The sequence below is a fragment of the Phocoena sinus genome, chromosome 17, assembly GCF_008692025.1.
Source record: "Phocoena sinus isolate mPhoSin1 chromosome 17, mPhoSin1.pri, whole genome shotgun sequence".
In the NCBI taxonomy this organism is placed as follows: Eukaryota; Metazoa; Chordata; class Mammalia; order Artiodactyla; family Phocoenidae; genus Phocoena; species Phocoena sinus.
The window spans coordinates 53,480,619-53,624,797 of NC_045779.1; positions in this window are offsets into that span (position 1 = coordinate 53,480,619).

A 144,179-nucleotide genomic window follows, 5' to 3' on the forward strand; every position below is an offset into this window, starting at 1 on the left:
TCAATTTTATATAATTTGTTAAACTATTCACAATGCATAGTGGATCCAGCAATTCTAAGACATAATTGTAGATGTGAGATGTGCTTTTATAGATAAATCAAAATGATTTGGAATTCTAAAGAATATTCAGAGGCAGCTTAATTGTGCTTCTTGTATTAGAAATTCCTCTTAGAGAAGATCAAAGTAAATCTACAGTCTATATAAGAAAAGAGTTAACGTTCTGTTTGTCTAGCAAACCAGATTTGGTCTAAAATCTTTGGTTAATGTCTTCAACATACGTTTCATTATGTTTTATGTGCCACATGTCTATTTTTCTAAATATATCCAAGGAAAGCTATTAAATCATAACATTTAGCAAATATTCACATTTCTATAACAAGATTGTATCATTCATTTCTGTACCATAATAGCATTACATCCTATTATGAATCACATTATAAAGAGTTTAGAAAAGGTTTTATGAATCTTTGAAGAAAAATTAAGACACCTATTATCTGCATTCTTATATTTTATTATACAAGATATTCAATCTTAAAAATGTCCTTAATCTTTTAAATCAAAATATTTTTTTAAAAAGACAAGAATTTGGGTATTAGAGGAATTGTAAATATAAGCTCAATCTAAAAACTTAGGGAGTGAAGAGATTTCCCAAAGCTATCATACTTTATAGAAATGTTACCTCTACCAAATAAAACAGAAGTAACAGTTGTCTACTGACAGTTATGTTCACTGTCAGTGAACTATGGCTCTAGTCAGCAGGAATGTTATGAGTCCCTGTTGCCCATGCAAATCATCAAGACATGTTTTCATTGAGAAGAGAGTGATTAGGGAACTATTTTTATAAAATAAGTCATGTCCTTATGGGACGGCATCATGAGTTAGAAATTTTTGCAATCTAGCTTATGTTTATTTTTCTTTTACCTTCACTTTAAGCCAGAGATAAATTTGGTTTATTCTGCCATTTAATGAATATAAATTCTATAAAGGTGCCTACCAAGCATACTATAATAATTCAGATGGAATTGTATCACAGGATGTACTTATGCACAGAACCGCAATCAAAAGCCTAGGGGTTTTGTTTTCTTTTTCTTCCAAATCTCTCCTTATCCATCCTCTGTGTTGGCTTCCTTCTCATCCTGGTAGTAAGGTGGCTTTAGCAATACAAGGCCTTATCACACCCAAAGAAGTAAGTCTATGTCTTCCAGGGGAATTTGATAAGATCAAGGGACCCTCCTGTCAAATTTCCCCTCATATTTCATTGGCCAGGATGGAATGTTCTCATTTCTTAAATGATTCCCAACAAGATAAGTGAGATTTCCCTTAGGCCTCATATGACAGAGACTGGGTTTTCAGCTTCTCCCCAATACAAAGCTGCAAGGTGGAGAGTTGTAGACATGAATAGTTTAGGTTCTGTAAGGAAGAGAGAAGGAAAGAATGCTAGTAAACAACTAACAGTTTCTAACATACAGGCTATACTAAAGAGACTAAAAATATGTGTATATACTAATTGCTATAAAGCATGATATGTCTCCAAATATATGCTACAATACTGTCCACTAAAATCAATGTCAGTTACTTACAATCAGTGATTTATGATCTAAATATCTAATTAATTCTTCATATGGGCCACGGAATAAGCCATGTAGACAGAATGCTCTGTTCACAGAGATTATCTTTCTGGTATTATCTGAATTTTTTTTTCAGTGATTAATCAAATAAAATGAATATTTTCCCAAAATATTATCCAAATAACTATTCATGTCAATCATTCAGCATGCACTGATTGAGCATTTTTAAAATTATGTATGAGCTAAAAGGGGATAAAAACAAGGTAAGTATTTACTGCTGTTGAGCTTATATGCTAACAATTAGTAACAGGTGTCACTAAGCCAATAGAAGTTTTTAAATTAATCAGAAAATTTAGATTTCATGTAAGATGAATATTGAAAATTGATAAAGAAGTCTATAAGGAAGGATCAACTAGTTTAAATAAACAATAAAAGAACATGGATATGCTTATGACCAATTATTTAGTGTGGTGTACTACAAAAGTACAGAACCTTTAAGGAATGGATACTTATTTTTCCCTAGTCAGTAATTAGTTCCTTTTTCTTCTTCTTTTTTTTTTTAGCAAGTAATATTTTCATCTTCACTTATTATCATTTGTCTTATTCTCAAGCATGCTTTCTCCATGTATCAATGGAGGTGACTCCGTAGTTTAGGATTTTGTAACCCTTACTGCCAGTGCTTGCTTCTAGAAGGAAAAAGATTAAGCATCTCTCCTTCAGCATCCATACCAATCTCTAAACATGATATTTATTGGCTAAACGATACTCCCATGCCTGTAACAAGGAATGTGAAACAAGTTGACATATGGCAGGGAAGGCTGTTTCCCAAAGGAAAAGATGCTAAGCTAATGAAAGTAGATGTCTATTACATGATATTTAGAAAGAAAAGAAAATCTTTATTCATAGCTTAAATATGTGGTAAAAAAAAGGGAACTGCCTTGAATACTAAGGTTTATATTGTCATGAGAATGGGAGAAACAGAGGTTTCACTGACGAAAACTGGAAGATATATTATTCTTTTGCAGCCCCAGAACACTTAAGTGGCTGACAAATGGTCACAAATAGGACTTGAATGAATATATGAGTGTATAAATGAGTTAAAAAAGGTAAAGTCAAACAGATAATTGAAATACTTGCTATGTATCAAGCCTTGTATTGAAAATACAAGGAATAAAATGACCCGGTCTTTATCTTCAAGGATTTGAACCTTGTTGGGGAAGATATTATATATATGCATATAATTATGATAAAAATCTCATAGATGGTGATTACCATTTGAATTATTCCAGCAAAGTATTCCAGAGGTAAAGGCAAGATGATTAATGTCAAGTGGACTAAAAGAGTTGAAAAAGAATCAGGGATAGCTTTTTAAATGAAATTTGTATGCTTGGGCCTTTGATGGTGGATAGGACATTCACTGAGTGTTGGCTGACATAATTTAAGAAAAGGATATATTCCCCATATGACTTAACATGGTTTAAAGCAATCAATAAATAATGATATTCTGGCATATAACAAACATTGCTGAGTTCCTATGATGTTAGCCACACAGTTCTCAGAACCAGGGGATGAACTGAACATTTCTCATTTCAACTTACATCTTAGTGGAGAGGGTCAAACAAACAGAGGAAGAGTAAAAAAGAAGAAAACAATACATACCAAGAAATGTACAAACATTATGAATATTCATTATCTAGTATCCTCCTCAGGTACAAAATTAAGATTAAAATTAGTATTTTCCTTGCAGTTCAGGTAACCAGTGCCGTAAAAACATTACATAAGCAACATGAGCAATATAAAAGCACTATGACCAGAGACTCAATGTAACTGTGGTAATATAAGTCCTGGAGCAAATCAAACCAGCCAAACAAATTTAACTTGGCAATTCCTTTTTCCTCTATAAGTTAGGATGTTAAAATTCATGCCAGGAGAATTGAAAGAAATAGTTCATAATTTATGGATGTCAGTTTCATACATTTTTATTATACACATTATTGTCAATAAATACCACTTGGGATTTCAAATAAATGATGACATTAAACTAAATACACTGAGTAAGTCTCTGTAGTGGGCTGATAATATAAACAGTTATTTACAATAGCTACACATTTACGAAGATTATATGTTATTGTTGAAAGCTCTATCTGTAGTTACATTTATTGTATTAATATAACACAGTATATCATATTGGATTTATTTACATTTAAATCTGGATGATGTGAGATATTTTAATGAAAAAGCTAACCATTACGATATTTCACGGAGAAAATAGCAAAGAGAAATATTTTGTGATCTTTTGAAACAGAAATTACAATATTGCAATGTCAAATTAAGTCTTCCTCTTTACTTGGAAAGTGGCTTATTGGGATTTAAGGGATTTATAATAAACACTTCAATGTGATAAATGACTTTATCCAGCTATTTATTTTAATTTTTTCAGATAAACCCTTTAAAAAGAAATCTCAGAATAGATATAATTTTCATAGTTGTGCTCAAATACAGGCAGGGTGAGATTTATCAGAAAGCAGCTGGCTTCCTGGGCAATGCTCCACAGTGGCTTAGAGGAAACTCTCCTGGTGTTAATTGGCAGTTTGTTTTTCACAGGACCACTGTGGCTAAATGATGTCCCTGGAGCTGTAAGGAGGAGAGAAATGAGAGAGAAATGATCCACTTCCCCATTCTGATTCCTTAATTCTAGAAAATTGCTGAAACAGACAAATAACAAATATATAATCCAAACTTCATTGCCCTTTGTTCCCACTCAATTTTACATTCATTTCAATAATGTAGATTCTGTGCATATTGTTTTATACTCAAGGAAAACTGTTTCTGAACAAATATTTTTCTCTTTTAGAAAGATGACCTTGATGTACTGCCTTAATAGCCTGCGGTAATTATCTTATTTTGAAAGAGAGACTTTGTCAATTAGGGAAACCAATATGTACTTATACATTGTCAAGGTTACAGCTCTTATTTTAATAGGAAACTATTTTGGTCTAAATTTTCACATATATTTAAATAATCCGTCACATATCTATCTTTTGATGTGAAAGATTAACTTGATTGTGTAAGACATTCCCCTCACCCCCATTCCATCTTGATATAAAGAGTTACTTTAAAAATATCTTCTATAGAAAACATTTGATTTGGGTTTTAGTTAATATTTTAGTATTTCTTCTGGAAATACTGTCTTTTTTTTTGTAATGGGGTGGTATTGTTTCGCCTTAAGGGAAAAAAATCCAGGCCAAATATAATATGATTAACTGAAGATATGGGAATATGTGGAATAATTTTTCTTGCTGTTTCTAGTCCATTTCCTACTCTTCTCCACCCTGTTGAGAGCTTGGGATAGCTGGCCCACCTCATTGGGTAGTCTTGCCCACTAGCTTCTCCTTGGTTTTAATTAATGCTGAACACTAGCAATATGTCAGGAGAGGGGAGACTGAAACTGAGCTATGCATTCCCTTGACTCCTCTCTGTAATGTCATGAAGTGTGGCTTTTTTACACCACCCAAAGCCAGAGCTTCTATTGATACCACTCGGATATCTCTTTTTTTTTCTGGCAGGGTAAGTGATCCCTCTTCTCACCCCTTTAGTCATAAGAGGGCCAGTGATGCTGGGGCCATTCATGCTAGCCCCATGACTTGCACTATCTCCCTTGAGTTTCCTCATACCTTTGTTAAATAGAGCCATTATTAAATTCTTTTCAGATTAATTTGCGTGCGCCATCTCTTTCTTCCAAGACCCTGAACAATACAGGGAACATTTTTTTTCCCCTGCCACTACTGTTCTTATTTTGATTATGTGTAGCAATTTCATAATATCTATTAGAATTCAGTAGAGTATAACATATATTACAGTAATGTGTGTACTTGCCTTCCATTGTATTAGATTGTAAATATTTTGATAGCTAAGACCTTGTCTAATTAATTTTACCCTCTACAGAACACTTAGCACAGGGATTCACATTGTAGGAACTCAAGTAATATTTTATAAAGGTTGAGTTATTTATGGGTAAATGAAGTCTGGGTGAATTTATTTGTTATTTATTTCCTCTTTTCATGCATGGGAAAAAAACTCTCTTAAATATATATTTCTTTTTCTCTTCAAAGTAAGTTTTATTGAGTGAATAAGCAACTCATTGTCAAAGAAAATAATTCATTTCTTTCTAACTGAGTAATATGATATCACCGGGGTTATAAGTAGAAGGTATGAAGAGCTTAACTTTTGTACTTCCTTCACCAATTTTTTTTAATCCTTGAAATGTAAAACAGATTATTTTATTTTTTAACATCTTTATTGGGGTATAATTGCTTAACAATGGTATGTTAGTTTCTGCTTTATAACAAAGTAAATCAGTTATACATATATATATGTTCCCATATCTCTTCCCTCTTACATCTCCCTCCTTCCCAACCTCCCTATCCCACCCCTCCAGGTGGTCACAAAGCACCGAGCTGATATCTCTGTGCTATGTGGCTGCTTCCCACTAGCAATCTACCTTACGTTTGGTAGTGTATATATGTCCATGCCTCTCTCTCACTTCGTCACAGCTCACCCTTCCCTCTCCCCATATCCTCAAGTCCATTCGCCAGTAGGTCTGTGTCTTTATTCCTGTCTTACCCCTAGGTTCTTCATGACATTATTTTTCTTAAATTCCATATATATGTGTTAGCATACAGTATTTGTCTTTCTCTTTCTGACTTTCTTCACTCTGTATGACAGACTCTAGGTCTATCCACCTCATTACAAATAGCTCAATTTCATTTCTTTTCATGGCTGAGTAGTATTCCATTGTATATATGTGCCACATCTTCTTTATCCATTCATCCAATGATGGGCACTTAGGTTGTTTCCATCTCCAGGCTATTGTAAATAGAGCTGCAATGAACATTTTGGTACATGACTCTTTTTGAATTTTGGTTTTCTCAGGGTATATGCCCAGTAGTGGGATTGCTGGGTCATATGGTAGTTCTATTTGTAGTTTTTTAAGGAACCTCTATACTGTTCTCCATAGTGGCTGTACCAATTCACATTCCCACCAGCAGTGCAGGAGTGTTCCCTTTTCTCCACACCCTCTCCAGCATTTACTGTTTCTAGATTTTTTGATGATGGCCATTCTGACTGGTGTGAGATGATACCTCATTGTAGTTTTGATTTGCATTTCCCTAATGATTAATGATGTTGAGCATTCTTTCATGTGTTTGTTGGCAGTCTGTATATCTTCGTTGGAGAAATGTCTATTTAGGTCTTCTGCCCATTTTTGGATTGGGTTGTTTGTTTTTTTTGTTATTGAGCTGCATGAGCTGCTTGTAAATTTTGGAAATTAATCTGTTGTCAGTTGCTTCATTTGCAAATATTTTCTCTCATTCTGAGGGTTGTCTTTTCGTCTTGTTTATGGTTTCCTTTGCTGTGCAAAAGCTTTGAAGTTTCATTAGGTCCCATTTGTTTATTTTTGTTTTTATTTCCATTTCTCTAGGAGGTGGGTCAAAAAGGATCTTGCTGTGATTTGTGTCATAGAGTGTTCTGCCTATGTTTTCCTCTAAGAGTTCGATAGTTTCTGGCCTTACATTTAGGTCTTTAATCCATTTTGAGCTTATTTTTGTGTATGGTGTTAGGGAGTGATCTAATCTCATACTTTTACATGTACCTGTCCAGTTTTCCAGCACCACTTGTTGAAGAGGCTCTCCTTTCTCCACTGTACATTCCTGCCTCCTTTATCAAAGATAAGGTGACCATATGTGTGTGGGTTTATCTCTGGGCTTTCTATCCTGTTCCATTGATCTATCTTTGTGTTTTTGTGCCAGTACCATACTGTCTTGATTACTGTAGCTTTGTAGTACAGTCTGAAGTCAGGGAGCCTGATTCCTCCAGCTCCGTTTTTCCTTCTCAAGATTGCTTTGGCTATTCGGGGTCTTTTGTGTTTCCATACAAATTGTGAAATTTTATGTTCTAGTTCTGTGAAAAATGCCAGTGGAAGTTTGATAGGGATTGCATTGAATCTGTAGATTGCTTTAGGTAGTAGAGTCATTTTCACAATGTTGATTCTTCCAATCCAAGAACATGGTATATCTCTCCATCTATTTGTATCATCTTTAATTTCTTTCATCAGTGTCTTATAATTTTCTGCATACAGGTCTTTTGTCTCCTTAGGTAGCTTTATTCCTAGATATTTTATTGTTTTTGTTGCAATGGCAAATGGGAGTGTTTTCTTGATTTCACTTTCAGATTTTTCATCATTAGTGTATAGGAATGCAAGAGATTTCTCTGCATTAATTTTGTATCCTGCAACTTTACCAAATTCATTGATTAGCTCTCATAGTTTTCTGGTGGCATCTTTAGGTTTCTCTGTGTATCATGTCATCTGCAAACAGTGACAGATTTACTTCTTCTTTTCCGATTTGGATTCCTTTTATTTCCTTTTCTTCTCTGATTGCTGTGGCTCAAACTTCCAAAACTATATTGAATAAGAGTGGTGAGAGTGGGCAACCTTGTCTTGTTCCTGATCCTAGTGGAAATGCTTTCAGTTTTTCACCATTGAGGATGATGTTAGCTGTGGGTTTGTCATATATGGCCTTTATTATGTTGAGGAAAGTTTCCTCTGTGCCTACTTTCTTCAGGGTTTTTATCATAAATGGGTGTTGAATTTTGTCAAAAGCTTTCTCTGCATCTATTGAGATGATCATATGGTTTTTCTCCTTCAGTTTGTTAATATGGTTTATCACATTGACTGATTTGCGTATATTGAAGAATCCTTGCATTCCTGGAATAAACCCCACTTGATCATGGTATCTGATCCTTTTAGTGTGCTGTTGGATTCTGTTTGCTAGTATTTTGTTGAGGATTTTTGCATCTGTGTTCATCAGTGATATTGACCTGTAGTTTTCTTTCTTTGTGACATCCTTGTCTGGTTTTGGTATCAAGGTGATGGTGGCCTCGTAGAATGAATTTGGGAGTGTTCCTCCCTCTGCTATATTTTGGGAGAGTTTGAGAAGGATAGGTGTTAGCTCTTCTCTAAATGTTTGATAGAATTCACCTGTGAAGCCATCTGGTCCTGGGCTTTTGTTTGTTGGAAGATTTTTAATCACAGTTTCAATTTCAGTGCTTGTGATTGGTCTGTTCATATTTTCTGTTTCTTCCTGATTCAGTCTTGGCAGTTGTGCATTTCTAAGAATTTGTCCATTTCTTCCAGGTTGTCCATTTTTTTGGCATAGAGTTGCTTGTAGTAATCTCTCATGATCTTTTGTATTTCTGCAGTGTCAGTTGTTACTTCTCCTTTTTCATTTCTAATTCTATTGATTTGAGTCTTCTCCCTTTTTTCTTGATGAGTCTGGCTAATGGTTTATCTATTTTGTTTATCTTCTCAAAGAACCAGCTTTTAGTTTTATTGATCTTTGCAATTGTTTCCTTCATTTCTTTTTCATTTATTTCTGATCTGATTTTTATGATTTCTTTCCTTCTGCTAACATTGGGTTTTTTTGGTTCTTCTTTCTCTAATTGCTTTAGGTGCAAGGTTTGGTTGTTTATTCGAGATGTTTCCTGTTTCTTAAGGTGGGCTTGTACTGCTATAAACTTCCTTCTTAGAACAGCTTTTGCTGCATCCCATAGGTTTTGGGTCGTCGTGTCTCCATTGTCATTTGTTTCTAGGTATTTTTTAATTTCCTCCTTGATTTCTTCAGTGTTCACTTCATTACTAAGTAGTGTATTGTTCAGCCTCCATGTGTTTGTATTTTTTACAGATCTTTTCCTGTAATTGATATCTAGTCTCATGGCATTGTGGTCAGAAAAGGTACTTGATACAATTTCAATTTTCTTAAATTTACCAAGGCTTGATTTGTAACCCAAGATATGATCTATCCTGGAGAATGTTCCATGAGCACTTGAGAAAGATGTGTATTCTGTTGTTTTTGGATGGAGTGTCCTATAAATATCAATTAAGTCCATCTTGTTTAATGTATCATTTAAAGCTTGTGTTTCCTTATTTATTTTCATTTTGGATGATCTGTCCATGGGTGAAAGTGTGTTAAAGTCCTCTACTATGAATGTGTTACTGTCAATTTTCCCTTTTATGGTTGTTAGTATTTGCCTTATGTATTGAGGTGCTCCTATGTTGGGTGCATAAATATTTACAATTGTTATATCTAGGGCTTCCCTGGTGGTGCAGTGGTTGAGAGTCTGCCTGCTGATGCAGGGGACATGGGTTCGTGCCCTGGTCCAGGAAGATCCCACATGCTGTGGAGCAGCTAGGCCTGTGAGCCGTGGCCGCTGAGTCTGCGCGTCTGGAGCCTGTGCTACGCAACGGGATAGACCACAGCAGTGAGAGTCTCGCGTACCATAAAAAAAAAAATTGTTATATCTTCTTCTTGGATCGATCCCTTGATCATTATGTAGTGTCCTTCTTTGTGTCTTCTAATAGTCTTTATTTTAAAGTCTGTTTTGTCTGATATGAAAATTGCTACTCCCGCTTTCTTTTGTTTTCCATTTGCATGGAATATCTTTTTCCATCCCCTTACTTTCAGTCTGTATGTGTCTCTAGGTCTGAAGTGGGTTTCTTGTAGACAGCATATATATGGGTCTTGTTTTTATATCCATTCAGCCAATCTGTGTCTTTTGGTGGGAACATTTACATTTAAGGTAATTATCGATATGTATGTTCCTATTCCTATTTTCTTAATTGTTTTGGGTTCGTTATTGTAGGTCTTTTCCTTCTCTTGTGTTTCCTTGCCTAGAGAAGTTCATTTAGCATTTGTTGTAAAGCTGGTTTGGTGGTGGTGAACTCTCTCAGCTTTTTCTTGTCTGTAAAGGTTTTAATTTCTCCATCAAATCTGAATGAGATCCTTGCTGGGTAGAGTAATCTTGGTTGCAGGTTTTTCTCCTTCATCACTTTCAGTATGTCCTGCCACTCCCTTCTGGCTTGCAGAGTTTCTGCTGAGAAATCAGCTGTTAACCTTATGGAGATTCCCTTGTGTGTTATTTTTCCCTTGCTGCTTTTAATATGCTTTCTTTGTATTTAATTTTTGACAGTTTGATTAATATGTGTCTTGGCATATTTCTCCTTGGATTTATCCTGTATGGGACTCTCTATGCTTCCTGGACTTGATTAACTATTTCCTTTCCCATATTAGGGAAGTTTTCGACTATAATCTCTTCAAATATTTTCTCAGTCCCTTTCTTTTTCACTTCTTTTTCTGAAACCCTATAATTCGAATGTTAGTGTGTTTAATGTTGTCCCAGAGGTCTCTGAGACTGTCCTCAGTTCTTTCCATTCTTTTTTCTTTATTTTGCTCTGCAGTAGTTATTTCCACTATTTTATCTTCCATGTCACTTATCCATTCTTCTGCCTCAGTTATTCTGCTATTGATTCCATCTAGAGTATTTTTAATTTCATTTATTGTGTTGTTCATCATTGTTTGTTTCATCTTTAGTTCTTCTAGGTCCTTGTTAAATGTTTCTTGCATTTTGTCTATTCTATTTCCAAGATTTTGGATCATCTTTACTATCATTGTTCTGAATTCTTTTTCAGGTAGACTGCCTATTTCCTCTTCATTTGTTAGGTCTGGTGGGTTTTTATCTTGCTCCTTCATCTGCTGTGTGTTTTTCTGTCTTCTCATTTTGCTTATCTTACTGTGTTTAGGGTCTCCTTTTTATAGGCTGCACGTTCGTAGTTTCTGTTGTTTTTGATGTCTGTCCCCAGTGGCTAAGGTTGGTTCAGTGGGTTTTGTAGACTTCCTGGTGGAGGGGACTAGTGTCTGTGTTCTGGTGGATGAGGCTGGATCTTGTCTTTCTGGTGGGCAGGTCCACGTCTGGTGGTGTGTTTTGGGGTGTCTGCGGACTTATTATGATTTTAGGCAGTCTCTCTGCTAATGGGTGGGGTTGTGTTCCTGTCTTGCTAGTTGTTTGGCATAGGGTGTCCAGCACTGAAGCTTGCTGGTTGTTGAGTGAAGCTGGGTACTGGTGTTGAGATGGAGATCTCTGGGAGATTTTTGCCGTTTTATATTATGTGGAGCTGGGAGGTCTCTTGTTGATCAGTGTCCTGAAGTTGGCTCTCCCACCTCAGAGGTACAGCACTGACTCCTGGCTGCAGAACCAAGAGCCTTTCATCCACACGGCTCCTCAATTTGGGATGATTCGTTGTCTATTCATGCGTTCCAGAGATGCAAGGTACATCAAGTTGATTGTGGAGCTTTAATCCACTGCTTCTGAGGCTGCTGGGGAGAGATTTCCCTTTCTCTTCTTTGTTCTCACAGCTCCCAGGGGCTCAGCTTTGGATATGGCCCCGCCTCTGCGTGTAGGTCACTGGAGGGCATCTGTGTTTTGCTCAGACAGGATGCGGTTAAAGGAGCCGCTAATTCGGGGGCTCTGGCTCACTCAGGCCGGGGGGAGACAGGGGTGCAGAGTGTGGGGTGAGCCTGCGGTGGCAGAGGCCAGCTTGACGTTGTACCAGCCTGAGGCCTGCTGTGTGTTCTCCCGGGGAAGTTGTCCCTGGATCCCGGGAACCTGGCAGTGGCGGGCTGCACAGGCTCCCTGGAAGAGGGGTGTGGATAGTGACCTGTGCTCGCACACAGGCCCCTTGGTGGTGGCAGCAGCAGCCTTAGCGTCTCCCGCCCGTCTCTGGGGTCTGCGCTTTTAGCCGCGTCTCGTGCCCATCTCTGGGGTCCGCGCTTTTAGCCGCGGCTCGCGCCCTTCTCTGGAGTTCCTTTAAGCAATGCTCTTAATCCCCTCTCCTCACGCACCAGGAAACAAAGAGGGAAGAAAAAGTCTCTTGCCTCTTCGGCAGCTCCAGACCTTTTCCCAGACTCCCTCCCGGCTAGCCGTGGTGCACTAACCACTTCAGGCTGTGTTCAGGCAGCCAACCCCAGTCCTCTCACTGTGCTCTGACCAAAGCCCAAGCCTCAGCTCGCAGCCCTACCTGCCCTGGCGGACGAGCAGACAAGCATCTCGGGCTGGTGAGTGCCTGTCAGCACCAATCCTTCGTGCGGGAATCTCCCCGCTTTGCCCTCCGCACCCCTGTTGCTGTACTCTCCTCCGCAGCTCCGAAGCTCCCCACTTTGCCACCCGCAGTCTCTGCCCGCAAAGGGGCCTCCTAGTGTGTGGAAACCTTTCCTCCTTCACAGCTCCCTCCTATTGGTGCAGGTCCTGTCCCTATTCTTTTGTCTCTGTTTTTCTTTTGCCCTACCCAGGTACGTGGGGAGTTTCTTGCCTTTTGGGAAGTCTGAGGTCTTCTGCCATCATTCAGTAGGGGTTCTGTAGGAGTTGTTCCACGTGTAGATGTATTTCTGGTGTATCTGTGGGGAGGAAGGTGATCTCCGTGTGTTACTCTTCCACCATCTTCCCCTCCGGCCTCCTTCACCAATTTTTAGTGAAAGGTAAATTGATCCTGAGAACATTATGTATGAAATGAGAATACAAATATTTATGAGGAAATTTTCATAGTGTATACAGGTTATATAAAGACACAAATGCATGTATACCTATGTATGTGTTTCTCTATATGTATAGGAATAATTTTGCACAATGCTTGACAAATATTAAAAGGTCGAAAAAGAGTAGTTATTAGGTGAGCCTTCATTTAGACTAAATATTTACACTACTCTTCTCATTCACCCTGGATATATTTAATGCCTTGAATAAATATAGTTTCTCCCTATACTATGTCTAATTCATTTTCTTAAACTTATATTATAGCTTATAAGTGTGACTAACAGTGCATCAATTCTCCAAAATTGTATTTTTTTTGTTTTTGTCATTTTATTCTATTTTATTTTATACCACTTTATTAAGGTATGATTGACCTGTGAAAAGCTGTACATATTTAATGTATACAACTCAATGAGTTTGGAAACTAACTTCTGTTTGAATTTCAAGAAATCCACAAACTACAGTGACGCATGAGTAAACACTTTCTTCATTCATTATTTCATATATAGTTTGTATTTACTTGTTGTCTATTTAGGTTGTATGTAAAATTATAGATTCCTCTTAATCTCAGTTAAGTGACAATACAAAAAAAGACTAACATCATGCATCCTCTAAAGATGTGTCACTATTCTCAATAATTTTTCCTTAGCAATTTTACTTCTCACACTATTTTATATTTCTTATAATCTACTTCCAATCTAATGCCTTGCATGTTGGTAACAACCATATCAACAACTTCAGCCTCATCAATCTCTTGAGTTTCAGAATATCCCCACTACTTGTGGGACAATAAAAAACAACTGTACAAGATATTAAGCTTCACATTCTCAAAACACATTATTTCCACTTCTGTGATTTTCTGCATCAGTGCTGTTTCAAGTTCTAAAAATTTGCATCATCATCTATCAATTTCTCTAGATACTGAATCTAAATTTTTCTTTTTAATTTATCACAAAATTCTATTGTTTCTAAATCTGAATTTCCTCCTAAATAAACCACTGCTCTCCATTTTTCCATACCACTATTACTCATTTTAGTTCTTTGTACAACGGAATAATCTCTTTACTGCTTGTAGAGTTCCCTCATTACTATTACACTTCACTTCTGAACTCCTAATGCTGTTGTATTAACAACAACAACAAAAAACCCAAAACAAACAAACAAACAAAAATCAAAAACAGAACACAAATCTGATCATGTCACACTTTACATAAAAAAAAAACCTTTGGTTACCTTTTGCTACTAAATGAAGTTCCAACTCTGTAACTTGATATTTAGGACCTTCAGATTCAGGTATTTTCAACCTCATCCCCTCTGCTATTCCATCTCATATCATGTTCTGAACTCAGTATACTTCTTGATTATCTTACACTACTTTACATACTCTCACGCATCCGGAGTCTTAGTCAAGATTTTCCTTATACTCAGAATGCACTTTAAAGCCAAAATTAAATCTTACCTGACCTGTGGAGCTTTTCCACTGTATACTTAGAAACAAAATTCAAAAATCATGTTGTTTTTATGTCACATATAGTACATTAGGATTAATCAGCATAACACTAAAGTATTGGATATCCATTTTTTTCCATCTCAAAATACATAACACTTTCATATTATATTTAGTGTCTCACTGTGACAGTGATTCTTAATTGTGTGTGTGTGTGTGTTTGTGTCTGTGTGTGTGTGTGTGTGTGTGTGTGTGGTGAGGTTAGTTTCTGGGAGCTTGTGGTTGGAAAGAAACCCCATAAGATTCTGTGGTTTTAGTTTTTCTCAGCTTTGACTTCTTAAAGCAGGTTTCCTATTTTGTTAATCCTGACTGATACTTGCCAAATTTTGTTGAGTGTAAATTAAATGAGTGATTTATTACCTTAAATCAGTAGTTCTTGATGGGGGTTGATTTCTCTCTAGGGGACACTTGGCAGTATCTGGAGACATTTTAGGCTGTCAAACTGGGTGGAGAGAGCTGCTGGAATCTAGTGGGTAGAGGCCAAGAACACTGCTAAACATCTTATAATGCACAAGACAGTCCCACAAGTCCCATAATTATCTGACCCAAAATATCAATAGTGCCAAATTTGAGAAACAGCCTTAAATCGCTCACCTAGTGTAGTTTAACACAACTGAAGTTCAATACGTATGTATAGAATTGAATTAAAAATTAGCACTGGGGCTTCCCTGGTGGCGCAGTGGTTGAGAGTCTGCCTGCCAATGCAGGGGACACGGGTTCGTGCCCCAGTCCGGGAAGATCCCACATGCTGCAGAGCGGCTAGGCCCATGAGCCATGGCTGCTGAGCCTGCACGTCTGGAGCCTATGCTCCGCAACGGGAGAGGCCACAACAGTGAGAGGCCCGTGTACCAAAAAAAAAAAAAAAAAAAAGAAAGAAAGAAAAAAAAAGCACTGTGGTCAATTTTTATAGCATAAACCAGAAATATCAAAAATTAATACATTATTTCAAGACAAGAAAATGTTTACTTTCTGGTGAAAATTAGTAAACAATGACCACTCCATAATTAGACATGTTTTTGAGTATGTATCCTTCCCTTCATTAAGTTTTAATTCACTTTTCTAGATTGTATGTTCACACATATCCACAGAAATACACATACTTATTGAATAAATTATTCTTTTAGGTTATAGTTTTATAACACCTTTCAAAATGTTGGCATATTTTAAGTATAGTTTCTTTAATCACAAATTGTAGTGATTTTGTAAGTGATAGTGGTATCTTCTTAAGTATTATCAATCAGTTCATCTGCTTTGTTAATTTGTAACTTATCTAATGTATCCAATTAAATAATAAAATTGAATAATCTATCATCTAACAGCTCTTAATCTTGTTTGCTCAAGTATGGCATGCTAGAACCAAGGAAATTAATATTAAAATGGCATTGTGTAGCACTATATTTATTATATCTTCAAGGCTTTAATATAAAAGTTTCTTTGTTTATAAATCAAAAATAACTTTTCTTACTCCATCAGATAAAATTTAATTAAAATTTGCAAGTAAACTCTTGTCATAACTCCCTTTCACTCTCACAAGCAGTGAAACTCCTGAATTACTAAATGAGTTCCACTTATTTTAGATCTCAGTTCAATTGATAACAAACCTTCCTTTGTATACCACCTACCACAATGATATCAGAAAATGACTTCTTAGGAGTTACTATTTACATTCATAGATCATAACTGATGAAAAAATTAAATAGATACATTACTGAATTAAAACTATATTTTTACTCTAGAAACAATAAATGCTGGAGAGGGTGTGGAGAAAAGGGAACTCTCCTACACTGTTGGTGGGAATGTAAATTGATACAACCACTATGGAGAACAGGATGGAGGTTCCTTAAAAAACTAAAAATAGAACTACCGTATGACTCAGCAATCCCACTACTGGGCATATACCCTGAGAAAACCATAATTCAAAAAGAGTCATGTACCACAATGTTCATTGCAGCACTATTTACAATAGCCAGGAGATGGAAGCAACCTAGTGTCCATCAACAGATGAATGGATAAAGAAGATGTCACATATATATATATATATATATATATATATATATATATATACACACACAATGGAATATTACTCAGCCATAAAAAGGAACAAAATTGAGTTATTTGTAGTGAAGTGTTTGGACCTAGAGTCTGTCATACAGAGTGAAGTAGTCAGAGAAAAAACAAATACTGTATGCTAACACATATATGTGGAAGGACAGGAATAAAGATGTAGATGTTGAGAACAGACTCGAGGGAACAGAGGGGGAAGGGAAGGCTGGGAAGTAGTGAAAGAGTAGCAATGACATATATATACTACCAAATGTAAAATAGATAGCTAGTGGGAAGATGCTGCATAGCACAGGAGATCAGCTCAGTGCTTTGTGATGACCTAGAGGGGTGGGATAGAGAAGATGGGAGGGAGGCTCAAGAGGGAGGGGATATGGGGATATATGTATGCATATAGCTGATTCACTGTTGTACAGCAGAAACTAACACAACATTGAAAAGCAATTATACTCCAAAAAAGATGTATTTTAAAAAAAGAAAAAATGCAAAAAAACCTATATAAATATATTTTTAATAAATTTATTTATTTATTTTTACTTTTGCCTGCATTGGGTCTTCGTTGATGCTGCGCACAGGCTTTCTCTAGTTGTGGCAAGCAGGGGCTACTCTTCGTTATGCTGTGCAGGCTTCTCATTGCAGTGGCTTCTCTTGTTGCAGAGCATGGGCTCTAGGCACGCAGGCTTCAGTAGTTGTGGCACATGCGCTCAGTAGTTGTGGCTCGCAGGCTCTAGATCACAGGCTCAGTCATTGTGGTGCACGGGCTTAGTTGTTCCTGGACCAGGGCTCAAACCCGTGTCCCCTGCATTGGCAGGCGGACTCTTAACCATTGCACCAACAGGGGAACACCAAACCCCTATATTTTAAAAAGTTACCTTGAAGTCAGGTAAAAAGGAAAATTTGTACTATTTTTATGGTTTGTACTTGGAGATGAGGGGGTCTCAGCTTTATATTTAGTGTAGATCTTGAACATGTGTGAGGCAAGACTGTCAGGGTGCTAGTTGCCTGAGATATACGGGAGTAAGGAAAGAATTGAACTCACTTTAAAGAAAATGAGATAGTAAGGAAAAGGAGTTTTTATGCACATAATGGTGAGTGTCACTCAAATTGACCTATCATGCAGGCTTGAAGGAGACTGGACTAGAAGGATTAGAGAAGTATAATTCTTCACTTCCATTTCTGTAAGACAATGAGAACTCAAGACAACACGGTTTTGTATGTTACAGAGAGTGAGACTGAATGGCGATTATCTTAATGGAGTTACTTTGAGGGCATGGAAATCATAGAGTGACCTAAGTGTAAAAGTGGGCTAAACACTATTTAGAGTTTTGAAATTGTCAGTCTACAAGTATAGGAACAGAGACCTAGACAGGAAGAGTGAAGGATGCCATATCCTCTCTGATATTTAGCTTGGAAACTTAAATATGCAGTTGAAGAGAACACATGGTCATGAGTTGAGAGAAAACCTAACCAACAATATTTGATTATTGTCAAATATTAACCATTTTAATTATATTAATAAAAATTGTGCTTTGCTATGGGGATCTATAGCCTAATTCTGAAACTTACAGGTTTGAGGGTCCTCTTTAGGTAAAAATGACAATTCACTGTATATATCTCTATATTTAGAGAGATATGTATAATGTAAATTTCATATACGGATATATATCTACATATATATGCATATGAGTATTCATATGAAATTTGATTTTCTTTATATCAACATTTTTTATATCACTGGATTAGCTATATTTCTTTCTGTAATTCTCTCTCAACATGTATTTTTCTAATGGAGAGGTGATAGGTATTTATTTTTTCATAAGTTGTATATGAAAACATTTTAAAATTAAGAGATACAATTAATTGTATATATTTATCAGATTTTCACTGCAAATAAACACTTTAAATGAGTTAGATATCTTTAAAAACTATATAAAAATTTTAATGATATATTTCCATTCTTAGGATATTACAATACCTGTAAACATTCTAATTCCTATTTTTAAATGTAAAACAGCATTTATTCTACCTAAAGAAAATGATTTCATTTACTCTTGTCCAAATTGAAAAGTTGCCTAACTCATTCACTGTGACATCTGTAACATAGCATGGATATAGTTCAGTGGTAAGCAAAGTATTTTGTTGTGAAAGAAATATATTCATGAAACTCTTTTAAAATAATAAATGAATATAGTTTCTGAAGAAAAATAAAATATTTTAAAGCTAGTTTACTTTTAATAGAACACTTCAACAGAAAAAATGTTATTTTAAAATCATTAAAACACTACTATTTTAGGTTACTTGCAAATAGATTTACAATAACATTTTACCTCTTACATCTGTATAGTATTTTAGAATTCACAAAATGCAGTCACATATCTCATGTGATTATATACTCAAAAAATAAACATAAGATTTGGGTTCTTTGTCATCAGAAAAAATGAAATATTCAACTCAGAATGAAAGGACTATTCTAGGGATATGAGGAGATTAAGAAAATAACAGAGGGTACCAAACCACCTAGATATCAGCAACAACAAGAAGCCATTCTGATCATTAGGGCCCTGAAGGGAATAAGGGTTGGGTAGTATGTTCATAGACCAGTAGTGAAATGAAAGCCTGGAGAAGATCTCCCTTGATAGGCACTGTGGTCACTGAGGAATTCAGTCACTTCTGAAAGGTGGCTCAAAGAGGGGAAAAAGCAGAAAATAAATACCTAGGTATTCTCCCAATGTTAATTAGTAATAAATCTCTGAATTTTAGCTGGGTCCATTGCTGCCAGAAATAAAAATGGTATCTCTCCACTTCCTTGCAGTTAGTTGGTCCTATAACTTAAGTTCTTACCAATGTCACAAAAATAGAAGTGTTGAGGATGATTTCTGGGATGTGTTCTTAAAGGAAGTGGGAAGGGCCTCCTTAATTTCTGGATTATTTCCTGCTGGATGAAGTGTAAGTATATGGTTACAACTCGAGCAGGTCTCTTCGTGGCAGCATTATGTTGAAGATGGCTGTGCTAGTATCTTGCATTTTCTCCTCCAGATTGATTCTCCATCCTTCTCAACCTTGTTTGGTGCCCTAGGAGGCTGATCTGCATGGGCTACATTAACAGGCTCATTTGCCCTCAGATTTCCAATTAGGTTTAGGCAATGGGAAACCAAGCCAGTAGACTGGAGAAAGAATCGAGAGTGAGCTCAGGCTATTATTTGCTACTGGCTCCCTCCCACCTATGTCATGGTGTTCTAATGTCATGGTGTTCTAAGAGTGCCCCTCAACTAAGAGTCACCACTCCTCTCAACGTTGTCTTCTGTACAAGGCCTTCTCTTCTGGGTTTGGGTAGCTGTTCACCCACTGTCCCTTTTGACTTAAGGTTATTAATGATTCTGCTGCTACTAGCCTTGAGTTTTTAGTATATCTCAACTATATCCTTTAATATAATCATTATATAAATTCTTCCCATGTTATCCTAATTTGAGTTATCTCTGTGTTTCCTGTTGGAACTCTAAGGATGGAATGGTGGAACAATAAATTATAAGGAACTTTGGCCCCATGGATTTGGATTTATTTTGTCTCACTGACAAATACTAACACAGTGATTATTGTGATTACCTATAATTTTAGGATGATCCAACTGAAGTTTAGAAAGGGAAATGTTTTTCCCAGGGTATATATAACAGTGAATGAAATAGGTCTACAGTTAGCTCATTTGATTAACACATTGTTTACAGAGTATCTATTATGATTCAGACACTCTGTAATACATTGAATATAGACAGAACAATAAAATGTGGCTTTCTAAGTTCCTGTTTTAGACCTCCCACTGTAGGTAGGACTTCCTACTTGAGATGATTAAGGTAGAATGCATCCTGCAGACAGAAGCCACTCTCATTGTTCATGGTCTGGAAGGGGCAATTGTTTAGACATCCAGCAGAATCTTGTTTGAAAGTCATTCTATACAGGCCATCATGACCTCCCTCTTGTACTTCCCCATGTCCCCATTGTTTTGTTTTTTGTTAGTTGGTTGGTGTCCTGCACTTCCTAACTATATAGCTTTGACATGAATTCTCATCTCAAGATCTGCTTCTTGGGGAACAAAACTTAAGGCGTTATATCTATTTCTGGGTTTTTCCCTTTACATTAATGGACTAGTTTCTCTCCTTTCACCAGATGTATACTATCTTATGATGTATAAGATAGTATATGCTGTATACTATCTTATACATCACCAGATGTATACTATCTTATGATGACCTGTAAATAAGCCATAAGTATGGGGTCAGCTACTTTTTTCTTCTTTGAGATTTTATTAACTCTTCTTGGACTATTGTATTTCGTATAAACTTTATAATCATCTTGTTTTCCTACAATAAAAACTTGCTAATATTTTGAATGAAATAACATTATATCTGTGGATTAGTTTTGGAGACTTTTTGATATTATAGTATAAAATTTGTCAAAAAACAGAATATGACATAACTGTCCATTTATGAAGTTATTTAATTTATGTAGATAATATATTGTAGTTTGTTTGGTAGACTTTTGCGCATCATTTATTATAAATTTTAATGCTATTTTAAATGACATTATTTTAAAATTTTATTTTTTGTCTGTTGCTTGTACATAAAAGTACAATTGATTTTTCCAAACTGACCCCACAGATGAATTCATTGATTCTCGTAGTTTATCTGTAGTCTCACATGGTATAGCAAGGAAAAGAAGCAGAGGGTATCTCAACAACTCACATATAAAAACACATATATCCCTGTATGAATCTTCATTATGCATCTAGTACTGTGGTAATTAATACCCTGATTTTCTCCTGTAGAAATAGCTGCGGAATACTTGTTACTCTCTTTGTGTCCCAGGATCTATGTTGGCTTGCTCTATGTTGTCTGCCCATATGAACTTCTGCAGATAACCTGACTCTTGGATTGCTTCTGATTATCTCTTCCACTTCTATTTGGATAGACACACTTTATAAATGTAGCCTGAACCTTTATAAAATATAATACATCAGCTCTTTTTTATCTTTATGGATTAATCCCAAAACTTCATTCGTATAGTTATCCATTCTTTCGGCAAATATTTACTGAGTGCTCTTTGTCCTGCACTGTTCTGGCCACTGGACTAGGGCAATGAACAAAAATTATGTTCTTGTGGAGCTTAATTTTAGTGAGAAAAAAATAACAAATGAATTCCCAAACTCTCACTGGATCATTGTAACTGTCTCAAAATATTTCATGTATTTTCAGACTTTCAGTCAATACCAAGATAACTGTATTTAGGGTTCTGACATCCTCTGTGTTGACACATCCTATAGCTGCCTGAACTCCTGTTTGGATAGTTAGGCAATGGGCTTGCTATTCTACACCTCTTTATATAAGACTTAAGCTATTGAACTACTTAAAACAACTGGTTTCTATATTTGTTTTCTTTAATAAACTGTGAAATGAGCTGGTTCATTGTTCATTTTTCACATGTTAAAACATAAAATAAGAATGTATTCTTATAATAACATTTGTTAATTTTCCTGTATGGGAGAATAAACTGTTTCATTACTTATCATTAGCAGCCTATTTATATAATGGGATGGTGAGAAAGTAATGTCAAAAACAATTGAACTTGTAGGAGAATTTCGGGTTTACAGAATGCAATTAATCACATTTGTGATGACAGTATGGTAATAATTCTGCTTGATGAAAAATACTGAAGAACCTTTAAAGCGTCAGAGGTGTGGTTTTGTATTTCTTTCTAAAGGTTGTCTATTCAGCAAAAAGGAAGTTGAATTTCTAATTACTTAGTTGGAATAAAATTTAACTCCTAAAAACAAACTATTCTTAAACAACTTGTAATCTTACCCTCAAAGCATGCTAGTAAGTTCTTTGAAATATTAGTGATTACTACTCAAGTAATCAAATATATCTTCTACACTATAATTTGAGATAATTATGATGTTTAGCAAAATATTTTAGAAAAGGACTTCATTTCATTATATTTGTTTTTATTTTTACTAAGTCTATAATATTTTACCTGTACTTTTATAGCTTACAATTGTAAGTAATTGGGAAACTGAGTATTTGGTTTTTCAGATCAAATTTTGTGAAATGGCAAGTCTGAAGGTATAATAGGAACATGAATTATATGTAATAGCCAAGTATTGCCCCTTCAGGTTAATATTTTCTCACTGATGGAGACATAAAAACAAATTAGTTTCTTTGATTAGCTAGTACTACTCCTTAACATATTATCATCATCTTCTAGGCCATCATGCTTTTTAAATATGCTATTATCCCTACCTGGAAGATTTTATTAAAGCCCCCTCCTTTACTTCACCTAATGAAAGAAACAACCCTCCCCTGAAAAAAAACTACTGGACCTACAAGAATAAGTTCTAATACTACAGAAGAGATACTCCTTTATCTCAGATAAATATTCCTTTGCATTAGAAAAAGTTATTTTATTGGGGAATGGGAAGTTGTTCAGTGAGATTGGAGCTTAGCATCTGCTGCTAAAGAGCATGGAATTTATCCTGCAGAGGACAGTATTATAAAATTACAAGAAAGCAGTAATTATTAATTAATTCTACAGTTTTATTGAGGTACATCTGACATTCAATAAACCTGACATTGAAATATTTTTTTTAAATGTAAAGGGAACTATTTGATGAGTTCAACACAGGTATACACACACCTTGAAACCATCACCACAATCAAGATAATAAATATATTTATCTCTAAAAGTTCCATTTTACCCATTAGTAATCCCTTTCTCCTTATACCCAAGCTAAATATATCCTGTGTGTTTATTAGTATGCCTTTTCTAGAATTTTATATAAACAGAATAAAAATAATATGTACTCTTTTTGTCTGGATTTTTCCCTTAGCATAATAATTTTGAGATTCATTCAAGTTGTATCTATCAGTACTTTGTTACCTTTTTGGGTGGGCAAGTTTGAAAATATTTGAGTTTATGTTAGACTACAGCAAACTTCTTTGTAATATTAGCCTGATATTGTGACCCTGTAGTAGAAGAGTCAACCTTTCTGAAATTAGCAGAAGGAGCCTGCAAAAGTTGTGAGGGGTTCCTGCCCGCTCTTTCCCAAATAACACAGAAAGATTTTTTTCTTCTGTGAAAATCCAGGAGACATTTTAGATTTAGTAAGTCAAAAGCTTAGGCAATTTAAAACTATTTTTACAGCTGAATTTCCTTTTCCTCAATGGAAATCCTTATAAATTTATTTTAACCTCATAAAACTATTAATGTTTTTGCTGTTTATTTTCCCTTGGGCTTTTATTATTTTTTTAAATTAATTTTTAGTAGAGTATAGTTGCTTTACAATGTTGTGTTAGTTTCTCTGTACAGCAAAGCGAATCAGCTATACATATACATATATCCCCCTTTTTTGGATTTCCTTCCCATTTAGGTCACCACAGAACATTAAGTAGAGTTCCTTGTGCTATACAGCAAGGTCCCATTAGTTACTTTTTTATATATAGTGGTATATATATGTCAATCCCAATTCGTCCCACCCCACCTCCCCATCTTGGTATCCACACATTTGTTCTCTACATCAGTGTCTCTATTTCTGCTTTGCGAATAAGTTCTTCTGTACCATTTTTCTAGATTCCACATATCAGCGATATTATATGATATTTGTTTTTCTCTTTCTGACTTACTTCACCCTATATGACAGTCTATAGGTCCATCCCTGTCTATGCAAATGGCATGACTTTGTTCCTTTATATGGCTGAGTAATATTCCATTGTGTGTGTGTGTGTATGTATATATATATATATATATATATATATATATACCACATCTTCTTTATCTATTCATCTGTTGATGGATATTTATGTTGCTTTCATGTCCTGGCTATTGTAAATAGTGCTGCAATGAACATTGGGGTGCATGTCTCTTTTAGAATTATGGTTTTCTGAAAGTATATGCCCAGGAGTGCGATTGCTGGGTCATATGGTATTTCTTTTATGTAGGTATGTATGTATGTGTGTACTTATTTATTTATTGGCTGCGTTGGGTCTTCATTGCTATGCGCAGGCTTTCTCTAGTTGTAGTGAGTGGAGGTTACTCTTCATTGCAGTGCCCAAGCTTCTCATTTGTCGGTGGCTTCTCTTGTTGCAGAGAACAGGTTCTAGGCATGTGGGCTTCAGTAGTTGCAGCATGCAGCCTCAGTAGTTTTGGATCATGGGATCTGGAGAAAAGGCTCAGTAGTTGTGGTGCATGGGCTCAGCTGCTCTGCAGCATGTGGGATCTTCCTGGACCAGGGATCAAACCCACATCCCCTGCATTAGCAGGCCAGTTCTTAACCACTGCACCACCAGGGAAGTCTCTCACATGGTATTTCTATTTTTAGTGTTTTAAGGAACCTCCATACTGTTCTCCATAGTGGCTTTACCAATTTACATTCCCACTAACAGTGTAGGAGAGTTCCTTTTTCTCCACACCCTTTCCAGCATTTATTGTTTGTAGATTTTTTGATGATGGCCATTCTGATCGATGTGAGGTAATACCTCATTGTAGTTCTGATTTGCATTTCTCTAATAATAAGTCATGTTGAGCATCTCTTCATGTGTTTGTTACTTTTTATTAGTACCCTATGGTATGCCTATATTACTATAATGTGTTTATCCATTTACCTGTTGATGAAAGTTTGGGCTCTCTCCAGTTTGGAGGTATTACAAAAAGTTTCTATGATTTGGGGGAATTCAAAAAGCTGTTATGAATAGCTATATATGAGTCTTTGTGTGGACATATGCTTTCATTCACCAAAAAGCCGCAATGTGTCTAAGCTTGCATGCATTTAATAATAATGCCCGATTGACAAGTTGAGAGAACTAAAAGGAGTATTAGAAAAATCTACTATCATTGTGAGGGATGAATAATACATCTCTTAGTAAATAAGACAAGGAGCAGTAAGTCAATTAAGAAATAGAAGATTTGGACAATCTGAATAACTAAAATGATCTATCCTATCTATCTAATCTATCATCCTCATATATCTCACTATAATAAATAAATTAACTTCTATAGAACATTATATCAATACTAAAGGAATACTCAGAGAGGGGCAGTGGTGAAATCATCCAATGAAATGAACCTAAAGCATTTGGGAAAAGAATTGAAGTAAGGAAGGAAAGTGGTCTGGAAGCACAAGTGACCAGCCAGTGGCAAAGAGGCACCTACTGTACTTCACCTTCTGGGCCAGTGTTATGAACAGTGAGAGAGAGCAACCAGTCACCACTGAAGAGAGGTAATGAGAAGGAATGTTATCAGGAAGGAGCTTGTATTCCTAAGAGCAAGAAGGAAATGGAACAGCAAAAAGAATATGAAGACAAAGGGAATTTGGCCTTTGAGAACACAGTGGAAGAATTGCAGGAGTTGGGAAATGGAGTCAGATTAGAGGATTTATAGAACTGAGTGGGGGTGAGCCTGTGTGCTGAGGAATGACTTGGATGTCTTAAGATCCTGGAGTTCCTTGGACACTGAGATGACTGTTCCATAATGGGGAGAAGATGATGAAACTCAGTAGTGGATGGGTAGGAACGGTGGAGGTTTTGTCAGAAATATGTAGAACTCCCAAGTCTTGTCTTAAATTGTTTGTCTTATTTATTTTTAGCACTTTCTGGTAAATCAACCTCTCTATTCTATAATGCCACCCTCCTGAACAATCACCCAACAATCTTCAGAATGTGACAGACACTTGTTCATTGTCCACTAGACTCTACAGGCTTCTTTTGAGAGAAGAGTCTCAAGACTAAGAAACTTCTATCATTAGCAGATGGGTTGATTTTTTTGTTTTTTGTTTTTGTTTTGTTGGTGACTAATGACTTGTTCCTAGATCACTCTGCTTATCTTCAGGATGAAGAAAGTGTAAACTCCTTAATGAACTGGGATCTGCCTAATTATTGAGCCCCATCTCTTGCCACAAACCTGTTTTAACCATACTGAATAACTGCAGTTATGCCTTAACTTCCCACCCTTTACTACACGTGGTTACCTGTCTCTAGGACTTGCCTTATAATTCCATCTTTGCCTCTTTAATGCCATTTCAACTGAAAAGACTTAGTTCACATTGCTTCTAGAATGCCTGATCCTAAATCGTAAAAGTGATTCAGTTGCTAAGACTTAAAGGCTGCCATAGCAACCTGGCTTTGTGGCTATAAACATTACTATACACTAGAATCAACTGCTATACTTTTACATTCCTTCTCAATTTCCCATCATGTGATATTCAGTGTTGGGTATTATTGATAAGGAGAAAAACTTATTTTATTAAAGGGGAAAATACAGATGTTAAGTATAAATTCATAAAATTTATGTGAAAGGTTTGTACAGGAACAGTTATGTGGTTGTCCTTAGAAATACTCAACATATTATACTGTTATAAATAAGATCATGGTTTAGGAGAACAATTCTGAGAAAGAGGCAGGAGCCACACAAAAAATTATTTCCTGTAACTACAAATGTGAGGTGTAAAAAAAATCAAACTTAGAATAAGATAGTGAAGGTCCAGCCAAGACTAGGGTAAGCATCACTCAAATTTGTGAGTTTCAAGAGCTTTTTTCCTGAATAATCAAAAATAAAATAAAATTAAGAAAAAGGGAAGCAGGTGCAGAGCACGTAATTAGTAAAATCATTTTTTAAGGAGAGATTGTCATGGAGTTTGGGAGAGGTTTTAATATAAGCTAAGAAAGCAGTTATATGGAGGAAGAAAATTTCAAGGGGTGTTGTGAGCTGAATCATGTCAACACAAAATATGTATGTTGAAGTCCTAACCCCAGTACCTCAGAATATGACTGTATTGGAGGTAGGGCAATTAAAGAGGAAATTAAAGTAAAATGAGGTCTTCCAGGTGAACCTTAGTTCAGTATGATCAGTGTCTTTATAAGAAAAGAAGGTTAGAATACAGACACCCACCCCCCCCACACACACACACACACATGATTACGTGAAGATACCAGAGGAAGCTGGCCATCTGCAAGTCAAGGAGAAAGGCTTTAGAAGAAACCAATTGTGCCCACTCCTTGATCTCAGACTTGTAGCCTCCAGGACTATGAGGAAATAAATTTCTGTTGTATTAGCTGCCCAATCTGTGTTACTTTGTTATGGCAACCCTAGAAAACTGCTACAAGTGGTTAAAAAATGAATATAGCTTCCCGGAAAATGAGTATCCTGACAAAGACAACTGCTTGATAATTTTTGTTGTTGTTGATGACAGTGTGGTTCTAATTAGGGTAGATGAATTAAATGTTTATAAATCCCCATTGCCTTTCCCATTCTAACTGACAGAGACTATTCACTTGGTGGCTTTCCTTCCTTAGAGTTAGAAGATAGTGGCAACTCGGTAAATTGATTGCCTTCTTTTTCTGCTGCTAAAGACTTCTGGGCCGACTCAAAGGAGGAAGAAACAGGAAAATAGAGGTTCATTAGTAATCTAACCAACAGCAGCCTTTTTAATTGATTTAGCTTAAATGTTATTTAACTATATGGATACATATAATAATAGACTCATAATTATTTTTTGCTTTTACACTTAACTCAGTGCCTGTGGTGAATGCCCTAAGAGGGAGGAATTATTGTGAATGTATGGAGGAATTAAATAAACCAAAGAGAAGATATCACATTGAACACAGAATGCATATTCTTATACCATTACCAAAATGTTTACAAAGAAAGACTGTGATATTAGGTCAATATATTTGAGAGTGCATTCAAAACAGTGTGAGGTTAAAAGAAAATTTTACATTCATTTATAAAATTTGTTTTTTGCTATTTACTCTGTAACAAATGTACCTATTAAATAGGAAGAGTAGAGATCAACTTAGTAGGATAAATATGAGAATCTTTTAATTCATTGCATTTTTTTAGGTAGTATTTTCCTTATTTATTTATTTATTGAATTTTAGTTTAGTTTTTTTTTTTTTTTTTTTTTTTGTGGTACGTGGGCCTCTCACTGTTGTGGCCTCTCCTGTTGTGGAGCACAGGCTCCGGATGCGCAGGCTCTGCGGCCATGGCTCACGGGCCCAGCCGCTCTGCGGCATGTGGGATCTTCCCGGACCGGGGCACGAACCCGTATGCCCTGCATTGGCAGGCGGACTCCCAACAACTGTGCCACCAGGGAAGGCCCTAGTTTTTAAAATTTTTATACAGCAGGCTTTTATTAGTTATATATTTTATACATATTAGTGTATATATGTCAATCCCAATCTCCCAGTTCATCCCACCACTACCAACGCCCCCGCTTTCCCCCCTTGGTGTCCATATGTTTCCTCTCTACATCTGTGTTTCTATTTCTGCCTTGCAAACTGGTTTATCTGTACCATTTTTCTAGGTTGCACATATATGCGTTAATACATGATATTTGTTTTTCTCTTTCTGACTTACTTCACTCTGTATGATAGTCTTTAGATCCATCCATGTCTCTACAAATGACCCAATTTCATTCCTTTTTTGGCTGAGTAATATTCTATTGTATATATGTCCCACATCTTCTTTATCCATTCGTCTATCAATGGGCGTTTAGGTTGCTTCCATGAGCTGGCTATTGTAAATAGTGCTGCAATGAACATTGGGGTGAATGTGTCCTTTTGAGTTATGGTTTTGTTAGAGTATATGCCCAGTAGTGGGATTGCTGGGTTATATGGTAATTCTATTTTTAGTTTTTTATTTTTCTTTCTACTTTTAATTTTTTAAGGGAACTCCATACTGTTCTCCATAGTGGCTGTGTCAATTTACATTCCCACCAACAGTGCATGAGGGTTCCCTTTTCTCCACACCCTCTCCAGCATTTGTTCTTTGTAGATTTTCTGATGATGCCCATTCTAACTGGTGTGAGGAGATACCTCACTGTAGTTTTGATTTGCATTTCTCTAATAATTAGTGACGTTGAGCAGCTTTACATGTGTCTCTTGGCCATCTATATGTCTTTTTTGGAGAGGTGTCTATTTAGGTCTTCTGCCCATTTTTTGATTGGGTTCTTTGTTTTTTTAATATTGAACTGCATAGCTGTTTATATGTTTTGGAGATTAATCCCTTTTCTGTTGATTCATTTGCAAATATTTTCTCCCATTCTGTGGGTTGTCTTTTCGTCTTGTTTATGGTTTCCTTTGCTGTGCAAAAGCTTTTAAGTTTCATTATGTCCCATTTGTTTATTTTTGTTTTTATTTCCATTACTCTAGGAGGTGGGTCGAAAAATATCTTGCTGCGATTTATGTCATAGAGTGTTCTGCCTATGTTTTCTTCTAAGAGTTTTATAGTGTCCAGTCTTACATTTAGGTCTCTAATCCATTTTGAGTTTATTTTTGTGTACGATTTTAGGGAGTTGTCTAATTTCATTCTGTAACATGTAACTGTCCAATTTTCCCAGCACCATTTATTGAAGAGACTATCTTTTCTCCATTGTATATCCTTGCCTCCTTTGTCATAGATTAGTTGACCATAGGTGCGTGGGTTTATCTCTGGGCTTTCTATCCCGTTCCATTGATCTATATTTCTGTTTTTGTGCCATTACCATACTGTCATGATTACTATAGCTTTATAGTATAGTCTGAAGTCAGGGAGTCTGATTCCTCCAGCTCTACTTTTTTCCCTCAAGATTGCTTTGGCTATTCAGAGTCTTTTTTCTCTCCATACAAATCTTAAATTTTTTTTGTTCTCGTTCTGTAAAAAATGCCATTGGAAATTTGATAGGGATTGCATTGAATCTGTAGATTGCTTTTCAAGTATAGTCCTTTTCAAAATATTGATTCTTCCAATCCAAGAATATGGTATATCTCTCCATCTGTTTGTGTCATCTTTGATTTCTTTCATCAGCATCTTATAGTTTTCTGCATACAGGTCTTTTACCTCCAGAGGTAGTTTTATTCCTAAGTATTTTATTCTTTTTGTTGCAATGGTAAATGCGAGTGTTTCCTTAATTTCTCTTTCAGATTTTTCATCATTAGTGTATAGGAATGCAAGAGATTTCTATGCTTTAATTTTGTATCCTGCAACTTTACCAAAGTCATTGATTAGCTCTAGTAGTTTCCTGGTGGCATCTTTAGGATTCTCTATGTATAGTATCATGTCATCTGCAAACAGTGACAGTTTTACTTCTTCTTTTCCAATTTGTATTCATTTTATTTCTTTTTCTTCTCTGATTGCCATGGCTAGGACTTCCAAAACTATGTTGAATAATAGTGGTGAGAGTGGACATCCTTGTCTTGTTCCTGATTATAGAGGAAATGTTTTCAGTTTTTCACCATTGAGAATGATGTTTGCTGTGGGTTTGTCATATATGGCCTTTATTATGTTGAGGTAGCTTCCCTCTATGCCCACTTTGTGGAAAGTTTTTATCATAAATGGGTGTTGAATTTTGTCAAAAGCTTTTTCTGCATCTATTGAGATGATCATATGGTTTTTATTCTTCAATTTGTTAATATGGTGTATCACACTAATTGATTTGCATATATTGAAGAATCCTTGAATTCCTTAGATAAATCCCACTTGATCATGGTGTATGATCCTTTTAATGTGCTGCTGGATTCTGTTTGCTAGTATCTTGTTGAGGATTTTTGCATCTATATTCATCAGTGTTATTGGTCTGTAATTTTCTTTTTTTGTAGTATCTTTGGTTTTGGTATTAGGGTGATGCTGGACTTCTAAAATGAGTTTGGGAGTATTCCTTTCTCTGCAATTTTTTGGAAGAGTTTGAGAAGGGTGGGTGTTTAGTGCTTCTCTGTTTGACAGAATTCACTTGTGAAGCCATTTGTCCAGTTCTTCCAGGTTGTCCACTTTATTGGCATAGAGTTGCTTGTAGTAGTCTCTTATGATGCTTTTTATTTCTATGGTGTCTGCTGTAACTTCTTTTTCATTTCTAATTTTATTGATTTGAGTCCTCTCCCTCTTTTTCTTAATAAGTCTGGCTAAAGTTTTATCAATTTTGTTTATCTTCTCAACGAACCAGCTTTTAGATTTATTGATCTTTGCTATTGTTTTCTTTGTTTCTGTTTCATTTATTTCTGCTCTGATCTTTATGATTTCTTTCCTTCTGCTAACTTTGGGTTTTCTTTGTTCTTCTTTATGTAGTTCCTTTAGGTGTAAGGTTAGATTGTTTATTTGATTGTTATATTGTTTGTTTATTGAGGTAGGGTTGTACTGCTATAAACTTCCCTCTTAGAACTTCTTTTGCTGCATCCCACAGGTTTTGGATCATCGTGTTTCCACTGTCATTTGTCTGTAGGTATTTTCTGATTTCCTCTTTGATTTTTCAGTGGTCTCTTGGTTATTTAGTAATGTATTGTTTAGCCTCCATGTGTTTGTGTTTTTTATGTTTTTTTCCCTGTAATTTATTTCTAATCTCATACTGTTGTGGTTGGCAAAGATGCTTGATATGATTTCAATTTTCTTAAGTTTACTGAGGCTTGATTTGTGACCCAAGATGTGATCTGTCCTGGAGAATGTTCCGTGTGCACTTGAGAAGAAAGCGTAAACTGCTGTTTTCAGATGGAATGTCCTATAAATATCAATTAAATCTATCTGGTCTATTGTTTCATTTAAAGCTTCCTTTTCCTTATTAATTTTCTGTCTGGATGATGTGTCCATTAGTGTAAGGTATTAAAGTCCCCCACTATTATTGTGTTACTGTTGATTTCCTCTTTTATAGCAGTTAGCAGTTGCCTTATGTATTGAGGTGCTCCTATATTGGGTGGGTATATATTTATAATTGTTATACCTTCCTCTTGGATTGATCCCTTGATCATTATTTAGTGTCATTCATTGTCTCTTGTAACGTTCTTTATTTTAAAGTCTATTTTGTGTGATATGAGTATTGCTACTCCAGCTTCCTTTTGATTTCCCTTTTCATGGAATATCTTTTTCCATCCCCTAACTTTCATTCTGTATGTGTGTGTAGGTCTGAAGTGGGCCTGTTTTAGACAGCATATATATGGATCTTGTTTTTGTATCCATTCAACAAGGCTGTGTCTTTTGGTTGGAGCATTTAATCCATTCCCATTTAAGGTAGTTATCAATATGTTGTTTCTATTACCATTTTCTTAAATGTTTTGGGTTTGTTTTTGTAGGACTTTTTCTTCTCTTGTGTTTCCCACTTAGAGAAGTTCCTTTAGCATTTGTTGTAGAGGTGGTTTGGTGGTGCTGAATTCTCTTAGGTTTTGCTTGTCTGTAAAGCTTTTGATTTCTCCATCGAATCTAAATGAGATCCTTGCTGTGTAGAGTAATCTTGGTTGTCGGTTCTTTCCTTTCATCACTTTAAATATGTTGTGCTGCTCCCTTCTGGCTTGTAGAGTATCTTCTGAGAAATCAACTGTTAACCTCTGGGAGTTCCCTTTTATGTTATGTGTCATTTTTCCCTTGTTGCTTTTAATAATTTTTCTTTTCTTTCATTGTTTTCAATTTGATTACTATATGTCTCGGTGTGTTTCTCCTTGGGTTTATCCTGCCTGGGACTCTCTGCACTTCCTGAACTTGGGTGGCTATTTCCTTTCCCATGTTAGGGAAATTTCGACTATAATCTCTTCACATATTTTCTCAGGTGATCTCTCTCTCTCTTCTCCTTCTGCGACCCATATAATGCAAATGTTTATACGTTTAATGTTAACCCAGAAGTCTCTTAGGCTGTCTTCATTTCTTTTCATTCTTTTTTCTTCCTTCTGCTCCACAGCAGTGAATTCCACTATTCTGTCTGCTAATGGAGGATTCTCGGAGGGCTCATTCCAAGCAGTACTTCCCAGAACTGCTGTCAGTGTCCTTGTCCCCACAGTGAGCCACAGCCACCCCCTGCCTCTGCAGGAGACCCTCCAACACTAGCAGGTAGGTCTGGTTCAGTCTCCTATGGGGTCATTGCTCCTTCCCTCTGGGTCCTGCTGCACACACTACTTTGTGTGTGCCCTCCAAGAGTGGAGTCTCTGTTTCCCCTAGTCCTGTCGAAGCTCTGCAATCAAATCCCGCTAACCTTCAAAGTCTGATTCTCTGGGAATTCCTCCTCCCGTTGCTGGAGCCCCAGGTTGAGAAGCTTGATGTGGGGCTCAGAACCTTCACTCCAGTGGTATAATTGTTCTCTAGTTTGTGAGTTACCCACCCTGCGTTTCTGGGATTTGATTTTATTGTGATTGCATCCCTCCTACCATCTCATTGCAGCTTCTCCTTTGTCTTTGAATGTGGGGTGTATTTTTGGTGAGTTCCAGTGTCTTCCTATCGATTATTGTTCAGCATTTAGTTGTAATTCTGGTGCTCTTGCAAGAGGGAGTCCAGCTTAATTTTGAGGCTTAAATTCTTAGAGGACCTGTACTTGATGTTTTTAATTAATCTTGTTAGCTGATAATGTGTTTTTAGTTATTTCAGAATCATTTATGTGGGTAAGTTAACACATAGTCAAGATTTCAATTAAGAGTATCTTTAAGAAATTACTATTTAGAAATAATAAAATGTTGAAGAACTGATACTAAATGTGAAATATTGGTGAGTCAGACTTTGTTCAAGCTGGTTCACTTGGTGGTGTTGTTAAAGTGGGGCTCTGAGCTGGCATTTTTATTTTTAAGAAAATAAATGCATTTGAGAAAAATGAGAAAGTAAAGAAATTAAAAGAAACACTCAAAGATTCTGTATGACAAGAACGCATACAATTTCAGAAGATTCATTTCAAATCCAGGTAACATATTTTATTGTGTAATTCAAAATTTTTATTTATTTTGTTAATAGTTAACAGAACATCTATGTGTTCTCTTTTTGCTCTGGTCATTGAGAGATTAATATATTTGAAAACAACCATACTTCAAGCAGAAACATTTAAAATAAGTGACTAATGTCCAAGAGAATACATATTAAAATATCCACATGTTTTTAATATACCAGCAATTTAAATTTATATGTATGTACATTTTAATAGAAGATTCAATAACTTGATATTATGGTTTTAATAATTTTAAGAATGATAGGTACATTTTCAATTTTTTATCATAAATTAAGAGAGCAAATAATGCTTTTCTTTTTGCATGCAGCCATTTAATCACATTTTAGCAGAAAACCAAAAAACTTGTCAATTGTTTTATTGCGATATAATTCACAATTCAACTGAATAATAATAGCAACACACATCACATGCATATATATATATATATATATACATGTATCTTTATTAATAGCTTTACACATTTTATTCACTTACTACTCACAAAACCTTATAAATTAGCTTCATCGTTAACAGCCCATGTTAGATAGTAGCTGATTAGAGGGATTAATTAGATTATTGAATGCCTCCAGTGTCATGCATTTTTGTATTTAGTTAAGTAACCAAACCAGTAATAAAACCCAGCAACTCTGGCCTCACTGTCTTTCCACTGGGAAGAAGCATGTCTATATAATACAATTTAGCAACTAATTTATGAATACATACAATATACGTGTCTTTCTATTTCACGTTGAGGAACTCTGACGCAAACATTTCAATAGAGAAGAGATAATGTACCTCTGTATATTTTATATGTTTGTACTTTTGAATAAATTATCCTGTTAACATTATAACTCCTCATAATGTGCTTTCTGTTTTTATCTGTGCAATATTCTGACCATAATATAAACAGGAACCTTTTCATGCTTATCTAAGATATAGACCTTCCCCCATCACTGGCATGATTTCAAACACAGAGGAGAAACAGAGGCTAAGCAGCTCACATAATCTGTAGTTTAATGACTCAGCTTTGTCATTTAAGTCTTAACTTGGTTTCAGGATTTTTCTACTCATTTGTATTTGATTGAACACCACATCACATACTAAGGTGAATCCTTGTCTTTGTCCTTAAAATGGCTTTCTGTCCATGAAAATTTGAGCCTGTCTTTACTTCTTTATCCTTAAATTACTGAATCCTTGTTTCCATGACTGTGCTTTATTAGAAAATTCATAGATTCTATCTTTGACATGTTTATTTTATATTTTTATGATTACCTATTTAGAGTAGTTTTAGGTTCAGCAAAACTGAGAAGAAGGTACAATGATTTCCCATATACTCCTTTCCCCAAAAGCCTCCCTAAATATCAATATCCCCTACCAGAGTAGGACATTTGTTACAATTAATGACCTTACAATAATACATCATAATTGTCCAAAGTTCATAGTATACATTACAGTGCCCTCTTGGTGCAGTATATTATATGAATTTGGACAAATGTATAGTGATATTTTCTCATCATTATATTAATATACAGAATGTTTTCACTGTCTTAAAAGTCCTCTATGCTCTTATATTCTTCCCTCCCTCTACCCTCAATTCCTGGCAACCACTGACCTTTTTACTATCTCCATAGTTATCTGGAATGTCACATAGTTGGAATCATACAGTACTGCAGGTTTTTCAGATGGGCTTCTTGCCTCAGTAATACACATTTAAACTTCTTCCATGTCTTCTCATGGGTTGATAGCTTATTTATTTCTTTATTTTTCAACATCTTTATTGGAGTATAATTGTTCCACACTGGTGCATTAGCTTCTGCTGTATAAAAAGTGAAACAGCCATACGTATACACATATCACCATATACCCTCCCTATTGCGTCTCTCTCTCACCCTCCTTATTCCACCCCTCTAGGTGGTGACAAGGCATGGAGCTGATCTCCCTGTGCTATGCAGCTGTTTCCCACCAGCTATCCATTCTACATTTGGTACTGTATATATGTACATGCCACTCTCCCACCACATCCCAGCCCCTCTCCCTCCCCGTGTCCTCAAGTCAACTCTCCATGTCTGCGTCTTTATTCATGTTCTGCCCCGAGGTTCTTCAGAATCTTTTTTTTTTTTTGGTTTCCATATATATGTGTTAGCATATGGTATTTGTTTTTCTCTTTCTGACTTACTTCACTCTGTATGACAAACTCTAGGTCCATCTACCTCATTACAAATAACTCAGTTTTTTGTTTTTATGGCTGAGTAATATTCCACTGTATATATGTGCCATATCTTCTATATCTATTCATCTGTTGATGGACACTTAGGTTGCTTCCATCTCCTGGCTATTGTAAACAGTGCTGTAGTGAACATGGTGGTACATGACACTTTTTGAATTATGGTTTTCTCAGGGTATATGCCCAGTAATGGGATTGCTGGGTCATATGGTAGTTCTATTTTTAGTTTTTACGGAACCTCCATACTGTTCTCCATAGTGGCTGTATCAATTTACATTCCTACCAATAGTGCAAAAGGGTTGCCTCTTCTCCACACCCTTTCCAGCATTTATTTATTGTAGATTTTTTGAAGATGGCCATTCTGACCAGTGTGAAGTGATACCACATTGTAGTTTTGATTTGCATTTCTCTAATGATTAGTGATGTTGAGCATCCTTTCATGTGTTTGTTGGCAATCTGTATATCTTCTTTGGAGAAATGTCTATTTAGGTCTTCTGCCCATTTTTGGACTGAGTTTTTGTTTTTTTGATATTGAATGTCATGAGCTGCTTGTATATTTTGGAGATTAATCCTTTGTCAGTTGTTTCATTTGCAAATACTTTCTCCCATTCTGAGGAGAATTCCTCTTGTTTATGGTTTCCTTTGCTGTGCAAAAGCTTTTAAATTTCATTAGGTCCCATTTGTTTATTTTTCTTATTATTTCCCTTTCTCTAGGAGGTGGGTCAAAAAGGATCTTGTGATTTATGTCATAGAGTGTTCTGCCTATGTTTTCCTCTCAGAGTTTTCCAGTGTCTGGCTTTATATTTAGGTCTTTAATCCATTTGAAGTTTATTTTTGCATATGGTGTTAGGAAGTGTTCTAATTTCATTCTTTTACATGCAGCTGTAGAGTTTTCCTAACACCACTTATTGAAGAGGTTGTCTTTTCTCATTGTATATACTTGCCTCCTTTGTCAAAGATAAGGTGACCCTATGTGTGTGGGTTTATCTCTGAGCTTTCTATCCTGTTCCATTGATTTATCTTTCTGTTTTAGTGCCAGTACCATAATGTCTTATTATTGTAGCTTTGTAGTATAGTCTGCAGTCAGGGAACCTGATTCCTCCAGCTCCATTTTCCTTTCTCAAGATTGCTTTGGCTATTCAGGTCCTTTATGTTTCCATATAAATTGTGAAATTTTTTGTTCTAGTTCTGTGAAAACTGCCATTGGTAGTTTGATAGGGATTACACCGAATTTGTAGATTGCTTTGGGTCTTATAGTCATTTTTACAATGTTGATTCTTCCAATCCAACAACATGGTATATCTTTCCATCTGTTTGTATCAACTTTAATTTTTTTCATCAGTGTCTTACAGTTTTCTGCATACAGGTCTTTTGTCTCCCTAGGTAGGTTTATTTCTAGGTATTTTATTCTTTTTGTTGCAAAGGTAAGTGCTAGTGTTTCCTTAATTTCTCTTTCAGATATTTCATCATTGGTGTATAGGAATGCAAGAGATTTCTGTGCATTAATTTTGTATCCTGCAACTTTACCAAATTCACTGATTAGCTCTAGTAGTTTTCTGGTGGCATCTTTAGGATTCTCTATGTATACTATCATGTCATCTGCAAACAGTGACAGTTTTACTTCTTGTCCAATTTGTATTCATTTTATTTCTTTTTCTTCTCTGTTTGCCATAGCTAGGACTTCCAAAACTATGTTGAATAATAGTGGTGAGAGTGGACATCCTTGTCTTGTTCCTGATTATAGAGGAAATGCTTTCAGTTTTTCACCATTGAGAATGATGTTTGCTGTGGGTTTGTCATATATGGCCTTTATTATGTTGAGGTAGTTTCCCTCTATGCCCATTTTCTGGAGAGTTTTTATCATAAGTGGGTGTTGAATTTTGTCAAAAGCTTTTCCTGAATCTATGCAGAAGATCATATGTTTTTTTCTTCTTCAATTTTTTAATATGGTGTATTACATTGATTGATTTGCATACATTGAAGAATCCTTGCATTCCTGGGATAAAACCACTTGATTAGGGCGTATGAACCTTTAAATGTGCTGTTGGATTCTGTTTGCTAGTATTTTGTTGAGGATTTTTGCATCTATATTCATCAGTGATACTGCCCTGTAGTTTTCTTTCTTTGTGACATCTTTGTCTGTGTTTGGTATCAAGGTGATGGTGGTCTCATAGTATGAGTTTGGGAATGTTCCTCCCTCTGCTATATTTTGGAAGAGTTTGAGAAGGATAGGTGTTAGCTCTTCTCTAAATATTGATAGAATTCGCCTGTGAAGCCATCTGGTCCTGGGCTTTTGTTTGTTGGAAGATTTTTATTCATAGTTTCAATTTCAGTGCTTGTGATTGGTCTGTTTCTATTTTCTATTTCTTCCTGGTTCACTCTCAGAAGGTTGTGCTTTTCTACGAATTTGTCCATTTCTTCCAGGTTGTCCATTTTATTGGCATATAGTTGTTTGTAGTAATCTCTCATGATCCTTTGTATTTCTGCAGTGTCTGTTGTTACTTCTTTTTCATTTCTAATTCTATTGATTTGAGTCTTCTCCCTTTTTTCTTGATGAGTCTGGCTAATGATTTATCAATTTTTTTTATCTCCTCAAAGAAGCAGCTTTTAGTTTTATTCATCTTTGCTATGGTTTCCTTCATTTCTTTTTCATTTATTTCTGGTCTGATCTTTATGATTTCCTTCCTTATGCTAACTTTGGGGTTTTTTTGTTCTTCTTTCTCTAAGTGCTTTAGGTGTAAGGTTAGGTTTTTTATTTGAGATGTTTCTTGTTTCTTGAGGTAGGATTGTATTGCTATAAACTTCCCTCTTATAACTGCTTTTGTTGTGTCCCACAGGTTTTGGGTCATCCTGTTTTCATTGTCATTTTTTTCTAGGTATTTTTTGATTTCCTCTTTGATTTCTTCCATGATCTCTTGGTTATTTAGTAATGTATTGTTTAGCCCCCATGTGTTTGTATTTTTTAGTGTTTTTCCTGTAATTGATATCTAGTCTCATAGCGTTGTGGTTGGAACAGGTACTTTATATGATTTCAATTTTCTTAAATTTATGAAGGCTTCATTTGTGACCCATGATATGATCTCTCCTGGAGAATGTTCCATGAGCACTTGAGAAGAAAGTGTATTCTGTTGTTTTTAAATGGAATGTCCTATAAATATCAATTAAGTTCATCTTGTTTAATTTGTCATTTAAAGCTTGTGTTTCCTTATTCATTTTCATTTTGGATGATGTGTTCATTGGTGAGAGGGGGGTGTTAATGTCCCCTACTATGATTGTATTACTGTCGATCTCCCCTTTTATGGTTTTTAGCATTTGCCTTATGTGTTGAAGTGCTCCTATGTTGGGTAAATAAATAAATACAATCGTTATATCTTCTTGGATTGATCCCTTGATCATTATGTAGTGTCCTTCTTTGTCTCTTGTAATAGCCCTTATTTTAAAGTCTATTTCTTCTGTTATGAGAGTTGCTACTCCAGCTCTCTTTTGATTTCCATTTGCATGGAATATCTTTTTCCATCCCCTCACTTTCAGTCTGTATGTGTCCCTAGGTCTGAATTGGGTTTCTTGTAGACAGGACATATACGGTTCTTGTTTTTGTATCAGACCTTCTCTGTCTTTTGTTTGGAGCATTTAATCCATTTACATTTAAGGTAATTATCAACATGGGTGTTTCTATTACCATTTTCTTAATTGTTTTAGGTTTGTTATTGTAGGTCTTTTCCTTCTCTTGTATTTCCTGCCTAGAGAAGTTCCTTTAGCATATGTTGTAAAACTGGTTTGGTGGTGCTGAATTCTTTTAGCTTTTGCTTTTCTTAAAGGTTTTAATTTCTCTGCCAAATCTGAATGAGATCCTTGTTGGGTAGAGTAATCTTGGTTGTAGGTTTTTCCCTTTCATCACATTAATTATGTCCTGTCACACCCTTCTGGCTTGCAGAGTTTCTGCTGAAAATTCAGCTGTTAACCTTATGGGGATTCCCTTGTATGTTATTTGTTGCTTTTCCCTTGCTGCTTTTAATATTTTTTCTTTGTATCTAATTTTTGATAGTTTGATTAATATGTGTCTTGTCATGTTTCTCATTGGATTTATCCTGTATGGGACTCTTTGTGCTTCCTGGATTTGATTATTTCCTTTCCCATATTAGGGAAGTTTTCATCTGTAATCTCTTCAAATATTTTCTCAGTCCCTTTCTTTTTCTCTTCTTCTTTTGGGACACCTGTAATTCGAATGTTGGTGCAATTAAATGTACCAGTGTTGTCTGAGACTGTCCTCAATTCTTTTCATTCTTTTTTCTTTACTCTTTTCTGTGGTAGTTATTTTTATCTTCCAGGTCACTTATCCGTTCTTCTGCCTCAGTTATTCTGCTAGTGATTCTTTCTAGAGAATTTTTAATTTCATTTATTGTGTTGTTCATCATTGTTTGTTTGCTATTTTGTTCTTCTAGGTCCTTGTTAAGAGTTTCTTGTATTTTCTCAATTCTGTGTCCAAGATTTTTGATCATCTTTACTATCATTACTCTGAATTCCTTTTCAGGTTTACTGCCTTTTTCCTCTTCATTTGTTTGGTCTGGTGGGTTTTTACCTTGCTCTTTCATCTGCTGTGTATTTTTCTGTCTTCTCATTTTGCTTAACTTACTGTGTTTGGGGTCTCCTTTTCCCAGGCTGCAGGTTCGTAGTTCCCATTTTTTTCCTGTCTGACCCCAGTGGGTAAGGTTGGTTCATTGGGTTGTGTAGGCTTCCTGGTGGAGGGGACTGGTGCCTGTGTACTGGTGGATGAGGTTGGATCTCATCTTTCTGGTGGGCAGTACTGTGTCCAGTGGTGTGTTATGGGATGTCTGTGAACTTAATATGATTTTAGGCAGCCTCTCTGCTAATGGGTTGGGTTGTGTTCCTGTTTTCCTAGTTGTTTGGCATGGGGTGTCCAATACTGTAGTTTGCTGCTCATTGAGTGGAGCTGCATCTTAGCATTGAGACTGAGATCTCTGGGAGAGCTCTTGTCAATTGATATTACATGTGGCCAGGAGGTGCCTGGTGGACCAGTGTTCTTAATTTGGCTCTCGTACCTCAGAGGCTCAGACCTGACAGCTGGCCAGAGCACCAAGATCCTGTCAGCCACATGGCTGGAGATGATGGGCTATGAGTTGGATGTCAGCCACTGCCCTTTTGTAGCTCTGTCTCAGCTGTCTCCAAAGGTCACCCAGGTACATTGTGTTATTCCACCATTCCTCAGAACTTGTACATGCCAGTCTGGGATTTGTAGATGTCCTCCTGATACTCTTCATTGAAATACCTTGCACTCATTCTGGTGAGAGATATGCTAATAGAGTTGGTTCTCTTCAGTTCAGAGAGTGGGACAGTTGAGCCTTCATGTGTCTAAGTCAAAAGCAGATGCACAACAGACCCAAAGTGATAACGTGTCAGATTCCAAGAAGGCTTTCTGCAGCACCCGAGCAGCAGTCCCAAGCAGCCACTCTGCTCAGCTGCAGCACTTTGACTGGGGAAGTTGGTGGGACCCTCAAATGAGGATTTCTGCTGGCTCTACACCCTGACTTGCCCACCCAGGCAAGGAGCTGAGGAGAACGTCTCCTCTCCCTGTCTCACCAGAGGAGGGGACACCTCTCATTTATTTTTAATGTTGAAAAATATTCCATTGTCTGAATATTCCGCAGTTTATTTACCTGTTCTCCTACTAAAAGACATCTTGGTTGCTTCCAAATTTTGATGGTTATGAATACAGCTGCTATAAATGTGTATAGGTTTGCACATAAATTTTCAACTCCTTTGGGTCAATACCAAGGAGCAAAATTGCTAGATCATATGGCAGAGTATGTTTGGTTTCTGTTAAAAACAAAACAAAACAAATACAAAACTCTCTTCCAAAGTGGCTGTACCACTTTGCATTCCTACCAGCCGTAAATGAGAATTACTGTTGCTACACATTCCCACCAGCTTTTGATGTTTTTAATGTTCTTGATATTAGCCAATCTAATAGTTGTGTAGTGGTGTCACATTGTTTTAATTTGTATTTCTCTGATGATATAGAATGTGGAGTATTTTTTCATATACATCTTCACTATCTGAATATTTTCTTTAGTGAGGTGTCAAAGTCTTTGGCCCATTTTTTAATTGGGTTGTTTTCTTCCTTATTGTTGAGTATTAAGTATTTATTTGTTTATTTTGGATAATGGTTCTTTATCAGATATGTTTTTTGCAAATATTTTATCCCAGTCAGCAGCTTATCTTCTTGACCTTGTCTTTCACAGACTAGAAGTTTTTAATGTTACTGAAGTCTATATTATCAATTATCCTGTCATGAATCATGCTTTTTGTGTTGTATCTAAAAAGTCCTTGCCATACCCAAGGTCATCTACATTTTCTCCTGTGTTATCTTCTAGGAGTTTTATAGTTTTGAATTTTCCATTTAGGTCTAAGATCCATTTTGAGTTAATTTTTGTGAAGGGTGTAAGGTCTGTGTCTAAATTTCTTTTTTCTCTTCTTTCTTTCTTTCTTTCTTTCCTTTCTTCTTTCCTTCCTTCTTTTTTTCTTTCTTTCTTTCCTCTTTTTTTCTTCCTGATATGGAAGTCCAGTTGTTCCAGCACCATTTGTTGGAAAGACTATCTTTACTTCATGGCATTGTCTTTCCTTCCTTGTCAAAGATAAGTTGACTCTATTATGTGTGTTTATTTCTGGGCTTTTTGTTCTGGTCCATTGATCTATTAGTCTATTCTTTTATGAATTTCACACTGTCTTGATTATTGTAGCTCTATAGATTCAGACTATTTCTTATCATAATAAGAGTTTTGATAAATTGTGTCTTTCAAAGAATTTCTCCATTTCACCTAGGTTTTCTAATTTGTGGGCATAGAGTTGTTCATAATATTCTTTATTATCCTTTTAATGTCCATAGGATCTGTAGTGATGTCCTTTCTTTCATTTCTGATATTAGTAATTTGTGTCCTTTCTTTTTTTCTTTGGTTAGCCTGGCTAGAGTTTTATCAATTTTATTGATCTTTTCAAAGAACCAGATTTTGATTTTCCCTATTGATTTACTATTTTCAACTTTATTGATTTCTGCTCTAATTCTTATTCTTTCTTTTCTTCTACTTAGTTTATATTTAATTTTCTCTTTTTTCTAATTTCCTAAAGTATAAAGTTATATTTCTGATTTTAGATATTTGTTCTTTTCTAATATGTGAATTCAGTGTTGTAAATTTCCCTCTAAACATCACTTTTGTTAAACCCCACAAATTTTGTTGTGTTTTCAATTTATTTAGTTCAAAATATTTAAAAATTTCTCCTGAGTTTTCTTTTCACCCATGTGTTATTTATAAGTGTGTTGTTTAATCTCTGTGTATTTTAGGATTTTCCAGTTATCTTTCTGTTATTGATTTCTAGTTTAAATTTCACTGTGGCCTGAAAGCACACATGTATGATTTCTATTCTTTAAATGTGTTAAAGAATGTTTTATGGTTCAGAATGTGTTCTATATTGGTGAATGTTCCCTATATGCTTGAGAAGAATATGGATTCTGCTCTTGTTGGATGAAGCTGTCTATAGATATTAGTTATATCTAGTTGATTGATGATATTGTTGACTTCAGCTATGCCCTAATTGAATTCCTGCCTGGCTGGATCTGTCCATTTCTGTTAGAGCTCTCCAACTATGACAGTGGATTCATGTCTTTCTCCTTCCATTTCTATCAGTTTTTGCCTCATGTAGTTTCATGTTCTGTTTTTGAGTGCATATAAATTAAGGACTGCTATATCTTGTTGGAGAATTAATGTCTTTATCATTATGTAATGCCCCTATTTATCCCTGAGAGTTTTCCTTAAAGTCCACTCTGTCTGAAATTAATATATTGATAGCTGCTCCTGCTTTCTTTTAATTAGTGTAAGCATGGTATGTTTATCTCCATCATTTACTTTTAACCTATATGTGTCTTTATATTTCAAGTGGATTTCTTATAGACAACATGTAGTTTGGTAGTGTTTTTTGATCCACTCTGGCAGTGTCTTTTAATTAGTGCATGTAGGCTACTGACATGCAAAGGGATTATTAAATTTTTGGATTAATATCATATTTGTTACTGTTTTCTATTTGTTGTCCTTGTTCCTATTTTTATCTTCCACTTTTTCTGCATTTTTGTGGTTTTAAGTGAACATTTTATATGAATCCATTTTCTCTTCTTTCTTAGCATATCAACTATACTTTTTCTTTTTCTTTTTTTTTTTTTTTACTTTTCCTTAGTGGTTGCCCTAGAATTTGCAATATACACTCACCACTAATCCAAGTCCACTTTGAAATAATATTAAACCACTTCACAGGTAATGTGAGTACCTTAAAATAACAAAATAATACTAGTTCCTCTCTCCTGTCTCTTGTGTCATTGCTATCATTCATTTCATTTATATATAAGCATACATAATCTTACACACACATATAAAATACATTGTTGGTATTATTATTTTGAATGAACTATTATTTTTTAGATCAATTAAGAGTAAGAAAAATATATATGTTTTAAATTTTACCTCAAATATTCCTTTTTTAGTTCTCTTCCTTTTTTAATGTAGATTGGAGTTTCTGACATATTTCATTTTCCTTCTCTCTAAAGAACTTTAAGACTTTTTTCTTTTTTTTTTTCTGAAGAACTTTTAATATTTCTTGCAAGACAGGTATACTGGCAACAAATCCCCTCAATTTTTGTTTGTCTGAGAACGTCTTTATTTCTCCTTCACGCTTGAAGGATAATTTTGCAGGGTACAAAATTCTATGTTGGTAGTTTTGATTTTTTTTTTTTCTCTCAACACTAAATACTTCACTTCACTCTCTTCTTGCTTGCATGCTTTCTGAGGATATGTTGGATAGAATTCAAATCTTTATTCCTCTACAAAGTTTTTTTTTTTTCCTTATTTTCTGTAGTTTGAAAATGATATGCCTAGGTATAGTCAAAAAACTATACCTGTTTTTTGTTCCAATTTTCCTGTTTGGTGTTCTCTGTGCTTCCTTGATCTGTGGCTTGGTGTCTGACATTAATTTGGAAAATTCTCATTTATTATTATTTCAAATATTTATTCTTTTTTCTCTTTCTTCTCCTTTTGGTATTCCCATTAGACACATGTTTCTTCTTTTGTAGTTTGTCCCACAGGCCTGGGATATGCTGTTCTTTTTTCTTTTTTTAAAAATTTTTTATTTTAAGTCTTTGTTCTTTCTGCTTTTTAGCTTTAAAAGTTTCTAAGAAGATATTCCCAAGTGCAGTATTCTTTCCTCAGCTGTTCTCAGTTTACTAATAAGCCCATCAAAGTCAATCTTATTTCTGTTGCAATAATTTTCATCCTGAGTATATCTTTTTGGTTTTCTCTTAGTTATTCTGTCTCTGTGATTTATTGCTCATTTGTTCTTGCATGCTGTTTACTTTATCCATTAGAGACCTTAGCATATTTACCTGAGTTATTTTAAATCCCTCAGTCCAATAATTCCAACATCCCTGCCATTTCTGCTTTGATGCTTGCTCTGTCTCTTCAGACTGTGTTTTTTGCTTTTTGATATGCCTTGCCATTTTTTCTTGATAGATATAAACAGTGAAAAGAACTGCTATAAATCAGCCTATAATAATGTGCTGATGTGTGAGGGAGGAGAAGCATTCTACAGTCCAATGATTAGGTCACAGTCTTTTATTGAGCCCTTGCCACTCTGTGAAATTTACAAGTGTTTCTCAGGTTTTTTTTTTTTTTTTTTTTTTTTTCTTTCCTGTCAGGTGGGAGAAAACAGCTAGAGTGGGCTGGAATTGGGCATTTCTCCTCCCCCCAAGTCAGTTAAGCTCTGATAATACTGTAATAGGTTAGGCTCTGGTTAACCAGTTTCTCCTGAGCACAGACCTTTTTAAGAAGAGCAGAGTGCTCTGCTGTATTTCAAAAGTTTCTTTTCCCCTTCTCTTGCTGGAAGCAGGAAGGGATTTTTCTCCTGTATATTGTGAGAACCTGGTTCAGCTCCTGGAGGTAAATCTCACAGAAATGTGGAGCTCTTCTCTGACTGAGCCCTCTTGAAGTTTTTCTGTCTCAGAATTGTTCACATTGGGCATGCAGCAATTCTTCGATTACATTTCAGCTTTTCCTGCCTTGGTACTAGTTCCTTGGAGGTTTCTGCTCATGAATCTTTGCTCCAGTAAGGTAAGCTGTGACTCCCTGTATTTGCCTGTCTTTCTGGCCTTGGGGGCAGCATTTGCTCTGTGTTTTTACCTCCCTTATGGATGATAGAATGGTTGCTTACTTTTCAATCTGATCTGCTTTTCACCTGTTTGGAGGGAACGGTGAATTCCAAGTTCCTTACATGTGGATTGGAACCTGGAAGTCCTTTGATACGCTTTATTCACTTTTGTAAATTATGTGTATTGTGTACTGTTAAACCTTCCTTGAATTAAATGCCTGATTGCCTAGCTTACCTATCACATGCTTGCTATCCCTCCATCAATGCAATATTAGGTCCAGTGTTTGGGATTTTTCAAATCTAATAACAGCATTACCCAGTCGGCCTTTTTCATTACTGACTGAGTACCGGCTGACCGGTAAAACTCTATTGCTAGCTGAAATAGTGCACACTGTACAGCAGGTTTATGAACATTTTTGCTAATTTGAGGATTATAAAAGGAAATTATGGACTTTATTTTTATTGCCATGGTCATACTACAGCATTTTATCAAGTAGGAACACATGAGTATGAAAATAAACCTAGTTTAAAATAACAAATTAAGCTAAATTAACAATGAAATATAAACCATACAGAAATTAAAAACTCTTTCAACTGATTACTTAATTTAAGGCTCATTGAATATTGTTTTCTTCTCTGTGAAGATTAATTTTATTGGCCATATCAACAACATGTTTCTAGTCTACTCAGATTTACAATGTCCTAGGCATTTGGTATGGTCAATTTACTTACCTAGTTTTAATTAGGTAATTATAGTACAATCAATACTAAAATGGTAGTGACAGAGCATTTTTACAAACAAAATTTCAAAACAAATTTTATTCTTGAAAATTCACCAAATGCTCATCAAAAATCATGTGAAAGTTTTTTCACTTGTACAAGCAGAAGATGGAAGGATAGCAAGCATGTGATAGGTAAGCTAGGCAATCAGGCATTTAATTCAAGCAGAAGAGACTCTTCAACTTAATTGAAGAGTCAAGTGTTTTTCTAGTATACTCATTAAGTGATGACAGCAATCAGGTGAATTGAGGTCAAACTAATTTTTCTTTGGTGTTAATGATGTAATCTGCCTTCACCTGACTTACTGCCTTACTGTTGCTAACTTTACCATGTTTGTATGTATGTAAAAAAAAAAAATGTAAGGACAAATACAGACGGAGAATAATAAGCTTAATTCTCCTTGTTGAAAATAAGGGAGACATCCTCTTTCTCCTAGAGCCTTTACATTAGGAGACTTGTAATTGTTAATTTTCTCATCTCCTTGAAATGTATGAAGCCCTTTAAAAGCTAATTTTGCCTTTTGCCAACTTTAAGACCCAGAAATGCCTTTCTCAAGGACCTGTAAATCATCTCTCTGAGATAGAGAGCACCCCTATTTCCAAATTTCTCTGGTAGGAGAGGAGCCTAACAAGTGGATGTCAAGTTGTAGAACTACCTCTTGTCATAAATATATGAAAAGTTTATTTTTTCCTTAGTGTAAAACCAAATAATTGACACAAATAGTCACCCCAATTGCCAAGTAAATTTAGAGTAAGTTGTTGTGACAAATGGTGCTGTCAAGTTCTCTTACTTGAGGACTAGTTATTGTTTAGCTTGAGAATGTGTATGTAATGGGTTGTAACTTCTTGGCTAAATAAAAGGGTGAAATTTCTTTCTTCAGAAATCCCTTAGCAGATTATCTGTGATGCACATCACAATCTGCTTCAATGCTTATTCAATAGTAAAACTGTTTCATTCTCTTTTATGTTTGTAGGAGAGGTTTTCTGAGATGAGATGATATTTTATTTTTAATTATATTGTATTTCCCAACAAATAAGACTATACATTATTTTTAGCATTTGAAATCAAAAAGAAATTGGAGTATAACTAGCAGAGAGCCCTTAAGTCAGCCAATGAAATAAGATAACATTTTTAAAAACAATGTTACTATTAATTTTAACATGTCAAGACATATGCAGCTACTTATTTCATGTTTTGAAGTATCAGAACTTCAAAGAATCAAAACCCATAGAAATATAAATTTTTGAAAATAGTTTCAAACAGCCTGTGATAACTTTTAGATTTTATATTATTTTCCCAAAATGCTAAATTGCATTGATTTTTGGAAAATAGTTCTTGATCTTGAACTCATAATTTGAGTGCTTTATAGTTTGATTTTTTTATGATACAAAGCTTACATTTTTCCAAATATACTACTTTTCTGTAGATGGGGAGATGTAGACATTCTGCCATGTTTCTAGATTAGTATTTGATTCTCATACACTAACTCTAATTATCATTCACTAACACTGAAAAAGAAAAACTTGACTATACATTGTAGTTACAGATATTGCAGAACTAAAAAAATCGGTGAACATTTCTTTTTTGTATATTCGTGAGTAGAATGTTATATTTCTATGACTCAGCTTCCTTACTTGTGAAATGAAATAATAAGGCTATATACCTCATAATTTCATTTAAACATTAAATGAGATAATAAGGCTTGTGGCTAATATCTGGACATGTAAACATTGAAATGTCAAGTGGTTTGGTAGTTACAGGTGCAAGTAGTGGGGAATCTAAATTAAATAACCATGGCCTAAATATAACCTCAGAGTATGATATGCTGCATATGTAGATGCATGAAGAGACAATTACAATATACCTTATTAAGTAAAATATACAGATTAGTAACTGAAGATATAGAGAAAGTCTCCTACCAAATTAGAAGAGTCAAAAGAAGCTTTTAGATAGAGGTAACATCTTTGAGTCTTAGAAGATGAATAAGAAGCCCAATAAGAAGGTCTGAGGACATAAGTAAAAAGTTGTCAGCATGAAGAAAGAAAAGTAAGAAATTAATTCATTGGGAACTGTAAATGATGCTGCAGAAGTACTTCCCTAATTGTACACCTAATGACAGCCAGCCTGAGCTCTAGCTGCAAATTTAATTAACTACCCCCATCATCCCCCCATTTTCTTGTGTGCTGACTGACCGCATTATAGGAACAAAAGAAGAGGGATAAGTAAGGAATCATATTCTATTTCAGAATCATGTCTGTTTATTTAGAGGGCACAACTACAGAAATATGATTATTGTCCACTAGACTATTTTATCTGTCTACATACATGGAGTTGTCTCAGACAACTTCTTGAAATTGGAAAGTGGGGGAGTCACCAACTTTGTGTATGGAAACAAACTCTCTATGTATGTGCTCTCTGACTCTCTGTATTCATCTGACCCCAAGAAATTAGTTTAATTTCAGCCCTGATACCAGGCCCCTCAACTGATATAAATCATTAAATCAACACTAACCTCTCAATCTCCAACTCCAGTTTATTGCAACAAAAATGATAGCTGGGAGAGAAGGTGATGACAATGTAATACCTGGTTTCAGATGGCAAGGCTGATGTGAGAATATTGTGACAGTATGAACACTGTATTTACTTAATGTGGCAGAAAACAAAGTATTGAAAAAGAACCAGAGTTGTTTGCTGTGTTTGTGTTGAAAGAAATACAATTTTGAAATAAGGGCTAAGTGGTGTACTTCAGTAGTGGAGCAAAATATATTAGTATTAGTTTAAATCAGAAATTCAGAATGGATTTTTTTAAAAAGAACTCCAGATTTCAAAGTGTTGTGTACTGAAGTGGTCCTTCAGCTACTCTGTGGACCATAGCAGAATAGCAAAGGAAGAGCAGTGTAAAAGAGTTAAACCATGGAGCTGGACAGGTAAGAGGTATGAGTCATAACAAATGAAAGGAAATAATTATAAATTATCAAAAAAAATTAGCCAAACCATTAGCCATAAATTCAAGAAAAAATGTAGTAGAGGGAAGTATGTAATAGAAAGTGTGTAATATGTCTCTAATATAGCAAAATACCACCCTGGGAAAGGGCATTGGGAGTGATGAGTAATGTCTGTGTTTGAAGATTTACTAAAGAGATCCTCAGAAGTCTGACATAAAGAGTAGAAGAAGAGGGCTTTCCTGGTGGCGCAGAGGTTGAGTCCACCTGCCCATGCAGGGGACGCGGGTTCGTGCCCCGGTCCGGGAAGATCCCACGTGTCATAGAGCAGCTGGGCCCGTGAGCCATGGCTGCTGAGCCTGCACGTCCACAGCCTGTGCTCTGCAATGGGAGAGGCCACAACAGTGAGAGGCCTGTGTACTGCAAAAAAAAAAAAAAAGAGTAGAAGAAGAAAACCAAGAAAAAGAAGAAATGGTTTTATGGCTGTACAGGAAAAACAAAAGGGTACAAGAGATGTCACACATTCATTCATTTATTTAATAAATAATTTTGGTACTCTTGATAATATAATTCTATACTGGTAGTAGATCCAAGAAAAAGTGGTGGAGTATGACTAAAACTGGATTAGAATAAGGCACAACACTGCTAAATAAAACTGCATTATTTATGACATTCTTTAAGCACTTAAGGAAACAATGGAAAGACTGAGACTAAAAATATGTAAATACCATTGGAGAAATCATTTTATATATAGGATTGTATTCCTGTCTCATTAATAATATATCTCAATGTTGAAACAAATGGAAATAGTTTTCTTTGAAAACATGATACTCAAATTCATTCTACAGAGAAATCTCAAATTTTAGAGATTCTTGAATTTTTTTTATTCTTAATAAACATATTAAAGGTGTCACTGGTGATTTCAAAAGAGAAAATTGAAGGTATAAATAGATTTCTTTTGAAATAGCACTTGACACATTTTTTCAATACCATATTAACATTTTCAGACCTATTGCAGAGTGAAAAAATTTAAACCCATGTAACAGCACCCAGATTTTATAATTAACATTTTGCTATGCTTGCTTTATCCATAACTATCCACCTATTTTTCCCTCTATCCATCCATCAATTCATCTTAGTTCTTATTCATTTCAGAATAAGTTAGACATTAGTACATGCCCCCTTCACCAAATACCTGCATCATGCATATTATTAAACTAGAACTATTGAAAACTTTTTTGAAAGTAGAAGCAAATTGTTATAAGGAATTAGCCCTTTTTCCAGTAACTTCTTATTTTAATAGATTTAGGCATTTATTCTGTGTTTTTCTGTGTGCCCACCATGGACCATGAACTCTTCTAGGTCAGAGGATATCCTTCCATCTGTTTGTGTTGTCTTCAATCTTTTCATCACTGTCTTATTGTTTCCCAAGTAAGGGTCTTCTGCTTCCTTAGTTAGATTTATTCCTAGGTATTCTTTTTCGTGTGATGGTAAATGGGATTGTTTCTTTAATTTCTCTTTCTGATAATTTGTTAGTGTATAGACCTACGAAAGATTTCTGTATATTAATTTTGTATCCTGGAACTTTACCAGATTCATTGATGAGCTCTAGCAGTTTTTTGGTGGCATCTTTAGGATTTTCTATGAGTAGTATCATTTTCATCACTGAATGTGAAGTTATCTGTGGGCTTTTATAGGGCCTTTATTATGTTGAACCACAACCCATCTCATTGTGGTTCCTTTTTTATATTTTTAGTTGTAGAAGGTCTTTTCTTGTAGGTTCCAGTTTTTCTCGTCAATAGGTTCTCTGTAAATATTTGTAATTTTGGTGTGCCCATGAGTAAATGTGAGCTCGGGGTCTTCCTGCTTTACCATCTTAGGAAATACAAAGAGGTACTCTTTTTGTGTAAAGATAACTCAATGAAAAAACAAAATTTCCATGATTTTATACACAATCTTAAGCTTTGTTTAAATATGTTCATGTTGTGGTGTGTTTGTATGATAAAAATCTATAGCACAACCATTCCAATTTTGGAGTTTTTCTTTTTTGCCTATTAAAGGAGGCAATTTATATTGCTTCATAGTTGGTGTGATTTATTATGAGGAAAAATGAAGTTCACACAAGAGAAAATCTAAAGACTATAAAAATACATGATATAGATCTTCATGTAGGTGCTTTAAACATAGCAATTTCACTGAAATGTTTTTAAAATCATTTGATTTTGAACACTATTTTATGATCAGTCTATTGAAGGAAGTATATAGACTCTATGAAGGGAAAATTTTAATAAATACAGCACCCTCAAGATTAATATCCCATGTTATATGAGTCCTAAAACTAATTGTTGCCCTCATAGAGTAATTTATACTGTAATATAACAGCAAACCTTAAATTGAAATTGCTGAAGAGACGTATTTTTATACCATGATAGTGATATATCAACAGACATGTTTCCAAAAATTAATATGGCTATGCTATGGGGAATAGAGTAGAAAAAGCAAATGCTTGAAAGCAAGGACATAATTCTACAAGTGATAGTTCAAGCATAAAAACATAACTCTGCCCTAGGGCATGATCATAAGAATAGGTAAAAGGAATAAATGTGAATGATATTAGAAGGAATAAAAGATGAGTCCAGACTTAGTGAAATTAAATATAGAGAACAAGAAAGGAGAGGTAGGGGCTTCCCAGGTGGCGCAGTGGTTGAGAGTCTGCCTGCCGATTCAGGGGATATGGGTTCGTGCTCCGGTCCAGGAGGATCCCACATGCCGCGGAGAGGCTGGGCCCGTGAGCCATGGCCGCTGAGCCTGCACGTCTGCAGCCTGTGCTCTGCAACGGGAGAGGCCACAACAGTTAGAGGCCTGCATACCGCAAAAATAAAATAAAATAAAATAAAAGGACAGGTAAGCCAGTGGTTTTTCTTGTTCAGGCCAAAAGGTATAGAAAAATAAAGATACTATTTGCAGAAATAAAGCTGATTAAGTGAGGAGATATTGAAAATATCTCAAACGTGAGTTCAGTATATTTATTGTGGAATTTCCAGTATCAGTCACACTTTAGAACCCCAATCTTCTTTACACAAAAATTTTATTGGTTCTATTTTTAGGAATAACTATTTCCTTATTTTAATTTTGTTGAATTTGAAATTTAATGTCTGGATAAACATCCAAACCATAGAGATGTAAGGAGAGATGTCAAGGAAAACTTATGGAAATGATAATTAAAACCAAGAGGAAAATGGAATAAAATTCTCTACCATATAAGCCTTCATAAAAAGACTAATTCTGCATCCCACCACAAAAGTCAGACTTAGTTAGCATCTTATTCCCACCCCCACAAAAGGAGAGAATGAGATGAGAATTTTGAATGTAGGCTATTCTATCCACTTCCTACACTCTTCTCTTTCTGGAACCCTGATTATTTTAATATTTTTACATTTGATTAAATCCCACAGATCACGTAGGCTTTCTTTTCTCCTTTTCATTCTTTTTTCTTTGTTCTTCCCTGATTGAGTTATCTCAAAGTTCCTCTTCTGTAGATTATTTATTCTGTCTTCCACTTTTCTGCTTTACTGCTGATGATGATCTCTGTTGCATTTTTTATTTCTTTTATTGAATTCCTCAGTGCTAGAATTTGTTTGGTTCTTTATTTATGATTTTTCTCTTTGTTAACTTTGTCATTTTATTCATATATTTTTCCTGATTTATTGAATTTTCTGTGTTTTCTTATTTTAAATGGTTTTCATCTCCATTAATTATCAGTTTACTCTTTTCACTCAATATTAATTTTTAGTATTTATTACCGTTGGATAAATTTATTTATGTTTATCATTTTGATGGCTACATTTTAGTTTTATGCATTAATAAATTAAGTATATTTACTCTGTCAGTGAGAAACAGCTTACTTCCGTACTTCTCTGTTACAAACTCTGCTGTATCTAACGTGCTTTTTCATGCTTTATGGGGCATGATATATTCAAATATAATAGATATTTCCAAGTTGCTGTCCATGGTGTCTGTGCCTATATTCACACATATCCTGTGCTTTACTGGTCACAATAAATGGGTCACTGAAATAATCATGGATAGATTCTTTTGATATCATAGGAATATGACTCTTCAGAATTTCATTGATACATTAAATACAGTTGGAACCAAAAATCCCCAAAGTATATTACCTAAGTTGAAATATTGAACCTAAAACTCTTTAGGTGGGGAAAAGAATTATAAAATGCAAGAAAGTTTTGAAAGAAAGAAAAATTTGAACCTAAAATTCTTTAGGGGGGGAAAGAATTAAAAAATTCAAGAAAGTTTTGAAACAAGGAAAAAATGAATACTAATTATAACAGATAACAGGCATCAATTTAATACTGGCTTAAAGTTTACTTCTATACCTTGATAATTCTTTATATATCTATTACTTGTATTATTAAATTAATGTGACTTTTTTCATCTTTAAAGAATGATGAAATTGGAATACTTATGTGTATTTCTTATTCTATTTCATTTTTCCTGACAGCTTTGGTTATGAAATATAATTTTCATATTGACAGCTTTACAGTATTACCATTTTATTTTATAACAATAATTTCCAATATCATTTTAGTCTAAACTATAGATTTAAATATTTTCTCTATTCACTTATCAATTACATAGAATTCAGCCTCACAGTTTCTTTAAGAAGGGTTTATGAAAGCTACAATTGCTGAATTATTTTATGGTTAAAGTGTACTTATTATCCTCATGCTTGAAGGACAATTTGCCTGGGTAGTCAATTCTTTAGCCACAGTTATTTTTTCTTAGTTATTTATTTATTTTTGGAATTGATGTAGAAAACATGATGCAGAGTTTATGATTAGCACTTTTTAATAATAGTAATAATGATGATACTATTACTACTACTAATATTACTTTACTATTAAAACTATCCTATTCTCTTTCCATAGTGCCCAAAGCCTTCTTTCTCATTTTTGGATTCCTGTATTTTATGAGGCCAGATCTTGTGGTTTACCATTTTTTTTATTCCCCTTGAACACAAGGTATCATTTCAATCTTCACAGCATGGTCTTTTAAGCTGGACAAGTTTGTTTTTTTTTTTCTTAAATCCTCTTTGAATGTTGTTTCACTTCAGTGTGTTTACATCTCTTCCTTTGTTGTTCTTCCATAGCTATTCTCTTTCATTCTCTGTCTCTCAATTGACTTTTCTCACTCTATCTCTCATGTCACTTTTTCCCCCTCTTTAAACACTATCTGTGTACTTTTGTGTTATTTTTCTCTCTGTTTTTCATTTCTCTGAAGGATTTCCTTTATTTATCATTTCATCCCTGTCCATGCATATTTCATCTTTATGTTATTTCATACATCTACCTGAGATACTGTATATCTGCTTTTAGTTCTTTAATTTATGTGCACTTATGACCATAGGGTCAGATTTTTTTTGTTTTAATCAAAATTTAGCTTATTACAGCATTGATTTCTGATGGATATTCTCATGTAACAAATGTAACATTTGTTTCCTTTACTTTATTCCATTTGGGTCATAATAATCTTGTATAGCTCCTATTTGTATCCTTTTTGGATTATCAGTTATTTTTGAGATTGTGTTTTTGTTGCAGAAATTTTGTGTGGAGAAGGTATCAAATGGTACTCTGTATGTCAGGGATCCTTTCCAGTTCAGAGTAACTTTTCTGTGTTTTGGACTTAACTACAAAATGGCTTACATTTCCTGGATAGCTACAGGATATTTGGCAGAAGGCAGGAAGAATAAAATGTATGATCGTGTACCAGTTTGCTGGTAAAATTAAAATTTCGGAATCTCAAATGAATTCCCTTAAAGACAAGGGCATTTATATTAGTTAAGGTACTACTGTTTTCTCTAACAAATATACCCCAAATTGTATAATGGCTAAAATTTTTTGAAATTTATTTTCCCTTACATTGACTTGAAATTAGTATAATTGATTTGTGTCGTGATCTCTCCAAAGATTCAAAGACATGGTTGTTAAAATTTCTTGTCTTCACAATCTTCAAAGTATAGCTTCAATTCCATCATGCTGTCTCTAACACACTGGCAGAGGGGGACATACTGCACAGGATTCTAATATAGAGAATATTATGTGCTGAGCATTGAAGTGATACATATTTACTTCCATCCTTATTCAAAGGGAATTGTTAATTAACAGGTAGCTCTCTTCTAAGCAATTATTCAGTATCTGGGTTCCTTCCATCTTACGACTTTTCCACCTTACAACAACTTTTCCATCTTACAATGACTTTTCCATCTTACAACAACATTTCCATCTTACAACAACAGGTGTTGTCCAAAGTGCACTATAATTTTATTAGGAAATATCTTGTTCATTATCATGTAAAATGGAAGAGTAAATGGAGAATAGCATATCAGAGGTTTTGTACTGGTCAGGCCCAAGAGTATTATTTATCACTTGTATACATATTCCACTAGCTAGAACTAAATACCCACCAATACATAGTTATAAGAAAAGCTGTAAAAGTTAATCTATTCATATTCACAGGACAAATAAATGTGTTTTTCTGAATAACTAGGCATTCTCTGCCACATTTATTAAATATATTAAGTGTTAAAGATATTAAATGATGTCTTTTAAAGATATTAAAAGTTAAAAAAATATTGAGCATCTTGGTAATTTTCCTAGTACGTCTTTTGTTAAACTTAGGTATTACTCTCTACATTACTTTGAGTAGGTAGTAACACTGTGAGGCCACCTATGACCCACTTTGAACACATTGTGCCAACATTTTTTGAAATCTCTGTGGTCATGCTCGTTTTTGTGATTTCTTTCCAGAACATAAACTAAAAACATGTTTGCTCTTGGATCCCTTTCTGAAATTTTGTCTATCATCCAACCTCAGGGCTGGGACTGGTTTCTCAAAAATGGGAAAGACTACAGGATCAGGACAAGTATATAAGGAATCTACTTGTCACTTGTGTATTTCTCTCATCCAGCTCTCATTACTCCACTGAGAAAGCCCTATCTATTCTGGGGATGTTGAGGCAGATAATTATTATATATGTTCTCACATGTTTGGGAAAAATTGCTTCCTGTCTTCTCTAGGACCTAAATACTTAAAAAAGACAAGACAGAAAAAGAGTACTTAATTTGTCAGTTTTCTTCTGAAATCAGCTTTCTTAAGGCAAGGATCAGAGACAATTCTAGATTAATAAAAGAGTGAAAATATGAAGACAGAACAAGAAGCATGAAATTGGCTGAGGGTAGAATTGGAATGGGGAAGAGAAAAGCTATACGTATTGATTAATGTTTAAAAAGTTAACTATATCTTCTTGCTTCTTTGCCCACATGCCCACTCTTACACGTGGGCAAAGAAAATTTCTCTCTCATGCAGATGCCATTTAAAACTACTCTTCCCTGCAGTGTTGCAGGTTTTGCTAGTTATGTGTTGGACCATTTCTTCCCCATAGTCATAGTGTCTTCATATATGCTTGAGGTTATAAGCATAATTAAGAGACTTACCAGTTCAGTTAAAAGGCAGATCCCTACTAATATGTCTGTAGGAAATATTGTTACTGAATATTCCTTTCTTTCTCCAATAAGTGTTAATTTTTAGATAAACCATAACTTTAAGATAATATCTAATTATATCTAATAATCATATACTATGAACCTGTCTTTTTAGGTATACTTCTTGGATTTAAAATTTTTATCTTACTGACAAATGCTAAGAAACCTATATTTACATTTGCTTACTAGTTTCTGTCAAGTACATTTCATCGAAGAAGATTTAAATAAATCTTTAATACAATCATTAAAGATTAGTTTTTATCATGTTTGATCCATTATGTTCATTAGGTAGGTTAATTACAGTAACGACCATTAATTTAATATAGTGGGTCCTATCTTGACAAAACTTTTAGAATAGATGTAGGATCAGAAGTAACTTTTTTACTTACACTGTGCACAGACCACAGAAAGGCTGGAGAGAAAGACTGATACTGTTTGCTAAGGCAACATAAGTAATAGAAAGATTCACAGTGATACTTCCAACTTGCTCACAATGGGGCCACCTTAATACCACTGCACTTCTGAGACTACACGAAATTACCCAAGGATAAGTAAGGAACAGACAAAGCCACTGACAGCACTGGAGGATGTGTGCCAATGAAGAAAGAAAGCCCAATTATGCAATTACTTTGTTAGACCAAGACCAGAGGTAAAATGAGATGAAAGACACACTCATTGGCTATGAATGTAGACTAGACAAGACTGAGAATAAGATTAAAATTCCTTTATAACTTGTCACTACTAACTTATACTGGAAACATAAACATTATACTGGAGGAAAAAGAATGGTAGAAAACTCAACATGACTAAGATTATTTTTGTTATTTTGAATGGAAATTCAAATGCAGAATAACGAGTTACAAAAAAAATTTTTAAATTATATTGCTTGCAATTGTGAAGGACATATGTGTGCATTTTCAAAAGGTCATCTTCTGGTTGTCTGTCATCTCAGTCAACTTGTGGATTAAACTCAGCCCATATAACATTCTTTTTTGAGCCTTTGAAAACTCTATATGAATCAGTGCAGTGATCTATAGAAAAATGAAATTTTAGATTCCATCTGGGCTTTCTCCATGTCAGTATCCTTGATTTCTGCTGCCCCTTGAGTTTTCTATATATTCTGTGATATCTCCAGTCCTCTTGCAAAGACTATTCTTCACTTAAATTAGCCTGAATTAGGTTTTGGTTTCCAAGAACCAAAATATTCCAACCCTGCACCCTCTCTGGTGAAATCTTCAGAAATATTGAGTTACTTTTGTTCCTTATCCTTGATTCTTTTTTCTTTCCTGTCTTGTTCATTTTTCCATGCATCAGTTTTCCTCTTTAAGCGAGTCAAATCAATTTTTGGTATGTAAAAGAAAAAGTATGCATAGATATTGACTTCTGCTACCAGCTACAGTGAAATTGCCTATATTATAAAGAATCTCCCCCTTGAAGAATCATAATGGCTGGATATAAAAAATATCTCTTTGATAGCACCAGACAGAAGAATAGGTTGCCTGGACTTGAGTCAAGATCCCAGAGAGAAGGAAAATATGATAGTGTAAGTCCAAACACTGTCACCTTCTGTTCTTTTGCAAAGATATTGGTACTTGAGGAAAACAAAAGCATGGATATGGTAGGGAACAAAAAGCAACTACGGGTGCTATTCACACAAAGTGAGATAATGTCAAGGAGTATTGAGGATGCAGGAAAAAAATGAATGTGCATTAATGGTGGGAGTATAAAAGCAACCTAGATATGCTTAAATAGAATTCATAAATATGTACAGCAAACACTCTGTTGTGTATAAAACTATCAGAAATTATATACACATATAACTTAATTTCAAAATTATTTATAATCATTAATTCAGAAGCAACTTAAAAGGCAGTGGAATGATCAGCACCAATGAAATAAATGATCTTTATTAAAAGTAGAAATTTCTTTCAAATTTATACTATTCCTAAACATTTGAAACAAAAATAACCTATTTCTTTATTGTGCAATTCTCTTACCTGCTTTGATTTTGATTTTCTATCTCTATGTGACAACTGAACATTTATATAAATGTACATACATGAATTAATGAATAGACATATTCTTTAGAACTAAAGGCAGTAATTTAAGTGTTCCTTGACCTTGAAGTGTGTTGGTTCATTTTTGCTTTACCTGTTATACAACTGTGAATCAATAACTGTCCAATCTCTGGGGAAAAGCAGTACATTTCATTTTCTAGCTTTGCTTTATTTATGAAAATTTATTTGGCCCATGGCATTTTATTCATCTGAACATTAGCTGCTAAGAATTCTTGCCTCTAGGTCATTATTTTTCTCCCTAAATCATGAGATCATAAAGCAAAAATAAAAAGTAAGAAGTGGAAATAAAAACTTTTAAGATAAACTGTATATTTCCTTTGATGTCGAGTTGGGTTTTTTGTTGTTGTTTTGTTTTGTTTTATTTACTTCCTGGATAGTGAACAAAGCAGTGGGGAAGAAAACTCAGTTTCATTTTCAGTTTAATAGTAATTCCTAATCGTACAATCAGTAGCTTAACTATACCTCTGGTCAAAAATAAGATATAAAAATTTCCAAATATCTTAGTGTATTGACATTATTAACACTACATTGTTTTTCTGAATCTTTAGAAATATGGAAAATATCAGAGGACCTAAAAAACTTCTCCTAGTATCATGTGCTCTTGAATCTTGAATCACAATACTCCTTTAATATTTGAAATCTCCTTACTATTTGAAATAAAACTATTGATAAAAACTTTATAAGGCAGAACCAGTATTCATACTGAGACTACGTAAATTAATTTAAAATGTTTGTCATGTACACCACAAAAATATTTTGACTATAGTCTATCAGTGAAATTATAAAAAAATAGCTTGATCAAGAAAGGTAGGATTAAAACTACATATGGAACCTAAAAAAAAAAAAATGGTACTGATGAACCTAGTGGCAGGGCAGGAATAAAGACGTAGACATAGAGAATGGACTTGAGGACATGGGCGGGGGTGGGTGAAGCTGGGGTGAAGTGAGAGTAGAATCCACATATATACACTACTGAATGTAAAATAGATAGCTATTGGGAAGCAGCTGCATAGTACAGGGAGATCAGTTCCGTGCTTTGTGACCACCTAGAGGGGTGGAATAGGGAGGGTGGGAGGGAGGCTCAGGAGGGAGGGGTTATGGGGATGTATGTATGCATATGGCTGATTCACTTTGTTGTGCGACAGAGGCTAGTGCAGTATTGTGAAGCAGTTATACTCCAATAAAGATATATTTTAAAAAAAACTACATGATATCATTATAAATCTAATAATCCCTTTTAAAAAAAGATAAAGTGTTGAATGGGAGGCAGAAATATTGACTAGATACTTATTTACTAGGAATAAATTTTTCCATGCAATAAATACTAAGTTAGATACTTGGAAAAATATATTAACACAATTTGATTTATTAGAAATTATATTAAAAATAAGATTCCATAAATTGAGTCGAGGCTTTGATAAAAAAATTCTATTGTTATAATATTTAAACTTGAGAATATACTGTATAATATGCTAATAAAAATTTAAGGTAAGGAAAATGAATTACAATGAGGTGTTACTTGTAAAAGTTTATTTTTTTTAACATTTTTGACAAAAGAAACTACCCAGAAACTCACAAGATTCGAAAAACGTAAGACAGTGGTATAGAAATAATGATGTCTGTTTATAATATAAATAAATATAAATAAATAAGTATACTTATAATTCAAAGGCGGCTCACCAACAACTGTATGATTATATGTGAAGGGTTTAATATGAGTATATAATCAAAGCCATATTATTTTATCACTAAATTTGATTGTAAAAACAAAAGAAAAATCAACACAAACACAAATGAGAGAGAATAGATTCATTGGTTAAAAAAAAAAAAAGAGCTCTGGGTTTTAACTTTTAAGGTGTTAGATTTAATTATAGGATATTATAAAGGGTTAAAAAACATGAGTCCATTAAGGCACTCTGTAAAATTAGGATCGCTCACTACACCTAACTTTCTGCTCTCCTGTCTGGTTTCCAATGGTTGTGTTAATGTCACCTCCATTAGTGCTTCTGATTGAATCATCATAGTCTCTGATAGATCCCCAACCAAAAAGTTCAAAGAATTATGCTAAAGAGTTACACTTTCAGTGAAATGATTTCAATTTGAATTGTTTGCCTGTTTGAGTAATCCCTGTTTCCTCTTGTCATAAACAATATTCAAATAATAATTAGCCAGCAACAATTATGTCTTAGAGCCAAGAGAAACCTAAACAATGCAATGCTGTTTGCTTTACTATTTTATTTAAAAATTCTGATTTTTCAATTATAGTTCAGAATCAGTGAAAAATGATTTCATGTATGTTTCTAAACTGTGTTTACTAACGAGAATCTAGAGATCAGCTGGACAGTGTTTAGTGTTGGTTTCCTCATCTGTAAGCAGTGCTCATGCTTCCTCTCCTGCAGTGGGAGCATGATCTGTAGATAGTGAAGTATGCACTTCATTACACAGTGAGCACAGGCCTGTCACAGTTGGCAATGAGCATGTGACATTTTTTTCTAAAGGCACTTCTTTTCACTCACTTTCACCACTACAGAATAAAAAGCAATAGCTACTATCTACTTTCTCCTCAACTACATGGACCATCTGTTCAGTTCAGGAAAATAAGTGGCATTTAAGAATATCTATGTGGAATGAAAGCCCACTGATTTATTATAAATTTTATTCAAAAAATATGGTTGGAATATTTGACAGTGTGGGCAAAGAGTTAACAAAAACCTTTCCCATGCTGCATGAGGCAAACATCTTTGTTCCTGTTTCCCTGGAAACCGAATATAGGTGCAAATGAAAACTAAATCGCTAGGCAACATCATTTATTATTAAAAAATGACTGCTCATTTGTGTACTGCATCTGGCCTGGAAAAATTATAAAAATGTGATAGGTACAAACTATTCTATTCATCCCTGACTGCAATGACTCTTGTAACTGGCTATGCCTCTTATGAGGATCCTGAAAGTGATGTCTGTAGAGATGTTACAAAGATTTTGACACATATGGGATGCTGTGTTGGTCTACCACAGAACTCTGGCAAAAGAAGAATGTCTGACATTCTTCTGGCAAGGGGTGTTCCTGTCCTAAATTCTTCTCATCAGATTGAGGTTCAGTGTGGTCTTTGTCTATCTTTTGGGTTTGAATATTTAGTAGAGTCTAAAAAACCTCATGAAGAGCATTGCAGATAGCAATGGCAAAATACCCCCACATTTATCCCCCTTCAATTTAACTTAGTTTTAGTTGTTCAATTTAGGACATTTAAGGATACATTAGAAAAAAATCTTGTTTATGTTATCTAACCTGAATTTTTCAGCTACAGATTGCATTTATTCTACTCTAGAAATGATCTCAAAACCCTGTGTTAAAATGTAAGAATCAGTCTAGGTCAAAGAGAGTTTCTCTAGTGCTGATTAAAAAAAATGATAAAGGCATTTCTATTTGTGTATCTGACGAAACATTAACTTCATTACCCTAAAAAACAAAGTACTGATAGCTTAGAGCTTTATCAGTTCCACAGGACGATAGAAAAATCTTTATGTAGCGTTTATTACAAGTTCTACAGCATATTTATGTTTTTATATTCTCTAAAAAATCACGGAGTCCAATATACTGCGCTAATGGCTAACAAACTTAAAAAGACAATAAGACTTCACTATCATAAGGTAGAAAAAAAAAGCAGGTAGGGAAATTGCAATTAATATATTCTAAAATTAGCTTGGAAATAAATATCTATAGTCAATATATGAGAGTACTATACACTGAAACTAAGTATACTTCTAATTACAACAAATGTAAAATTCAACTGAGATTGGAATCATGTCCCTCCACATCCATGCCTTTTTGTATCCCTTTCTTACATTGACTTTAAGTCTGGTGGTTGCTTTGGCCAATGGAACATCAGCAAAGTGGTGCAAGCAGAGACTTAGTTAAGTCCTTCTACACGGGGGCTTGACCTGTTAGAACTCTGCTGCCACCATATGATAAAATCTGGTCTAGCACCCTTCTGAATGAAAGATTACATAGAGTGAGAGGTCGTTGGGAAACTGTTTTTGTGCTATGGCTGTCTTTGTTTAATCACAGCCAAACATCTGGTAGTTGGCTTGAGGACATTGCAGGTCAGTAGGGCTAGCAGTCATGACAAAGTAGATGTAGAACAGTGGAGAGTGATGGAATCCACAGGCACCTCTGAGTCTGTCTATTGCCACTTCATCTGAATGTGAAAAGACCAGAGAGTTCCTTCAATTCCACATTCCAGATCTTGTGCATATTTCCCCTCTTCCACAGAGGTATGAAGGTGAAATGATACTAGGAAACACATTTCCCAGTTTAACCAAGTTAGCCAACACATTGTACACCAGAGTCCACCTCTACATGGTATCTATATACACCTTTTTAAACCATATTTAACTTCAATGTAAAATAAAAGTATGTTCCCACCTAACAATACAACTTGTACTACTGAAAATATATTAATCCTCTCCCCGTAAGTGGTGATACAAAGTCCCAAGTGGTCCTTAATCCATCTGGAAATGTTGTAGAGTTTCACTCTACACTTTGAAATATGTAACTTAAGTATAGACATGTAAGATTAACCACAATTAGAACATCTATGTAAGAGTAAACAAACTAAAAAAGGAAAAAGTGTCAGTATATATTTATATGAACAAACTGAAAAATACTCATAATTGCTACAATCATGTTAGGTTCAGTCAGGGGAATATGGGATAGCAATATATCATAGAAATGATACCTTTCACAGTTGTTGGTATAGCTGGTGAAGGTCTAGAAATGGGAAATTGGGGATCAAAAAAGATAAATCCAATCTCATCCTGAGAAGCCAAACTTCCCAGTTACCAAAGGGAGAACAAGGAGTAGGGCCACATAAAGTGGCCTATGGGGAACTGTTGCCTCTGTGTAGATCTGCAGAAAGCAAGAGGTGGGAATGAAATCAAAGAGAGTGAGGAAAAGCTGTAACTCAGTATCTGCATATGTCTGTGACCAGTCACCAGGCATACCGAGATCCCCCTTCAGGGCATAGCTCTCCAATTGTAGGAACTACTGTTGACTGACAGCCCTCATCTTTCAGCCTTCTCTGGAAATTTCCCTAAGCTGAAAAGCGCCACCTTGCCAAAATTCATGCTGTGATTCCAGGGACAAGCTTCATTTAATGACCTGTCTGTATAAAGATATAAAACCCTGGCCCCTTCACTCCAACTCTAATCCATTCCGAAAAGCTGAGCTTCAAACAATCCCCAAAGTGTTGACTGAGCATTTGGCGAATAAATCACAGCCCATCTTCTCTCTTTGCATAATCTTGCCTCCTTCCCTGCATGCTAACTTCCATCCTAGAGTCTGCTTCCCAGGGTCTGAATTGTTACCAGAAGAGGGACCTGAATAATTAGTGCTAAATTATGTAAGAGCTGTATCACTTGGTCTCCGTTATTTTGGAATCCTATCATAAGTTCTTTAAAGGAACCTCTTATTGTTGGCCATGGGCAACAAAAGAGACACACCATCAAGATTTTAAGTAATCTGCTACCATTCTCACCAGCAAATTTTTTCTTTACTTTCGATTCCTTTTTTTTTTTTTTGGAGGAAGAGAAGGGGGCAGATACAGCATTTCCATAGAAACAGTTATCCGGTGGTTTTCTGGATGTACACAATTTTTTCACTGTAACATGTTCAATTCTCTGAACTTCTATTTCATTTAACAGAGCATTGCTTTCTTCAAGTTTCTAGGAGACATCATTGTGGTGCCTTTGCACTATCTCACAGGGTCTTTGATCCTGTATCCTGAGAAAATGCTGCATATCAATAAACTGTCCTCCTCACACAGCTTTATGTTCCATATACCTTGATACACTCAGAATACATTTCTAGATGTACCATTCTGGCTCCTTGTGGTGTATGTTGATCAGGGTCCAGTTTCTTTGGGGTAATAATTACCCCTACCTTCCTTGGTAGGCTGAGCACTTTCTCCACTGGTAATGTTGCAGTTTAATTCTATTAATAAGATAGTAATCAGAAGTAAAGATGAGAACTGACTTTGGAAGTATGGGGGTGTGCTGTCTTGAACAATGAAGGTGATTCCATCATCTTAAAATCCTTTAGAGGAAGGAGTAAACCATTCTGCAGGTTTCTGCAGGCTTCAAGTGTTTGAAGGCATATGGGAACTCAAGATTTTTAAACAACTCAGACATCTTCATTACATTCTGAAGGTCCCACTATTTCCCAATCAGTGCCTTGATCTTGATTTAGCAGACCTGCTTAGAGTAAGAATTTAGTGCTCTCTGGCACTCTGTTAGTCTTTGTATTGTTTTGGTCCTGGTCCTGAGCTTTCTCAGCACTCCGTCAACAGGGGATTGGTATCTCTTTATATACTACCAAAAAGTCCCTTTGACTTTCACACATAGCTTTTAACTGATTAGCTTTACATTGTCTCTCTCTTAAGCATCGATTAACCCCAATAACAGCTATCAAATTTTAATATCCTGATAATTATTTCTCCCATATTTTTCAAATGCCTGATATATCGCTCACTAATACAGGACTCAGCGAAGTTTTCCTGTAAAGGGCCAGGTAGTAAATAGTTTAGTTTTGGGTCCAGTACAGTTTCTGTAACACCTACTGCAACCTGCTGTTGTAGGGAAAAAGCAGTCATAGACAAAACATGGGTAAGTTTCAATAGAAGTTGTTCTTTTTTTTTTTGTTTTTTTCTTCACAACAGGTAGTAAGTAGGCTACAGTTGTCTAACTCCTACTAGTGCATGTACTTCTTTGGTCTATCACACCAGTTCATGACGTGTGAAAGTTTCAACAGATTCTATGCCAGAACATGCTAGGCATCGTCCCCCATAACTCAGAGAAATACGTTCCTATTATTAGCAGGGTTTCATTGTCTTCTGGCATTTGGTGTTAGGAAGAAGTTTTTTTTTTTTTTTTTTTTTTTTTTTGCGGTACTTGGACCTCTCACTATTGTGGTCTCTCCCGTTGCGGAGCACAGGCTCCGGACGCGCAGGCTCAGCGGTCATGGCTCACGGGCCCAGCCGCTCCGCGGCATGTGGGATCCTCCCGGACCAGGGCACGAACCCGCGTCCCCTGCAACGGCAGGCAGACTCTCAACCACTGCGCCATCAGGGAAGCCCCAGGAAGAAGTTTTAATTAATCTAATTACAATTTAATCTAAATTAGAACTACATAATTTCATTCTTTTCGAATATTAGAAAACTTCTGGTATCTTGATATAAAAAGTAAATTTACAAAACTAAGCATGTGTGGTCTCTTCCCCATAAATATTCCTGAAATACAATAAGGTCTTCTAAATTCTCAGGTTCATGTACTTTTAATCTTAGAACACTATTCTGTCATATCTTTGAGTGTTAATTCTAAATTCTTCTCTAGGAATCCCATTACTATTCACAGGTGGACTTTCTACTCTTTCACACTTTTTTTGATCACTTTATGTATTAATAGAGCTACAATTTATTGAGCAAGTGCTAAATGCCAAGCATTCAGCTAAGTTATCTATTCACATACCCAAGTTTACGTTCATCAAAGCTTATGAGGTCAGTATTTTATAGAAGAGTCTAGAGAGATGAAACCATGGGAAGTTGATACAAGTACTAAGAGTCAATCTGGTTGGTCAGGAGGCAGAGGGGCACAGGCAAAAGCATGGCCCATAGACTTTATTGGAGTTTCCAAGGGGGAAAAAAAAAATGAGGCAGGGTAAGGACATTGAGTAAGTTTAAGATTGGATAGTTTGAATAACTTCAGAGGGTTCTGGGTAATGTTGATGGTCCATCATTGTCCAGTACCTGGCCCTGTACTGATTTAGGGCAGGGGAAGTATTGGCTTGGTATATGAGAATTTGATAAAGGAGGCAGTTGTGGGTGTGGGCTCTGGATTGTTTGGTTTCTATGTCAAAGGCATGCTCTAAGGAGAATCCTTTACTACCTCTAGGAATCATCTGCTAGCTCCGGCAAGGGCCATCTTTCCAGGATCATGGCTTCAAATGCTAGAGCATCAAGAATACAGAACTTGAGAAAATATAATCAATATATTCTGTCTCAGTAAAGTCTATTTTCAGCCTTCTGGAGAAAAGAAAATAAAGATTTAACATACATTCTTTTGATATCTTAAGTAAATACTCTCCAAAATATTCTTTTCCTCTGATTCTTCAGGACATTATATTCCTTGGAACAGTTTCATCATCATCACTATGTCTTTTTTATTATTTTTGTTTGGTTAGCTGACTGATCTCCCAACATCAAGCATTGTGTAGTCAATCTAGGAATTAGGTTTGTCAAGAAAGCTGATGTACTGTTAGGGTTCTTCCATGGCCTTATTTCAGACTTAAAGCTAGAGATTGTGACTGGCTGTACCCAATTCATGTTTTCTGGTGGATTTTTATCTAAGGTGTTAGTAGGTGAGATTTGCCTGTGCTCCCACTCTGTGGTTCTCTGCTTAGAAAGAAGAAAAAAAAAACACTCCAGGTATATATGGTGCTTGTAGTATTCTTTGGACCCTTTGCATAAAAACTAAAACTTCCCAATGTGTAACTCAAAATTTTTGTCCACAAGAGGGATCTTTATGTCTCAGAATAAAATCTATTGCTACTTATTCCATATATAATTTCCTCATCCCACTTTATTACCAGCATGTTGTATAATGAGAGTTATAACCTTGTGTATGGATAAAAGAGTAGTATCATAATTAAAGAGGGGAATAACAGAGGGATCATTTTCCTGACAGTATTCACACAGAAGATCTTTTTATTTGAGTTGATACATACTTAACGCATTTTACATGATAGACAACTATGCAATTTACATATCACCCTGGTTTTAAACAGCAACATGTGTAGACACTAAATCAAAAATTTAGCAGTTTTGTTAAAGAATTTTTAATTTTTAAAATCTTACCTATTTGTCTAGGTTTTAATGTTTTCCAGTATCTCCAATAAAGTAAATATACATTTCAGTTTGCACAAAATGGTTGTAATTTACATCTGTTGCTCCAGCATCCCATCTGGTTCAGAATTTGTCTCTGAAATGAAGTGTCTTAGTTTAGACAATATATTATACGGTTACCCTATCTATGATCAAAAAGCCTCTCACAGAAAAATTTTAAACATAATTCTTACATTAAGTAGGAATTTTTAGTCTTGTAATCTTGGGCTGTCATTTAAACCCTCAAAACTTTGGTCTCTGCCTCCATAGAAGTCATTTGGGCAAGAAAATTAAATATTATATAAAAACATTTGTATCAGGCATGGTGTCAGGCAAATATAACGTGGTATATGAAATTGTGTGAAACTAACATTCTAGAAATTTAATTCTTGAGGCTTCTGAAGGTTAATATCGATCACTTTTGCATTGCCTAGAAGTCAATAATGAAAGCAAGTTTTAAATTTAAAGCTAAATAATGAATTCACAGAATCTAAGAAGTCATCAGAAAGCTAAGAAAATATTATTTGGCAGGCACTTTCAGAATGCACCAATAGCTTCTGGAGCATATAATTTTTAAACTATTCACGTAAAAAAGGATTGTTTTTTCCTCTAGAAGCTTCTAGTACTTGCTAAGTGAAGACTAACCTCTACCTAGTGCAAAAGACAACATAAGTTCCAAATTGTGTAGGAACAACATCAGTAGAAGCCCACTGGCAGCTTCTTACATGCACAGGTCTTAATCTTCTTCCCTGATGGCTTCACAAATCATCTCCCAGTGGCTTCTTAGTTAGTTCTTACATTAGATACCCATCCATGTTCACCTTACCTGCTGAGGATTTTTCCAGGCTTTCTTCATAGCTCACATTATGTAAATTGCACCACTTTTCTTCAGTAGCAGAAACAAGACATTTATAAATGCATCTTTGGTTAGTTATTTAATATGAGTAACTCAACTTACAGATGTATAACAAAATATTTTTTCACTATTTTTTTCTCATGTGTTTAAAGGTGGTATTGAGCTTACATCAAAATTGTTATTTTAAACATGAACTATTTCAAATACACAAAAGTAGAATATTTTCTGCTATTTTTTTGCAGTTTTACGTAGGCCTCTCACTGTTGTGGCTTCTCCCGTTGTGGAGCACGGGTTCTGGACGCACAGGCTCAGCAGCCCTGGCTCGCACACCTAGAGCTCTACAGCATGTGGGATTTTCGCAGACCAGATCATGAACCCATGTCTCCTGCATTGGCAAGAGGACTCTCAACCACTGCACCACGAGGGAGGCCAGGTATGCAGCTATTTTTAAACACTACTTTGGTTAAGAAAAACACAGTCACAGATCAAATTTCTCCCGAAATCTACAAGTTTGCAAACTTTGCTCTAGGCAGTGGAATTGACACAAAGTAAACGGTGAAAATATTGTGCTATTTAGTGGAGACAAATAGCCATTCAGGGCAGTAAATGGACTTAGCTAGGCAGTTCCTCAGTACCAAATTCAAAGGATTGGGTTTATGATAAAATTCTTATTCCAGCAAAGAACTGTTACACTAAGTACAACTAAGAACTAAGACAGAACAGATGGAATACAGGTGCTCAGAGCAATATACAATACTTGGAGATCTCATATGCAGTTGGGTTTGAGGCTATTAATACTCTGCTCATGTTGATTAGAATTGGCTCAGAAATTTGTAGTGACTAAGTCTGTCTATACTAAAGGAGCCTAAATACTTGCAATGATATGAGAGTGGGGAAAAGGCTGGTAGACTGCTCTTACTTCCAAAAAAATGAAGAAACAAATCTTACTGTTTTTCCAAAGTTTCCCCTTACAAGTGACAAACTCAAAATGACTCAAATATTTGCTTATAGAAAACAGGAGATATCTTCTTCTTTCTCGTGGGGAATAATAGTCCATTGTGTATATATACTATGTCTTCTTCTTTATGCATTCATCCATTGATGGACACTTACATTGTTTCCTACCTTAGCTGTTGTGAATAACACTGCAATGAACAGGGACATGAAGCTATCTCTTCAAGACCCTGTTTTCATTTCCTTTGGATATATACCTGAATATGGCTGGGGATCTAACATACAGCACAGTGGTTATAGTTAATAATTCTGTATTATATACTTGAAAGTTGCTAAGAGAGTAGATCTTAAACTTTCTTGCCACAAACACACAGTGTAATTGTGTGACCTGATGAAGGCGTTAGCAGAAGCTATGGTGGTAATCACTTAACACATTGTACACCTTAAACTTACACAATGTTATATATCAGTTATATCTCAATAAAGCTAGAGAACCAAAAAGGAAACAGGAAAGCAGTCCATGTAGAGAAGTTGTGTGTGGAATGGTAGATTGAATACTCGACGATAATATTTCACAGCCCTCATCAAGAAGTGAAGTCTTACTCTACACCATGAACCTATGTGGCCTTGTGACCTGTGTTGACCAACAGAATGTTGGGGAAGAAAGGTTTTGAGCTTTCTGAAGCATGGGTCCTGAAAAAATCTTGAAGTGACTGTCCTTACTCCATTGGAATTCTACCCTAAGACTGTCCTGTAAAGAAACTTGTTCTAATCTATTGGAATTCTGCCACATAGAGCAGAACCAAGGAGCCCCAGCTGACAGTAACATGAGTTGCTGAACAGTATAGTGAAGACATTTAGATCTGCCTGCCTAGATGATCTTTAAGTTGAATGCACTCTTATGAATGAGCCCAGACAGCACCATTCGAGGCGTCACCCACCTGACCCACAGAATTATGATGAGAAATAAGTCAGTTGTTGCAAATCTTACCGGCTTAAAACCACAACATCTGAAACACTGTATTTCCTATTAGTTGAGAAATTCAGAGAGAGGATTCACATATAGTTAAATTTGGAAGAATCACATTAGCAGAGTAGAAGCAAGAAATGCTAAAGTTTAAACTTTTCAGATATCTGGTTCTTTAACGTTGTAATACTTCTTTTGTACCCCAGAAATCTCGAAAGTTAAGCAGTTACATGATGTCAAAAAGTAGGGCAGAGACCTTTTTTCTTTTTTATTGTTTCCTAATAAAAACCACAGTAGTCCTACTCAGCAAACCAGCTATCAATATTGCAATGCTATAGCCAACAAAATTAAAGGTAATAAAATATTTGTATTTTAATAAAACATAATGTCATAGTCCTACTAGCAACTGAAATAAAATTACTTGACTTACCACATTAATATTTATTTGCAATATGAAAATTTTAGCACTTTAATAATATGGGCTTCCGTGTATTTTAAACACAGAAATATCCTATATTGATATGATATGGTCATTATACACTTAATTTTGTGTGCTATCATATTTTAGAAATTATGAGGCCCATAAAATTAGCTAAGAGAAAACTAATAAAAGGCACCATTCTTTTTGTTTTACTATGAATATGGATATAGACACATGTGGAGGAAGATTTACATTTATTAAATTAATAAATGTAAATTTATTAAATTAATAAAAAATGTTTGTGATCATCTTAGGAAAAAATAACTGATTTACACCAAAAAGGAAAATGTAGCACAGCACTTAGGTATTCCTTTTTCTTTACTCTTCTTCTTCCCAGTGGACACAGAAATTACTCCTGTTTTCATTCAGTTAAATTCTAAAGCAAGTTCAAGATCCTTTCAGACTCTTCATACTCATGCTGTCATGTCTGTACCTTAAGTTTTGAGTCAGAAAGAGAAAGAAGGCTTATTGTTGCATTTGGAATATAACATTGCTATTTTTACTTTCATCTCAGGACTCTCAATTCATGATAGGTTCTGAGAGGAACTAAGATCGAACAGGAAAAAATAATGTAACCTTAAAAATTACTGCTATAGAAATGCAGAGCATTGGACTAGACTTTGAGAGTGTTTGGGCATCATATGTATCCTAGCTTGTCTTTTAAACTTGTTATTTCCATTATGGATGGAAAGTGAAACCCCACAATCTCTCCTGCATTCACACATTTGCTCGTGAAGGCCAAAAAAAAACTATGAGTTAAGCCATCTGAAAGCAGACTCTTCTATTATTGTAAGAAGCTAAAAGCAAAACAAGCTACTTCAAAGCCTCTGTTACAGAAAATTTCACCTGCAGGTAACCAAAAATAATCAGGCTGACAAAATGTAGCAAATGGAGAGTTGAAATTTGTTGCAAAACCAATAACTCTCTTCAGACAAGAAGAATTGTCAATTTCAGATTTATGACTCATTTCTGTTTGGTAATAATGTTTTACACTCAAAAAATTCTATCAAAAGAGTCCATTGGACTTCAAAATTCAGTCATTGTAATAAAAATACTTGGAATTAATAAGGGTATGTATTCACAAAGCAAATCCTGAAGGCATTTTAAATGAACATTCTACCTATTACAAAATACTTTACCTACACCCCCCCTTGCTGTTTCTATGTGATATGATTGTATGTTATAACCTAAAATGGATAAAATGGCATTATTTTCAGAGGTTATTTTAAAGGCCAAAGGTCACAAAAAAGATATTGTGAGGACTAATAAGAAAATATAACACAGAGTAGGTAATGAAAAGTAAATATTGCAGTGATCTTTTATGATTATTGTAAATCATAGTGTTTTCTGAAAGAAGGCCTGTGTTATGAGCCTTTTAGTCTTACTTTTATGATCATAACATCATTTATTACCTGTGTCCTAGAGAGTTCAAATAGGATAGGGAATATCAGAGGTGCTCTTCTACCAGAGATATTAGTACTTTTTTTTCTGAGAAAGATATGTAGGAATTACTTGTTGTATCATAGATTAGAATGAAGTTGAGAAAATACCTGTATTGCCAAAATAACTGTAAAACACAGAAAGAATAAAGCTTAATCATGATTAGCAGTAAAATATGAACATATCCTAAATTTATAGGAAATGACTTTCAAACTTATAACAAAACATGAAAATATGCCTACTATTGTTGATATGTTAAAATGTATTTCAGATATTTGCTTAAACTTTGCTACATTAATATGCGTCACCACTTTTATCACATAGTGATAAAGTATTATCACTGTGTGGTGATCAAGTGTTATTACTTTTTGAAATAAAAAAAGTGAAAGTATAAGAAATAAAAATAATACTTAGTCTAACAAAAGCTTTCCTATAGGATTTTATACAAGATATAAATGCTATGAGTAAATAGAACAAATATTACTGGATATCTACTGTTTACTAGACACCATGTTATCTTCTATATATATGCATTGCTGTTAAATATGTACAATACTGCAGGGGTTGTTATTATCCTTATTTTCCAGGTGAGAAAATTAAAGTTCAGAAAAACTAAGTAACTTATCTAGTTGTCCCTAGTGAGTTGTAAATTTAGGGTTTAAATTCAAGACTGACCCCAAAACATAATCATTCCACTGTACCACACTACAGAAAGTCACTCTTCATCTATATGAAAGTAGTGCAGTGGTCAATCCCTGTGGATACTCCATACCCCACTATGCTGATGTGCAGTGCACCACCATAAGATATATAACTACTCAAAATTTGATGAATATTCTCTATCACCTTGTGCAAGTGGTTCAAAAAACTAAGAAATTCTATAGTTCTTAGCAAGATTATGCTAAGCACAAATGAGATATTTTCAGCTTCATTCAGTAGAAGAAATATTCCAGGCAAATTTTGAAGTTGGGCAAAGACTCCCATAAATGGTCTGTAAGTCCAACCAATTTCCCCTGACTTAGGAGATGGTCACAGTGTCTAGAAACATTCAGAACTATGATGGCATATTTAGCTTCTCTGTATCTGACAACACCTAAAGTATAGGTTGAATGTATAGACCTGCAGTGAGAGTAAATGAATAAATATGGAACAAATACACATGTAAGGTTATATTTGGAGAAATATGGTCTCGGTATTAATATAGTTTTTAAAGACCTCACATTTTTCATATGGACAAGTGGAACAGATGGAATTGTAGTGAAATTGACATTGCTTAAGGACACCAGAAATGCACTTGTTGCTTTCCTGATGAGATCCATTCTTTTCTCCCTGACTCTGAAGAGTTGGTGTGTGTAGTGAAATTAATAATAACGGTAATTCTAAAGAGACTTCAGTAATCATGAAAGTGATGGTACTTATAGTATTTTCTCCAAATTAAAGAAACGAGAAAGTTAGATACTTTAGAACTTTCAACTTCGGAAGCAATCATATCTATTGGGATGAAACCAAGCCCAACATACCAAACTTAGGTTGTGATGTTCATAACATATGGGGAGCTACTACATTTCAATTATGAAATTATAACTTGTAGTTGTTATTGCAGAATGCTTATCACCTCTCTTTGTGTTTCCTACCAATGGAGGAAATATAACTCCATTTGGCATACTCAGGTTTCTTTCTATGCTGGGAAAGTAGAATTGATAAATTTGGGAATCACATCTGGGTAGGAATACAAACCTCAGCTCTTTCCTAGTTTCTCACAGGAGCAAACTGCTTGCCAAGAGCACATGGTCTTCTTTTCCTTCCAGGCTTTTTCTTATAGACAGTGACTTTGTTTGGTTCAGTGTTGTTGGTGCCTGATGGTTAAACCTGACTCATCTGGGCATCAAGTGCGTGGCCTGACTCTCACACTAAGCTGAGTTTTCCAGCTTTGCTTCATGAGAACTATAGGTGATATCTCATTCCCTGTGCTTTCTTTTTTGTTTCATTTCACAATGTTTTCAGAATTCAGTTGATAAATTGGTGGCGTGATATTTATTGAAGACTCTCAGAGGCTCAAATAGTATAATATTTATTTCAAGCGCAGGAATCCGGAGTCATGGAGAATCTGATAGAGTACAAACAGGGACCTCTCCTAATGGTCCCAATGAAGCACAGTACATTGCTTAAATGTTGACTAAGACTGTATGACTTATTCCTTATCTTAACCTCAAAAACCTGGCATAACTCTGATATTGATGTCTCTAAAGTTATAATCAGGAAACTGATTATCATAACATCACCACAAATCACACAAGTGTAATGACACTGTTTAAACAGTATTTAGAAATGGAACCCCTGGCTCTGGGTTTAAGTGTACTTCCATTATGAATCTGGGAGTTTCACTGAAATTATATGAGTGTCTTAGGAGGAAATATGTTGCCAGGTCAAGTGTATATTCTGTAGTTCTCCTTTTGCCTTGGAAAGTATGGCATTAACTATAACAAACTAGATTTGCAAACCTGTATTTTGAGGCCATAATTTTATATTGCCTTTGTAAAAGTCATAGGATAATGCCCGTGCAATACCAAGGATGCGTTGTTTAGAATGTCACGGGAGCCAGGCTGCTATTTCCACACTAATGGGGTAGTTGGAGGGAAGATCTAGTCGAGGAAGTGCAGGCTCTGTGCAGCTGAGGCTGGAGAAGAGTAACTCTTCAATAATACTTTGTATGGCATCAAAATCTAGGGAATATATAAGAACGATAATGGAAATATGTTACACAGAGGCACCAGAGGGACTTTTAAGGAATTGGAATGTTCCACTAGTACCTAGGTGTAATAGAATAAAGCAAAGTTAAAATTATTGCTATTCCTTAAATTGCTTATTAAAGTAAAGTACAGATATTAGATGTGTAATTCAGTTTTGACAAATGGGTACCAGTGTAATAAACATAGCAATCAAGATAGAGATATTTCCCCTATCCCAGATAGTTTACTCACATCCCATTTCAGTCAATTCCTACCCCTCTTCAGAAACTGCTATTCTGATTGCTATAGCTCGAAATTACTCTCGCCTATTCCTCAATTTTTAAATTTATTCTTCAATTTGCTTTTGTATCTGGCTTTTTTTGCTAAATATATACAGTTTTAAGATTCATCCATATTGTTATGTCATAGGCAGTTTATGCTTTTTCTATTTTAAATGAACTTTATTGAGGTAAATTTATATATCATAAAATTTTAAAATTTTAAGTGTACTATTAAATGGATTTGGGAAAATATGTATAGTTCTGTAACCATATACATAACCAAGATAACTTTTTTCAAACTCAGTGAAATAAAAGTTAATCCAAGATGATGCCAAAGTAATTCAAGTAAACTGATATACTAGAGATTTTATAAACTGTAAACAAAGAACAAGCATTTTTCTATCATATCAACTAGTAATTTTGCTAAATTCAAATTTTATTACAAAAATATTCAAACAAAAAATACAAAATTATGCAAATTGCTTGGATTTTTTATTCTATTTTCTAATCTCTAATATGGGAGTGCTAAAACAATGTTGGACAGTGAAGAAATAAAAGGAAACATAATGACACTGAAATCAATTATAATATTTGGGATTAGGAGGTATCAATACTTATTTGGAGCCAAACCTTTATTTGAAAAGATACAGGAATGCAGAGTTTGAAAACAATAGCAATAAAAAATAGGTTGGACTGCCAAGAGGGTAATGGTATCAGAATCAGCACAGAAAGCCCAAATTGATGGAGAATAATTTTCTATGTTTGTTGTTTTATGGTGTCCGTACATAAAACATTTAGATTGTGTTTAAGAAACCAATATGAACAGTTAAGGTATGATAGAGGGCCCATTATAATAAAAATGTTTTCAAAATTACTTTAAATTGATACATGTAATATGGATTTTTTTCTCTGCCTTTTTGTCAAAAGTTTAGAGAATTTACTGGAAATCAATTTGCCATAAATTCAAATCTAGGAAAGTAGCATATATCCTCTGCAAACCTTGCATACATTATTTTTTAGTCTTTGTAGGATACATGAGTGTCTGAAATACCGTACTCTTGACAACTAGTGACAAGTAATGATCAGACACACTATTAATGTCTATTTATTTTAACAGCAACCAATACATACAATTATTGCTTGTATCATGGTAGATGAGAAAAAGGGTTAAAGACTACCATGGATGAACAGAAACAGTACAGTATTGCTGAGAAATACAGGAATAGATCTTTGTGTTGTAATTCTGGTGGGTTTTTTTTTAAGATGGTATAAGGGTTTTATAAATAGCCTAAAGGTTTTAAAAATATTTTTTTGAAAAATGGTTAGAAAAAGCATTAAACCAGTGTATCAGCAGATACTGGAGACAGAGAGAAATTGTGAAAAAAAATATACTAAAAACTCAGCCAGCTGATCTGTTAGATAGGCTTTTATCAGAATTGCATGAGTTAGGGTTCTCTGCCTTGACTGAAATCAGGTTAGTAATTCTTTGTTACCTACCCACAAGGAATAGTCTCAAGAAAACTACCTAGATATTAAATTGTCACATGCTTCAAGTTAATAAACCTTTACATTATGGTTGGATTTTTAATAAAAACAAAGATAAAGACACATGAGGGAAAGAGGGAGAAAAGGAAAGAGGAAAAGAAGAGAAAGGAGGAAGAGTGTGGAAAGAAGGGAGAGAAAGAAAACCTCTTAAGGTATTTTGCCTAAAGGCCCTTGACATCAGCAAAGCTCCACTTTTTAACTTACTGCTTCCAGACCCAACTGCACTATTTTTATAGCTTTATTTCTGGACTGAGTTAGCAGAGGATTCAGTTAGCAGTTACTCTCCAGGGCATATCTGCCAGTATTTTCTTTTCCCAATATATCTTATTTTAAGCTATAGCAGCAGTAAGAATCGAAGCCCTATTCAGCAAAATGAAGATTCCTTCAATATGTTTCTCTGCCACAGTGTTCATTCCAACACCAGAATATAATCACTTGGGCCTCAGTAACCGTACAGTGGTAATGCAAGAAGCCTAACTTCTTCCTTCCTTGTTTTCAGGTAAAAGGAATGAAAGCATGGGTGAAACTAAAACTAAAAGATCGTTAACATAATGTCAATTCTGGTGTCCCGGAACTCTGTTATAGCTAGAGATCAATAAAAAAAGGGAGAGCAGAAAAATACACACACACACACACACACACACACACACACACACACACTCCCACACATATCTTTCAACTTGTATTTTTAGTCCCCTTTGTTGGAGAAATATAATTAAAAACAAAATCTTTTCCCAACCCAGATTGTTTCCACAAATGTAGTAATGAAATAAAACATTTTTATTACTGAATAAACATTAAATCAGACTGTGATATACAAAACAGGCAATCCACTAAGAAATGGGAAAGAAAGAAATCCCACCCTTTTACAGAGCCAAGCAGATACAACTTGTTACATACATGTTCTCAAGATGAACAATAACTAATCCTCAAATAAGAGGACTTGAGAGTACTATTGGTCACACATAGTTCATCCTAGTAATTGTAGTGACCATCTATGCTGGCTAATTGTCTTAACCCAGAGGAGAAACTAATCTCTCATACCTTTTATGACAGGAAGTAGTTTTGCAGCTTGCAGCAAGTTAGGCTTCTACCCTCCCACAGAAACTGAAAGACTGGAGAGCTTTCTCTTTTGATGTTTACATTTCAAAGAGATGGGTCCCAGGTCCCTGAGAAAGACATTCCTGGGTCTTAGAGGTAACAAAAGACCTATCTAGTTTTCAAAAGGATTTATATAAATTTCAAAAGGAGAAAGTACTTAACAATTATAAATTTTCTAAAGTAAATGCTCTAGAAAAAGAGGGAGAGTTCTCTTACTTTATTTTCAACAAGGAAAATTAGCATCATATTTTTCATTTTAATTTGTTTCCACATTTCAGTTATTTTTTAATGCATTATGTATTCAGCAAATGTACACTAATATGTAATTAGTGCACTAATATATTATTACTTAAAATTCTCATCAGTTTCACTATTACAACTTATTTTAAGAAATATCACAAAAATTTTAAAAAAAAACAAACATAGCAGAGGACCAATATCTCAGGCCAAAGTGATCTAAAGCAATTAAGTGAAATTAAGCATGAACTTATTTTTCACAGCTGTATATCATAGATGGTCCAGGGTTTCAGGTAAAACAAAGTTTTAGTGTCTTAAAGTCAAGTGTTGTATAGGGATAGAAGGAAATCCCAGAAGCAAATAAATTTTTAGCTTCTTTTAAATATTGAACTCTATGATACTGACAAATCAAATATCAATGTAAACCATTTTCATTTTGGTTGACCAACAGAATTCATCCCTAATCCAACCCGAATAGAAGCAAAGACTACACTAAAAGAGTTTTCTAAAACCTAACAGAAAAAATAAGTAGCATTATAATTCCAAACTTATTAGAATCTCTGTGTAAATTTAAGTATAAAATTCTAACGAAATTCCTAAACCATTGCAAGTTAAATTTTCTGAAATAACTGCATAAGAATAATTTCCTGTATAGCAGTGGTTCTTAACTTGGGACAGTCCTCCTCTTTTCCTCCCCAGGAGGACATTTGGCAATGCCTGGTGCGTTTTTGGCTGTCATTAACTGGAGGAGGGGGTGTCAATGGCATCTAGTGGGTAGATGCCAGGGATGCTGCCCAACATCCTACAATGCACAGGATAGCATGCCCCCACCACCCCAAAGAGAATTATCCAGTTCCAATGTCAATAGTGTTGAGGTTAAGAAAACCTGATATATTACAGTTAATTTTGTGACAGTAATTAGCATAATTCAACTTTTCCTTCACACTGAGATGTCTAACATGGTATTGATCTACAGATTCTAAGTTGAAACTAAAGTTGATATTGATTTGCACTGAAACAAAGAAATTATAAATATGAATAGATCATTATTCTAACCTGTAAAAAGCTTAACAATTTTCTTACATTATTGAATAACCTGGCATAGAATACCTGAAGCTGACAAGATGATAAAGCAACATATGTAATACAGAGGTAAAAGCTATCCATAAAGTCTTCTATCTTGACAATTTATTGTGAAATGAGTTAGTATCACAAAAAGTAAAACACATCAATAAAGTATAGGGGTTATCTCCAGTTTAGCAGACTAAATCTGACATGCACAGTACTTCACATTTCTAACCAAAAAATATGCACAAATTAAATCACATTAATATCTCCTATAACAGTTGGAAATAATAGAAAATGGCAAATCTTTGGCTACAGAATATTAAATACTTTAAGGATGTAGAATTCTTTTAAAAATACTGTTTAAAAGATTTGAACATGAAACCTTCTTTAGAGCCATTACCATCTGAAAAATATCTGGGAGAGAGTTAAATTGTATTTTATACAGTGAAGGTTTATGTTATATGAGAACAGACATTTCTTATCAACACATATATTTATCAAACTCTACTTCTTAATATGGGAGAGACAACTGCCTTTAAAGGTCAATTAGGTATTAGTTCTATTGCCCCAAATTTAGGTCAAAAATATAAAGTTTATTACCAGCAACAGAATGGGATTCATATATTCTGTTATGAAACAATTAAAACAAAAGCTATATTTCCATGGTTTGAGTGGTAAAGGTACAGAAATCTGGTGGTAATAATAATTTTATAGTCATCTGAGGATGATATTTAAAATCCTCACCTACTTATATAACATTCTTCACTTCTGCTTAAAACATAATTTTATCAAAGTAGGTAAGGCTATTCATAAAATTACTTCATGCCCAAGGACCTGAAATTCCCTTTGTTGTAATTACATTGTTTCAAAATCCATTAGTTCTCCAACACCATCTCTGAAACAATTTTACTATGATTGTATTGTACCAAAAGCTGTATCTTTTATTCACCAAATAATGACCTTTTTTTTTACACTTTCTTGGCACCAGATAAGAGATGCATCTTCACTTTGATTATACTTGAACAAAGTCTAAAAAGTCTACTTTCAGATGAGTCTTCCTTTGTGCCATTCACTGTTATTTGCAAACCACTTAAAGTCCCATTCTGAATAAACACAAATTCTCATTTAAGGGAGACTTCCAATTCATAACGGTGAAACAAAAATAAAAATCCTTTGAGATATAGTTCAAGTTTTTGTGCCTACTATATTCAGAGTAAAAAATCTGAAACAAAAAAAGGGAAAATTAATTTAAAAAAAGAAGAAAAGGAAAATGTCTAAGGGCTTCCCTGGCAATAGGTTCGGGAAAAATATTTTTTTATTTTTGTATCTCACAGCTAAAAGATGTATTTCAGGAAATGTAACCTAACTCTTCCATGTCTTTCTATAAAACATAAGCACAAAACCAAAAACTAAATATTTGTAGTTTTGTTAAAATAAGAGCTGACTTTGAATTAGAGTAAGGCAATTTGGAAATAATTGTAAATATCATTAAAAATAATACATTCTTTCCCTCCTTCCTTTTCTGGCTTCCTTCAGTGCCTTATTTCTTTCACTAAATGAAAGGACTTATATATAAATTGTTTTTGCTTAATGGCATATATAATACATATAAATATATTTATATTATAATACATATATATACGTTTTCTATTACTGGACTACAAATTACTACAACCTTAAAACTACACATATTTATTATCTCAGGATTTCTATGGGGCAGAAGTCTTGACATGACCTAACTGGGTTCTCTACTTAAGGCATCTCAGAAGGCTGTAGTAAAGGTGTCAACTGGAGCTGTGTTATCACTTGAAGGCTCAGCTGGGGGAGGATCCGATTCCAGTTCACTCATATGGTTACTAAAAGGATTCTTCTTCTGCTGGACCAAGGGCCTCAGCTCCCTCTGGGCTTTTGTCCAGAGGCTAATCTTAGTTCCTTACCATATGGGCCTTCACAGGGCTAGGTCACAACATAGCAACTTGCTTCATCAAAGCCAGCCAAGAGGAGAGTCTGCTAGAAAAGACAAAAGTTACAATATTATATAATTATGGAAGTGGCATTCCATCTGTGCTGTATTCTATTAGTCCAAAGCAAGTCACAGGTTCTTCTCATATTCAAGAAGGACATGAATACCAGGAGAATAAGGTGGTAATGCGATCTTAGTCTATTACATACATTAGCTAATATGTATTGAAAATGTAAGGTTCTAGAAACTTCTCATTGTCCCCAATTCTTCATTCCCTCTGTAGTACTAAAAATGGTAAATGGTAAATCTTGTCTAGGGTTATAACTTGCAGGAAAAAAATGCTACAGGCTTTGCCTCCCTTACAGCTAATCATAGGTGGCCAATGGAATAGGAGCAAGTTATATGTACAACTTTTCTTCCCACATTTTGGAATTTGAATGAGTTAGTGAATTGTCTTTGATTGCATAGCAACCCTGTCTAAGCACTTTACATGTATTAACACATTTAATTATCACACTTCTGAAAGGGAGGGAGTCTAATTATCCTAATATTATGGAAAAGGCAAGTGAGGAAAAAAAAGTGAACTATTTTGTCCAAATGCACACAATAAGTTCTGGTGCCACAGTTTGAACACAGCGAGTATAAATGTGGAGCTTACAGTTTCAACATTATTAGTTTTCTTCTTTATGATTTCACAATCTGCATTGGTCATCTATTTAAAAACATTTTCAACTCAGACCAAATTATTACAACAGCAAAGAAAAAACATCAGCATATCATGGAAAATTTTCAAAATATCCATTTGATTTCATCAGTGATGACTCCTATGTTGGTATCACAGGAAAGTAGCCCTCAGTGGGCTAAGCTACGAGTGCTTTGTACTTTTATTGATAAACTTTAAATTGTAGTTTATATATGATGGAGTTTTCTGAACAGTTCTCTATAGGAAGAAAAATATATAAGAACGACCTATCATTATACGGCTCATATGAAATAAGAAAGACCTAGAGGTTTTTACTGAATGTCCATTGCTTTTGATATTATTAATGAAAATAGATTAGTTTGAATAAATGGAATAAATAAATTCAATCCCCTAAAATACCTAGACATAAATGTATTTTTTAGGTTCTCTAGCATATTTAAGTAATAGTTTACACATTAATACCAAAAAGTAAATTTTCTTGCTCTCTGAATTAATTTCTATTGTTTTTATTTCCAACCAAGAGCATAAACACACACACACATACACACACGTACACACACACTCTAGAACAAGTTAAGTAGTGAAAAAAGACAATGTCAAGAATTACTTGTTATAGCATTATGATGCATAAAATAACCTACTGTTGAGATTCAAACCCCATCCAACTGGCCCAGAGCCAGAACTTCTTCAAATTCACTGCACTGTCCCTACAACTCCATCTGCTGGTCATCTTTTATGGGAATTGAAACAAGCAAGCAGAGCTTCCTCTTGTTAGACTTCAGATGGGAACATGCACATCTGGCAACTCAAATTCTTTGCCACTCCTGCATATCCAGGATGACTGCAAAAGCATTGCAAGTGTTGATTTGGTGGTTAAAAAATACATTTTAATTTTAGTGGATAGGCAAATTAGCAAATATGGAATCTTTGAATAATGAGGAAAGATATATGTCAATTTGAGATAATACTTGTAAAATTATTTTCCCACTCCACTACTTGAAAGAGTATGCTCTTCTTTCACCTGTACCAGTGACTCCCTGTGGTGATGACCCTTAAAGAAAGGTCTGTGACTCCTTAGAAATTCTGATTTCTTTTGATGAAGATAGAAAAATGGTGACAGCTTCACTCCAAGCTTTTAAAAAATCATCACATTTAAATTATTTATAAAATAAATTTGTGAAAAGGAAAAAGTCAAGTGTGTTCTCAACAGCAGCTGCAAACAACAAAGCAATTATACATAGCATGTATAATTTTCTAGTTATCAGAGGGGATAAGAGACACAACCAAGTTCTGTTTATTATGATATAGGCTTTTTGATATATTTTAACATTAATCAAGCTTCCAGCATTATTTAAAATAACCCCTATTTTTAGTCTTGTTATAATTCTTAATCTACATTTCTCCCTGTTATCATGCTTCATGCTTCCTTAATTAAATTTGTCTATCCATCAAATAGATGTTCTTTGCTTCACTACTTCATGCACTATGTATCAATTTGATAATGAAGGAAAACAATTCAAGGCTTTATTGGATTTTTATTTTTAACTCACTAGCTCTGAACTAAAACATTATGTATAAAACATTTCATTTTCATCATGGGCATTTCTCTCAAATACAATAGTAATATAGTAATATTATTTTATTTATTTTACACATTACTATATATTTAGGTATTAGGGTCTCATTAGGCTAATTTATTATTAAATAGTTAAATGCTATTATTTTGTCCATGTAATACGTTAAAAATGACTCCATCCCCAACTCCTGTCACCTTCTCCTTCCCCCAAACCGCCACAACAACAAAAAGTCATAGAGTTTATCTGGAAACTATAGAAACATAAAATAGTATTTATTTCCACACATTTGTATGGCAAGAATACAGTGCTAATAGACTTTTATTTTTGCTGTCCCACCAACTTTGAGCAAACCAGCACTTTCTCTGTACCTACTATTTAATCTATACAGTCAAAGGAATACTATCTATGGTAGACATACTACTGGTTACGTTGAGGCTCAGATAAGAAAATATTTTGAGGTTATTTTATATTGCAAGAAAATTATAAAAAGTATTCCATTTGATATTTTATGGAGATTTCGCTAAGAAGTGAAAAAAATACAGTATATGATAATTAAAACTGTTCATATAAAAGTAACTATGTGGGGCTTCCCTGGTGGCGCAGTGGTTGAGAGTCTGCCTGCCAAGGCAGGGGACACAGGTTCAAGCCCTGGTCTGGGAAGATCCCACGTGCCACGGAGCAGCTGGGCCCGTGAGCTATAAATACTGAGCTCTGCGCGTCTGGAGCCTGTGCTCCGCAGCAAGAGAGGCCGCGACAGTGAGAGGCCCGCGCACCGCGATGAAGAGTGGCCCCCGCTTGCCACAACTAGAGAAAGCCCTCACACAGAAACGAAGACCCAACACAGCCAAAAATAAATAAATGAATAAATAAATTTAAAAAAAAAAAAAAGTAACTATGTGCAGTGACACTTGATTTTTAAAATTCTGCATCAATGCTACCACCTCCAAAGAGGATGCCTTATAACACTGTCCGTCAAAATTCATAAAACGTAACAGGCATTACAGGCTATTTTTAAATTACTGTTGTTATCTGTGGAGTTTACCTGTCAGAGGTTTGATATCAATAGAAGATAGTTGTGACAGGTAAAATAATGGCCCCCCAAAGATGCCACAGCTTAATCCTTGTAGCCTGTAAACATGTTACATTTCATGGCAAAAGGAATTTTGTAGAATTGATTAAGATTAAAGACATGGAGATGGGGTGATTATCCTGGATAATCACAATGAGCCCAACCTAATCATGGGGATACTAAAAATTGGGCGAGGAAAGCAAAACAATGAATCTGAAAAATAATACAGAAGAAATATATGAGGTGTGCAAGGGACTTGACCCACCCTTGTTGGCTTTGAGGATGGAGAAAGGAACAAGGGTCACCTCTACAAAATGGAAAAGGCCCTCAGAAGACAGCTGGCAAGAAAACAGAGACTTCATTCAATTTTTTAAAATTAATTTTTATTGGAGTATGTTTGATTTACAATGTTGTGTTAGTTTCTGCTGTACAGCAAAGTGAATCAGTTATACATATACATATATCCACTCTTTTTTAAATTCTTTTCCCATATAGGTCATTACAGACTATTGAGTAGAGTTCCCTGTGCTATACAGTAGGTTCTTATTCGTTATCTATTTTATATACAGTAACGTGTATATGTCAATCCAGTTTCCAATTTATCCCTCCCCCCCCCACATTTTCCCCCCCAGTAACCATAAGTTTGTTTTCTACATCTGTGACTCTATTTCTGTTTTGTAAATAAGTTCATTTTTACCCTTTCTTTAGATTCCACATATAAGTGATATCATATGATATTTGTCTTTCTCTGTCTGACTTACTTCACTCAGTATGACAATCTCAAGGTCCATCCATGTCACAGCAAATGGAATTATTTCATTCGTTTTTATGGCTGAGTAATATTCCATTGTATAATACATTCCTCTGTTGATGGGTATTTAAGTTGCTTTCATGGCCTGGCTATTGTAAATAGTGCTGCGATGAACATTGGGGTGCATGTATATCTTTTTGAAGTATGGTTTTCTCTGGGTATATGCCCAAGAGTGGGATTGTTGGATCATATGGTAGCTCTACTTTTAGTTTTTTAAGGAACCTCCATACTGTTCTTCATGGTGGCTGTAACAATTTACATTCTTACCAACAGTGTAGGAGGTATTTTTTTCTCCACACCCTCTCCAGCATTTATTGTTTGTAGATTTTTTGGTGATGGCCATTTTGATCAGTGTGAGGTGATATCTCATTGTCGTTTTGATTTGCATTTCTCTAATAATTAGTGATATTGAGCATCTTTTCATGTGCTTCTGGACATCTGTATATCTTCTTTGGAGAAATGTTTGTTTAGATCTTCTGCCCATTTTTTGGTTGGGTTGTTTGTTTTTTCAATATTGAGCTGCATGAGCTGTTTGTATATTTTGGAGATTAATCCCTTGTCAGTTTCTTCATTTGCAAATATTTTCCCTGTTCTGTGGGTTGTCTTTTCGTTATGTTTATGGTTTCCTTTGTTTCATTCTTACAACTGGAAATAACTGAATTTTGTCACAACCTGAGTTAGCAAGGACACCCATCCTCCCTTAAAGACTCCAGAAAGAAATGCTGCCCTGACAACACCTTAATTTTAGCCTGGTGAGAGCTATGTTGGGCTTGTGATCTGCAGAACTGTAAGACAATAAATTTGTGTTGTTTAAGCCACTAATTTTTTGGTATTTGTTACAGCAGCGATTAGAAACTAATACAGTAATTGATGTGACAACAAGGAGAGTATATCAGGAGTTAACAGGGATTGTGGCATTGCTGATAAAGTTCAGCTTCACAAAGATAGTTTCACATTGACCTCTTCCCCTTCTCAAATCAAAAGGTAGTCTTTATAGATTTATTACATTTATATTTTTGAATTCACTTCAAGCGTATTCTCTGCCAATGAATCCTGAAAAAATAATTCTCCAAGCTTTCTATGTTTCCAGAGCATGCAATGCAATACTACTCTTAGAGCACTTGTGACATTGCATTTTAAATTTGTGTTAACATGTCTGCTCTTCCATTAAAAATTAATTTTGTTAGGGTCAGATTATTGCTGTTGTTTCTTATTGATGTTTCTTTTTTCTGTACCTAACATACTGTCTGGCCCAAAGCAATTTCTCAAAATGTTTTTGTTAAATAAGTAAATGAGGGTAAACTTTGTCTTCCCAACCAAATGATTAGATAGAAACAAAAATAATTGCTTATATATATTTTTACCATCTTATAGTTTATAAAGCTTTCTCATTTATACATATATATGTATAATTATAGTTCTTAAAGCTTTTTTATATACTTATATACATATTTTAGTTATTAAGTTTAGGTTTTGTTCTCCTTTGTATATAAGTAACAGTCCCACTATATAGAATTGTCAGTACTGTCCAGTTAGTTGTATCTTTGGATTTTTCCACTTATGATCATATTTTAATGAGATATATTGACAAGAACTTTTGAAGCAGCTGTCCTTTAGTGTAGTGGCAATCCTTAGCTATAAAACTGTGAGGCTAACAGTCACAGAAAAACATAGTATGACATTTAAACACTGAGGAAAATGAAAGACTATTGATATTAAACCAAACTTTAATAACTGCTTCTAATGATCTAAAGAGTTTTGTTTTTCAGTCACTTTCACATAAAAAGGGGAACAATTTACACTTAAAAGCTAGCCACTGATTTTCTAAATGCTTCTGTTATGTAATAATGGGTTGGATTCAGTTATGATGCGCACTAAATCCTATCTTATTTGTTTCTTTTATACTTAACATAGGAACAGAATTTGATAGTTTAAGTGGACATTCAAAAATCACTTAGGGTATTCTAATTTAAGGACAAACAATCTACCTAATAACTTGTAGATTTCAGAATTCCAGCTCCAAATATAGGACCTAGAATAAGATAGGCACTTAACTCTTTGTTGAATAAACGATGCCTGGATCTAGGAGCTTCTAGGGCTATTGTCTTATCTGATATCAATACCATATGTGTTTAGAACATATTTTAAGACAAAAGATGAATGGAGTTGTTACTCAACATTAAAAGTCATCAAATCATGAGATCGAAAACTGGAACAATAAGAGGATACATGAAAAAGATAAATGGATGTTAATTTTGAGTTCAAAGATCACATAAAATTTTGTAATGTTTAAAAAGTTACCAGGAAAATATAAATTCCCACAAATATGCATTCATTTTACATGTGTTAGGCATTCTGCTAGAACACAAGGATACAAGGATGATTATTACATAGTCCTTATCCTGAAGGAGCTCACTATCTTTGAGCAATTTGTCACAAATATATAATGACATGAAAAGGTGATAGGATATACAGAGAGGTGTGCATGCATACTACTTTGAGAACATGAGGGGTGACTGCCTAATTCTTTCTGGGATAATTTGTAAACTACAGATATGGGGTAATAATTCAGTAGGACTTTAGAACATAATTAGGAACTTTCTATTTATTTAAACAAAAGAAGTCATTACAGGCAAAGAGCACATTATATTAAAATTTAAGTGACACAAAAGTCCATGGTATTTCCCATTTTAGTGTTAATGTGGTTAATAAGATTTCCAGTTAACATGGTGAGTGCTTTATGGTCAGAAGTGATTGGAGAAAGTATGGAACTACACATTGAGACCAGCTTCTAAAGGTCCTTGTATGGCATTACAGTTAGTTGGATTTAAAACATGCAATGCAGATGTGTTAAAGATTTTTAGCAGGTTATTGATATTATTAAATCTAAGCTTAAGGTAGAAAAATTTACAGTCATATGGAGGATAGCAACCTTATATTTGTTTAGTTATTTACTTGTTCATGTATTTATTTCAAAAGCATCCACAGACATCTCTTCTATGTCAGGTAATATTCTAGGTTCCCTGGAAATGGAACAAATATGACATAGAAATTTTTTGCTCTCAGGTATCTTCCATCCTAGTGGGAAGACAGATGTGCACATGAGAAATGAGGAAGAAGAAAACAACAACGAAAATATATTAACCCCCCAAAAAAAACTAACCATGAAAAATCTAGTCAAGAAAAATAGTGAAATTGAGAGTTCTGGGATAAAGCATAGCCAGGTCATTCCTCTAGCGAGTGAATTAAGGAGGAGAGCTTTGAGGAGAAACATCTAAGTGAAGACTGTAATTTGAAAGGGTTAGCCTAGCAAAAAATCTAATTAGGAGGAGATAAGAGTTAATTCAGAAAGCCCAAGACCAGATAATTTTGATCTGCCTGAAAAATTAGATAGGACACAAATGTAGCTGGAATGTAGTGAAAAAGGCAAGAATGGGAAGAAATATCTAGATGGTCAGTGTAGTTAGTCAGTGTACGATAAAGTCTAAGGAAAACTGTAAAGGTATTTAAACAGAAATGTCATGTAAGAGGGTTTATCTGTTTAAAAACAAAATTCTTCTCATTATGTAATATGTCTGCGTGTAGAGATGGGGTGAAGAATGGAAGCACGTGACCAGGAAGGCTATTGAAAGATCCTAGAGATGTAAAATGGAAGTGGCCCTGGAAAGACAGAGAATGGATACACAGAACCAATATTGATACTTTTAAAAAAGTCAAAGGAACTTATAGAGAGGACCCAAACTAAGGGTGTAATATGTAATAATGGATAGGAAGGGTTGATTATTATGAAAATATATAGAGGTTAGAAAGAACAGGATGCTGCATTTATCTGTGTATGTATATTGGTATCTCTACTTTGTTTCAAAAGTGTTTCATACAGGCTATATATTTTTTTTTTCCCAAGGTGAAATAAGCATTTCCATTTTTTTTTAACATCTTTATTGGAGTATAATTACTTTACAATAATGTGTTAGTTTCTGCTTTATAACAATGTGAATCAGCTATGCATATACATATATCCCCATATCTCTTCCCTCTTGCATCTCCCTCCCTCCCACCCTCTCTATCCCACCCCTCTAGGTGGTCACAAAGCCCTGAGCTGATCTCCCTGTGCTATGCAGCTCCTTTCCACTAGCTATTGGTTTTACATTTGGTAGTGTATATAAGTCCATGCCACTCTTTCACATCGTCCCAGCTTACCCTTACCCCCTCCCCTATATATATAGTTTTAATTTCAGCCATTATCATAGTTCTACAATACGATACTCCAAAAATTGTTTATTTGGAAACGTAATTAAAATAAGTAAAAATGAAAATCAGAAGATGATAATATTGCTGAGACTATTTGTGCAAACCATGATGTGCTGGCATGGTTGAAATAGTCTAAAATCAAATCAAATTAAATCACTTAGTATTTCTGCTTATTTGGTGTATGTGTATGTGTTTGTGCACTTATTTCTTTGTGTCTCTAAACCAGCTTGACAGCTTTTATCTTTTTGCAACTTTATCAGTTTTCATGTAAATTACAGGCAACCTGATTTTACTTCCTTAATTGTATAATTGGTATTTGAACATAATGTTGAAGTAAACAACCTATTCAATCTCATATGCCACCATTGTAAATATTGTTGCATTTTACAAAATTATTCTTTTTGCCCATGTTCCCCTTAGAATTTCATAATCTTTACAATTTAAAGTAAAGGAAGTTGGCTGAGACCTTATTTATTTTGTCTTTGAAGAGTCATAATTACCCTAATTATCTGCTCCAGTGCAACATTAAAATGTTTTAACACTCCGCTTTATCTCCAGAGGAATATACTTAGTTTCTAAGAAGTTACCATCTGTTTTTTATTTGAATACTCACAGTAGGTTAAAAATGTACCTGTGTGTTCAGTGCTATCAACATCATCTGTCATGAAATTCCTATTTCAGGCACAGATACTCTGCAAATGACAGTAGGAGGTAAAAAACAAGTGCCACAGTGAAGAGAAAAACCCAGATTTGTACCATCTCCTCTCTCTTCTCTACCTAGGGAACATAGAGACTCCTTTCATTCTTCTTTAAACTCTTTTCTTTCTCCCCTTTAAATAGACTTTTAATAATCTTCATCAATCTGAGAATTGTCTTTGTAACCTTCCTTAATTCCCTCTATTTCTCTGTTGTACATATTTTTTACAAAGGATTATGCAAATATTGCAATTGGAGAAAAGGAAAGTATGAAAATTAATGGAATAAAGATGTTGAATGTCACAGTAACATATCTGGATTAACTTAAACAATACAGAGGACATCTAAGTTTGGCTTAAAGATGCACAGATAATATCAGCCAAAAGTACCAGTTTATGTTATTTATATCATTGTAAACTTTCAATCTTGATTGCAACTACTGTCTATCAGTTGGATAGTTTAGACAAAGGACAATTATTGGTTTTGAAAAAACTTTATAGTGGTTTGTAAAGATTTTTTCCCTTATGTCACAAATCTGTTTGAGAATCTAATGAAGATTATGTATTATCTCCCCAAGGGAGTAATTATGTTCACTCAATATTTTATATTAGGTTTAGAAAATTAATGGGCTCCCTGAAATAGAGTGCCATTTTGACCTGTCATTCAAGTCTGCATTTTAATAGAAGGACAAACTTCAGAACAGCTGTATAAAGTTTTTGAACCTTCAAGTAAAAATATAAAGACAACTGTGTATTTAAGTGCTAATTTTAGACAAAATGATTGTATTCCTTCTTACCAAAGCACAGAGGAAAACAAGTATTATCTTGTATATAGCCAATCAAGGGTAGTGCATACCCAAAATGAATTTTCTTAGACTACACTATCAGCATGTCTAACATAAAAAAATTTTGATTTGGCTATCAGGAATCTAAATTTACTAGATAGAGCAGAAACTGAAAATATGCAAATCTTCTAAAATTGATACTAAAAGTTTTAGAATATGAGTGGAATCATAGAGTACTTGTCCTTTTGTGACCAGCTTCTTTTGCTTAGCGTAATGTCTTCTTGGTTCATCCATGTTGTAGCCTGTGATATGATTTCCTTCTTTTTTAAGACTGCATAATATTCTATTGCATAAATATACCTGGATTGTATGGCTATTCTATGTTCATTTTTCTGAAGATTCTTTACACTATTTTCCATAATTTCTACAACTTTTTCTATTCCCACTAAGAGAGAAGAAGTGTTCTAAATTTTTTGCATCCTCACCAACATTTATCATTTTCTGTTCTTTTGATAGTAGTCATCCTGATGGGTATGAGATAATGTCTCAATGTAGTTTTGATTTGCATTTCCCTAATGATTAGTGATGGTGAACATCCTTACATGTGTTTTTTTTTATATTTTATTTCAAGAAACCTCTATTTGAGTCTTTTGCCAATTTTTGAAATTAGGTTATTTGTTAAGTTGTAGAAGTTCCTTATGTATTCAGGATATTAACCCTTTAGTGGATATGTGATTGGCAATTATTTTCTATTATTCTATAAGTTGCTTTTTCACTCCCTTTATTGTTTTTTCAGACATGCAGAATTTTTTAAGTTTAGTATAGCCTCATTTGTCTATTTTTGATTTCGTTTCTTGTGCTTTTGGTGTCATGTTCAAGAAATTATTGCCAAGACCAATGACAGAAAGTTTTTCCCATATGTTTCATTCAGGAATTTTATAGATTCAGTCTTACATTCAAATCTTTAATCCAATTTGATTTTTGCATATCGTGTAAGGTAAAGGTCCAACTTCATTCTTTTGCAGATGGATATCCAGTTTTCCCAGTACTATTTGTTGAAGATACTGCCTTTTTTTCCCATTGTGTAGTCTTCTTGCCATTGTCAACAATCATTTGATCATATATGGGAGGGTTTATTTCTAAGCTCTCTACCTTTTCCATTGGTATACATATCTGGCTTTATGCCAGTGCCAGGTTGTTTTAATTAATATTGCTCTGTAGTATGTTTTTAATCTGGGAGTATAAGGCTTCCAACTTTGTTCTTCTTGCTCAAGATTGTAATTCAAGGTCCCTAGAGATTCCATACAAATTTTAGAATATTTTGAACTGTTTCTGCATGATATGGCTTTCAAATTTTGATAGGAATTGCCTGAACCTGTAGATTGCTTTGAGTAGTATGAATATTTTAACAACATTCAGTCTTCCAGTATATTAGCATGGCATGTCTTTCCATTTATTTGTATCTTCTTTGATTTCTTTTAGCAATGTTTTGTAATTTTCAGTGTACAAGTCTTTTACCTCCTTGGTTAAGTTTATTACTAAGTATTTTATCTTTTTTTTATCCTATTATAAATGGGTTTTTATTCTTAGTTTCTTATTTGGATTGGATATTGTCAGTGTATAGGAATGCAACTGATTTCTGAGTGTTAATGATGTATCCTGCAACTTTGCTGAATTCACTTATTAGTTTTAAGATAGATTGTATGGAATATTTAGGGTTTTCTATGTATATGATCATGTTGTCTGTGAACAGAGATGATTTTAATTCTTCATTTCTAACTTGTTTGCCTTTAATTTCTTTTTCTTGTCTGAATACTCTGGTTAGAAATTCTAGTACGATGTTGAATAGTAGTGGCAAGAGTGGGCATCCTTGCCTTGTCCCTAATCTTAAAGGAAAAACTTTCAGTCTTTTCCCATTAAGTATAATGTTTGATGTGGGTTTTATATACATGGCTTTTATTATGCTGAAGTAGTTTTCTTTCCTTTTATTTTTATTTTTTGATTTCTAATTTATTGTTTTTATCATGAGAGGGTGTTGAATTTTGTAAATTGTTTCTTCTGCATCTATTTAGATGATCATGTGGTTTTAGTCTTTCATTTTGTTAACATTGCATGACATTGATTGATTTTTATATCTTCAACATCCTTGTATTCCTGGTATAAATCCTATCTGGTCATGATGTATGATTCTTTTAATTTGTGTATGATTCGTTTAATTTGTTGTTGAACTCAGGTTGGCAGAATTTTGTATAGGATTTTTGTGTTAATATTCATCAAATATTTGTCATGGATATTGGTCTTCAGTTTTTGTGTTTTTTTTCTTGATGTGTCTTTTTCTGATTTTGGTATAGGGTAATGCTGGCCTCATAGAATGAGCCAGGGAATATACCCTCCACTTTAATTCTTTGAAAGTTTGAGAAGAATTGACATTAATTCTTCTAAATATGTGGTAGAATTATTCAGTGAAACTATCTAGTACTTGATTTTTTTTGCTGGGAGGTTTTTAATTACTGCTTCAGTCTCCTTGCTAGTTAGAGGTCTGTTCAGATGTTTTATTTCTTCATGATTCAGCTTTGGTAGGTTGTATGTTTCTAGGAATTTATCCACTTCTTCTAGGGTATTTATTTTTTTGTGTGTATGATTGTTCATAATAGTCTCCAATAATTCTTTTTTATTTCTGTGTCATCAGTTGTAATATTTTTGCTTTTATTTCTAATTGTAGACATTTTGAGTCTTCTCTCTTACTTAGTCTAGCTAAGGGTTTGTTAATGTTGATTTTTTTCAAAATATCAAATCTTGTGTTCATTGATTTGTTCTATTATTTTTCTATTCTCTTTTATTACTCTCTCATCTGTTTATATCCTTTCTTCTGTGGACTTTGGTTTTGTTTGTTCTTTTTCTAGTTCCTTGAGGCATAATGTTAGGTAATTAATTTGAGATTTCTCTTCTTTCCTTAACATAAGTATTAACCATTATAAACTTCCCTCTGTTTTTGCTGCATCCCAATGTTTTGTTTTAATTTTAATCCATTTTCAGGTATTTTCTAAATTCCCTTGTAATTTTTCTTTTATCCAGTGACTGTTTAAGAGTGTGTTGTTTAATTTCCACATATTTGTGGATTTGCTTGTTTTTCCTTTGCTAGTGATTTCCAGTTTATTTCCATTGTGATCAGAGAAGATACTTTGTACAATTTTAAGCGTCTTAAATTTGCTAAGACATGTTTTGTGGACTATAATGTGGTCTGTGTTCAGGAATATTTCATGTGTGCTTGAGAAGAATATGTATTCTGTTACTGTTGGGTAGAGTGTGGTGTATGTGTCAGTTACTTTCAGTTGGTCTGTAATGTTGTTCAAGTCCTGTATTTCCTTGTTGATATTCTTGATTTATATCCATAAATGAAAGTAGGATATTGATGTCTCCTACTATTGTTGTATTGCTCTTTCTTCCTTCACTTCTGTCAGTGTTTGCTCCATTTATTTAGGTGCTCTAATGTTAGGTACATACATATTTATAATTTTTATATCTTCCTGGAGAATTGACTCTTTTATCATCCTTATGACAGCAATTTTGAATTCTTTGTCTGAATTTTTTGTTTTAATTCATGTATCTCTGTTTCTTAACGTTCAGTTTCTGGAGATTTATATGTTGCTTTAGATGTGTTATGGTTGCCTGTTTTTGCTTGCTTGTTTTTGAATTTCTTGCTTTGTTGTTGTTTTTGTTGAGAATTAAGCATCCAAGGAATCAGTCAGCTCTCTCAGACTTTGCAGTCTGGTTTCATACAGAGAGAACTTTCTCTATACAGAGTAGCTAGAGAATCTGGAGACCTCTCAAGGCTTTTCTGGGTATTTATCCTCTCTGGGTTTCTGTGTGTTTATCTCCTGTTTGAAAAGGTTTGTCAGTTTTTACTCAGGCCTCCCCCCGACTTCCCCTTGTCTTTCTATAGTATTGTGGCTTCTGTGGTGCTGTAGTAAATCACAGTCCTGGTGTTCCATCTTTTGTCTGTCTGAGGTACTATAGACTTTGGTGTGTGGTTGATGTCTTTGTTCTCGGAGATACCCTAACTGCCCCCACCCCTCCTGCAATATTTGAATGAAGGCAGAACAGACTCTGGTCGCTTGGGAAGCCCCCCTAAAAGGCAGGTGGACATACATTTTACTCCTTTCCCTCCCCAGGGAGAAGATAGGAGTTAAAGATTTCTTCCCAAATGCACTACATGGCACTGTGCCAGTGGGGAGGGACTTTGAACCAGAGACAGTGGAGAGTATCAGGAATTTGCACTCACCTGGGGTGCAAGAACTAGTTTCTGGATTTCTCACAGAGGTATTTTGTTGGTTTGTTGTTATTAAATTCATGTCTCCATGGAGGAAGGTGGGTCTTGGGCTTCCATCATCTTGCCGATGTCATTCCTGTTGAAGTCCTACAATACAATAAGTTTGGACATATATACACTTGTAAAACCATTATGACCATCAAAATACAAATATGTATATTACTCTCAAAAGTCTCCACATGCCCCTTGGAAATTCCTCCCACCAGACTCTCCTCTACCCCATCCTCATCTCCATCTAACTATTGATCTGTGTTTGTCACAAGACATTATTTTGCATTTTCTATAATTTTATACTAATAGAATTATAAACTGAATACCCTCTTTTGTCTTGCTTCTTTCACCCAACATACTTATTTTGAGATTCATCATGTTGTTTACATTCATCCATACACATTCATGCTCATCAAACATTCTTTTTATTGCTTAGTTTTATTCCAATATATGGATATACCACAACCTGTTTATCCATTGACCTGTTAATGAATGTTTGGTTTGTTCCCAGTTTTTGATTAATACAAATAATGCTGCTTTGAACATTTGTGCATAAATGTTTGTATGGATATATGCTTTCAGTTCTCTTGGGTAATTACCTAGGAGTTGAAGAGTTGAATCATACAGTAGCTTATGTTTAAATTTTTAAGAAACTATCAAACTATTTTTCTGAAATGGTTCCATTTTACATTCCCACCAGTAGTGTATGGAAGTTATAGTCATTTCACATTTTTGCCTGCACTTGATATAGTTAGTCTTTCATTTTACAATTCTAATAGATGTTTAATAAATCAAATTGTAGTTTAATCTGCATATTCCCATTAATTAGTGATGGCATCTTTTCACATGCCTATTTTCCAACCATATATGCTCTTTGAAGTATCTCTTCAAAACTTTGCCCATTTTTAATTTGCACAATTTTATTCTGTTTTCCTTTTATGTTTGTGTTTTAAGACTTATTTATACAGCCCCGACACCTTTTATCAGTTATATGTTTTGCAAGTATTTTCATCCAGTTTATGGCTTGCCTTTTCATTCTCTGAACAATATCTTTTGAAGGTTGGAAATTTTTAATTTTGATGAAGTCTAACTTATCAATTTTTCTTTTATGTATCATAATTTTGGTTTCATTTCAAAAAATTCTTTGTGTAACCCAGGTCACAGAAATATTCTTCCATATTTTCTCTGAGTTTTTTATTTTTAGGTTTTATGTATAGGTGCTTGATCTATTGTAGTTAATTTTGTATAGACATTCACAATATTTGTCTTTATTTTTCAATTACATCTTCAACCCATTATGCTGCCAATTTACTTTAATATGGAGTTCATAGTTTAGAGCACTAATATCAATTGGATTAAGAGTTTAGCAATACAACAATTATGTTTAATTTAAAATCACTAAGAATCTAAGCACCTGATCTTTTTTAGTATTTTAGTATTACTAACTAGACTCTTTGTATATTACTAAAATAGTGATTACTTGATTGCTAATTTTTCTGCTTTTTGTCTGACAGAATTATTTCCAGATTAAAAATAAATAATTAGTTGTAATTAAACAACAAATCTATGTTCTGCTTTCACTAGCTTCCTAAACCTATAGTAGAAATAATTATAATCCTGTGAATTATAACTTAGAAACAGGTAGACTACTGTAGATCATAATGGAAAGTTTGGTAGGGGACAATATACTAAAATGAAAATATAGAGATCTGATACACAGATTGAGCATTTATTTTCTGTGTTTTCTAGGACAAAGCATTTTATTCTTTTAAATTTCCTTCCTCATGAATGCAGAAAATTACAAGGTAATATTGTGCACTAGAATACTGAAATTCTAGTTCTTATCAAAATAGACAATTACTCAAGAGTGCTTATGTCTTGAATTACTTTTGATCACATATTCTTGATCATGTCATATATTTTTCTTAAACTACTACTATATCAGTGTTATCTGTGTGGACCTTTTTGTGTTTTCTTTTCCTGTTTGTCAGTCACATAAGATTTTAGAAGGCTGTATGTCCTTAGAGTGGTAAAGAGATTAAGAAGTACAACGGGAGTGAAATATGATGCCATTTGGAACAAATACTACTGGAAATTTTCTCTAAAGATGAAAGAGTATTTTTCCAAAGAAGGGAAAATCAACTTAGTATATTTCATGTTAAGTATCAATAATTATATATTTTGACTATTAGGATAAATACATTTAAGAAAGTATATACTCTGGGATAGCATGAAACTAGACAATATTTTCAAGGAAGAGTTAAGACCCAGAAACATATTTTACAAATGCTTCAAGAAGATCAAATAGTATTCTGCCTATTTGGGACTGAAGAATTGTTTCAGAAATGTAGTTATGGTTTTCTTTCTCCTAACTGAGTTTGCTGGAATTTGGGGGAGGAGGAATAGAAGCTGGACAGATGCCCTATAATAGAAAAATTAAATCTACCAGTCATATTTATAGAGTGTTGCTGTGTGGTCTTCTACAAATATATTATTCAGAAATGAAAATAACCTTGTTAGAATGGTTCTGGTTCCTTCATAAGGTGGACTAAGTGTCATCTATCTACCCTGTCTCTCCTACTGAATGCAACTACAAACTTGGCAAAATTCAGTAGTTATATGAGGACTCTGAGAAGTCAGTATCTGAAGGAGTCTTGGGGAAGAAGACAAAAATTTGATGCATTGCCAAACCTGCAGAGAATCTCCCAAGTACCTCTGCCCCCTAACCCATATTGTCAGGCCTAGACTCAATGGCAGGCATCCAGATACCTGGATGTATACCCCAGGTGAGAACAAAAAAGGCTTCAAGAAAACCCTCACTTTGTCGTCTCAGAATCAGAAAAGAGGACTTACAAGGGTCAGCCAGCGAGAGTGGGAGAAATCACCCGAGTTTCTTTTTTTTTCTTTCTTTCCTCCTTTTCTCCTGCTTTAGCTCTCTGGCAGTGTCATACTAGAACAAGTGGCAATGGTAATGGTGACAGCAGTGACAACTGGGCAAGTGCTCAAAATTCTGAGGGAGAGGAATTCTGTCCCCTCACCAGTACCAAGAACACGGGCAAATCTTCATTGCTTATTTTCTCTCTCTGTCTTCCTACTACTGGGCTCTGGTAGCAGACACAGTCATAGGAGGTGTATGGTAGAATATAGAAACTAAAGCCCCAGCTTTCTAGATAGAAAACCATATAAAGGAGCCTCCAAGGAGCTGGATAATCTTAGAGAGACTGCAAAGAGAAAGGAGCTCAAGAGTGCAATGCCATTAAGTGATGTATAAAATTCTAGGCTCACCTCTGAGCTGCCTATGTGTAAATTTAACACTAAGTAACATATTATGGAATGAAGAATATACTAAACAAGGAGTCGGCAAATTTTTTTATAAATGGTCAACTGACCATTTGGGCTTTGTGGGCCATAGGTTGTCTGTTGCAACTAGTCACCTCTGCCATTATAGCAGAGAGGAGCCATAGACAATAAGTAAATAAATGGGCATGGCTTGTACCAACAAAAATTTATTTAAATAAAAACACAGTGAGTTGGATTGGAACCATTGGCCATTGTTTGCCAAACTCTGAGCGAAATGACTGCCTGGGTCCAGTTTAATGTGGCAGTACATCAGTCTACTATAACTGCATAAAAATATACCACCTCACTCTTTATCATGCCTCTACATTTCTAAATAAAATTTAACTTAGACCAAATTTCATACTCAAAATATTATTGAATGAACCAATCAACCATCCCATCACTCAAGTAATAATCAATAATAAATCTATTTGTTCTACATTCCTAGAGTTCCTTTTGTCATATATATTGTCAAAGATCTAGTACTTCTTGAGTTCTTTTCAAAACACCTTGCTGAATCATTATGTATTCTTGCCAGCCAATGTAGAGACAGTGAAGTCATTCAGTTTTCCAGGGTAAAGATCATCCATGAAGAAATGAAAGCCTGTCACTCTCTACTGGAGTTTCCTTTTTTTTTGTGCAGTACGCGGGCCTCTCACTGTTGTGGCCTCTCCCGTTGCGGAGCACAGGCTCTGGACGCGCAGGCTCAGTGGCCATGGCTCATGGGCCCAGCCGCTCCGCGGCATGTGGGATCCTCCCGGACCGGGGCACGAACCCGTGTCCCCTGCATTGGCAGGCGGACTCTCAACCACTGCGCCACCAGGGAAGCCCTGGAGTTTCTTAGAGTATACAAAGAGAATAAATATTTTTCTAATGGAAAAAAATAAATAATGAGAATGATACCATTTCACAGTTGCTGATAACAAGCCTCCAGAGAGTCTCATACAGGTATCAGGTTTTGTCCTCTCTGTTTTAACTTTATTTTTGTAGACAAAAATCTCACTTGTTTACTCAAGAGAATAGAGACCAGGGTAAACCATTGATTCAGGATTAAAAGCCAATTTGCACTTTATGATCTGTGCCTTGGGAGGTTACTGTTTCCCTTTAGGATATAGTGAGTACCAGTACCCAGTCTTTGAAGTTGTATGGAGGCAAAAATACCTTTAATACTCTAAAGACATAGCTCTTTATGTAGTTAAATATTAACAGGAGCATCTAACTTACTGTTTAAATTTTAAAGGTCACCTCAGTGAGAAGGTAACTAAGGAATAAACCCTGTTTTTTTCATAGGATGTCTTAATTTACAATAGAAAAACTCCCAAATGTGTCTGCTAATGATGCTTCAGGGAAAATACTGCTAGTAGTTGAAACTTGCAATTACTTGGACTTGTTAAATGCTGAAAATTAAGAGGAATGTGGACAAGTAATGGTGTTATGTTAACAACAACCCTAAATGTCAAATATTTAGCTATGAAATATTTGTATGATCAGTGATCTAATATGCATTTTAATGATTTTCCACATTGTGAGTCTTTATAACTAAACTTGCTGTATTTATAACCAAAAGTACTCATATTCTGTACCAAGAATAACCAGAGGAATGGATCTCGACAGATTATGAAATAACAATGTCTCTCCTAAGATTCTCACAGAATCACCTAGGAGAAGTAGTAGTTACGAGAAGACTAACTTATTTTATAGGATCAGTCTGCATTGCCCAGAAAGAAGAGCTATGCTTGCAACTTAGAGTAATTCCCTTGAGGAAATAGTCAATCTGCTGGCTAGTGGGTCTGCAACAAAAGCCTGTAGAAAACAAGATTAAAACAAACTTTCATCCATGAGAGGTGTAGTGAGAAGTTTGCTGCTTCCCTTGATTTTCAAAATGTCAGTCACACACTAGGTAAACAGTGAAAGTTAATATAATTGGTTATTGCTGGTACCAAAGTGCCAAAGTGTTGTAGAGCAGTATAGCTCTCTATGTGAGAAGAATATCCTGGAGCTTTAAAGGTTGTTCAGGTATTCTGAAAGCCAGAGCCTCTTTCCCTAATAACTTTGGCATGCTGCAGCACCTGTAAATACATGCAATTAAACAGAATGGACTTAGTAATTTGAATCAAGCTAAACTTATAATTTATTTGCAGGAAAAAGAAAAAGCACCCATTTATAATTTTAATATTACTCTAAATTTTTATAAGGACAAAAATTTAATACTATGTAGGAGATAGTTTGATTGTTTATTCATTTTATTCTCCCCCTGCCTCACTCCACTCATTCTGGCAGAGCCTGTATGTTGTGTAGATGTTTATCCTCCATCTGCCATGATTTCCTCTATGCCTAGCCCCAGATTAGTCTAGCGACTAGGCTGTAAACTGTAATCACCTGGGTACTTTTAAAAATTGATAATGCCTAGGCCCTAGCATGAGAGATTCTAATTTAATTATTTTGAGATGGATCACATGAATTTGTAACTGAGAAAATTCCCATGTCATTCTAAACTGCAAACATGATTGATAATCAGTGGAATAGACAGAGTTATCATGGAAATGTTATTTCTTTGCCAGCAATTGCCTTCGATAGGGGTATATGACTAATTTCTAGCTAAGGAGATATGAGAAGAAATCCTGAGAAAGAGACTCCTGAAAAGGCTTTCTCACTTTTATAAACAGGAAATTGCAGGAGAAAAAGGGACTCCTGAGAAAGGCTTTTCTTACTTTTTTAAAAAAGAAGTTGCAGGAATAAAGAGTTCATTTGGAACTCCTAGACATTGTTGTCTGGGTAGTAGTGTAGTGATAAAGAAGTGAGCACGTATAAGAGACCATATCAAAAAGCCAAATATGATGACATCGAGAAGTAGAGGGAGTTTGGGTTCTTGAAGGTATTGTTAAGTCATGAAATGAAGAAACTCTAGCACTATTATATTTTAGACTTCTTATGGGAGGTGTAGTCATTTCGGCAAAATAAGGCATGAAACAAAAAATAAATTGAGATCATAAACTATACAGACCTGGGTTTGAATCCTTAGCCTTTAAGAAGCTGTGTAACTCTGAATGATTTATTTTATCTTCAGTTTTTTCACCCATGAAACCATTTTACCACCTACTGTAAAGTGGGCAAAGTGTGTAACACAGTGCTGAAATATAGCACATGCTCAGTAAATACTGGTTTATTATTTAAATGAAATAAAAGATAAAACTAATATCAAAAGAATACATGCCAAAAAGCCATCCTAAATGACAAAATTTTCATTCCAGAAACTTGGAGAAGAAAGCGAACATTTCACACTGTCAGGATCATTGAAGCCTCTTTGGGAGAGATGGGAATTGAGCTGAGCCTTGAAAAAAATGTTCTAGTGTGTTAGTTTAGTTTTATGGGTGGATAATTCCAGTGCTCAGAGATGTTAAATTCCTTTTCCTTATTTCCAAGACTGTATGAAAGTAGTAGAGCTTGGATTTCAATCAACACTGTGAGATCCAAAAGTACTTGCTCTTTTCACTACTGCATTGTAATCCTTCCTAAACCAGCCACTAGAATGAAGTATTCTGGAAGACGAGTGGATGAAAATAGAACTAAAGAGAGATGTTGGGACCACTTACAGACGATTTCTTGAAGAATTCAGACTGTGGGCTGGGCTTGCTATAGAAAGATTTGAAGTAGTCTCTGAAGGACAGACCAAATTTAAATATGAAGGGTGAATATTGAAGGAACATGTGGTCTCAGGAATGTATATTTTAAATTTTAAATGAAGCAGAAGGTATACTTATTAAAAGGGCAACAATGAGTTGGAAATGTAGTCTGAGCCAGAATTCTACAAAGCTTGAATGCCAAAGAGGTTTGTATTTTAGTTAATACGTTATATAGAATTTTGAAAACTTTTGGAATAGGAGAATAGCAAGAATAAAGTAATGCTCTGGATGATTTATTTAAAATGTTGCAGCACAATTTAGAAATAAAAATAAAACGAGATAGTTTGATCAATTAAGACTTTAACAATGGTTGAAGTATAAATATAAGAGCTTGAAACAGGGATCCTAAGAAAAGAAGAAGAATATAGGGGACATTAACTAGAAATAGTCCATTGAATTTTGTAATTGATGGGCTATGGATTGGAGGTCAGGGGAACCAACAAAGAAAAACTACAAATATGTGATAATAAATGATATAAATAAGTGAACAGAGAATTATTAATGGTGTCATTGAAAGAAATATTTCAAGATGAGAACACAGTCATTTAGCTTAATATATTTGAATTTTATAATGATAATAGAAAATAATTTAAAAACTGTTTTGTTTATTCAACAAATATTTTCTAAGTTTTAACAACATGCAAAAGCACTATTCTAATTGCTGGATTTATGGTGGTGAATGAGATGGGTTTTGTTGTTGTTCTTTTATTCCTGCCTCTATTACTACTTCAATATGTTTAGGAGCAAAGATACACAATAAAATGGTGTTAATTAGTAAAATGAAATGCTACTAAGGTGATAAGCAGGGTGATATGATAATTACTAGAGACTATGAGAGTTATTTTAGTTAGGGCAATCAGGAAAATTCTTTTCAAGGAGATGACTCATGAACTGATTCCTGTGGATGAGAAGAAAACATCCATTCAAATAGCCTGTGGAAGAGCAGTCTAGTCAAAGATAGTTGCAGGCATGAAGCCCCAAATCTGGATACAAGGACAATATAGCTGGGGCATGATCATCAGTGGGGAGAGAGGTCCAAATTATGTAAAACCATGGAGATCAGCTAAAGAGTCTGGGTGTTAAGTTCAGGGTAGCTAGTGAAGAGATACAAGTACAGTAAGCCCCCTACATAAGAATGAGTTTCATTCCAAGAGCACGTTCATAAGTCCAGTTTGTTCATACCTAGGTACCCAACTAACACAATTGGCTATATAATACTGTACTGTAATAGTTTTATAATACTTTTCACACAAATAACACATACATAAAAAGCAAACACGGGCTTCCCTGGTGGCGCAGTGGTTGAGAGTCCGCCTGCCGATGCAGGGGACGCGGGTTCATGCCCCGGTCCGGGAAGATCCCACATGCCGCGGAGCGGCTGGGCCCGTGAGCCATGGCCGCTGAGCCTGCGCATCCGGAGCCTGTGCTCCGCAACGGGAGAGGCCACGACAGTGAGAGGCCCGCGTACCGCAAAAAAAAAAAGAAAAAAAAAAAAAAAAAAAGCAAACACAAAAAATATAGAAAACATTTTAAATCTGACAGTACAGTACCTTGAAAAGTACAGTAGTGTGGTACAATACCTGGCATACAGGGGCTGGCACACACGTTTGCATCTTTGAAAGTTCGCAACTTGAAGGTTCTTTTGTAGGGGACTTACTGTAGTAGAATGTTATAACCTTACCACAGATTATGCTCTCTTCTGTGTAGAGAGAGAGTGGAAGTAGGAAGTCTGGTATGGAGGATACTCCGTTTAGAACAGAGAAGTGATGATGATGGCTTAGATTGGTAGTTAACAGAGAAAACAAAAGGATTTGAAACCTACTTTAAAGGTAGAAATGATAGGACAAACTAATCATATCAGCTGTAGGAGATGAGAGAATTTGATAATTTTAAAATGTCTACTTTTTTAATGTATGTTTCTTTGCTTGAACAATTGGATACTGATACCATTTACTGAGATAAGGAAGATGTGGGAGGAATAACTCTATGTATTATACATATGTGTGCGTATGTGTGAAATATGATAAGCCAATAATTTTAAGCATTATTCAATAGAAAAAGAATTGTCGGCTCTATGAAATAATCTAAAACTTTGTAGAATCATATATATGTCAGTTATATGCAGACATTAATGTAAGTCATTTTGTTCGAATATTAATGCAAGTTTTGGTTTCTGAGTATTGTGGTGATTATTGACTTGCTTTTATAATTTAGAGTGAGACAAGTAAAAGAGAAAGGGAATTTAAACTAAAACTTAGAGTTATTCTGTGGGAGTCACTCACTTCCAGTTCTAAAGAGAAGCCTGGAGTAGCAGAGTGTGTGTCACACCAGGTGTCCCTTAGCTCTCACAGCACTTTCTAATTCACAAAAGGGAGCAAAACCAGGAAATGTCATTCCACAAAATCTGGATGCAAAACTGATTTTTCTGAAATTCATCATCTGTTTGCTCAAACAAATTTTCCAGAAATTAAAACCATTTACTTTACACCACCAAAAATTAAACTGTTCTATTAGAGTTCACTGTTGACATAACTATAAACTAAATTTTAAAAATAAAATTATATATTTTTTTCCTTTTGCTGTATTTTAGGTGGGGAGGCATTAACCTAAAGTATCACAGGTTATCAAAACAAGACATACACTTTCAGATGTGTGTGTTTGAAAAGTTAGTAGTTTTACACAAGCAGCATGATACATCTTTTCCTGGTAACAACATTTATTTTCCTCTTTTACTTCACATGTGGGAAACTAGAGTTACTTTACATCAAATGATATCCATCAGTTTTTTGGTATTGTCATGTATGTGCCGAATGTACATCAGGGACTAGTTTTATTAAAGACAAATACTCTGTAATTGCTTACATCTCTCCTGAAGGGAAAGAATTATGGTCACACAGTGAAAACACTTATTTCTAAATCATGTTTTAATGGATTATTATAAAAGCAAATCAACTAATAAAATTTTGCCCCAATATATAATATCCTATCCTACATTTTTTTCAATCCAAAAGTCCATTCAATTTTGAACGGCTCAAATGATCAATCACATTTCCTAAGGCCCTGAAATTTCTTTACAATAAAAATGAAAACCAATCATGTTATTCTTAATTTAGTCATTATCTCCCTTCACTTTTTCAAATTTTTGCATTGAATTTAGACACATTTACTCTCTTCATAGCTATAGACACGTTTTAGTACAGCATGAGTAATTTTGCTTCGTATAAGTCATATGCCAAAGGATTATTAAACTAAAAGCATGGGCATGCATATGACTCAGTTTTATTTAAATCAGCCTCCTCCAAACTCTCCTTATTTGAAAAGAATGCCATTTTAATGTCATCCCTCTGATCCTCCATTGTATTCTCTTATTAATAAGATGGTAAGAAGCAACACTAAGGAACCCGGTGGTAGTGGTAAGGGGAGTGCTGGCAATCACATTTATAAAATTTATCAAGCAAGAAAGTGGAACTAATGCATAATGCAAGCTTTATATTTTGCTAGAATTTGTGTAGATTCTAAAAAAGAATGATGTCACAATGGGGTTCAGAGAATATCTCTGAGATCATGGCAATTATTTCCCAAGTATTAACTCAGATACTACTATGTATTTTTATACAAAAGAAGGATAAGAAACAGGCAGTATCTACCTATTACATTTCAGGTTATTTAACCTTGTTTATACTTCACCACAACCCTCCAGATTCTTATCATTTTTGTTCATTTTATCAATACTAATCAAAATCGTGATGGCACTGCCAGTATCTGGCATATTATTGGAGACAGAAAACATGGTGGCAGTAACTCAGCCTCTGTCTTGTTCCAAGGCCATGGGTGTTGTTCTACAATTTTCTTTCTTTCTGTTGTTCAGCGGTTTTAGCAGGTTGCCTTCTTCTGTATACTTCTGAATCTTCTTTCATAGGAAACTGTCTAGAAACCTAGTCTCCCCACCGCGAGAGACATGCCCTTTAACCATAGCTCTGGAGATTGCACTCTGGAGATCTCCCTCACTGTCATCTACTTGTTTTGGACTGTTCAGTTCCAGTTGTTGAACTACACAGCAAATGAATATTATTAAACAACTTGAACTTTACTCTTTATGAATTAGACCTAAGAGATTAATACAGTAGAGTAAGCATGAGACTTAGGAGAGATGGTACCTGAATTATATTAATAAGAGCAAGCAACATGAAGCATGAAAAGAGAAGAAAAGTAGGGATGTCTGCTCCCAGTTCCACGTAAGACTATAGTGTTAGTGGGGAAGGATTTTTCACTCTTGACGCTGGTTATAAGTCATCCTCTATTTCTCCTTTATCAAACATGACATCCTCTACTTTACCTTTTGCATGACAGCCAGAGGGTCAGTCTTTTTGCTAGGAGAAAAATAATTATTACTATTACAAATTCTGTAACATAAATTTGCTCACAGATTTATTATATATTTTACAACTCTGTATTTTAACTGAAAAGCTGTCAATATTCTTATGACCCATAAAGTTTTAAAAAATCTAAATTTTATTGAGAAAAGAAAGCAGGGATTATTTCTCAGCAACTAGCTATTAAAAATATTTTAATGATTTAATGAACAATATTCCAGTCAAGATAATACATGCAGACAGCACAAGAATGACATATGCTACTGAGTGAACTCTCAGCATTTCTAAGTACCATTTCCCTCTCCACATGCATGTCCTCTGTGCTTGAGTCATTATCAAAGCCTGACTTCATTTTAGGGGATGTGAAAAGAAAGCAAACTCTTCTCTGAGACATACAAACGTATATAAAGCGTTTCAACAACTGAAACAATACCATATGAACTCAATGACTAGTGATTAAATGAAGTTCATCAGAAGAGGGTTTTTATTGCCCATAATCTTTAAAGTATAATCTTGACTTCGAATCCATGAATAACTGTCTTGACAGTTCCTGTAATCTGGATTGTAGTGGATCATTGCCTCACATTGCTTTTATATCAATTGCATCAAATTGTTAGGTGAGTCAGTATACATTTTACAAAATATGTTATGCATAATATGCATAATAATGCTGAAGCTTTACTGTTTTTAAAATATGTGATAAATAATCTAATATATTATTTTCCTTAATTCAGGTTTCCTGAACACACATTTTTTTTTTTTTTTTCTAAAACCAAGTCCATTTCAAGTGCTATTTCTTCACTCTTAGAGTCTCTTTTCTCTCGTTTTACTGCCTCATTCTTCTGGTCTCCTCCTTCAAGCCTCAGTAGAAATAGTACCTTAAAGAAGTCCTGCCTCAAGAGGACATCTAAAGTACTTCCCTCCTCTCCCTTTACACAGTTCTTTCACACAGAGTATTTAATTGCATTTGTACTCATTTTTTAAGATTTTGTTTGTAATAGCTTAAAAAATATTTCCTCATTATGCTCTAAGCTCTGTCCACCTTCCATTTTTTCAGCACTAACACAATTCTTAGCATTCAGTGTATTCTCGATATATGAATAAAAGAAATGATTATTAAGTTTATGCCCACACATATACAAATGTATTTGTGTGGGAAAATTTGTATATGCCCACACATATACAAATCCAAACAGCAGAACCACAATTGGAATACAAATGCATGCATCAGTTCACTGTTTCTTCTATAAGAAGAAAAGCAGCAAAAACAAATCTATCACCTCAAGGAGCAGTATATAGAAGTATTTTTACATTGTCTAAAATAACCAACAGAAACTAGACAGTAAGTATTTAGTATTTTAATGGTACTTTGTGACAATCTGGCCCTCTATACCTTTTAGCATTATGAAAATTAGTGTGCCCTATTATAGCAAAACCCTGGCTAAAGGAACCTGATGGAAGCACGATACCTTCAAAACCAAAGCTATTTTCACAGCAGTGCAAACTACTGCTTCAGTTAATCATGTTATGACAAAATCCATTATAATGATGGATAGACCCAAGGACATTGTTAATATTGAAACAAAGTGTAAAGAAACTAGTTGTTTCAAGTTTGTAATACAGAGTTTCCTTAGTATAATTGTGGGTAATAAGATAAAAGTAGACTTTATATGAAGATAAAGATTTTGTTTCAGAAAACTATCGATTACAATGATGATTAATGAGCATAACTATTTTAATGAAAAAACAAATTACTAGGAAAATAATTAATAGTAAGTATTTATGATAATTAAAATACAGCCCTGACATTGATGGACTCTATATGGGCTTCCTTGCATAAGTAACTGAAAAACCATTTGTGTGTAGAAGAAGATGAAGGTGAAGGTCTCCTAGGGTGTCTTTCTGTTTGGGCATACAATTGATTTGGTTGATTAGTTATTTTGCTTAGTGCATTCATAAGTGATCATATAAAGAAGCATTATATAAAATATTATATAATACTTTAATACTTTATATAGAATGTTCAAGGAACTCTGGTGATTTCAGCTAAAAACATGTATGAGAAATTCCATTGTAAAATAAAATATTCAGATTTATTTCTGATTTTTTAGGAAGAAATATTAATAAAATTAACTGTGAAACTATTTGTGAGGGTATATCAAAAACAAAAAAATGTTTTTCCTAATAAAGGTATAGCTTGAAGGAAAGAATGCTATATTTAATATTTTAGCACAATGCCTGACACCTAACTGTTGGATGAATGAATGAATAAATGAAAACTAGTTACAAAAGTAAGTAATGAAATCGCAAATCCCCTACTACAATGAGGTGCTTTTATGAAAACAAAGACCATTCCTATACCTTGTCATTAGACTGAATATTTTGTGGTTGGTTCTCTTTTTCCCTCTATTTTCTCTGTTTATCAAGTGACAAATACTATACCCCAGGCCTTTGTCTAAACAGTGCTGATAGTGGCAGAAATGTGTTCAAATATAAATCTACAAATACAGTATTTAAAGGAAGAACTTTTGAGCTATATCTTTAAAAATTAAGAAGAGTTTCCTCAGGACAAAAAGGGTGAGTGAGGAAGTTGAAATGGCCTGAAAGAGAGAACAATACACGTGGTACTATACAAAACAGGGACAGTTTTGGCATAACTGGAAAATAGAGTCAATAAAGTGGGAGGAAATGAGATTGGTAACAGAAACTGGATAGGTTGTCAGGGTGTTAAGGGAATCAGGCTTTATTAATTTTTTTAATGTGGAATTTTAATAAGTTCTCAGAGGAGGGGGAAATCAATTTTTTTCATCTTAGGACCTCTAATACTAGTGATTGATCAACTGGCATGAAGCATCTCCTCTTTGTATTATTACCTACCTGTGCTTAATATTTATTCAGAGTCAAACATTTGTCATAAAAAAATATTAGATTTTTTCCCCCTTCTCTTGCCCTTCTCTTTTATCACACTGGGGAAAATCAGCAATTACCAATAACAGTGAAATTATACAACTAAACCTTGGCTCTGAGAAAAAAAATGATTCAGATATCTGTAGAGTAAATGCATATTTAAAGAGGTTAAGGACTTGAGACTCAACCAAAATATAATTCTAAATATCATTTTAGTTACAAAGAATACTTATTTCCCACAAAAGAGCTTACATTTTACTAGAGGAGATTTTGTTCATTCATAATGGCTATAGATTATCTTTATTCCCTGAACTCAGGAATGTATCTCAAACTAAATAAAAGATATAAAATAGTACCTATCATTAAACCATGCCCTTCAGTTATATAAAATGTCATAGGCCGGCTTTTAGATTAACATTGACTGTATTTTGTTTGTTAGTGTGAAATACAGATTCTTTCAAAGAATGTCTCTGTTCTGCCAGGACTTTTATGTTCTTTTCTGACTCTGAGCTTTGCAGATCGTATTTCTTCAGGCTGAAAAGTTCCCTAACCCTCATTTTCATGACTACCTATCTTTAAGAATCAGTCCATGAATCTCTTTCCCCAGTGGAAAAGTTGATATTTTAAGCACAATCCAGTTATATTGCATCCCTCTGTACTGCAATTTATTTATTTATCTGTTTCAACCATTTCTTTGAATAAAATTGGGTCTTATGCATTTCTGCATCCCCAGTAGTATAGGGGATGTAAAGATATTTTCCTTTATTGGGATCAAATAGATACAAGAGGTAGAAAGCCAATTCCAATTGGCTCATGGGAAAAATTAAAATAATGTATTTTTTTCCTCATGACTGAGAAATTAAGGTGACCAGCACCATTCTCCTCTTGGCTTTGTCTTATTGTACACTCTATTCACGTGGTGAGAGAGACACCTGCCAATCCCACCCCTTCAAGAAGATTCAGGTTTACAGGAGTACTTAAATTTTGTGAGAGAGACATCTCTCACTGCATATGTAACAATCTCAGAAAAAGAGATTGGACTTACTTATATGTCTCACCTTGGACCAGTCACTTTACACAAGGGCGAATTATTTTGAATGGGCACCTTAGGTAAAATGCCTGGTTTTTTTGGTGGGGTAGTGGGTCTCTACTTTCATCCCCATTAGAATCACATAGATTTAGGTAGTGAAGGAGGTAGTTCTAGAAATGATGACAGTGAGGTCAGATAGAAAATAATACATGTTCATAAGTAAGTAGTCTTTTGAGTCAGATTGCTTTAGTCTAAATCCTGCCTTTAGTGTTTACTAGCTATCATATAAGGAAAGTTTCCTTAAGTATACTGTGCCCCAGTTTTCATTCTATAAAATGGATGAAGAATAGTACCCAGAAATAGTACTTCCCTTCAGATGATGAATAAGGAATATCTGGGATAATGCGACTAAAAAATCAGCATAACGGTTGACAAATAATAATTACTCAAAAATATTGCTATTATGACAATAATGTAATTCTTAAGCATTTCACAGTCTGGTCCTTAGTTGAATATTTTTGTAATGGGGCATTCATTTATGAGGGGTTTAAATAGCAATTCATAGGCTTCTGGCTAAGTGCTCTGTACGGATACCTAGGAAGGGGAGGAAGGAAAAGGGAGAATTGCATCTCATCTGGAATTGTAAGTCAACTTTTAAGTTTTACATTTTGTGCCTCCAAGAAAATTTTATTTGGAAACAGAATTCCACAGCTAAAATACATTTTTCAACCTCCTGCTGCTCTAAGATATCATCTTTATGGGTCTAGGTATATCACAAATTGTACACCTAAAAATAAAATATTGCAAGTGTGTTGTGCTTGTTACAAGAAGGCTGAACAAAGAGTACAGGTGAGTAATGTCATACATTGTATTGCTCCAGGATAGCAATTTATAGCCCCCACTCAACTGAGCATATTTCAGGAAGGTCACTTTTATAGAGAGAAGATGACAGCATTATATTATAATGCTATTAACCATATCAAATATAATATATTTAAAGAACTGAGGATGCATATCTTCTTTTTCACCCTAAAAGTATCTTATTATTTCTTTCACAAGTGTAATCAGTACATTGACAGATAATATAGCAATTTATGAACTGTGGACAAAAAATGAAAGCATAGAAACACAAGCATATTAGGATTCCTGCTATACTTATCTCGTTATCTCAGTCAGCAGAAGAGATTTTAAGATGTTTATGACACTGTTTTCAAAAGATCATTTTAAAATATTTCAGAATCTGAATTTAATAATGTGTGTGTGTAGAACACAGGTATGGTTCTAGAAAAAGCCTTGGTATTTTCCTAAACATTTTAATGAATATAATTTGTAATATCCATCACTTTTTTGTGTTTCTCAATTGCTGAATTTTGAAAGAAAAATCTTTTTCAGTCATCTTCTAGAAAAACACAGGTTTGAACTGTGTGGGTCCACTTATATGCAGATACTTTTTCACTAAATACATACTACAGTACTGTGTGATCTGCAGTTGGTTGAATCCACGGATGCAAAGGACTAACTATAAAGTTATAGGTGGATTTTTGACTGCATGGAGGGCCTACATCTCCAACCCACATTGTTGAAGGATCAACCGTAATAGTTCAGTTTTGCAAGAGGAAAAAAATGGCATCTGACAGTATCAAATTCTACTATGAATAATATGAAAGTTTTCATGAAACTTAGAAAAACAGATTTTTTTAATTTGGGGTACAGGTATCTGAATAGTTGTATCTCCACTGAGTTTATTCACTAATTTTGGACTTTTTTGTATTTGTTTTGTTTTAATCAAGACTAGCTTGTAACTGGCCATCTTCCTTGTAATTTTAGTTTATCAGCTTTAAAAATTATGCAGAATAAAATAAGACTCCTTTGAAAGAGCTTATTTAAAAGATTTATATTTTTATACCCTTTAGATAATTGATTTCTGGTATTAATAATTCTTGTTCAGTTAGAGGAGAAGTGAGGTATCTGATCAAACATAGAAATAGTGAGCAAAATTCATTTCACCCCTCTGCCCTCCCAAGAGAGGGAGGATTATTTTTACATGAGATAATAGGAGAGATCTGTCAATATAACATGAAAACAGCTAAGTAAATTGTAAAATATGTGGTATAAATTACCACACATGATAAAATCATAAATTGTAAGTTTTATATAATTCCTATTATTACCATGTACAGGTACTTCTATGCTTTTCACACCAATATCTGTCATGCCACACCTGTGTACGTTTAACATGTAAAAAAAGACATCTGTGCCAAGAAAGAAAAGTTTAAAATTAATTATGATCTGTATAAAATTATTTAAATATGCTGACATATCATATATTAAAAGTAGACTTAAAAAGGCTCAATGACAACTTGAGGGAGAGATGAGAGACATTCAGGTACTCTAAAGGTGGTCTTACTCTAGGCTTAAGGTTCTAGTCTTTGAGGCAAATAGAACAGAAGGAATATGTTCATATATCATGTATCTTAGTTGATATTACGAATAGAAGGATGTGATTCTAACCTTAAGATAACCACATGTTGGAATTAGTAGATAAGAATTTTAAAGGAGCTATTGTATTATATGCTGAAGGATGTAAAGAAAGATATAGATTGTGATTAACATGGTTAAGGAAATAGCAGGAAAAAATCTGGAGAAGCTAAAGGGGGATGCTTTGGTACATAGATAACATCCTGCAAGATGTGGATTGATGGACAATTCTTGTTGCATTACATAGATTGATACCTTAGTCATGCTAATTTCTGAATTCAAAACTGGCCTAAGTTACACCTAAACTGGTACTTATTTTTTACCCTGTGTACCCTGTACATTATATTCCAATCCCTAGAAATTTTTATGAACCTATGTTTCTCCTTAAGAGGACTGTGATTCTGTTAATGTAAAGGATGATGTGGTATAGGTTTTCGAATCCTAATGTGAAACATAATGCCCATAATGTCTTCTCTACCATGTTCCTCACTTCCTCTGAGTCTTCACCAGCAGAATTGTTAACATCCATATTTCTACTAATCTGCTGAAGACAAACTAAGCCTTTACTATCCATGTTGCTCAGTATTCTTCAGCCTCTGCCTGTTGCCCAGTTCCAAAGCCACTTCCACATTTTCAGGTACTTGTTTCAGAAGCATCCCACTTTGAAGTTCTGAAAGCTCCATTAGTTTCTTATGGCTGCTGTAATAAGTTACCAAAAATTTAGTGACTTAAAAGAACACTAATTATTTTACAGTTACAAGTCCAAAATAGGTCTTACTGAGCTAAAATCAAGAGCTGTATTCCCTTCTGGAAGTTCTAAGGGGAATCCATTTTCTTGCCTTTTCTAACCTCTCACGGTTCCCCACATTTCTGGCTTGTGGACCCCTCCCATGTTCAAACTCAGCAATAGATGGGTGAGTCTCTACACCACATCACTCTAACTCTGAGTCTTCTGCCTCCTTCTTCCATATTTAAGAATCTTTGTGGTTGTATAGGGTCTGCCTGGATACTCTAGTGTACTCTCTCTAATTTAACATCAGCCGATTAGCAACTGCATGTGATACCTTAATTTCTTCTTTGTCATGTAACAGACCATATTCACAGGTTCCAGGAATTAGGATATGAGAATCTTTGGATGGCCATTATTCTGTCTACATACAGGCCAATCTCACTTGTGGACAAAATAATGCAAAAATAACTCAAAAAACATAAAAATTTAGAAATATATTATCATCACCCTTATCAACATTCTAGAAAATACTCTGAGTATTTAGTATATACTATATCCTGCTCTAAAAACTTTATCAATCTGTAAATCACATGTCATAAGTGGTGGGTCTAGGATGCAAAACCAGGCAATTTGGCTCTGTGCTCTTAACTACAATGCTATACTCTCTAATTATACTTTATATATATATGTGTATATATATGTGTGTATATATATATGTGTATGTATAATAATGCATGTATATTTTTGCACATTTTTATAAAGTATTTGTGATATAAATATAACTTAGTTTCATTTATTCTGGAAACATATGGAAGGTGTTATGGGCTGAATTATGTCTCCTTAAAGTTCATATGTTGAAGTCCTAACCAGGTGGGCCCTAATCTGATCAGTTGAAGTCCATAATAACCTTCCAAGGAGGAGGGAATTCTAAGAGCAGACTGCCTTTTGACTAGAGCTCCAATATCAACTCTTCTCTAGGTCTCTAGTCTTCCAGCCTACCCTGCAGATTTTGAACTTGACAGCCTCCACAATCGTGTGAGCCAATTCCTTAAAAAGCTCTTTAGATAGACAAAAAGACAGATAGATTGTTATGTATGTAAAGGTAACTCCCTCCCTCCTGCCTTCTGCTTCTTTGAAGAAGACTTATACACAAGGTATAACAGATTAAGGGAAAAACACAATATGTAAAACATCTCAATAAATTTAAGGATAAATATGTGACAAAATTCAGCATCTGTTTTTATAAAATCTCCTTGTATATTAGAAATAGAAGTTAACTTTTGTTCCTCAAAAGACACAATTAAAGGTATAAATAAGAGGGAAATTTATAAACTAGGACAAAAAATTTGTAACACATCTAATTGGCAAAGGGATAATACCCAGAATATATAAATAACTCCTGTAAACAAATTAAAAGTTAGAAATTAGTATAAAAGTGGTCAAGAGATAAGAAGCATTTAATAGAAGAAATAAATATAGCCCCAAAACATTAGAAAGGATATTTTATCTCATAGTAATGAGAGAAATAGAAAACTATGAGATATCATTTAATAATCTACCAGATTTATAAAAAATGAAGACATCTGACAATACAGAAAGATTTGTAGAATATAGTACTTAAGACACTTATGCATTGCTGGTATTAATCCAAATTTATAGAAGCACTATGGAAGACAATTTGCCTTTTTTGTTTGTGGGAGATTTTTCTAACCTCTGAGCCATAAATTCCATTTTGAGGTATAGAATAAGCAAATTTTTTCGCATATACACCAGGATACATGTATAAGAATATACAGAGCAGCTTGTAAAATTTTACTATTTTTTTTAACAGCAAAACACTGAGGATAATAACCCCAGTGCACATTGACAAGAGAATGTACAAATATACTGTGGTACAATGGAATCCTACAGTTGCCTTTACAAGCATGGATAAATATTAGAATAACTGTTGAACATAAATGGTAAAGCACAGAAAATTACATGTAGTAAAATGTAAGTGTATAAAGAAAATAAGAAACACTTAGTATTTTCTAAGGATATTACATACTTCATGAAAGTATAATCAAAAAGACAGAAACAATAAATGCAATCAGTATTTCGTATAACTTTTTCTAACAAAACTTTCTAACCATGGATCCTCTGTCATGTAATAAAATTAGATCTTCATTGTTTCACCTAAAGGTTTTCATAACAAATTTGTAATTAATATTTAACGAAGTATCAGAATATAAGTGCTTTAAGGTTTTGTAATATTCTTAGTATATTACTAAAAGTCAATTAATATAGTAAAATATGGGTCCAGTTATAGTAAATTATGGGTCCAGTCCAGTTAAACTGGTCAATAACAATGCATGGTATTTAGATTCTATTGATTTGATGTAAATTGTGCTATTAACATATTTAGGAAAAAGAAACAATCCAAATCATGAGTTCAATATAGTATTTAGAATTATAACTATTAAAAAACTTATAAAGAAAAAAGAGTTACTGTTTTAAAATAAAGATTAAGATACACTTAAGCCATTTTATGGAGAAAGAAAAAAAATGGCTATGTAGGTGAAAATCATAAACAGATATTAGATATTTTTATTTGAGTTTTTTTAAGTAGGAGAGGAAAACAAATATTATTGCCAGAAAAAAGGTTTATGGTCACACTTGGGAATTTACTAAACCATGTACTGAATTTAACACATTTTAAACAATATTGAAGGGAATAGGTTCTTATAAGGTATCTTCCATAAAAATATGGTTAAAAGACTGATAATAGACCAATTTGAACAGTTTTGCTGAAACATGCATTCTGTACAATATGGTATATTATAGAGTGTAGAATATTGTTAAGGTATTTTGCTTAGCTTTAAAGTAAATGATTTGTACAAAATTAAGTTACTTGTTTTGTTTTAATCAAGTTAGCTTCGGAAGACCTTTATAGGGAAGTGAGATATCTGGATCCAAGAGGTTGGGCAACTTAAGCACAGAATGTTAATGGAGGCAATTTCCAGTCGTGTTTAAAGGCTTAGGCTTTGAGCTATACAGATGTGTTCATTTTCCTGATACCATCACTTACTGTGAAACTTGAAGAAAGTCAAACTTTCCAGGTCACATTAATTCATTTGTGGAGGGGATAAATAATTGCGACTCTTTCACAGGCTGTTTTAAGCATTAAAGATAAAAAACACTAAGCACAATTCACATCTAGTAAATTCACATAGGTTAAATACTTAATAAACATTAACAATTAACACTATGGGGTCACCATGCAACGAAGAAAAGAATATAAAGTTAGGGAAGAAAACGGAAATACAAACCTAATTAACTCCAAATCAGGAGGCACGAGAGGTAGCTCCATCAACCGCTCTTTGTGAACAGTTGGATAGATAAATTTAACCTCTTTGCATCTCATTTGTAGAATGAAGGAGAAATATAGTGGGTGGATAGTGATTTCAGAGTGTCCTTTCATTTCAAACATTTAGTGATTTTCATAACTGTGCCCTGTGCTAGTCCTAACTACAACAAGCTGCGAACAACTTTTCTATTCAGTGAAAATGCCTAAGAAGTAGCTTTCTCTGGAATGTATTTTAAGCTTAAAAGAGTTGATGTGCTGGGTGTTAGGGTAGAGAGCAAGAAGGTCTTACAGAATCTAGATTATTAAATATCACACTTGTAAGTGTGAAAAAAGTCAAGATCATTATGACTACATTTACTTTTTAATTCTTATGTTAGCAGGCTTCAAAACATTCTTATAAGGGGAAAAACTTATTTTAGAAACATTTTGTACTCCTTGGATCAGATAAGGCAATAATTTACCTCTCAATCTAATTGGAGGAAGTGGTTACAATAAAGCAAAAAGAGAAGAAGAAGAAAAAAAAAAGCCCTTTCTGGAGGTTTCCACTGCCTTAAAATTACTGCACACTCTCATTAAGCAGTAATGGAAATGGAAATTACTTGCTCTTATGGCCCTGAGTGTATTCCTGTTAGATAATTTGCATACTGTTTAGTGATTGGATTACTGGTGAGGCTGAGAGGTCTCAGAATGCATTTCTGTGCATTCTCATCTAATTCTACTGCTGTGAATATGAGAAGAAATCATTTCCTGAACTTAATAAGGTGATCCTTTTGGAAGCATACAAGTCGTCTTTAGATTTCAGATGAGTATGAGAAGTGTAAACTCTTTTGATGTTGGCCCAAAGCTGCATAATTTTTAAAAGCTTCAAATATACTTCCCATGGTATGTCATGGAATGTTAATAACTTTCTTAACAGTTCCAAATGTGATGAGCCAGTACTTACTTTTACAAGAATGGCTGGTATGGAATGAAAAAAAAGAAAATCAAAAATGGCAAAACAGTTTCTGGTTAATATATACTCACCACTTTTTCCTTTTTTTCTTCTCCACTTTTCCTTTATTTTTAAAAATTTATTTTATTTATTTATTTTTGGTTGTGTTGGGTCTTCGTTGCTGCACATGGGCTATCTCTAGTTGCAGCGAGCAGGGACTACTATTTGTTGAGTTGCACAGGCTTCTCACTGTGGTGGCTTCTCTTGTTGCAGAGCATGGGCTCTAGGCGCTGGGGGTTCAGTAGTTGTGCCTCGAGGGCTCTAGAGTGTAGGCTCAGTAGTTGTGGTGCACGGGCTTAGTTGCTCTGAGGCATGTGGGATCTTCCCGGGCCAGGGCTTGAACCTGTGTGCCCTGTATTGGCAGGTAGATTCTTAACCACTGTACCACCAGGGAAGCCCTGCACTTTCTCTTCTAGTCACTTTTTTACTACTTAAGGATATGTGACTGTCTCCCAGTATAAGTCCCTACTAAAGTAAAGAGAGTGTTTATTTGTTTGTTGCCTCCAGGAACTAAGAAGTCACTTTGTAAACATCAGACATTAAACAAATTAATATATAGTTCTGCAAATCAATTGCTATCATCTTTCTTCACATATATAAATACACACACACAAAGGAGTGAATTTAAAAAAAAAGTAAAAAACACATAGAAATTAATTCCTACAAAGTCCCTTCCTAGTCAAGGTTTCTCAGCAGTCATGAAAAATGATCTGTGCTATTCATTTCATTAGATATTTTTTTCTCCCTAGTGAAGAAATATGAATGATAGCCACACAAAAGTATTGGGTATAAATTGAATGTTTAAAATATGATCAGACGTTGTTATATCAATATTTCAGTAGTATTTGTCAGTATTATCTTCAATAGCACAAATAAGGAATTTGCTCACTGTTAGACCCAAACCTAAAAACCACTGAAATTTGTAAAGTGAACATGGATATTGATGTTTAAATGAAGCACTAGTATCATATTGTGGTTCTTCAGAAATGTTCAGCATTGGGAAAATATATGAACAGTAGAGAGGAAAAATGTTTATTTTTAAAATGTTTTAGGGACTTCCCTGGTAGCGCAGTGGTTAAGAATCTGCCTGCCAGTGCAGGGGACTCGGGTTCGATCCCTGGTCTGGGAAGATCCCACAGGCCGTGGAGCAACTAAGCCCATGTGACACAACTACTGAGCCTGCACCCTAGAGCCCGTGAGCCAGAACTACTGAGCCCATGTGCCGCAACTACTGAACCCTCATGCTTCAACTTCTGAAGCCCACACTCCTAGAGCCCGTGCTCCGCAACAAGAGAAGTCACTGCAATGAGAAGCCCACTCACTGCACAAAGAGTAGCCCCCTCTCGCCACAACTAGAGAAAGCCTGCGTGCAGCAACGAAGACCCAACGTAGCAAAAATAATAATAATAAATAAAATGTTCTAAGCAATTTTCCTTAGCTTAGGCTTATTTATGCCGTTTTCTTTTCTTTCTTTTTTTTTTTTAACCAGTTCAGTCTTTCACTTATAGTGGTTTCTTAAAGGGAATTTTGAAATTGAAAATCGGATCATTTGGAATCATAATCATGTTAATAGAGACATATGTAATATTTTATCTGTCAGCTTAGGACTAATATTTTATTGTGAGCTGTCCGAGATCAGCCTCTTGAGAAACAGCAGTATACTAATACTTAGGTCTGAATTCTTAGGATGTAGGACAGTGCCAAGTACAAAATGAGAATTCAATAAAGATGTCCTAATAAATTTAACAGATAACTAAAATGGAGACATTATCACAAAAGGAGACTACATAGAAAGACACTAATAAAAAAACATATTTAACATTATGTTAAGAACACATAATTTAAAAGAAACTTTAGGGCTTCCCTGGTGGCGCAGTGGTTGAGAGTCCGCCTGCCGATGCAGGGGACACAGGTTCGTACCCCGGTCCGGGAAGATCCCACATGCTGTGTAGCGGCTGGGCCCATGAGCCATGGCCGCTGAGCCTGCGCGTCTGGAGCCTGTGCTCCGCAACGGGAGAGGCCACACAGTGAGAGGTCCACGTCCTGCAAAAAAAAAAAAAGAAAAAGAAACTTTAAAAATTCAGCACATAATGAAAGAGAATGAGTCCTAAATCTCATTCTCACATCCCAGTTTAAAAATATATTCTCAGAAAAATTTTAAGTAAATTGTTTAATCTCTGATCTTCAACATCCTTAATATTAAAAATAGAAACATATATATGGTTCTTATAAAAATTAAATGAGATACATTCTATTAAATTCTGGACAACTGGGCTATTAATGTTATTTTTCTTCATTCTTCTTTCCATTGTTTTTTTGTTATTAAAAAAAAACATGCTTATTAGAAAAAAATAATGTCAAGGATTTTAAATACTCATAGAGTTAAAAATTCAAGTCCACTTTCATCCATAGCATTGTTGTCCTGCTGAGAAGGAATTACAATTAACAGCTCAATTTTTTCAATTTTATCTATTGACAAAGCATACATATAGAAATATGAAAATGGAATAGTAATTCTATTAGTTAGAGTAAAAGCTAAGCTGTTGTAATGAAGAGGTCCCAATATACACTGTGGTCCAAAGCACGTGGTCACATCTGATACATTAACTCTTTCTTGAACCCAGGTTCCCTCCATCACGTTGCTATGTCATTCCCTCCACATTGTCCATATCTTTACAGTTAAAACTGTCTCAGCTTCACATTATAGTATTTGCAAAACGCTAAGTGCAAAATATTTTACATACTTAACTCGTTTAATTCTAAAAATATTATCTGTTAGATATGACTGTTATCCTAATCTTTCAGAAAAGGAACTGGAATAGAAGCAAGTTAAGTAGCTTGCCCAAGGTTACATAGCTAATAATTGGTAGAAGCTAGTATATATTAAATCATTCTTCTTGAAACTAAATTTATATTGGGTATTTTTTTCTGTTACTGTAAGCAACAACTATTTCTACTGGGCACATTTCTAAAGGTAGAACAGATTGAAAAAAATAAATACAGCTTTTGATTCCGGCAGAATCTGATTCTATTTTCCAAATAGCCTCTTGCAAGTTATACCCTAACAGGCTGTGAGAATGGAAGTTCCCTGACATCCTCACCTACACTGAGCTTTATAAATTTTAAAATATACTAACATAATAAACAGTGTTTTATCTAATTATTGTTTTATATTGAACTACTCTAATTACTTCTGCAGTTCAACATTTTTATATACATTCGGTATTTTCATTTTTTTGCCTATGACTCCCTCTCGCCTCAGTTACCTATGGAATTACCTTTCTTAAGAAAATGAGGATAAGGTGTTACAAATAATTTTGTGTCTGCCCCAAGGTTAACTTTGTATATAGCAGGCACTAAAACAACAGACAAAAAATCCAAAATCATAAATTTCTAAGAATCTATCTGTACACAGAGAAAGCAAGAAAAAGATAATGAGCATACCTTTTAAAGAAAAGAGGTTACAATACTTACAAGTGAATTTATGCAACTATCCCTCCTCCACCCTATAAGTTTTGTAATATGTTGGAAATATTTTTTCCAATGTATTACTTGTTTTAAAAATTTCTCTATGGCATCATAGAGAAATTCATAATTTTTTAACATATTTAAGCTTGACTTTTTCTGTTCATTGACTTAAGAACTTTATTCATTTCTAAGTAAACTTCTATTTTATTATGCATTTTATACATTTCATAATTCTATTAGATATTTAATATTTTGTCTTGTTCTTTATCCAAGTTTATATAGTTTTACATCCCCTTCCAGTTCAGTTATAGTTTTTTTATAATTAAAGTCTTTAATCAACCTGTAATATGATTTCTTTCTCTCTGTTTCTTTCTACATAGTTTTTTGACTTTCTCGCCATTATTTTGTAGTTTTTTTTTCTTGTTTCACTACCAACTCTGTTAATGCACACTTATAGTTTGTTTTACTTTTCTTTTTCTTTTTTTTATTGGAGTATAGTTGATTTACAATGTTGTGATTGTTTCTGCTGTACAGCAAAGTGAGTCAGTTATACATATACATATATCTACTCTTTTAGATTCTATTCCCGTATAGGCCATTACAGAGTATTGAGTAGAGTTCTCTGTGCTATACAGTAGGTTTTTATTAGTTATCTATTTTATATATAGCAGTGTGTGTATGTCAATCTCAATCTCCCAATTTATCCCTCCCTGCCTTTTCCCCTTGGTAATCATAATTTTGCTTTCTATATCTGTGACTCTACTTCTGTTTTATAAATAAGTTCATTTGTATCATTTTTTTTAGATTTCACATATAAGTGATATATGATATTTGTCTTTCTCTGACTTACTTCACTCATAGGACAATCTCTGGGTCCATCCATGTTGCTGCAAATGGCATTATTTCATTATTATTTTTTTTGCATTCTTTTTTATGGCTGAGTAATGTATAGCTTTTTAAAATATCCAGTTATGTCAAGTACTTTTTCTTTTCTTTTTGTTTCCAAAAATGTCTTGGTATTTTGCACACTAATTCTTACAAACAGCCTTTAGAGTTAATTTGTCTAGTTTGTAACAAAACAAAGCTTTCCCTCTTTACATGGAAACTAAATGATTAAGTTTTACATTGATATGCTTAAAATCGTTTTAATGTAAATTTAAAGTCTAAGTATATATGATTTCATTACAACAGTTTAATAGGAAAACAGGAAAATTTTGTTTTTATCTATTAGGTATTTCCATTACACAAATTATCGCCTTTAAAAAAATTGAGATAAAACCATCCATTTGTTTTAAAGCTGCAAAAATATATAATAATAAATACACTTCTACTGCTGAACATTTAGAGAACAAGTTTAGAGGCCGACAGGATGGAGAGGAAGTGGGTGATGCCAGGCCAAGTGATCACTGACTGTGCCTCCCTGTCCCTGCCTCCCAGCCTAAGACCACTGTGAGCTCTCCCAAAAGGGATGAGTGGAAGCTGCCTGCAGAGCAGTTAAAAGCAAATTGCCCAGCGCCCAGCAGCTGTAAGAATAGGTGCTAATCCATGTTCTCAAAATGCTGCCAGCTCTTGTCCATGAAAGGTGTGGATATTTGTGGTCTCTTCTGGAAGTTTTTTAAATGCAACCAGATTTATACCTTGAGTAGAAATAATCTGGAAAGCAGAGAGAATCTTTCCTGAGTAGCAGTGGTAGAAAGGACCTTCCAGCTGTGGCTCTACCTGGGCTATAGCCCCATCACCCAGCTGGACACCAAAGTATCAATGTTTAATTCAATTTTCCTTATATACTTTTGAAAAAAGCTTTATTGAGATAGTTACATAACATAAAATTCACCCATTTAAAATGTACAATTCAGTGGCTTTTGTATATTCACAACCTTTACAATTTTAGAATATTTCACCCCAAAAAGAGGCCCATAAGCACTCTTCTCTCACCCTCCCCTACCCATTCCACTCCCAGCCCCAGACAACGACAAATCCATTTTTTTGTCGCTGTAGATTTGCCTATTCTGAAATTTCATATGAATGTTCCTTATTTAATTTTTTGTTTTAGTTATAGTAATATATGTATGTTGACTAATGAACGTAAATCGATTCTATAAACTTGTAACATTAAATGGTGTGATTTAAACCTGTATTTGAATTGTTATAAAATATAAATATTTTTCATTTACCAAAAAAGATACTATTGTTTACCTGATTTTAAATATAATAAAAGACTAAAGCTACCTAGTAATGTATAATACACAATATTTAATACTATGGAGAATGTTTAATACTATGCTCACTTCTATCAACTCCTAAATATTCCTGGAGTATGCATTTTTGTCAGTCTGTATGTACTAGTATATGCAAAATAGTTTTAAGGTTAGTCAAAGGAAAATATAATTACAAAGATAAATCTTCCCCCAAAGTACTCAACACATCCTCTACACACACATGCTTTGATTGTCCTAAAAGTCATTGTATCAATTAAAACTGTTATTCTTTTTTTTTTTTTTTTTTTTTTTTTTTTTTTGCGGTACGTGGGCCTCTCACTGTTGTGGCCTCTCCCACTGCGGAGCACAGGCTCTGGACGCGCAGGCTCAGCGGCCATGGCTCACAGGCCCAGCCACTCCGCAGCATGTGGGATCTTCCCGGACCAGGGCACGAACCCTTGTCCCCTGCATCGGCAGGCGGACTCTCAACCACTGCGCCACCAGGGAAGCCCTAAAACTGTTATTCTTAAGCCTATTCCCTATTACTTTAGCCATGAAGTCAGAGCCTATTTATTTTACAATGTTAAATGAATTTTGCTTCTGAAGCAGTAAGGAGAAATGTTCCGTGAGGAAAATACAAATTGTACTACAAGTTGTGCTTTGCAGATCTGGAGCAAAGTACCCTTCTCTAACCACATTTTCACTTGTGTTCTTCCTGAATTTCCTAGGATACATTAGGTATGTATTTACTCCTTCTGTATCTATCAATGAGGTCACTGTTGACATTTGGGCTTTTTATTGTGCAATTCTGTCCTGTGCACTGCTAAACATGCAGCATCCCTTGCTTCAAATTACTAAATGCCTGTTGACTTCTTTATCTCATAGTTAACAGCCCAAAGTAGAGTTTCACCCATTTCCAAATTTTTCCTATGGAGCGTTGCAGCTTTTCTTCCTGCATTAGCTGAGAATCAGTGCTAGAGTAAAAATTCAGTAACATTCTTACCAATCACTACTTCAGTCCAGGTGTCTTTATCACATGTACTAAACAAACAATGAGTAGGCCTGGTCTTCTACTCATAATACTCGATTTTTCCCCCACTGTATGTCTTTGCTCATGCTGCTTGCCACTGAAAATTGCTGAGGATTTTTCTGTGATGTGCTGTCTGCCTACCTTGTAACTCTAGCTAAATAATATTGGCAATAACTAAAAATCAACGTCTCAGCATCCATTTGCACAGTTATCATAAAATTGCCTCCTTTTATCTGATATTGACACGTTCTTACGATTTTTTTTCTGGATGGCTAAAAGCTTTGCCTTGTCAAAAGGCGGTTGTTTTAACTGTAACCAGGAAAGGCCCCTATTTATTCAATGCAAAAGTGATTAAGGAACTCTGGTAGTTCTATCACCTAGAAGCTTCCTTGGTCTTACCATTCTAGTTTTCATGGAAATAGAATGAATGAACGACATATTCAAACTGAAATTTGCGCAAATATCTAAGGACTGTCAGTTCCCATAGCCAAAGGCTTTGCTCTTAGCTCTTATGGTCATTAGGTGAACTCCAAATCGAGTTTATACCCTATCTCCATATGAGTTAGTCATCAGAGAGCCTCTGCGTCTGGGATCACACCCCAATCCTTGACTCTGTTCTTTTATGGGTTGATATGATTAATTACTATGAAGATTTAGCATCGTATATCCAAGTTTGTAATTAATAGGTGCAGATAGCTTTTCCCATAAGTAAACCACAGAAACCTCTGCATGAGCTTCAGTCCAGAGACCTGGTTTATAGAAATGATACCAATGTAAGACAGGTTTTGAGCCTTGTTAGAAAGGACCATAGCAAGTACTATTAAATACTAACAAAGCAGTTTAAATAACAAGGCATAGATCCCTGGGATCCAGGTTTCCAAAGCCATTCAATACATTATGTTTCCACAACCTGAACACTCTTCTGTTTGGGGATCTAGAACTGAAGTTTTCTCAGGTTTCTCCAGAAGCAGATAACATCATAGTTTTTCAAGAAACTCAGATCAAGCAACATACTTCCTAAATTAGACAGTAAGATTCCCAGACAGAGAACCACAAATGCCATGGGCCACTGAATGTCACATGATTCTCTGTCTTCTCCTCCCACCTCCCTATTTTCAGTCATATTTACTAAGGCACAATTTACATACAGTAAAATTGACTATTTTTAGTATAAAGCACTAAGCATTTTGACAAAATCATAGTTTTGTAACTACTGCCATAGTCAAAATATAGAAAAGTTTCATCACCCCCCAGAATTTTCTCATACCCTTTTAGTTAAACCTTCTTCTCCTACACAACCATTGTGAGTTGCTGTTCTGTTCTCTGTCCTTACAGTTTTACTTTTTCCAGAATGTCATATAAGTGGAATTATGCACTGTGTGATTTTTTGAATCTAACATCTTTCACTTAGCATAACAGACCTGAGTCTTATCAGTTTGCTTTCTTTAATTTATGAGTAGTATTTCAAAACTCACTGTCAAAGAATTTTACAAAGTTGCTACATTATTTCGTATTCCCACTGCAATGTTTGAGGGTTACAAGTATTATGGTGTATACTAACCAACACTTTATATCGTCAGGTTGTTTGTTTGTTTTATTTTTTGTTTTTGTTTTTGCCATTCTAATCGTACTATGGCTTTAATGGTTTACATCTTTGAGCTTTTTGGACCTGATCTGTGGTTTGATGTCTTTCATTATTTTTGGAAAATTCTTGGCCAGTATGTCTTCAAATACTTTTTCTTCACAGTCTTCTACCTCTCCTGATTCTAAGCTTCTAATCATTCATATATTACAGTGTCTGTTAGTGTATACAACTCCCACATGCTCTTTTCTTTATATTCATTATTTTTGCTTTTTGCTTCTCAGTTTGGGTAATTTCTATTGATTCCAAGTTCACTGACTCTTTTTATGGCTCCTTCAAGGCTACTATTGAACCTGTAAAAGGCATTCTTCATTTCTGTTGCAGTATTTTTTATTTTTCAATTTCCATTTGGCTTTTTTTTTGTAGTTTCTATCTCTTTGCTGTTCATAAATGTTGTTCACTTTTTCTACTAGAGCTTTTAATATCCTAATAGTTATTTTAAATTCCTTCCCTGAGATTGCCAACACCTGGATCATCTGAGCCTGATTCTATTAATTACATTTTCTTTTGACAATTGATTGATTTTTGGTGTCTGTTTTTGACTGAATGCTGGACTCATATTAGGATAGTACCAACTAAGGTAAATAGCATGTAAATAGCCATGCCTCTTACTCTACTAAGCCATTAATATTTGTTGGGGAAGGGGTAGTTGGAGTCAGTTGAGTTGGAGAAGTTGAGCTAGGTTTGGGTTTGTTATTATTAAGGTTACCTTAGTCCTGCCACCAGCTTTAAATTCCTCTAGAGCTACCTCCTCCCTAGGATAAATCTGGTCTGCTGAAGGAACTTCATCAATGTTCCTGTTCTGTCTTCAGCTTTAACCTTAACCTGTTTACCCTTTCCCCAGAGAGTCTCTCCATATTCTTACCTCTTCTTCAGTTGGAAACTGTTCTTTGCATATTACTCAGCACTTGCTAGCCTGTTCCTGTGGGGAATAGCCACTTTAAATGGGTGAATTTTACGTCATGTAAATATCTCAATAAAGCTTTTTTTAAAAAGTATGTAAGGAAAATTGAATTAAACATTGATACTTTGGTGTCCAGCTGGGTGATGGGGCCATGGCCCAGGTACAGCCACAGCTGAAAGGTCCTTTCTGTCACTGCTGCTCAGGAGAGATCCTGTATAGGAGTCCTGTTTTGTCCTTTTTCTTATTGGCTCTGCTTCACTGTGTCTCAGGAATTGGGCTTTCTCAGTGATACTTCCCCTTGCCCATTGTTAAGAGACCTCTAATAATATTGGAATAGGATAGTGAACCCAGAAACATTTTCTATCTCTTATCTGGGGGTTAGAAGCTTTCTTTTACTTTCCCATAGCTTCAGTTGGTCTTCACCTGTTTTCTGGGGGTGACAAGGTTGGATACCCTTCCTTTAGTAGCATAATGCTTTCATTCCTTAGGGGAGAAAAATCTGAGTGAGGCTTTGATCCTTGTTTCTATCAGTGACCACTTCTTTCCTCCAAGCCTGCCTCACCTGCAAAGGCTTTTAGGCTTTTTCTGATCTCCCATTCTGTCCCAAACTTTCTTGTGAGCTCCTGCTGGAGATCTATGGATAAAAGCCTGTGCTTATGTTTGAACTTGCCTTGTAATGGCAGCTCTTAGAGTTATATGCTTTCACTCTGTCTTTAGTAATTCATTAAACATGTTATCTAAATGTGTCTTACTATCTTGTGTCTCTTCCTCCCATGCTCTGCCACTGATGAGCCAGCGCTTACATCCTGTCTCTCTTTGGAGGCACCTGCATTTTCTTAGATGTCAGTCTAGTTGTTTGCCCTGTTTGCCCTGCAACTTCAACTCTGATGGGTTCAATAAAAGATATGATTTTATAGATTATCCATCTTTTTCTTGTTATTAAATTGAGTTTGGCATTCTTCCAGCTTTCTGCATCCTAAGTGGAAGCCAGATATCATTTCTTTTTTAATAGCTATAGTTCCCCTTTATATTTGTTTCAAAATCTAGATTCTTAACTATCAAGGATGAAATCTATAAGGTTTTCTGTTTTAATTCTATATCTTTGGTTTCTTTTTTAAAATTAATTTTTATTGGAGTATAGTTGATTTATAGTGTTGTTAGCTTCCACTGTACAGCAAAGTGAACCAGTCATACATATATGTATATCCACTCTTTTTTAGATTCTTTTACCATATAGGTCATTAGAGTATTGAGTAGAGTTCCCTGTGCTATACAGTAGGTTCTTATTAGTTATCTATTTTATACATAGTAGTGTGTATATGTCAATCCCAATATCCTAATTTGTCCCTCTCCCACCCTTCCCCCATTGGTAACCATAAGTTTGTTTTCTACATCTGTGTGTGGTTTCCAAGTGCTAATCCCTAGTATTTTGAAAAATCTCAAAACATAAAGGGAAGGACTGAAGAGATGAGAAAACTTGGCAACCTGACTACTGTGCCATTTTCCAGGTTTTCTAGGTCAGAATTCAGGTGTGTGGGGGGGTGGGGAATGGTATTTGTTTTCCTGTTTAGGACTAGAGAAAATAGGTGAATGGCTAAAGGCAGCATTTCTGGGCCTATTAATAATTTTATCTTCTTTATACCTTGGCATCGATGTCCTATGTTGCATTTTGTCCAGAGTTTCAAATCCTCCTATACAGCCATTGATAGATTAATGAAGTAACCATAGAAAACCGTAACTCAAAGGAGAAACTGATATTCATGTTTGATAATAAACTATCTCCTAAGGTTATAGACCTCGCTTAGTTTTTCAGATGCATAAACCTTTGGTAGTAATTGCATTAATTTTTTAGTCTGCTGTAACAAATTACCACAAACCGGGTACCTTAAAAGAACAAGGATTTATTCTCCCACAGTTCTGGAGGCCAGAGGTCTGAAATCAAGTTGGCAGGGCCACATTCCCTCTGGAGGCACTGGAAGAGAAACCATTGGCTCTTCCAGATTCTGGTCACTGTCAGCATCCCCTAGTTTCCTTGGCTTATACATCACTCAGACCTCTACCTCCTCTCCACATAGCTTTCTTTGTATGTTTCTTCTCTTCTGTGTGTTCTGTCTTCTAAGAATACTTATAATTGTATTTAGGGCCCAGCCGGAAAATCCAGGATGATCTCCTTATCTCATGAGCCTTAATTTAATTACATCTGCAAAGACCTTTGCCCCAGTTAAAGAAACATTCACAGGTTCTGGGGATTAAGACATTTTAGGGGCTACCATTACAGTAACAAAGTACTGAACTCTGTTGTTTGTCCTAAATATGTTGGCTCTCTCGCCAATACTGACTAAAAGGAAGGACTCTTAGGGAGCGCAAAGTATTAAAATATTCTTTCAGTGACCCTTTCAAGATCTTAGCCCACAAGTGTCCCATCCCACTCTTTCTAAACTCAAGTAGTGCAACCAACAGCTGCTATCATAACTCTGTTGTTGCTGCCTCTATTTCCTATCTTGACTAATGCAACCTACATTTTCCCATTCCTTCTGAGGACTTTAATAGTGAACAATTCTTAGCATAAACTGAACCTTAATCTTCTCCAGTCAATCTTATAAAATCTGAGATTCTTATTCCACGTCTGTGCCTTTCTAAAGCTGTTCTTGCATTGAAATGTGTGATTACATTTTTGAACTTTTTGTTCGTTTTTCTTTCACAAAGTTTGAGGTTTAACATTTTCCATGTAGACTTTTAAACCAGTTGGAATAGAAATTATTTTATTTAAGATTTTAAAATCTTTACTGACCAACTACATTTTTGGATAATAATAGAATAATAAGGATGCTAGATAATGTGACGGTCGAAGACAATATCTAAGCGTATTCAAGGAGTTTATAGTATTGTGTGCTCCGGGCTTTTTCTGATCTCCTATATCATATTTATCTCAGCTTGGAGGAAGTATCTATAGGAGTTAAACTTTCAAAACTCCAAGTTCAGGGTGTGTATTTAAAAAAACAGCTTTACAATCTAATATCTGTGTAAACTTGGACAAATTCTATTTCTAAAACCAGTTCTCATATATAAAATTGGGATAACAGTTATACTTAATTTATAATACTGTTATCAGCATTAATGAGGTGCTTCATATTAAACTCTTAGCCAATGATGAAAACACAGCAATGCAATGTTAAATTTTAAAATAAGATATTATCATTTAATACTACCATCTCAAAATTCTGTATGGATTGAGTTTTAGATCACTTTTGTCCACTCATGGTATGTTCAAGTTAAGGGAGATACCACGTAATCCATAAAGATTAGTATAAAATGAAGGATCCAATAGGTTCATATAAAATTTCCTTGAACTGCAGTGGATAAAGTCTTGAAAGATATAGATCTTAGGCAGTGTTACTGAGAGAATATGTATCAATGAGAAGAGATAAAGATGTCACAATAAAATGCTTGAGAAACTGGGATGGGATTGAAGAAGGTACGCTCAAAGAAATGGAAGATAGAGGGAATAACAAAATGAAATAGTTTTATTTATTTAACAATTATTTGTCTAGAGCCCATCCTAGAAGCAAAGGCAACCACCAAATTATATTTTGTTTTACCTAAAATTCAGTGCACAGATTAGCCTATCTAGTATATTTAGGTCTTTATATATGAGCACTGTTGTTTGTAATCACGATTTTATCTCCCAAATGTCTCTCAAGCTGGTTGGTTTTTTTTTTTTTTTTTTTGGCGCATTGGGTGTTCATTGCTGCGCACGGGCTTTTTCTGGCTGCGGCGAGCTAGGGCTACTCTTCATTGCAATGCGCAGGCTTCTGATTGCGGTGGCTTCTCTTGTTGGGGAGCACGGGCTCTAGGCGGGCGGGCTTCAGTAGTTGTGGCTCGCGGGCTTAGTTGCTCCGCGGCATGTGGGATCTCCTCGGATCAGGGACCGAACCTGCATCCCCTGCATTGGCAGGCGGATTCTCAACCACTGCGCCACCAGGGAAGTCCTCAAGCTGTTTTTTGATATTAATGAAGACTTCAGTCTAATGGTTTTAGGTGAGAAAGATCTGCTTTGTATATCCTGGTCAATCATTAATATCTTTTAGAATGTAGTATGTGTTCATAAATAGAAAAACATAAGATTTGTGTTTTAAGTAGGCTATTTTATGTTATTTTCAAATAATGCAAATTATATTCCAAATTTGACTTAATAATTACATAGCACTCTTCCATACATCCTATGATTTTTTTCCCATTTATTTGAAAATATTTTTTCTAGTCAAATACATCTTTGTATAATTTGAGCAACATCACCCTTCTTAATTTACATTTCTATTGGAGCAGGACAAAATTTATATTCATTTTTTCATGGATTTATTTTGTTTATATCAAACTTTTTATCCATTTGATCATTTCACATATGTAGTTTTCTTTACTATTTTTACTTACATCACATTAGTATGCAGATTATTACATTAAATGTACAACTTTTTTCATTGTCATTTATAAAATGTTAATTTGGCCTGCTACTATCATCTATTTATAATCTTCTATTTATCATGTGTATATTTGGTTTGCTGGCTTCCTTTTTAGCTAGCAAATAATATTCTCTAAGAATCTAAGAAATCATTTTATTTGTAATATCGAAGTTTTATAAAGGTCAGTTTCATAAAGTATCTTCTTTAAGGGGATACATTGAATATCTCTTGGTCCTCACTACCAAGAATAAGTATGCTCCTCTTGTGTAACTGGTTTTCCTTTACATTACTGGTATGCTAAGTTATGTTTGTAATTATGTTTGCTTTTGTATTGGAGGCTAGGAATTTTAGGGCAAAAGTTTTGACCCCTCTAGTTAATATATTTGACTTTTAAAAATATAGATTTGTGATATTTTTGTGAAACTTTGATAAAAATTGACAGATGACTCCATCTGTCAATGGAGATGGCTATCTGTTTATCAACTGTTCACATAAATTCTAAAATTACTGACCAGAGAAAGCTATATTTTCACTTTGGTTAACTTCATTAATAAACTGATGAACTTTTTAATATATGTCAAGTGCATATTATTTGTTTTGCTTCATCTATGTAGCATCAGAATATTTAAAAATTCCTCTGCTTCCTAAGCTTTTAATTATAAAAGTTACAAATCTTAAACACTTAGAGTAGGATAAATTCCAAAAAGATGAGTTAAATTTAAATTCTTCATAAACAAGGCACATTATAGGACATTATAACTTTATTTTCAATATATAGTAAAACAACTGGTATGGCTGGTTGTCATGTGTAAATGATATTCTCATCCTGGTTCATCCTAAAATTTATATATAAAATTAACTCTTATATGCAGCAAAAACTGTTTATTTTACTATTCTTAAGCTACTCTTACATTGACAACAGATTTTTTTCCTTCTTAATTTCATTCTAGTATACTTAAAATTTGTTTCTCACAAGTAACTTAGGGGACTTCCCTGTAGTCCAGTGGTTAAGACTCTGCGTTTCCACTGCAGGGGGCGTGGGTTCAATCCCTGGTCCAGGAACCAAGATTCCACATGCCACGCAGTGCGGCCAAAAAACTTAGTTTTTATAACTTACCTTCAAATTATCCAGGGTTAAACTGAGATGAAATTGATTAATTATGCAAAAATCTTTAACTGAGACTTCTCCATTCTCTGTCAGTCATTTATTGTATATGCATTTTCAGTTTGAAATTATGATCTTGAATCCAGAAACTGTTGTTTTCACATCATCTCTTCAGTGCCTACCATAGTGTTTGGCTATGGTATGTACTCAATTAATATTTAGATAATAAATGTTAACACACACTCTTCAGAGAGGAAAAAAAATTAAGTCTAGATTGCCATTCTATCAGAGCCTGTTTTATTGTCAGGTTATTATTATTATTTGACCCCTCAGCTATAGTCTCAGTTTTGCCTTAGGCTTTTTCTACTGATTTGCCCAGTTAAGATCAGGAACCATTTGAGGATCTCTAAGACAATACTATGGGGATTCATGCTCCCAGTCTATTGGTTTTGTGCTGTTCACTACTATTAATATATAATCTGCAAACTACTATGTATAAAATAGATAGGCAACAAGGATATACTGTATGGCACAGGGAATTATAACCATTATCTTGTAATAACTTTTAATGAAGTATAATCTGTAAAAATACTGAATCACAATGCTGTACACCTGAAACTCATATAATATTATAAATCAACTATTCTTCAATAACAAAACAACATATAACCTGGTTTAGCCATATAAAATTTTTTCAGTTTGAATGAGTAGTTAAAATTTAGTAACCAATTATTTGTTTCATTTTAGAAATTCCCCCAAATAATTTCTAATTTTGTGTTCTAAGACCACTTAACACACTACAACCTTCAAAAAACCTGGGACCCATTTCAAAATTGTTTTAGATGTGATGAAGTTTGGACAATCAATTCTTTTTATGTCATTCAGTGTCCTTATGTGACTCCTTTTTTCCACGGTAAATTTATTTGTCAATAACATGTATTTTTTGCTCTAAGATTTTCAGCCTTGATATTTCTGTGGCTATATTAACTATTAAATAGTATCTCATATTGGAAGACATATTGAATGACACCCCTGAAAACTGAATTTCTAGGCTGTAAAATATAGCTTATTTCTTTTATCAATACAATCAAACAATTTCCTGGAGGTTATAAATCCTTATCACATTGCTTACATTTTTATATGGGAGTTCAAGAGACTTGCTCAGGCAGGAAGGGAAAATAGCACATTATATTAAAGGGCATGAGGAATATGATTTGATTATATGATTATTCTATGATTTTTCTTCTCTAAAGTAACTCTCCTATTTTCCAGTTGTATACTTTTATGGCTTTTCTACTCTTGTTAAAAATCCACTTTGGTAAATGTAGAAAAAAATACAATTCTGAAAAGAGTTTTATGACTAACTCATTCCAATAAGTAACTTTTATACTTTTGTTCCTTTGATACTAATGTTATGAGATAATTCGCTGTTTAGCTTCAAGAAATTTGCAGATAAAACATTTTAAGAGAAAAAAAAAATTACTCCAAGGACTCTGGAATTTTATGATTCTGAGATTCCAAAGCTTTATATGTAAGATCTTCTAAAATAGCTCAGACATAATTCTTCTGACAGACCAGTTTTGTTTGGTGCTGCACAAATTTCTCTCACACACACACAATTTTGTGTCTTAGTGACAGTTACTCAGTTCTCATATGGTATTTGTCTTTCTCTGACTTTTTCATTTAGCATAACGCCCTCTGGGCTCATCCATGTTGTTGCAAAAGGCAGGATATCCTTTTTTAAGGCTGAAAAATATTCTGTTGTATGTATCTACCACATGGCCTTTATCCATTGGCTCCCTGGATGGACACTTAGATTGTTTCCATATCTTGGCTATTGTGAATAATGCTGGCAATTAACATGGATAAAAATAGAACTACCATATGATCCAGCAGTGTGACTTCTGAGAATATATCTGAAGGAAATCAAATCAGTATCTCCAGGAGATATATGTACTATGTTTTGAGGAACCTGCATACCATTTTCCATTGATGTACCAATGTATGTTCTTACCAACATTGTACAAGGGTTGTATTTTCTCCATATCCTTGGCAACACTAGTCTTCTTTTTGATAATAGCCATCCTAACAAGTGTGTTGTGGTATATATCTTATCACAGTTTTGGTTTGCATCTACCTTATATTTAGCAATGTTGAGCATCTATTAATACACCATTTCTTTTGTTGGCCGTTTGTATGTCGTCTTTGGAAAAAATGTCTATCTGTGTCCTTTGCCAACTTTTTTATCAGGTTGATTTATTTTTTTGCTGTTGAATTGTATGAGTTCCTTAGATATTTTGGTTAACAACCCTTTATCAGATACATGGTTTGCAAATATTTTGTTCCATTCCATAGATTGGCTTTTTGTTTTAATTTTTGGTTGTTTCCTTTGTTGTGCAGAAACTTTTAGTTAGATATAGTCCCATTTGTTTCTTTTAGCTTTTGTTGCCTGTGATTTCAACATCATATCCAAAAAAGCATTGCTCAGAACAATGTCAAGGATTTTTTACCTAGGTTTTCTTCTAAAAGTTTTAGGGACTTTCTTCGTGGTCCAGTGGCTAAGACTCCACACTCCCAATTCAGGGGGTCCAGGTTTGATCCCTGGTCAGGGAACTAGTTCCCTCATGCCACAGCTAAGAGATCGCATGCTGCAACTAAAGATCCCACATGCCATACTGAAAATCCTGCGTGCTGCAACTAAGACCTGACACAGCCTAATAAATAAATAAATATTTAAAAATAAAGTTTTAGGGTTTCAGGTCTTACACTTAAGTTTTTTTTTTTTTTTACATTTAAGTTTTTAATTCATTTCAAGCTAATTTTTGTTAGTGGTGTAAAATAGGGGTCCAGTTTCATTCTTTTGCCTGTGGATATCTGATTTTGCCAACAGCATTTATTGCAGAGACTATTCTTTCTTCGTTGTGTGTTCCTGGCACCCTGTCAAAGATTAGTTGATATGTGAGGGTTTATTTCTGGTTCTCTATTCTGTCCAATTGGTCTATGTGCCTGTTTTTAATACCAGTACCATACTGTTTTGATTACTAAAGCTCTGTAATAGAGTTGGAAATCAGGAAGTATGATGCCTCCCACTTTCTTCTTTTTCAGAATTGATTTAGCCATTTAGGGTCTTTCCAAAAGATTTTTAGGATTTTTTTCCCATTCCTGTGAAAAATACCATTAGAATTTTTATACAGATCACATTGAATCTGTAGATCACTTTAGGTAGTATGGACGTTTTAATAACATTAATTTTTCCAATCCAAGAACATGGAATATCTTTCCCATTTATTTGTGTCTTCTTCAATTTCTTTGATTAGTCTTGTTTTCAGTGCACAAGTCTTTCAGTTCCTTGATTAAATTTATTCCTAAGTATTTTATTACTTTTGATGCTATTGTAAATGGTATGGTTTTCTTAATTTCTCTGATAGTTTGCTGTTATTGCATAGAAATTCAACTGACTTTTATAAGTATCCTGAAACTCTACTGAATTCATTTTTTAGTTCTAATGGTTTTTTGTGGAGTCTTTAGGGCTTTCTATATATAAGATTATGTCATTTGCAAAGAGAGATAATTTTACTCCTTCCTTTTTGACTTAGACACCAATTATTTCATTTTCTTGCTTAAGTGCTCTAGCTAGGACTTGCAGTACTATATTTAGTAGAAGTGGTGAGAGTGGGCATCCCTGTCTTGTTCCTGGTCTCAGAGAAAAAGCTTTTAGCTTTTTACCATTAAGTATTATGTTAGCTGTGGAACTGTCATATGTGGACTTTATTGTGTTGAGATACATTCCTTCTGTATCTAATAATATGGTTTAAGTTTTTATCATGAAAGAAGAATGAATTCTGTCAAATGATTCATCTATGGAGATGATAACATAATTTCTATCCTGCATTCTGTTAATGTGGTATATCATATTTATTGATTTACATATGTCAAATCATTCTTTAATCTCAGTGACAAATCCCACTTGCTCATGATATATGATCCTTGTAATGTGCTCTTGGATTCAGTTTGCTAGTATTTTGTTGAGGATACTTACATCTAAGTTCATCAGGGGTATTGGCCTGTAATATTTTTCTTCTTTTACTGTCTTTCCCTTGCTTTGGTATGGGGGAATACTGGTTTTATAAATGAGTTTAGAAGTATTCCTTGCTTTCAGCGTTTTGGAAAAGTTTACCAAAAATTGGTATTAATTCTTCTTAAGTGTTGGTAGAGTCTTCCAGTAAAGCCATCTGGTCCTGGGTTTTTATAAGAAAATTTTGATTACTGGTTCAATCTCTTGTTATTGGTTCAGATTTTTTTGTTTTTCATGATTCAGTGTTGGTGAGTTATATTTTACTAGGAGTTTATTCATTTCTCCTAGGTTATGCAGTTGTCCACATATAATTGTTCAAAATAGTCTCATGATCCTTTGAATTTCTGTTGTATCAGTTGTAATGTCTCCTCTTTCATTTCTGATTTTATTGGAGTCTTGCTTTTTTTTCTTAGTCTAGGTAGGGTATGTCAATTTTATCTTTTCAAAACAATAGCTTAGTTTTATTGATTTTTTTGTTGCCTTTCTAGTCTCTAATTTTATTTATCTGTTCTAATCTTTATTATTCCTTCCTTAAGTTTGTGGTTAGTATGTTCATCTTCTTGTAGTTCCTTGTAATGTAAAGTTAGGTTGTTTAAGATTTCCATTTTTTCCTTAATGTAGATGATTATCACTATAAACTTCCCATTTAGAACTGCTTTTGCTGCATCCCATAGGTTTTGTTATGTTGTGTGTTCATTATATTTGTCTGGGGATATTTTTGTTTAATTTTTATTGGAGTATAGTTGATTTACACTGTTGTGTTTTCTGCTGTACAGCAAAGTGAATCAGTTATACATATATATATATATATATATCTTCACTCATTTTTAGATTCTTTTCCCATATATGTCATTACAGAGTATTGAGTAGAATTCCCTGTGCTATACAGTAGGTTCTTATTATCTATTTTATATATAATAGTGTGTATATGTCAACCTCAATCTCTTAATTTATTCCTCCCTTCCCATTCCCCCTTGCTAACCATAAGTTTGTTTTCTACATCTCTGACTCTATTTCTGTCTTGAAAATAAGTTTATTTGTACCTTTTTTTAGATTCCATGTATAAGCAATATCATATGATATTTGTCTTTTTGTTTGACTTACTCAGTATGACAATCTCTAGGACCATCCCTGTTGCTGCAAATGGCACTATTTCATTATTTTATATGGCTGAGTAATATTCCATTGTATATATGTACCTCATCATCTTTATCCATTCCTCTGTTGATGGACATTTAGGTTGCTTCCATGTCCTGGCTATTGTAAATAGTGCTGCAATGAACATTGGGGTGCATGTATCTTTTCAAATTATGGTTTTCTCTGGCTATATGTCCAGGTGTGAGATGCTGGATTATATGGCAGCTCTATTTTTAGGGAACCTCCATACTGTTCTCCATAGTGGCTGTACCAATTTACATTCCCACCAACAGTGTAAGAGGGTTCCCTTTTCTCTGCACCCTCTCCAGCATTTATTGTTTGTAGATTTTTTTGATGATGGCCGTTCTGACTGGTGTGAGGTGATACCTCGTTGCAGCTTTAATTTGTATTTCTCTAATAATTAGTGATGTTGAGTATCTTTTCATGTGGAGATTTTTTTTATTTCTTCTATGATCCATTGGCTGTTTAGTGGTGTTTTCTTAAATTTCTACATGTGTGTTAATTTTTCAGCTTTTCTTATGTTATTTTTAGTTTTTATACCATTGCAGTCAAAAAAGATACCTGATATGATTTCAGTCTTCTCAAATTTGTTGAGACTAGTTTTGTGACCTAACATATGATCTTGTTGAAGAATTTCCATGTACATTTGAGAATAATGTATATTCTGCTGCTATTGGATGGATGTTCTGTATGTCTCTGTGAGGTCCATTTGATCTAAAGTATAGTTCAAGTCTATTATTTCCTTACTGACTTAATCTTTCTAGATCATCTACCCATTGTTGAAAGTGTTGCATGAAGTCCCCTACTATTGCTGTATATTTCTGTCTTCAGATCTGTTAATTGCATAATGCATTTAGGTGTTCTAATGTTAGGTATTTATATATTTACAATTGTTATATTTGCTTGATGAATTGATCACTTTTCATTATATAATGACCTTCCTTGTCTCTTGTTGCAGGTTTTGCCTCAAAGTTGATTTGGTCTGATATAAGTATAGCTACCCTTGTTCTTTCTTTATTTCTATTTGCATGGAATATCTTTTTCCATTCTTTTATTTTCAGTGTATGAATATCCTTAAAGGTGAAGTGAGTCTTTAAGCAGAATATAGTTGGTCTTTTAAGAAAAAAACTTTTACCTTTTCATTGAATAGTTTAATTCAATTCATTTACATTTGGAGTAATTTTTTTTTTTTTTTTTTTTTTTTGCAGTACGCAGGCCTCTTACTGTTGTGGCCTCTCCCATTGTGGAGCGCAGGCTCAGCGGCCATGGCTCATGGGCCTAGCTGCTCCGCGGCATGTGGGATCTTCCCGGACCGGGGCATGAACCCGTGTCCCCTGCATCGGCAGGCGGACTCGCAACCACTGCGCCACCAGGGAAGCCCTGGAGTAGTTACTGATAGATAAGTACTTACTATGAAATTTTATTAACTCTTTTCAATTTGTTTTGTAGTTCTTTTGTTCTTCTTCCTCTGTTGCTATCTTACTTTGTGAATTTATTTTTGTAGGGACATGTTTTGATATTTCTCTTTGCCTTTTGTGTCTTGCACACCACCATTAAAATATTATTGTGAATTTGAGTATATGTTTATCCTTATCAGTAACTTTAGACTTTCATATGTTTTCATATTTCTTATTAATGTCCTTCACTTCAGCTTGAAGAACTCTTCAGCATTTCCTGTAAGGCCAGTCTCATGGTAAGGAAACTCCCTCAGCTTTTGTCTGGGAAAGTCATAATCTTGCCTTTATTTCTGAAAGACACTTTGCTAGGTAAAGAATTTTTAGTTGTCAGGTCTTTTTTCTTTCAGCATTCTGAATATAACATTCTACCCTTGCCTGACCTGGCAAGGTTTCTGGTGAGAAGTCTGCTGATAGTCTTACCAAGTTTCCCTCACATGTGATGAGAGTCGTTCCACTTGCTTATTTCAATATTCTCTGATTAGAAGGTATCTTGGTGAAGATCTCTATCAGCTCAGTCTGTCTGGGGACTTTTGAGCTTCATGTACCTGAATGTCTCCATCTCTTTCCAGACTTGAAAGTTTTTAGCCATTTTTAAAAACATTAGCTTTCTGTCCCTTTCTCTTTCTTTCCTCCGTCTATTCCCATAATGTGTGCATTTGCTTTTTTGATGGTCTCTTGTACATACTGTACATAATCTTCATTCTTTCTTTTTCATTTTTGAAGTCTGTTTTCAAATTTGCAGGTTTTTTCTTCTGCTTGATCAAGTCAGCTGTTGAAGCTCTTTACTGCATTTTTCATTTCATTTACTGTGTTCTTCTGCTCCAGAATTTCTGTTTGGTTCTACTTTATGATTTCTATCTCTTTTTTTTCATGTATTATTTTCCTGAATTCATTGTGTTGCCTATCTGTGTTCTCTTGAATCTCACTGAGCTTCCTTAAAATTTTTGTGAATTCTTTTTCAGGAAACTTGTAGTTCTCCATTCTTTGGGGTCAGTTACTTAAAAATCATGGTGTTTCTTTGTTTTCTTGATTTATTGTGTTTCTATTGGCTTTGCATTGATATCTGCATTATTGAGCAGTCACATCTTCTAGCCTTTTCAGACTGGCTTCAGTGTGGAAAGAAAGATTGTCATCTGCAGAAAGATTGTCATCTGCAGATGGCTGCAAGGGCACTGGCTTGAAGGGTGCAGTCTTTCTGGTTCTGAAGAGGGTGCAGTGGCATAGTCTCTTAGTTCCTTTATTTGAGGTTGCTGTTGGTACAGACCATAGGGATCCTTGGTGACCATTGTTACAGGTATCTGCAGTGGCAGTGAATAAATGAAGAAAGTAATAACTATTTATAAAGCAATAAAGTACTTTCTTTGGAGCAATGGTAAAGAATTGCAAAATTCTACAATTAAGTTTTACCTTACCACTAACACACTTATGAATTTATGAACATCGGTGTCTGGCTTTTGTGCTATCTTCTTCCCATCTTAAACTACCCAAACCCTTTCATTACTTCTAATTTATTGTAATAAAGCAGAAATTTTAAGTTTTTTGAAACTGTATTTTGAAATCATTAAGATACAGAAAATTTCTATATATAATTAAAGTATTAAATATTTTGTTAGTAACTTTCTTGTACTCCCAGAATTAATTCAGTTCTTCTTAGTGGTTCCTAGTCGTGTGTGTCTTTTTCTGGCACAAACACAACTTGTCTCATTGTTTTTATATTGAATTCCAACTTTAAATGAATAATATTCTCTTAGCTTTATTATCTACTCCTAGATCTCTCCTCTCATTTTAGCTCCAAGATCTATCATTTATTCTGTTAAATGATGCTACACTGTCCAGGTGAAGGGACATAGTAGTTCTTTATCTGCCCAGAATGTGTTGATTATACTTATATAGAGCTGAACCCTTCACACAGATAGTGATACAACTTGGATTTAAAAGAATTTAAAATGCTTTTCCTTTCAATACATTTTAAAATAGGTTCAACCTTGGATTAGGGATTTGTAAAAAGGATATATGATTTCAAATGTGCCCTGTGGAAAAATGCTTAACCTATCAATCATCCAATGCTCTAACCTTAGGTAAGCCTTAATTTCATTTTAAATATCAAATCTTTTTAGAATTTAAGAAAACAAGGACTTTTTTGTATTTACTATGAATTTTTGGTTTTGCAGTTTTGGTATATTGTCCTTGTCATCTCCTCCTCTAAGCATGATTCCTAACTTTATATTATTGAAATCTGATACATTTATTCTGTCTTATCTCAAAGCCTGCATCCTTTTTGTTAAGCTTTTAAGAGAAGCCCCACAACATCATTATCTTTCTCACCAGACTTAGAATGAAACCTCATTGAAGGCAGTTATTTCATTTGACTATTCAATCCTAGCGCTCTGCCTATTGCATAAAAGGCTGGAAAAGTGCTTGCTAAAATGAACTTAAAAGTTATTATTATCAGTGCTTGCTTGCTTTTGGTTATTTGTTATGTTTAGTACAATTTGCAAGCTATGAGTTCTCTATTTCATGTTTATAATCAGTCTCAAGCTAATAGAAGATACAGAAAAACATTTTAAAATAGCATCATTGCTCTATACACATACAAAAATGCTTCTAACATATTAGAAAACCACATTTAAATATATGAAGGCCCAGTTTTGCTGTTTTTGCCATATGTAAGCAACTACCACTGGTGTTTCCTTGTCTTATGAGGATTGTTTAAATTAAATTCATTAAAAATGGTAATTATTTATTTGACTATAAATAAATCACAAAGAACAAGAATAAGTATAAAAGACATTCACAATAATAGAATTATACTTCTTAATGGATTTTTCTAGCTTGGATTGCAAATAACATTGCAAAGTGTAAAATATGTACCAAATAACTTAATTATTGTGTTCCACATACACAATACCTAATTTCAGCCATTTTGTTCAGGACCATGGATGTGCCAGCCAAGGAGGAATGCTCTGCTCAGATATCCCATCAAATAAGTAAGTACTTGCCAGCTAGCTCAAGGAGTGC